The sequence below is a fragment of the Cavia porcellus genome, unplaced genomic scaffold (genome assembly GCF_034190915.1).
Source record: "Cavia porcellus strain 051 isolate PalLab524CR breed Dunkin Hartley unplaced genomic scaffold, mCavPor4.1 scaffold_20, whole genome shotgun sequence".
Lineage (NCBI taxonomy): Eukaryota > Metazoa > Chordata > Mammalia > Rodentia > Caviidae > Cavia > Cavia porcellus.
In genome coordinates this window covers 23,609,535-23,753,713 of record NW_026947503.1, presented here as the reverse complement: position 1 = coordinate 23,753,713, position 144,179 = coordinate 23,609,535, and positions in this window count along the sequence as shown.

The window sequence follows — 144,179 nt, the reverse complement described above, 5'->3', positions numbered from 1 at the left end:
TAATAAATGGTGTTGGAAAAACTGGCTCTCCATATGCTGAAAACTAAAACTAGACCCATGCCTATCACCAAGTACTAAATTAAAATCTAAATGGATCAAAGATCTCAATATTAAAACAGAAACGCTAAATTTATTAGAAGACCAATTGGGTAAAAATCTTGAAGACATAGGGGTAGCTAGAGAATTCATGAACAGGAATCAAACCGCACAGGAAATACTTCCCAAAATCAATAATTGGGATCACCTCTTATTAAAAAGTTTCTGCACATCTAAAGAAATCTCCAGCATAGTGAAAAGAAAACCCACAAACTGGCAAAAAATCTTAATGAACTGTCCCTCAGACAAAGGACTTCTGTTTACACCATATAAAGAATTTTAAAAAATCAGACCCCCAACATTCAAAGATCCAATCCAAAAATGGGCATCCGAAACTTCCGGGAGAACATGGCGGACAGATAACAGCAACTACCGGAGGCTCTCTGAAAGACTCGGCTCAGAAGCCAGGAATGGTGCGGACTAAGGAGACATAAGCAGGTGGAGATATGCTCTGCTGACTCAGAAATGAACTGGGCTGAGAGAAACCAACTTGGAATGCATTCCTGGTGCTAAAACAGGAACAGAAAAGCCTCGGTGTGGAGGCTGGAACCACGCCATTGTAAGCCGGGATTTGAGTTTCCCGCCGCGCGGCGGCTGGCTGCCTCTACAGCGGCTCGGCAGGGAGAGAGACACGCAGAAGCTCTGAGAACGGCAATCTGCGAACGGCAGGGAGGCGTGCACTGACTTGTGGTGAGGTGAGTGAGAGAAGCTGACACTCTACCACAGTTTGACTCCAGCGGAGGACTTTCTGGGCTCGGGCAGTCCTGCGGGAGCAGGGCGCGGTGGCGACTCCAGCCACACATCCCCCTCTCGGGCGGGATTGGTGAAAAGTGCCTGGCCTGCATGACGCTGCCGGCGGACCTGGTAGACTGTCCCAACCCAGATCCCAGAGCCTGACGGTGGCCGGGAGGGGAGACGCGTAGGCTGCCTGGTCCGTAACTCCCTGGTGCGCAGCGGTGAGCGGGAACACCTAACTGGCGCAATTCGATCAGGCTGTAGCTGACTGGGAGAGAAGCTGGGCCTCTTATATAAGCTTGCATATATAAGGAACAGAGAAGAAGAGGCAGCATGGGAAGAGGCAGCAACAAGAAAGGCTCCTCGGCCCCCAATTCTGAGAAACAGGCAATAGCAGACACCGCACCAATATACATAAGGCACCATATAGAGAGCCTCATAGACCAATTCAGGAATGAAGTTATCAACGACCTGAAGCTAGAAGTATGCAGAATAGTTAGAGAAATGCTAAGTACCACCCAAGAAAAAACAGGCGGTGGAATGGAAGAACAGAAAAAAAGGGGAGAATTGTTTGATGGAGAAAACAGAGAAAGCATAGAATACGTGAAGCATGTTCAAAGGGATTACCAAGATACTAAGAAGTCTATAGAAGACTGGCATAACAGCTTGAAAGAAACTAAGGACAGACTATCTGAACTGGAGGGCAGACTTGTAATATGGGAGAATGAAATGAAAAACTTCTTAAAAATAACAAAGAAACAAACAGCAATAATACAAAGACAAGAAGATGATAAGAGGAGCCATAACTTAAGGATTAAGAACATAAAAGAAGAAGTAGGGACACAAACAAGTGAACTACAAAAGCTACTCACAGAAATAATCCAGGAGAATTTTCCTAATTTAGCAAAAGGTAAAGATACTCAGATGTATGAGGCATACAGGACCCCAGCTACCTACAACCCAAACAGAGCAACACCCAGGCATATAATAATCAAAATTCCAGAAATTCAATACAAGAACAGAATATTAAAAGCTGTAAGAGACAAGAAACAGACCACTTACAAGGGAACACCCATCAGAATTACAGCAGATTTCTCGGCACAAACCATCAAATCACGAAGAGCGTGGGGGGAAATAATTCAAGCATTGAAAGATAATAATCTCCAGCCAAGATTGAGATATCCTGCACAACTGTCCCTGGAAATTGATGGAAAAACAAGGTGCTTCCAGGATAAAGAGGAACTGGGGGAATTTGCAACCACCAATTCAACTCTACAGAAAGTATTGCAGGATATTCTAAAAAAAGAAAAATACAAAGAACCCAGAAATAGTGGCGGGGAGGCCACAACAAATGGAGCAGAGAACAAAATGAAGAAGACAAACTGACAGCTACTGACAGAAAAAGAGCTTAACAGAAATGAGGCAGAGAAGATTGGATGATAGGAACAGCTATTTTGGAGAAAATGACATCTTAATAGGTAATACTGATTTCGTATCATCTTGTTTTGAAGTCTCATCTAGCTTTTGTCCTTCTGTCTCCAATGGTCTAAATAGGTTGTATCTTACTGGATTTTATTATGTATGATAGTATAAGCAAAAACCTTGTAAAGACAAGGAGATTATACAGAAACCATTATTCATTTTCTGTTAGTCGATTCTAAATACTCTGTAATGCTGTCATTCTCTTGAATGGTTTTACATTGTTTTGATATACTTAATGCTACAGTATACGAAGTTGTACTCAAGGATTTCAAAGAAAGAGACAATATGGTAACTACTTTTAGGTTAGGATTATCTGGTGGTGAAACACTATTCTGCTTAAATGGTTATGTTTTGATCTGCGCTGTTTCGTTGTTATGCCCTCTTTTATCTCAATCTCCACTCCATTATTTACTTTTTTATCTTTATCCTTTTAATTAAAGGGAAAAAATAGCAGGATATATTATAGTAACCCACTTTGACTTTTCATTACCTTGATTTAAAGCCCTGTATTACTCTCACCATCTGGTTTTTAACTGATGTTCCCCTATTCTGTTTTGCTGGATAGTATCAGGTTCGAAAGTTTAGGCATCAGCTGTGAAGATAATGAGATTCATTATGACGCCCATTCTTGTTGACTTTTATCTACTTTTGAAGACCTACAATGTCTCCAATGTTTTGGTTTTGTCGGTTTTATTCTTTACTGTTTTGTTCAATTGTATTATAACTAACGATATAGGCAATTCTATTAGAGATAGCGGGAGGCATTATGGTAACCATTGTTGATCACCTTGTATTATGTTTTTATATTATCTATTATGTCCACCCTTTTGACTTGACCGATTCTGTTCTGTTATGTCACATTTGGTTTTACTCTCTTCCAAAAAAGTAATAAGAACCGTGGGAGCAATGAAACCCAAAATGTGTAATAGTCATTGTACAAAAGAGAGGAAAAGAAAGTGCTCCAAACTATATAACTGCATGTATATTTAAGTGTATAAGATAGAAAATGATATCACAGAGTTTTATTGGATCAATGAACAGAACTGTTTGCAGTATCATTGATGGAATGTCCACTTTACAAGCTTTAATTTTGTGACTTGAACAATTATTTCTAAGATGACAATATGTAATCCATTAACTAGTGATTTCCTACTGTTCATTTTTTTTTCTGTAAATCTGTATAACTTGTACCCTTTCCCTGCTTTTTTTTTTCTTTTCTCCTTAAATAAAATTAAAAAAAAAAAAAAAAAAAAAAAAAAACAAAAATGGGCATCCGAGATGAATACACAATTCTCAGATGAAGAAATACAAATGACAAATAAATATATGAAAAAGTGTTCATTATCATTGGTTATTAGAGAAATGCAAATTAAAACCACACTGAGATTCCATCTCACTCCTGAAAGAATGGCCAGGATCAAGAAAACCAACAACAAATGCTGGAGAGGCTGTGGGGAAAAAGGAGCTCTCTTGCACTGTTGGTGGGAGTGTAGACTGGTGTAACGATTGTGGAGATCAGTCTGGAGATTTCTCAAAAATTGAGATTGGAAGTCCCATTTGTTCCAGCTATCTCACTTCTAGGCATATTCCCAGAAGAACTGAAAACATCATACCACAGGGGTAAATGTGCACCCATGTTTATAGCACCACAATTTGTTATAGCCAGATCTTGGAAACAACCTAAGTGTCCATCAACTGAGGAATGGATTAAAAAAGTTGTGGTATTTTTATACAATGTATAAAAGTCAGCTATAAAGAAGGGTCACATTGAGCTATTTATAAATAAATGGGTACAGCTTGACACCATACTCATAAGACAAATAAATCAAACTCACATGTATAAATACCGAATAGTTTCCCTAGTGTAAGAAATGATAACAATACATGTGTTAATCATTATTCCCCATTATATTGCTTTGAAGTCTTATAATGTTTTCATTCATTAATTGGAATGTTTTTATTCTGGGTTGTTCTGTTTTACTGTCTGTGATGGTATGAACAGTTATTTTGAAGAAAACAAGACAATATAATAGCTAGTGCTGATTTAATATCATCTTGTTTTGAAGTTCAATCAAGCTTTTGTTCTTCTGTCTCTATCGATTTATCATGTTGTATTTTACTGTATTTTATTATACGTGATAGTATAAACAAAAGTTTTTATAGACAAGGAGATAGTACAGTAACCGTTGTTCATTTTCTGTTAGTTGGTTCTAAATACTCTGTAATACTTTCATTCTCTTGAATGGTTTTACACTGTCATGTCGTGTTTGATGCCATAATATATGAAGTTATACTCAAATATTTCAAGGAAAGAGATACTATGGTAGCTACTGTTATGTCGGTTATCTTGTGGTGAACACTGTGTTGCTTAAATTGTTCTGTTCTGACCTGTGTTATTATGTTGTTATGTCCTCTTTTATCTTAATCTACTTTTTAAATTTTTTTAATAAAAAAGAAAAAATGAGGGAGTGTAGACTGGTGCAACCACTATGGAAAAACATGGTGTTGGAAAAATTGGCTCTCCACTGCTGAAGACTGATAGATCATGCCTATCACCATGCACAAAACTAAAGTCTAAATGGATCAAAGACCTAAATATTAAAACAGAAACACCAAATCTACTGGAATACAAGGTAGGTAGAAGTCGTGGAGACATAGGGTTAGGCAGAGAATTCATGAACAAAATGCAAACTGCACAGGAAACACTTCAAAGAATCAACAACTGTGTGTGTATGACTTTGCTTGGTAACTCTGAGGCACTGTCTTGCTCATCTTCTGGAGTGCTTGGCTCCTTGTCAGAATTTATTGGATCACAAGCTAGCAGAGCCATTTCTGTGGCAGAGCTGCTAGTTCTAGCCTGTCTGCTGTCCTGAGGGTGTTTAAAGAGGAAGGCAGTTTTGGCTACATCCTATAAATCATGTAGACCTTGGAGGATAATCCATAGTTTTTGGAGCAATCCAAAATCTTAACCTGCTTAGTCCCCACCGCATCTCATTGTTCTGGTGTCATGTAGACTCAGACTTAGAATGTGGTATTACCTACTTAGGCCTGAGATAGATCTCTTAACATCTCAGCTTTATTTTTTCTCCACTATAACAATAGAGAGGAAATGGACTAAATCAGTATTTTTAACAGTATTTAGTTTCTTACTATTGAACACTTTCTTTCAGAAAACATTTTTCCAGTGGAAGATCAAGATTTAACACAGAACTAGCTTCTCTAATTTAAACATACGTGGGTGTTCAAATCCTGGTCTACCCTGGTCCTTCTTCCCGTCCTTCTTTTACCCTGTGCCTTCGCATGAAACAGTCCCCTAATACGCATTAAAAAAAAAAAATCCCTCTGCATGCCAAGTCCTCTTTCAGTCTGCAGATATGAGGTAGCTCTCTGAAGCCCAGAATGTGAATATTTTATAGCATCTGATGTAAGATACAGCGTCACAAGAAAAACAACAAATTCTAGGTTCTCTAGGAGCATTTAACTAGAGACTTGGAACAGATCTTTGCTTCTACCTTTAAACCAGTCTTAGGATGGAGTGAGAGCCCATCTCTATCTTGGCTCCTCTGTGATGTGAAGAAGTTAATTTACTTTGCATCATTTAACAGGAATCATGTTACTTAGGCTTTGTTACTGGCTGGGTTACTTTTATTAGTGGATGCAGATGTCTAAAAAATCCCCCATATTTCTTTCTAGAGATCATTAGTTCAGCTATTGGAACACAGCAAAACCAATTCCTACAGCTGGTCTCAGCCCTGACTGTGAGTAGAATCACAACAGACTACTTTCAGGATGGCCACTGCCTGAGCCTTAGTCCAATTAAATCAGAACTCTACCCACAACGCCCAGAGAACCACTGTTTTTAGAAGTTTCCACTGTCAATCTAAAGAGCTGCCAAGAAGGAAAATCATTCTTAGCAGGACTGCAAAATATGTTTTCAGTGATTTCACTTATAACCAGATGATCTGCAAGACTGTGTGCTGATTTCATTGTCTTAGAAGCTGGTTGTTAACATCTACTGTTAATCTTTTCAGATTAATTTTGTCTCTGTCTTTTTCATAAGCCTGAACCTAGATCTTACAACTGACTACCTGCCCACATACCTAGACTTAAAGCTCTTTCTTGAGATAACTGTAGACCTCAAAGAAGCTCTTACTGAGAGTTGAGAGTTGCCTTAATTCCTTTTATGGAGGCCATGCTATGGGCAAGGATTTCTGTTCTGGCAGTCAGAGGTGAGCGAAGCCTCCCATTGAAAATGATTAACTTATTATTCTTTCAAAGGATGTTGTTATGCTCTATTTGAATGTAAAAGTGTGTGTGTGACTTTGCTTGGTAACTCTGAGGCACTGTCTTGCTCATCTTCTGGAGTGCTTGGCTCCTTGTCAGAATTTATTGGATCACAAGCTAGCAGAGCCATTTCTGTGGCAGGGCTGCTAGTTCTAGCCTGTCTGCTGTCTGAGGGTGTTTAAAGAGGAAAGCAGTTTTGGCCACATCTTATAAATCATGTAGACCTTGGAGGACAATCCATAGTTTTTGGAGCAATCCAAAATCTTAACCTGCTTAGTCCCCACCGCATCTCATTGTTCTGGTGTCATGTAGACTCAGACTTAGAATGTGGTATTAGAGACTGGAGTAAGTTACATAACTCCTTAAAAAGACAAAGGTTGAACATAGAGAATTTTAGGACTGTATTTGGCAGATACTCTAATGGTGGACCCGCATCACTATGCATTTGGCATAATCCGTAGAATGAACTATGCCAAGAGTGAACACCAATGTAAATTTTGGGCTTCAAGGATGAGTTGTCAGTGTAGGTTCACGGATTGTAACAAATGTGGCACTGGTAGAGGACGTGAGGAGAGGCTGTAAGGGGGTCAGGGGAATAGAGGATTCTCTGGATGGACTTCTATCCAATTTTACTGAGAACCTATAACTGCTCCTAAATAATCTCTTTCTAAAAAATGAAATGAAAGAAAGATTGAAACTTTGTTTCCAAAAAGGTTTAGGTGATTCCTAGTTATGCCTTGTCCGCCACACTTTTGTCTCTTACACATTCTCCTTAGATTTTGTCCCAAAATGATGGCTTGTATATACCTTCATCTAACCTAGAAGTTCGTAAGTTCCTGAGTTCTTCCATCCAAAGAGTCAAAGGAGTCTCTCTTTGAATGTCCTTTAGGAATTTAACATCAGCTTGCCCAAACGGACATCATTACCTCCTCACCAACCGTTTCCAGATTCCAACTTCTAAGGTAAAGAGGCATGGTTTCTAAGTGGATGAGAACTCTAGTTATTCTTCTAAATCTTACTACTAAAATAACAACACTCCTTATTCTCATAAACCATAGCAGGTTAAATAATTTGGGCTATCTGTGTATCTTCTAACAGCCTAACAAAATTACACTGTAATAAAATTATCTTTTTAAAAAGCGTAAATCTGCAAGAACCAAAAAAAAAAAAAAAAAAAAAAACATGGAGAAAGGACAGCTACTTAATTTCAGAAGGTCGAAAGCAAAGGCACCAATGGGTGAAAAACCAGTTATGTGTTAACAATGATGAACACCAGAAGGATTTAAGAAGGAGGCACCAGGTACCTCTTAAGGAAATAGTCAAATAAATAACATTTTAGACATGTGAGGTCTCATAAACACAGACTCTTGGCTCATGTTTACTTTGTTGGGAATCACACGGAAGATGTGCTCCACCAAAGGCAAAGAAAAAGCTAGAAACTAAGCTGATATGGGATTAAGCACAGGAGGGAGGAAGAGCACATCCTGAGTTGTTAGTGAAAGAATATCCACAGATTTGTAGGGTTAGAAAAGTTAAATCATGTGCTCTACATTACACAGATAGTCTAGTGAGTTTTAGAGCTAAGAACACAAGTATGTCTTAAGTAAAGGACATTATAGAGCATTTTTGTAATCATAGAATTCTGGGCCAAAGAATCCCTAATGCAGGTAATAGTTCCAAGTTATAAGTTTACAACGAAAATTAAATATCACCCAATGCAACCCGATAAATGAAATATGGGAACTTAAATATTGCTGCATTTCTTTTAGTTAAAAATATAAGCTATAAGCATCATCATCTCTATCAAATTTTCCATGAAGGGTTAGTATTTTAGCCAGCCCTAGAATGATAAAAAGGGTTTTGACTGTTTTCTTCTAGCCAGTTTGAGCAAATTACAATAGACTTGGGCAAATTGCAATAGACTTAGTGTTATAAACAACTGACATTTACTTCTTGCAGTTCTGAAGGCTGAGAAATGCAGGGTCAAGGTGAGGTACCATTACACTGGGAATTAAAGCTTCAACGTGAGAACTGGGGACAGGGCAATATTAGCAAAAGAAGAGAAGACAACAAAGATGTACAATTCAAGCATTTATCAAAAAGTCAGCGAAAGATAACTGTGGCTTAGCTACTTGCCAAGAGTTTACTTAAAACCATTGGGGATCTGGATGAAATATATTGTCTTTCCATTTATCTACAATCTGTAAGCCCTATCCCTGAAGTAAATTAGATCATCAGAAACGAACAAACCTGTACCTAATTATCTTAACTCTCCATGGATTAGCTTTCATAGAATTAAGATTCATGTTATGTCCTTAAATCTTGGAGGAGAGGAATAAAGCATAAATTTCAAGAATATTTTCATATCTTTTGAAAACAAATCATAGTTGTAGGCACAACGTACCATGCTACCCATCCTTAAAGGTTCTAAAAAAATTGTCCTTTGACAAATTTGTATATTTGTTTTTATCATGCAGTGACAACTTTAAAACCTGATTCCAAGAGTTAATTTAGTGCTCAACAGCAGTGATTTAATCTGTAACAAATACATAAAAACAACTCTCTAATAAGTAGATTGATAGATGGATGGACAGATAGCTAGAAGATTATTAAACAGATCAACAGATAGGTAGAAATACAGATAGTATAGATATAGACTAGAGATTGAACCCAGGGCCTTTGCACTACATCCCCAGTCCTTTGTGTGTCACTGTGTGTATGTGTGTGTCTGTGTGTGTGTGTGTCTGTGTGTGTGTATGTGTCTGTGTGTTGTGTGTGTAGTATCTCACTAAGTTGCTAAATTGCCCAACCTGGGGCCAAGCATGCAGTCCTCCTGCCTCAGCCTCCCAGAGTCCTACAGACATGTAAATATAGTGCTTATCTTATTTTGTGTGCTTAAAAATATAACACTGTATTTCAGAAAAGATGAGTTTTTTCAAATTTTTATTAGTACAAGGTCATAATAAATATTTCTGTTCATTGTAGGAAGTAAGTACATGTATTCAACACATCATAATTCTTCTCATCCCCCCTTTCTCTCTTCCTCTTCTCCATTCTTTCCATCTCTAGAGTCACTTCCCATTTGCACAAGATTGCTTTTCTCATTTCATATTGTCTATCTTACTTACTAACTAGGTTTTTCATGTGAGAAGCAATGCAATATTTAAGTTTGTGTGTCTGATTTCACTTAATATTGTGGTCTCAATGTACATGCATTTTCCTAAAAATGTCTCAGATTTATATTTCTTTATGGCAGAGTAATACCCCATTATATATAAACAACACATTTTCTTCTTTTCATTTTTCTGCTGCTGGATGCACAGGCTGATTCCAAGATTGAACTATTACGAGTTACTCTGAGGTAAACATAGGTAAGCATGTTTCACTGTGGCACAATGTTGTTGACACTTTGAGGAAGATACCAAGAAGGGGAATTGCTGAGTTGAATGGAATTTTTAGTTTTTGTGTTGTGAGGAATCTCCATACTGATTTTTTAGTAGTTGAACTAGTTTGTAGGCCCACCAGCAATGTAGAAGTGTTCCCCACTTCCTGCAGCCATCAGCATTTGTTATTGTTTTCTTTCCTTTTCTTCTTTATTTTTTCTTGATGATAACCACTTTTTCTAGAGTAAGATGGAATCTCAGTGTTGTTTTAATTTTCATTTATCAGCAGGGCATGGTGGCATAGACCTGTAACCCCAGCATTTGGGAGACCGAGGCAGAAGAATCATTGCATGTTTAAGACCAGTCTGGGCTACAAAGTGAGCTCAAAGCCAGCCTAAATGACATACCAAGACCCTGTGTCATAAAAGACAAAATAATAATAATAATAGTAGTAATAATAATAGTCATTTGCATTTCTCTCACCCCCAGTGACGTTGAACATTTTTTATGTGATTATTGGCTATGTGCATTTCTTCTGAGAAGTGTCTCTATGTTTCTGTTGCACAGCTTTTGATTTGCCCCATTCATTTTGGTGTCTAACTTTTTAGAGTTCTCTGTAAAATTTAGATACTAGATCTCTGTTGGAGGAGTAGCTGGAAAACATTTTTTTCCCATTTTGTAGACTGTCTCTTCACTGTATTGATTGTTTCCTTGCTGTGCAGAAGCTTTTTAGTTTGATATAATGCTATCTGATGATTCATAGTGTTATTTCTTACATAACTGTTTAGAAAGTCATTGCCTGTACCTATATTTCCAAGAGTTTTACTGTTTTATGCTCCAGCTGATTAAGTGTTTCTAGTCTAATGTTCATTCTTTAATCCATTTTTACTTTAGTTTGGTGCATAGTGATAGACATTATGGTCTACATCTAGATGTCGCTCACAGTATCCTGCACTCAAAGGCCAGGTTTTGGATGACGGTAGGATTACGGGGCTTGTAGCCGACTTGCTGTTAGGAAGTGGGGCCTGGTCAGAAAAGGTGAGTCATTGGGGATGTAACCCACACGGTCTATCTCCTTCCTCAGTTCCTTCTTTCACTTCTCTGCTTCCTGTCTTCCATTCCATCAGCAGCTATTATTCCATGAGCCATGGTTATTCCTCCACCAGATCCCTATGTCATGCCATCCTACTTTGGGTCAGCAGACTGTGGACTGAAGGATAAGCCAAAATAAACCTCTCCTCCTTTAATTTGTGAGTGATGAGTATTATGTATCAGTGACAAAGAAAATAACTAAGAAAGACATGGATATGGATTCAGTCTTTTACATTAGTGTAATCAGTTTCCCCAGGAGCATTTGTTAAATTGACTCTCTTTCCTGTCGTATATGTTTTTGGCCCATTTGTGAGACTTAGTGTGCCTGAGGGTGTTTCTTCATCTGTTCAGTTCCACAGATACACATGTCTGTTTGGGGGCCCATACCATGCTGTTTAGTCACCACAGCTCTTTATAGAACTTGAAATCTGGGATTATTATGCCTCCTGCTTTGTTTTCATTGTCCAGGATTGCTTTTGCTACTCTTGAAATTTCATATAAATCTTAGGATAAATTTTCTAGTTTTGTGAGGAATAGTGTTGTATTTTGATTGGGATTGCATTAAATTAAATCTGTATTTCTGTTTTGGTAATAAGACCATTTTGACAATATTGCTCCTCCTTATCCAGGAATGGGGGCTAAATTTCCATTTTTTAATGTCCTTTTTGATCTATTTTTAAAATAATTTTTATTGTAGAAGTATTTCATTTCCTTGGTAGAGTTAATTCCTAAGTATTTAATTTTTCTTGAGGCTACTGGGAATGGTGCTATTTTCCTAATTTCTTTTTTGACAGGAATAGTATTGGTATATAAGAATGCTAGTGATTTTTGTGTGTTGATTTTGTATCCTGCTACATTAATGAATTTGATTATAAGTTTTAGTAGCCTTTTGGTAAAATTTTTTGAGTCCTCTATGATAACAATTCTTGTATCTATGTTCATTAAAAATATTGGCCTATTGTTTTCTTTTTTAGTTAGGTTTTTGGTTGTAGAATCAGGATAGTGCTAACTTCTAGGAATGAATTTAAAGTGTTACTTTCCTTTCTATCTCATTAAAGAGTTTAAGGAATATTGATATTATATCCACCTTGAAGGACCCATGGAATTCAGCAGATTCCATCATGTCCTGGAGTTTTCTTAGTTAGTAGGTTTTATTAATGCCTCAGTTTCATTGCCTGTTACTCAATTAGTCTGAGCTTTTTGTGTCTTCTTGGTTCAATTTTAGTAATATGTGTCTAAGAATTTATTTATTCAGTATTAATTTATTGGAGTACAAGTTTTTATAATGGTTACTAAAAATGTTTTGGATTTGGGCAATATGTGCTATGATTTCATCTTTTTAATTTCCAATTGCACCAATGTGAGTTTTTTCTCTCTTTAATTTTGTAAATTTGGCTAAGAGTTTGCATATTTTTATTCTGTTCTTGCAAAGAAGCAATTCTTCTATTCATTAATTGTTAGGAGGTCACAAATTTTCCTTTTTTAAGAGTTGGAAGAATTTATTGAGGGAAAGAAAGCTTCTGTCTAAAAGGGACAGAAGGTGGCCCAGAAAGTGGGTTGCCTGCCGACTCCACTTCTCAAGAATGTGTTATTGAGCAAAGATACAAGGTGAGGTAGGTTCAAGGTGGGACAGAACTATAATCAGTCAATAAGATTACAAGTATACTGGCTTAGGTAATAGATCCAGTGGGAAATCACAAGGTGGGTATGAAATGGGACAAGACTACAATGAACCAATAAGATTACAAGTATAATCACTTAAGTAATATTAATTAAATGGAGGTCAGATTGGGAACAAGTCACATAGCAAACACACATGGAATAAACAAGAACTTTCCTGCATGTGATGAGTTAAGGAGGTTTGGTTCTCCACCTCAAGGTGATCAGTGTCTATTTAGAATACCATTCACTGCTGTTCATCTCTAAGGGAAGTATAGGACTGGGCAGTTCCTTTTTTTTTCTCAAGTCTGGTCTTTGACAGATATGCCTCCAGCTGTAGTTATCTTCTGTGTTGATCTCTGTAGGACCCAGCCCAGTTTGACTGCCTATAATATTTCTACCTAACATAGCTGCCTATAACATTCACCTCTCTGAAGAAGTACCTCTAATTGCCAAGAGGGAGCAAGGGAAAAGACCAATTTGTCTACTGCAAGCTGAAGAGGATCATAGTTGTGATCAGTAGTCAGAGACATTGCACAGAGGGTGTAGCTAAAGACCCCTGATAGGCTCCAGACATTTTTGTCTTTGGTAGACACATAACTTTAAGTCCGGAAGGGACAAAGTCAAAGAAATAATTAAGTATGCAAAGGCCAAATAATAAATCAAGGGGATAATTATGAATATAGCCAACAAAGGTTTCTACCAGAGGGTGCCAGTAATAGCTTTCCATAAAAAGGATAAGGAGAAGGTCCAGGAAATTTGAGAGTCTGACAAGGCATTAATTTGTCATCTAATATCTTGAACAGCTATTGAGATATTAGCAGAAGGATCAGAAACACATTTAGTTTTTACAATTGTACAAGTACACCCTGTGCTGCTGCTAGAATGTCTACTGTCATCCAATTTTTGAGGGCAGTTTGTCCATTAATTTTACTTCTTTATTTAAGAGAGAGCCTGGCTGTGGTGTGGTTTAAGATCCACTGAGTATAGTTAAGGCCTTGATATGTGTCACATAACCCTCTCTCTAACATGGTCTATCCAGTGTGTTCCAGTAAAATAGTCTAATATATTTGTTGTTGGTTTTATCTGAATGATCACTTGGGGTTTGGCAGCTTATAGGCAAGAATAAAACATTTTCAGACATTAGAGCACATATAGTCAAAGCATGACCATTAGAGCTGACAGATAAATCTAGAAACTGTTCTGAAGGGACTGGACTATCAACTGTAACCCATTGACTCTTAGACTTCTTTACTGATGGAACCTAACATTTTGACGTGTCTCTCTAGTTTTCGTTGTAATTACCTACAAATTTTTGATGATTTATGAAAATGAGATTAAAATAAACATATTATTTTGACCAATGAGAAACTCTCAAATTATTGTACATAAACAATGTGTGTTATGTTTTTAAAATCATTCTAAACATTGTTTTGATTAGTTGGCAACCTGATATATATATTAATATATTACAGTGCTTAGACAGGATAAAATCTCTACCCAGGATTGGAGCTAGGCTTTTAGGTATAACTAAAGGGAATGGGTTATCAGGGACCTGGCCAAGATCCTCAACTGCCTATATGAGGGATACTAAAAAAGGATGAAATAAACAAATTTAGTAATGCATGAAGACGGACTAGGAGGTCAGTGCCTCAAGGTGGGCAGAGGCAAAAACCTCCAGGCTAACCACTATTAAATACCCAGTGTAGGGAAGGGCGCAGGTTGTTTTTCTTGGAACAGCATAGGGGAAGTGGTAGAATGGGCAAAGTTAATCTCATAATGGAAACAAGTCAAGATCCATACCCACACAAGGGCAATCTCTTTTTTTTTTTTAAATTTTATTTAAGGAGAAAAAGAAAAAAAAAAAACAGAGAAAGGGTACAAGTTATACAGATTTACAGAAAAAAATAAACAGTAGGAAATCACTAGTTAATGGATTACATATTGTCATCTTAGAAATAATTGTTCAAGTTACAAAATTAAGCTTATAAAGTGGACATTCCAACAGTGAGACTGCAAACAGTTCTGTTCAATGATCCAACAAAACTCAGTAATATCATTATCTATCTTAATATCATTATCTATACACTTAAATAGTACACATAGTAATATCATTATCTATACACTTAAATATACATGCAGTTATATAGTTTAGAGCACTTTCTTTTCCTCTCTTTTGTACAATGACTGTTGGGAGCCACCACATTGCCGAGCCGCCGCATATAGCGATCATGCGGCCTGTGGTAAAGAGTAAAGCCTGAGTTAGATTACCCCTCCCATCGAGCACGTTAGTTTCCTGCTTACCGCGTAAACAACCCGCTCAATAATATGTTAGCCAATCAGCTTGCCTTGCTTACTTTAATATGATTGGACACTGTATCCGTATATATATACTGGTGCCACCCCTGGGGGGAAGAAGAAGCCCGGAAGGAGCCGCGGAGAGCGGACCGGTAGAGGCTTCGGAGCGAAGCCCGAAAGGAGCCGCGGAGAGCGGACCGGTAGAGGCTTCGGAGCGAAGCCCGGAAGGAGCCGCGGAGAGCGGACCGGTAGAGGCTTCGGAGCGAAGCCCGGAAGGAGCCGCGGGGAGCGGACCAGAGGAGGCTTCGGCTGGGAGCGATCCCAGGGCAGGCTGCACGGAGAGAAAATAAAAGAAAAGGTTGTCCACTGCCAGACTTTGTCGTGTGTCCTTCCTGCCGGCCGGGAGCGACATTGACAAATGACAATTACACATTTTGGGTTTTGTTGCTCTCACAGTTCTTATTACTTTTTTGGAAGAGAGTAGAACCAAATGTGACATAACAGAACAGAGTCAGTCAAATCAAAAGGGTGGACATAATAGATAATGTAAAAACATAATACAAGGTGATCAACAATGGTTACCATAATGCCTCCCACTATCTCTAAAGGAATTGCCTATATCATCAGTTATAATAAAATTGAACAAACCAGTAAAGAACAAAACCAACAAAACCAAAACATTGGAGACATTATAGGTCTTCAAAAGTAGATAATAGTCAACCAGAATGGGCGTCATAATGAATCCCACTATCTTCACAGCTGTTGTCTAAACTTTCGAACCTGGTACTATCAAGCAAAACAGAATAGAGGGACATCAGTCAAAAAAAGATGGTGAGAGCAATACAGGGCTTTAAATCAAGATAATGGAAAGTCAAAGTGGGTTACTATAACATATCCTGCTATTTTTTTTTATTTATTTTTCCCTTAACTAAAAGGATAAAAATAAAAATAAATAATAAAATGGAGATTGAGATAAAAGAGGGCATAACAGCAAAACAGCGCAGATCAAAACATAACCATTTAAGCAAAATAGTGTTTCACCACAAGATAATCCCGACATAAAAGTAGTTACCATATTGTCTGTTTCCTTGAAATCTTTGAGTATAACTTCATATACTGTAGCATCAAATATATCAAAACAATGTAAAACCAGTTAAGAGAATGACAGTATTACAGAGTATTTAGAATCAACTAACAGAAAATGAACAATGGTTTCTGTATAATCTCCTTGTCTATAAAAGTTTTTGCTTACCCTATCATACATAATAAAATCCAATAAGATACAACCTGTTTAGACCAATGGAGACAGACGAACAAAAGCTTGATGAGACTTAAAAACAAGATGATACTAAATCAGTATTGCCTATTAAGACGTCATTTTCTCCAAAATAGCTGTTCCTATCACCCAATCTTCTCTGCCTCATTTCTGTTGAGCCCTTTTTTGTCATTAGTTGTCAGTTTGTCTTCTTCATTTTGTTTTCTGTTCCATTCATTGTGGCCTCTCTGCCACTATTTCTGGATTCTTCGTATTTTTCTTTTTTAGAATATCCTGCAGTATTCTCTGTAGAGTTGAATTGGTGGTTGCATATTCCCCTAGTTCCTCTTTATCCTGGAAGCACCTTGTTTTTCCATCAATTTCCAGGGATAGTTGTGCAGGATATATCCATCTTGGCTGGAGATTATTATCTTTCAAAGCTTGAATTATTTCCCCCCACGCTCTTCGTGATTTGATGGTTTGTGCAGAGAAATCTGCTGTAATTCTGATGGGTGTTCCCTTGTAAGTGACCTGTTTCTTGTCTCTGACGGCTTTTAATATTCTGTTCTTGTATTGAATTTCTGGAATTTTAATTATTATATGCCTGGGTGTTGCTCTGTTTGGGTTGTAGGTGGCTGGGGTCCTGTATGCTTCATACAACTGAGTATCTTTACCTTTTGCTAAATTAGGAAAATTCTCCTGGATTATTTCTGTGAGTAGCTTTTGTAGTTCACTTGTTTGTGTCCCTACTTCTTCTTTTGTGTTCTTAATTCTTAAGTTACAGATCCTCTTATCATCTTCTAGTCTTTGTATTATTGCTGTTTGTTTCTTTGTTATTTTTAAGAAGTTTTTCATTTCATTCTCCCATATTACAAATCTGCCCTCCAGTTCAGATAATCTGTCCTTAGTTTCTTTTGAGCTGTTATGCGTTTTCGATAGAGTTTTTAGTTTCCTGGTAATCTCTTTGAACCTGCTTCACATATTCTATGCTTTCTCTATTTTCTCCATCAAACAATTCTCCCCTCTTTTTCTGTTCTTCCATTCCACCATCTGTTTTTTCTTGGGTGGTGCTTAGCATTTCTCTAACTATTCTGCTTATGTCTAGCTTCAGGTCATTAATAACTTCATTCCTGAACTTGTCTATGAGGCTCTGGAGATAGCACTTTATATCTATTGGTGCTGTGTCTGCTATTGCCTCTTTCTCAGGATTAGGGCCAAGGACCCTTTCTTGTTGCTGCCTTTTCCCATATTCTTTGTTCCTTATATATGCAAGCGTATATAGGAGGCCCAGTTTCCTTCCCTGTCGGCCACAGTATGATTGAATTGTGCCAGCTAGGTGTTCCCACCCACCGCAGTGCACCAGGAAGTTGCAGACCAGGCAGCCTATGCGTGGCCCGCTCCTCCAGGTCAATCTACCTTCAGGGGCTGGGACCTGGGTTGTGCTAGCCTACTGGGTCTCAGCCAGCAGCGTCACGCAGGCTAGGCACTGCTCATCAATCCCGCTTGAGAGGGGGATACGTGACTGAAGTCATTACAGCGCCCTGTTCCCACAAGTCTGCCCGGTCCCAGAATGTCCTCTGTTGGAGTCTCCTAGACTGTGGAAGAGTCCCAGTTTCTCTCACTCACCGAAGGTCGATGCGCAGCTCTCCGCCCATCCTGCTTTCAACTCCGTTCACCGATTCCCGTTCTCAGAGCTTTCGCTCGTCTCTCTCCCTGCCGAGTGGATGTACATGCAGCAGCAGCGGCGGGAAACCCAAATCGCAGCTTCCAATGGTGCGGGCTCCAGCTTCCACATTGAGGCTTTTCTGTTCCTGTTATAGCACAAGATTGCATTCCCAGTTGGTTTTTCTCAGCCCAGTTCGTTCTTGGGTCAGCAGGGCATATCTCCACTTGCTTATGATTCTTTACTCCGCACCATTCCTCAATTCTAAGCTGGGTCTTTCAGAAAGCCTTTGTAGCTGCTGCTATCTGTCCGCCATGTTCTCCCGGAAGTGACAAGGGTAATCTCACTGACCTGAGAGAGGAAGGTAATTTCCACATTCCAAAGCTGGCTCACAAGGCAGGCAGAGTAAGGAAAGCCTAGGACACACTGTGTCAATTTATAATTCATGGTCCCCAACAATGGGTGAAGAGAATGTCATCTTAGTTATAGTAAATGTATTACCTTTTATGTAGTGATTCCTTTTTATTGAGGTATGATGGCTGGAAGTGATATAGGAAAGTGAAACTCCCAACCTACTAGATGTCTGGTAAGAGTTCATGTTCTCTAAAATCAAAGAATGAATTTTAGGAACAATGAAAGTTAAGAGCAGGATGTATTTATTGAGAGAAATAAAGCTTCTGACAGAGAGACAGAAGGAGTCCCAAATGGTTGGCAAAGATTCTGTCTTTTCTAAGAACTTTTATAGAGCAAAACCACGAGGTGAGATGGGTCCAAGATGGGAAAACATGAGAACTGTCAAGGCAGGCAGGCATCAAGTGGGACAGAGCTATGGTCAACCAGTGAGATTAGTCCTTTAGGTAAAACTGACCAAATCAGAGCCAAATGCGGAAGTGAATCACATAGTATGTGGGCATGCTGAAGGAGCAGTGACTCTTTCTGTAGAGGGTTGGGATGATGACTCCTGGCTTCCTCAGGTGATCTATACCTATTTAGAATACAATCCCTGATATTTATACCTGGGTATGGTTGCACTTGTTTTGTCCTTTGTTTTGAGATCTGGCCCACAGCAGAGGTGTCTGTATCCTCCAATGCAGCAAGGTATTTGGTCTTCTGTACTGGCTCCCTTGAGGGCCCAGCCCTGTCTGACTGCCTATAATGTTTCTAACTAACTGAGCTGCTTGTGACAGAAGGCAGGCCAGGATTGAAAAGAAAGACAGGGGCTGGGGATTTAGCTCAGCGGCATAAGCGCCTGCCTTGCAAGCAGGCAGTTGTGAGTTCGATCCCCGGTACCGATAAAAAACGAAAAAGACAAAAAAAAAAAAAAAAAAGAAAAGAAAAGAAAAGAAAGACAAAGAGACATGTGCCATTATCCAGAAATAGGCTGGGGTCCCCCCCCCCCACAGTCATGATTACTCGGAGCACCTTTATGGAGATGTCAGGTAGTGATGGCAATATAGCCAGAGAGAGAAAGCAGAGTGCCCCTGGATCCTTTAGTCTGGCTAGACCACTTGGGAAGAGGGATCTGAGCTCTGGGGCCTTCACTTGAGAGTGCAGTCTCATTTTCAGAAGGCATGGCATGGGGGACACAAAATATAAATTGAATCTAGAAGATGACTGAGGTTGTCCTTGTCCTGCCTGTAAGTTGGACTGGAACATGAAAATTCTTTCCTTTCCTCCAGCCATGACTGAAGCTCTGTGGCTCATGTTATGGTGCTCACAGGGAAAGATAAGACCTGCTGAGGAAGACAATGATTTTTAAAGCAATACAGTAGCAGTAGTAAAATGTTCACCTGGGGAAACTACTGTTTCCTTATTGGCTCTTGTCTCATCCTTGCAAGAATGCTTTGTTCTTTTTAGTAGCCCACAGCAATAACCATGCTGTTACAGGAAAAATACAAAAAGCATACTCTGAAAATGGGTGAAAATGCTCAATATAAAATGGGCCAGCCAAAAAGGACTTTGCCTATCCTGAGGCATTGACCTCCCAGCCCCCTTCTCTCTCTCTCTCTCTCTCTCTCTCTCTCTCTCTCTCTCTCTCTCTCATTTAATCCTTCACTCTAGCCACCATATAGGCAGTTGTGGAACTTGGCCACATTCCCAGAAATTAATTATTTGTATTAATTTTTTGTGTCAATTTTGTAAATTTCTTCTGTGATCTTCATGATTCCCTTGTATTGAGTTTGGACTCTACCTGTTCTAGGATCTTGAGATGCATCGTGAAGTTTGTTTATTTATGGGCTTTTTTGTTGTTGTTGCTTGTTTTGTTTTTTTACTCAATCTGTTTTTCTAATGTGAATATTCACAGCAATCACCTTTCCTCTTAGGACTGATTTCGGTATGTCCCATAGGTTCTCATATGCTTTACTGGCATTATCATTTGATTCCAGGAATTGTTAAATTCTTTATCAATTTTTCTGTGATGCCCTGAATGTTGAGTTGTATGTTATTTAATGTCAAAGTGTTTGTAGAATTTCTCAGCTTATTTTATGATTGATTTTTAGTTTTAATGCACTATGATGTGATAGTATGAATGGCATTATTTTTATTCTTTTGTATTTATTTAAGCAGGTTTTATGGATGACTATATGGTATATTTTGGAGAAAGCTCAATGAACTACTGAGAAGAATGTGTATTCTGTTATAGGATACAACATTCTTTTTTTTGTACTGGGGAGTGAATAACTTTTTATAGATAGATATTACATTTATTTACTCAAAGGTATGGGTTCAGTTCTGATATTTTTGGCTCATTTATAGTTTAGATGACCTATTTGTGAAAATGTGGTATTAGGATCTCCTGCTCTGATTGTGTTGGTGTTTATTTGATATTTTATGAACAGTAGTATTTGTTTTATGCAGTTGAGTAGGTCTATATTTGGCATGTATATATTTATACTTGTTATTGCTTCATAATTGATTGTGCCCTTAACTAACAGGTAGTGACATTCTTGCTTCCTTCATCATCTTCAGCTTGAAGTCCACTTTGCGAATAACACTGCTACCCCTGCTGACTTATAGAGTCTTATTGCATGGGATATTGTTTTCCTTGCTTTGATTTTTAGTCTATGAATTTTTTTGATTAGATGAGTCTTTTATCTTCAGCAAACCATTAGTTTCTTTTTCTGATCCAGTCTGCCAAAATAGGTGTTTTTGTTGAAGATTTGAGTCCATTTACATTGAGAGTTATTGCTGAGATCTATTGATTTATTCCTGTCATTGTTTTGCTTTTTTTTAAAATTGTTGTTAATGCCTTTATTTTTCCTTTCTTTTTTAACTACTCACCCTGTGTGTATTAATTATTCTATCAGGCTTTTCACCTTTTTTGGCTTTGCTGTCTCTCTGGGATATCCGTGAGTATCTTTCAGAGTGCTAACTTGGTGTTTATGAATTTCTTAAGATGTTCTTAATGTCCTTATTTCTCAATTGATTTTGAAGTATAATTCTGCTCCATATATTAGTCTGTGTTTTAAGTTGTTGTCTTTTAAGATGTGAATCATGGTAGACTAGGAAGAACCAGGAAGAAAGGTAAGGCCCTAGCTGTGAGCCAGCCAGAAGAAGGAACGGGGAAAACCAGAAAGGAAACAAAGCCCCTGTTTGTAAACCAGCTGGAGCATGGACCAGGAATAACTAGGAAAATAGCTAAGCCCCTAACTATGAGCCAGCCAAGGCATAGGTGAGGGAGAAATAGGAAGCAAGCTAATCTCCAACCTATAAGCCAACCAGAGCATGGACTGGGGAGAACCAGGAAGTCAGCTAAGCCCCTGACTGTGAGCCAGCCAGAGTGCAGACCAGGGAGAATCAGAAAGGATGCTAAACCTTCACCTGTGAACCTGCTGGTACATGGGCAGGGGAGGGAATAACAACCCCCATGAGCCCACTTCCCAATGAGCATCCAGATGATTCGGAAGACCTATATTGTTTAATCACAGGCCTAAAGCAGGTAGTCTGAGCAACTATTTAGAGGACAACAATGTGCAATATAGTAACTATTGTAGATTTCCTACTGTCTTATCAGTGTTTCAGTTTCTTTTATTGTTTTGCTTTATTCCCTTTAAATTAAAAAAAAAGAGTTCAATTCCAAGCTTTCCTGACTTTTAAAGTTTGTGTTGACTTTACATTATAGTCTGTGATGCTATAATCCTAATGGGTTTACCTTTATAAGTGTTTTTTTTTTTTTGCATTTGTCTAAGAGATTTTTAAGATTCCATCCTTGTATTAGACTTCTTTTTGACTTCTTTTAGACTTGATTTTGACTGTGTGTCATGGAGACACCCATTTTTCATTGTAATTACTTGCATTCTGTAAACCTTGCTCACCTGTATCTTGAGTTCTTTCCCCATACTTAGAAATTTTTCTGCTATAATTTCTATAAACAAATTTTTGTTCTTCATGTGCTGAGTTATAATTTCTTTCTAACTCTAATTAGCCTTAAATTAGTATACTTGAAATTATCTGTAGCTGTAAAATAAATTTTTATAGCTCTCTTGTTTTAGGTGTTTCCCTGCATTTATCATTTTATGCTTCTATTCTTTCTGTTCTTGAAATCTGAGACTCTCTGCCCATGTTGAACACTTTCATGAAAGGTGAAGTGAGGAATGACAAAGGGATAGGTAAAATGTGGATGAGTGAAGAGAATAGATTAGGAAGGAAAGAAGGTTAAAAAGAGAAAAAAGAAGTAACTCATGTAGAGTGGGGGAAGAAAGCAAGAAGTAACCAAGAAGCAAGGCCTCCCTGCAGACCAGCACCATGCACAGGCTACTGGTGGGGACAGCCAGACCCCAGCCCTTCCTGTGTGCGAATTGGGAAACCAGAGGATCCAACCTCCCCCAGTAGCTATTGAGGTGAAATGCAATTTGAAGCTTGTGGTGTTTGGTGTTTCACTGACTTTGAAGGGCTAGGGCCAGTGGTCTGATCATCTATTCAAAGGATAACAGTATGAATTGTGGCATCTAGGGGTAAATCTCCTTCGGAGGATTGTGGCCATTGTTAATTCCCTGTCATCTTGTTTTGAAGTCCTGTGTCATTTTCATTGTTTTGTTGGTTGAGTTTTATTCCATTTTGTTTTGTTTGATTTTATTATATCTGACGGTATGGGCATTGGACATAATAAAATTTATTTCAAAGATATAAATAAAACATATTTATATATTTCAAAGATAACAAGTTATATTATGGTAACCATTTTCGATCTGCTGTTATCTTGTTTTGAAATCCTTTATTATATTCATTGTTGTCTTTTAATTGGTTCTGTTCTGTTCTATTTGATTTTTACTATGTCTGAAGGTATCTACAGCTATTTTGAAGACAACAAGAAGCATTATAATAACCATTGTTGATTTCCTATTGTTTTGAAATCCTGTGTCACTTACAGTGGTTTGTTTTGATTGACTTTATCCTGTTTTATTTTGCTTGGTTTTCTTCTCTTTAAAATAAATTTAAAAAAAATAAACTCAAAAAGAGAATGCAGAAAGACCAAAACAGAGCAGAAGGGGAAAAAAACCTTGAAAAATTAAAAATTAAAAAGCAAGTAATAATATAGAAGAGATGAGAGAGAGAAAGAGAGAGAGAGAGAGAGAGAGAGAGAGACCTCAGAACAGACATATAAGCAAGAAAATACACATATGCAGGCATCAAGGCTAGTTTCCTTCATGCTTCCTGGGAGCAGTGAGGACTGTCAGTCTCTCTGGGCCCATCTCTTGGCTGCAAGCTATGCTTTGGGTGTGGTTAACTAGATCTTTATCACTGTCCCAAGATTCAACCACCTCAGTTACTTTAAGAAGAGAATGTGAAACGCTTAGTTTGCCAAACATGCGGTTCTCTGTTGACCTCCACCAATGACCTCCCAATTGTGTTTTTCTTGCTGCCAGACAAATCTCAAGTTTATTCCTATGTTCTTCCTTCTGAGCTTTCTGACAATATATACCAATGGCTGTCCACCTTAGCCAACCTCCTCTATTCCTTTGTGCTCAAATCCCCAATAGTCCCTGACTCAAGAGCTTCACTTTCCAACCTATGAAACGCAGCACAGTCCCTGTGCTCAGCAGAGTGTCTTTTGCTTATGTGGGACAGTGTGAAATGAGTAGGATTTCCTGCTATCTCTGATCTTTTCACTGTTTGGAAACAATAGGAAAGCACCCACTTTGGACCAATACTATTCAGTCTCTCTCCTTCCCCCATGTGATCCATGGAACCCTTGAAGTGTGATCCATGGGTCCCTGACAACAGGCTCCACACTCTCTACCATTTATGTTGTCCAGCCTTTCACTGCCTGGGAGGTAGGAAGGCTTCCTTTGTTGACACTGTGTGGTGGGTGGTGGATAGAATGCTAGCAGAACACAGTGTTCTAGCATATTTGGGAGGCTGATGGAGGTGAGAGATACCTGCTTCCACGTTGCTAACTCTCCTTTTCTCAGTAGTTTACTCCCATGCTGGCTTTCCTCTTCTATGGAGGACCATCATGGTGGCTCTCCTTAAAAGAAGACCATTTATCTCCTTTTTGGCTAAACCTCACCCTAATTTTGTGTATTGATATGTACAGAACTGGCTCAGATAATGCTGTACCACCTCAATTGGCTTTAAGCAAAGCAAATGGATCTAGGAGGGTCTTATGTGTAGCCTTTAAAGCAATGGGGCAGTTCAATGATGCCCCACCTATGGCTCCCTATTATTAAGCATGGTTGGTCTGAGAGACTGAGCCTCAAGAAAGAATATATAACATCCCAGGGCAGGAAGAGCAGATATCAAAGCTGAGATGAATGACCCAAAACACAAGATATTTCCTCAAACTATTATGCAGTTTTCTTTAAACTTAGATGCTACCTGTTGTTACCATACTTTTTCTGTATACCTCTCTGCATACTGCAGAGGTGCTATAGTGTCTTCTACTTAGCCAAGCTCACAGGACTCACATATTTTATACCATTCTCATGTTCACTCAATCCCAAATTGCTCCCTTTTCACAAATTAATAAATCCTAGGTTTGCTCCTGGGTTGTGACCTTTGTTCCAGTTAGCCATTGCTCCAACTGGATGTAGAATCCCCTTGGCTCCCCACAACTGCAGATATGTGTTTGACCCTTTATTCTCACTGTGGGATGCACTGGAAGTGATAGACTGGAATTTACTTATTAGAATTCTAGTACCCTGGGATTATAAATATAAACTTCTCCAAACCACTAGAATGCTGGAGCAGGCCCTCTATACTCTTCTAGGTGAAAAGGCCAGTATAAGGAAGCCTGTTCCAGGAGTTTGGCCTCTGCCTCATTGTCTCCTTCCCCCAAGGTACGAGTGCCACTCCTAAGATGACCAGCTCTTCAAGTAAAGGGCAAACAGGACGTGCAAAACAATAGCTGTGCCACTTCATTTTTTTAAAAACCCACATATTTGTTTTGATTTAGAGAAGTCATCTTTCAGGTCAATTTTCTGTTTCTGTGTATGATTACCTCAGGATACCAGTATGTTTTAGTGATTCTCTCCTCCTCTGAGTTAGCTCCAGTGTCTCTCCTTCTCTAATTAGACATATTGGAATTAGAACAGATGAGTTTAAAACAAATAAAATTAAACATATTGTCAAATCTTGTCAAATACAATGAAGAAAAAATAGGGAGAATGGGATCTGGGATATCTATGGCATTCCTGTGATGAAGACATTTAAAACATTCAATCATTTGTTTACTAAATCTTCACTGAAAATTTTCACACCAATTCAAAAATGTGTAGGAAACTGCTAGTGGGGGAGGGGGTTAAATACAAAGGAGAAAGATGGTGGATAGGTAACAACTGGCTACAGAGGCTCACTGAGATAGTCAACTTAGAATTCAACATAATACAGAGTGGGGAGCCCCAAACAGAGGGAGATGAATTCTCTCATCCCAAGAAGAAATTAAACAGGTGACTTGCTGACCATCTGAGGTCCCACTGCAACTTGCCGAGATTCTGCCACTTCAATTCACTGGAGACGCAGTTACATTGAGTTTGAGGGTCGGCTAGCTGAATGGAGAGCTGAGTTGGCAGGGTGTCTGCATCGATCTGTGGTGAGTGACGGGAGTGGAGCAATTCCATAAATAGGCAGGCTCTGGCAGACAGCATTCTGGGACCAGGCAGGACTGGTAAGTACAAGGGGCAGCAGTGACTTCAGTCAGTTGTTCCCTTCCCAAACGGGATTGGTGGAGTGAGGTAGGCCTGGGTCACATGACCTGGCTGAGATCTAATAGGTTATCCAAAATCAAGTCCGTACAGCAGTGGCACACACTAACCACACTAACCCAGTGAAGCCTCAAAAGTTTGACTGACCTGGAGGGGAGACCACACAAAATAATATAGTGCAGGCCACAGCAGCTTGACTGACTTGGAGGGGAGGCGACACAAAGTAATACAGTGCAAGCCACAGCAGCTTGACTGATCTGGAGGGGAAGGGCCAGTATACCCTGTCCCTGTCTGCAACTCACTAGCACACAGCAGTGGGAAGGGTCATCTAGCCAGTGCGCTTCAGAAGAATTGCAACCAACAAAGAAAGAAACTGGGGCCTCCTGGAAAAAGCAAAAAAGATGGGAAGAGGAAGCAACAACAAAAAGTCCCCATGTCCCAACCCTGAGAATACTGACCCAGGACAGGTAAACACAAAGGAGAATGAGAACAGCAAACATGTAATATCAGACACGGTACCAGTGGACATAAAGAGATATATTCAGGATCTCACAGATGAGTTCAAAAGTGAAATATTTAGTCAAGTATGGCAAGATATAAGAAGATTAATAAAAAGAGATACTAAGCACCCCTCAAGCAGACATAAATGGAAGAAGAGAGGAACTCAAATAAAAGAGAGAACCATTTCATGAAGAATATAAAAAAATATAGAATACATGAAGCAGATTCAAAGAGATTACCAGGAAATTGGAAACTCTATGGAAAGATGGCAAATCAGCTTGAAGGAAACTAAGGATAGATTACACAAACTGGAAGACAGTTTGGGAAAACTTTAAAAATAACAAGGAAATAAGCAGTAAAAATACAAAGGCTAGAATATGACAAGAGGATCTATAAATTAAGAATAAAGAATGTGACTTCCGGGAGAACATGGCGGACAGATAACAGCAACTACTGGAGGCTCTCTGAAAAACTAGGCTCAGAAGCCAGGTATGGTGCGGACTAAAGAGACATAAGCAGGTTTAGTTATGCTCTGCTGACTCAGGAACGAACTCGGCTGAGAGAAACCAACTTGGAATGCAGTCCTGGTGCTAAAACAGGAACAGAAAAATCTCGCTGCTGAGGCTGGACTCTGCGCCATTGGAAGCCGCGATTTGGGTTTCCCGCCACGCGGTGGCTGGCTGCCTCTACATCAGCTCTCGGCAAGGAGAGAGACGCGCGGAAACTCTGAGAACGGGAGTCTGCGAACGGAGTCGAAAACAGGACGGGCAGGGAGGCATGTTCTGACTTGTGGCGAGGTGAGTGAGAGAAACTGACACTCCACCACAGTTTGACTCCAGCGGACTTTCTGGGCCCGAGCAGTCCTGCGGGAGCAGGGCACGGTGGCGACTCCAGCCACACATTCCCCTCTCGGGCAGGATTGGTGAAAAGTGCCTGGCCTGCGTGACGCTGCTGGCGGACCCCGTAGGCTGGCCCAACCCAGATCCCAGAGCCTGACGGAGGCCGGGAGGGGCGGGCCCCTGCGTAGGCTGCCTGGTGCGCAGCGGTGAGTGGGAACACCTAACCGGCGCAATTCGATCAGGCTGTGGCTGACAGGGAGAGAAGCTGGGCCTCTCATATAAGCTTGCATATATAAGGAACAGAGAATATGGGAAGAGGCAGCAACAAGAAAGGCTCCTCGGCCCCCAATTCTGAGAAACAGGCAATAGCGGACACTGCACCAATACACATAAAGCACCGTATAGAGAGCCTCATAGACCAATTCAGGAATGAAGTTATCAACGACCTGAAGCTAGAAGTATGCAAAATAGTTAGAGAAATGCTAAGCCCCACCCAAGAAAAAACAGATGGTGGAATGGAAGAACAGAAAAAGAGGGGAGAATTGTTTGATGGAGAAAACAGGGAAAGCATAGAATACGTGAAGCAGGTTCAAAGGGACTACCAAGAAACTAAGAAGTCTATCGAAGACTGGCATAACAGCTTGAAAGAAACTAAGGACAGACTATCTGAACTGGAGGGCAGATTTGTAATATGGGAGAATGAAATGAAAAACTTCTTAAAAATAACAAACAAACAGCAATAATACAAAGACAAGATGATAAGAGGATCCATAACTTAAGGATTAAGAACATAAAAGAAGAAGTAGGGACACAAACAAATGAACTACAAAAGCTACTCACAGAAATAATCCAGGAGAATTTTCCTAATTTAGCAAAAGGTAAAGATACTCAGATGTATGAGGCATACAGGACCCCAGCCACCTACAACCCAAACAGAGCAACACCCAGGCATATAATAATAAAAATTCCAGAAATTCAATACAAGAACAGAATATTAAAAGCTGTCAGAGACAAGAAACAGACCACTTACAAGGGAGCACCCATCAGAATTACAGCAGATTTCTCTGCACAAACCATCAAATCACGAAGAGCGTGGGGGGAAATAATTCAAGCTTTGAAAGATAATAATCTCCAGCCAAGATTGAGATATCCTGCACAACTGTCCCTGGAAATTGATGGGAAAACAAGGTGCTTCCAGGATAAAGAGGAACTGGGGGAATTTGCAACCACCAATTCAACTCTACAGAGAGTATTGCAGGATATTCTAAAAAAAGAAAAATACAAAGAATCCAGAAATAGTGGAGGCCACGACTAATGGAGCAGAGAACAAAGTGAAGAAGACAAACTGACAGCTACTGACAGAATAAGAGCTCAACAGAAATGAGGCAGAGAAGATTGGATGATAGGAACAGCTATTTTGGAGAAAATGACATCTTAATAGGTAATACTGATTTAGTATCATCTTGTTTTGAAGTCTCATCTAGCTTTTGTCCTTCTGTCTCCAATGGTCTAAATAGGTTGTATCTTACTGGATTTTATTATGTACGATAGTATAAGCAAAAACCTTTTAAAGACAAGGAGATTATACAGAAACCATTATTCATTTTCTGTTAGTCGATTCTAAATACTATGTAATGCTGTCATTCTCTTAAATGGCTTTACATTGTTTTGATATACTTAATGCTACAGTATACGAAGTTGTACTCAAGGATTTCAAGGAAAGAGACAATATGGTAACTACTTTTAGGTCAGGATTATCTGGTGGTGAAACACTATTCTGCTTAAATGGTTATGTTTTGATCTGTGCTGTTTCGTTGTTATGCCCTCTTTTATCTCAATCTCCACTCCATTATTTACTTTTTTAATACTTTTAAAAAAATTTTTATCCTTTTAATTAAAGGGAAAAAAAATAGCAGGATATATTATAGTAACCCACTTTGACTTTCCATTACCTCGATTTAAAGCCCTGTATTACTCTCACCATCTGGTTTTTAACTGATGTTCCCCTATTCTGTTTTGCTGGATAGTATCAGGTTCGAAAATTTAGGCATCAGCTGTGAAGATAATGAGATTCATTATAATGCCCATTCTCGTTGACTTTTATCTACTTTTGAAGACCTACAATGTCTCCAATGGTTTGGCTTTGTCGGTTTTGTTCTTTACTGTTTTGTTCAATTGTATTATAACTAATGGTATAGGCAATTCTATTAGAGATAGCGGGAGGCATTATGGTAACCATTGTTGATCACCTTGTATTATGTTTTCACATTATCTATTATGTCCACCCTTTTGACTTGACCGATTCTGTTCTGTTATGTCACATTTGGTTTTACTCTCTTCCAAAAAAGTAATAAGAACCGTGAGAGCAATGAAACCCAAAATGTGTAATAGTCATTGTACAAAAGAGAGGAAAAGAAAGTGCTCTAAACTATATAACTGCATGTATATTTAAGTGTATAAGATAGAATATGATATCACAGAATTTTATTGGATCATTGAATAGAACTGTTTGCAGTATCATTGATGGAATGTCCACTTTACAAGCTTTAATTTTGTGACTTGAACAATTATTTCTAAGATGACAGTATGTAATCCATTAACTAGTGATTTCTTACTGTTCATTTTTTTTCTGCAAATCTGTATAACTTGTACCCTTTCTCTGCTTTTTTTTTCTTTTCTCCTTAAATAAAATTAAAAAAAAACAAAAAAAAAAAAAAAAAAAAAAAAAAGAATGTGAATGAAGAAGCAGGAGTACAAACAAAGGAACTACAAAAGTTATTCACTGAAATAATTAAGGAAAACTTCCCAAACATAGGAAAAGGAAATAACATTCAGATCTTTGAGGCGTACAGAACTCCAGCCACCTACAATCAAAACAGAGGCATACCCAGGCATATAATAATCAAGATCCCAGAAATTAAATATAAGAAGAGAATATTAAAAGCAGTCAGAGACAAGAAACAGATCACCTATAAAGGAAGGCCCATCAGAATAACGACAGACTTCTTGACACAAACCATCAAGTCAAGAAGAACATGGAGCAAAGTATTCCAAGCCCTGAAAGAAAATAACCTCCAGCCCAGATTGATGTACCCTGAAAAATTGTCCCTAGAAATTAATGGAGAAACAAGATGCTTCCAAGACAAAGAGGAACTGGGGGAATTCGCAGCCACCAATCCAACTCTACAGAGAACACTGCAGAACATTCTAAAGATGGAGAAAAGCACCAGGATTCCAGGAACTGTGGCTGAGAGGCCACAGTGAATGGTGCAAAAAGTGAAATGAAGAAGACAAACAGACAACTAATGATGGAAAGAGAGCACAACAGAAATGAGGCAGAGAAGGTTGGAAATAATTTCTCATATAGATGGCCTAGATACACTAACTTAAGGGAAAAAAGAGACTCACAGGCAGAATGGATCAAGACGTATGGTCCACCAAGATGCTCTTAATAGGAAATATAATTAACCTAAAGAAGGGTATATGGACCAAAAATCAAATATGAGAAAACAGAACTCTATGTGATAGGGAACCAGAGAGTAATAGGGGCAACTGGACTGGCAACTGGACCAGTATTTATGGATAGGTTGGAAAGACAGGCTTTAATAGGTAAAGAAATACAACTAGAGATCAAGTCCAGGAGTGAGAAAGTTCAGACACACTTAGGTAAATAGGTTGCCCTCCCAATATAAAGCTGAGGGTGTTAGGGAGACCCAAAAATGCAAAGTACAACCTGGGGGAGTGAAAGGGGAAGAATAATCTTAAAAAAAGACAGCAGATGATATTGCTAATAGTGTATCAGGAATTAAAACCCATATTACTCGCACCACTCTGCTTTAGATAGAACTTATTCCATCCCAGTTTGTGTACAAGCACTAGGTCTGAGGACACAGACAGCTATCCCAAAAATTATCAGGATATAGCACAGCAATCATCTTTCATTTCCTATTAACTTAATCTGGATCCCTGTATAACTTATATACTGTTATATCATGAATGATCTTAGTTAAATCTGATTTGCTTGATTGCTCTTTGTTATTGACAAATTTTATTCAAAATTGTTAAGGTTGATACTATCAAGTCAGAAAGTACAGACAACTATACTGAAAATGACAGTGATTCACTATGATACCCATTCTGGTTACTACCTGTTTTTGTAGTTCTATATTTCCTACAAAGTTGTGTTTCTGTTAATACTGTTATGTACTGATATACGCAATTATGTTTTATCTGATGATATAGTCAATTCTATTGATGAAAACAAGAGACAACTCAGTAACCATTGTAGAACTCAGCAGTCACTGTAGTACAGCAGTCTTTATATGTCTTTTTAGTTTTATGTGTCTTTAGGAATATGTTTTTTTCTGTCCTGCTTCGTTATAACTCCCTGAACTCTGCTGTCGTACATTCCTGCTTGAAAATGAACAGAGTCCTTTTCAAGCTTACGTCTTTCTTATACAGTCACCAATGAACCACATGCTACTAATGATAACCTGGTTCCTCAGTGTTTCCCCCAACAGGAAAAGCTCATCAGCTACATAATCTACATCCTAAATTCCTGCAGGCACAATTTCTTGCCACCCCTTATCTCGCTGCCTCCTTGGCACTTATGCCACCGTAGCAGCCCACTTCTATACACTACTTCTGTTATTCAGCCCATGCAAGGTTTTGTGCAGGAACATACTATCCCAATATCTTGAGAACCTAGAAGAAATTATTATTATTTTCCTTTTTTTTTTTTTTCCTTATGCCACATTTGGGTCAGGGGAGGACATTTCTCTGCATTAACTTCATGCAAAGACCCAAGATGAGGTCTCAACCAACTGGAACATCACCAGTTGCCATGAAAGACAAAAGAGAACACGAAACATCATTCATCTATACACATTATTTCTGTTCACATTTCATTGGCTGAAACAAGTTCCAAAACCAACCCTAATTTCAAGTGAGGTGGGTAGAAAAAGAAAACCTTCCTATGTCCCCCGAAGAAGGAGAAGCAAAAACATAGTTAAACGGACGAATGACTCCTACAACAGTCATTTAATAAAATTAAAAGTGAGTGTATAGGGCCAGGGGTTTGGTTCTGCAGTGTAAGTCCCTGCCTGACAAGCCCAAGGTTGTGAGTTTGATCCCAGTACCAAAAAACAAAAACAAAGACAAAAACAAACAAATAAAGTGAGTGTATGTACCCTCTGGGAACACACACTTTGTACAGTCTCTGGTGCTTACAGGTTTTAGTTTCTTAGTCTTCTTATTGCTACAAAAAAGTTAAAGATACTGAAATTTAATTCCTAGGGTGCCAATTTCAAGTGGGTATTGTTAACATATTAAGGAGAAAACATAAAATGGAAAGAAATATCCATGAACAGATACCAGGATGGGGCAACCATTTGGTAAACATTTGACTTGCCTTCTGTCATGAGCATGCATTTGCTTGAACATATATGTGCTCGTACTTTTCAAACCAAGTGGATTCTTTAAGCAAAAAGATGCGTGATTGCAATTGCTGAAGACTTTAAGCCAGATCTACCCAGCCCAAGAGTACAGAATACAATATGATCCAAGTCTAATTTTCCATTGGTTGTCTGGTTACTCAATAAATATTTGATTGATTGAGTAATCCCATGGCCCAGACAAATATTGTGGCCACAGAAGAGAATGACAATATGCCAGATGAAAACAGTTTCCATTCCAAATCCTTTGGCCACAATCACAGAAGGTCAGTCATCAAGCTGCAAGTGCTTGTCCAAGGTCGATACTGGAACAGAGTTGAATACTGTTTATAAACCTTGGGAAGATTTTCTAGATAAAGTGTTTGAATACACATTTGAAAACTGAGGGGGTTTGTTCATTTTATGACAAGCATTCTTTGAACCATTCATTTCACATTTCCTTTAATTTTTCCAAATACTCAAGGAAATTATTTTATTTTTCTTAATATGCTTAGTTGCAAATAGTTTGTTCCTAACTGAGACCTTGTGAACACATAATTGTGGTATTTTCCTTCCTAAGCTTAGTTCTGTGGGGGAAAATGTGCGCCCCAAAATATCTCTTTCATGTAGGTAAATAGGAGAAATTTTTTCCAATTGTAGTAGAGCTGGCCCAAGAGGATTATGAGTAAAAGATGCTCCTGGGAGTCATGGAATCTTCTGTCAGAGTCTTTCCTGCACCCCTATAGTGAGACTGTTATTAATGTAACCTCCCATGGGCAAGTAGGGATGTACCAGGGCAGGACAGGGACCCTCTCATGAGTATGAAGGGATTTTATTCATAGCTGTCAGGTCACACTCACAGGTTCAGAAGATTGGGATTTTTGACATTTTAAATATTATATAAAGTGTACAAATTAGTGGGATTCCTTGTGTTATTTCCTACATGTATATAGTGAGCACTGATCCTGCCCACTCACTCGTCTGTGCTCACCCTGTCTTGACATTTCTTTTTCTGTTTTTCCTTTTTTTTTAAGTGCTGGGGATTGCACTTGAGTTCTCAGGCATGCTAGGTAAGAACTCTACTACTAAAGCACATCCCAACCCTTTTCTTTCTTTATTTTGAGACAAGGTCTTGCTAAGTTGCAAGCAGCACAGGGCTGCTGCTTAAATTTAGATATTCCTGCCTCAACCTCCCAAGTAACTGAGATTATAGGTATACACCACTATGTCTGGCTTTCAATATACCTTTTTGAGAGGTATGGTTTTCTAGAACAGCTAGGCCTAGAGGGTAAATATATGTATTTAGGCAAAATGAAACATCTACACAAATTCTGATCTCTTTCTTGGGAACACCCAAATGCTAAGATTTATGAACATATGGGCAAAAAAATAGCAGCTCACAATGTAGTCAATCTAGACTGTCCTTCCATTTCAAAGACATGAACTGTGCAGATTCTGGTCATTAGGAGTAGCCCCAGTGATCCTTCTGGTGGCCAGAGGAGATGATTATCTCGGCCCCAGTGTGAGAGGTGGAAGGAAAGTAGGGGTCATCTGGTCTATCCTCTTGCCTGTGGAGAGAGTCACACCAGCCACCTCCTGGAGAGATGAGACAGAACATCATTTAAAGATCTTCCCATCTCTCTACAGTATGTGAATGGATAACCAACTGCCACAAGCCAAAGGGAATTTAGTGTGTGTACTGTGTGTAGTACAAGTAGCCTTTGTAATCACTGGGGGAAAGATACATTATGGAATAAATGATGTGGGGACAATCCAGCAAACAACACCACAAATGAAATGACAGCATTACAAATTCTAGATTGAACAAGTGTTTAAATCTAGAAGTCTAAACATAAGAGTATTGTTTTAAAAAGTGCTAGCTTTTAAAAATATTTTTCTATGAATAACATAAAGGTCAAACAATAAGGAAATTTTGCCTGGCAAAACCATCACAAGGAAAGTCAAAAGACAAATGACACACTGGGGAAAAAAAGCCCTGCCATTTACACCTTGGACAATTGCCTAAGTAACCCAATAAATAAAAAGCTCCTACAAATCCATCTTTAAAAGAACAATAATTCCCATAGAAAAATGGATTAGGTAAAATCACATGAGAGATTATTAACTCAAGTATAATAAGAGATTAGGGCTCTGATTAATGGCTTTTCAAACAATGTTTCAATATTCAAAGTGTATGATTGGTGGGAAAATATATTAACTTCTTCCTCAGCTGAGCACACTTAATAAATCATTAATTTTGCGTTACCACCACTGCTTGGTGATAACATGTTAATTTCATGCTTACACTTGTTGCTGATGTCAACTTCCTGAGCGAAAAATACATATACTAGCTTCAGCTGTGTCACACACCAACGTGCATTTTATTTTTCTTGGATTAGACCTGCCCTCTGTTCTTTCCACCCAGAAGCCTAAATCTTCAGATGTTCTCATACTCTTGAAGACTGTGCAAAATGTCAGTAGGCGTCTCCCCAGATTGCTCTTTGGAATCTACCCAGAACCAGGATGGTCTTTCTCCTTTGCTCCTAGGGTATCAAGGCCTTTAACTTGAAGGCTGTTCTCACTGCCACTAGAGGTCTCTCTCATCTAAATCAATAATCAGCTTTTCAACACAAATTGATTATCACAGCAGGCACTAAAGCAAGAGCAAACTAGTTCCACAGAACAAAATATTAATCAGTGTTACACACACATGCATACTTTACGGTTAACAGACAGGGAGAGGCAGACTTTCAGAAGTCTCACAAGGAGGGAGAACTCCAAACAGTGAAAGAGTGCTATGGATTGGAACCTGAGATTGCCATGCAGTCCGTAATGAACTGTGTATCTGGATAAAATGTGGAAGCAAAACACTGTGTTCATCCCAGAAGAACAGCATACAAGGAAGCGGAGACAGCAGGTGCAAAGGGCCTGAGATAGAGTGCATCAATAGTGATGAGGCTGTAAAGACAAATTTTGTAGGCCTCAGAGGGCTTGATAAAGTATGTAAATGTCATTCTGAGTGAATTGGTAAACATATAAAGAGTCCATGGTTTCTGGCTTTTTATGGAAAAGCCCTCCAAATCTACTCAGTTGTAATCATAAGGAAAAACAACCTATAAAATACTGCACTGTGTTCTTCCAAATGTCAGTATCATGAAAGAGAGCAAGAGAGAAAGCAAGCACGAGCACTGGGGAAACCTTTCCAGAGAAAAGGAAATTAAGTGACAAATAAGTAGACTCATGATTCTGGGCTCACAAGGAAAAACGATGCTCTACAAGGCCTTAGGGGACAATGGACAATATTGGAATACGGCTTGTGGCTCAGATAAAATTATGGTGTTAATATTGAATTTCCTGAATTTGTAGTTGTGCTGGGGTTATGTAAGATAATATATTTTAGAGCACTTAAAGAGAAAGGGGGAACAAGTTTCTAAATAGTGTGAGGCAGGAGAACTTGCAAAATGCAGAATATGTGTGTGGCACATTGGACCATTCACTCCCCCAAAGGATAAAGTCCTCAGCGAGGAGGCTAGAAATCTAACCCCTGCTCTGCCCATCTCTTACTTCCCACACCCTTCTTATATTTCTGTTCACTTTTTCACATCATCCCCAAATAGTTTCCATGCTTCCTGCACCTCTGGAAAACATCTCCAAGAGTATGCAGCTGTCTGCTCTTTGATGGCACTTTCAACTGAGAGGATGACAGTCACCCTTGGATGAGGGAATAACAGTTGTGCTCAAATATGGCTACAGTCTCAGATCTCTCCAGAATTAACATCCTTACGAGCACTGGCCTTTCTGTGAGAAAGCTATTCCCAACATGTAATCCATGTGCTTATGAAGCTAACTAAAAATGTGACAGGAGATTACACTTAGCATAAGCATTGGAAACAAATCACCATTACTTAGAGTGCATGCTTGCCTTTTTGCTAAACACGAGTGCTGGAAAGCATGAGAAACACAAGTGAGAAAGACGGGCTGGGCTGAAATGGTCGTTCTTCAGCATCCAGAGCTAACAAGCGCTTCAAGGCACCTACGGAAGGCAGGCAGCAAGTTAAGAGCTGCGAACAACAGGATGGTAGCTTGAGCAAATTGTACCCCACACTGTGAACTTCACACCTGTGACTTTGCTGAGGTTCAGGAAAGCTCAAGAAACTGAGATTCCATTTTTTATTTTCATTTTAAAATTTCAGCATTTTGGGAGCCATGACTACCGTGTCCCTAAGGAAACAAAAGCTCTGTTGACCACAGAGCGAGCTGCACAGGCTGCAAACTTTCCAAAAGACCACAGTGGCAACAACTAGGCACGACACTTGCGTTTTAAAAATTATGTGAAACATTCAAGCAAATCCAGGAAAACCTTATAATGCCATAAAAGCAGTGCAGAGGGGGCTCTTAGGAAGAAAAGTTGGAGAAGTTGAGATTTCACTGCCAGAACAAATTAGTTCTTGTTACTGTCTCCCCTGGTACAGAAGAATGTTTGCTGAGTAGTTATTGCCTGGTTATTCTCCAGCTTCACAGAGATATAAACACCGGATACTGAGTTAAACTTTTAAAAGAAATTTTAATTAAACATTTGAATCTATTGATCTTATGAAATGAAACTTGGAAATGAGCTACCAGGTTTTTGTGCTCCAAGGAAACTCCCACATGAAAACACAACTTTCTGCTCTGGACCATTTAGCTGGCACAGCTTCTGACCTGAGCAGAGGTCAGCTACACAATGGTGACACGTCTTGCAAGCCCAGTGTCCAGTCCTTGGTACCAGGAAGTCTCATCTTAGTCTTCCTTCCATTTTAATTGAGGCACTCAAAGCGTCAATTAGAATGTAAATAGTAGTGCATCCCCATAATCCCAGCACTCTGAGTCATGAAGATTGTAAACTCAAATCTGAGAACTGTGTAAATTAGCAAGATCCTACTTCAAAAATGAAGAAAAGAATGGGGATTATAGCTCAGTGGAAAGGACCTGGGTTCTAAACACCAGAACTACTAAAAATAAATGAAAGAAGGAAAGAAAGAAAGAAAGAAAGAAAGAAAGAAAGAAAGAAAGAAAGAAAGAAAGAAAGAAAGAGAGACAAAGAAAGAGAGAAAGAAAGAAAGCCAGCTCAAATTAGTAAGTCATTTATGAGGACCCTTAGTAACCAAAGAACAAAACAAGTAAGTTTTGGTGATAGAGGAGTTGAGTGAACTCTCGAATTTACGAACATCCAGAGCAAATCAATTTTGTGTGCAGAAGGAAATGGGGAAGCAATGTCCACATGAATACCTGTGCTTGGCTTCTCCTCTCATCTTTACGCAGCCCCTTCCTTCCCGCTGCAGCTCTCTACAGTGATTGGCAGGAAATACACCAGTGCTCCGGGTGCTGTCCTAGGTTCAGAACATGCCTTTAATACATATTCCATTTACTTTTCATAGGGGAGCACTGTCATGGGCTGCACAGAATTAATGCGTTATTTCACCTCTTTTAGTACATCAGGACTCAAAAGGATACTGCAAGAAAAGCCCTCAGCCCTGAGACCTCCAGTGGTTGTGACAGTGCCATCAACAGGCAGGAGCCTTAGCCCCTGTGCTGCAGAAACAGGACCCAGATGCATCCTGCAGGCAGGCCCTCACTTCTGTCAGAACAATGTGAGGCTGACATGCATCCCACCACCACACGACTGTTTTTAATGGTCTTGGGGATTGAAACCAGAGCCTTCACACCGAGCGGGGAAGGCAATACATCCCTAGCTTTTTTTTTTGTTTTGTTTTAAAGAAGTCTCACTAAATCACCTAGGCTGGGCTTATCTTCTGATTCTCTTGCCTCAGTCTCCCAAGTACTAGGGCTATAGGCAAGTGCCACCATGCCCAGCAAAATCCACTTAGTTTGATTCAGTCTGTCATTGTTTATTAACTTTTCTTACATCCAGAGAGTCTATTATTTGTCTTTCCAGTTGGAGGATGGAATTCAAGAATCTTTCTATCATTTCCTACATACTTGATGTGTAATTACAGTAATTTGTGAGGCCATATATTGACTGTTGGTGCCTCCTCTGTGGCTTTCTCATTAAAACAACAGCAGCAATAGTTCCCTGTAGGTACTTGTAACTCAAAAAGCTCAAACCCTTTAAGCATTTAATTAAGCAGATTTTTTTTTGCAAAAGAAAGTTTAATGTAGTAACATTGTTCTTTACACATTAAAATCAAGCTGGTCATGGTGGCACATGCTTGTAGTCCTAGCTACTCAGAAGGCTGAGGCAAGAGGATCATTTGAGCTAAAGCCAGCCTAGGCAACGTAGTAAGGACATGTCTCAGAAAAAAATAAAATAAAATCACTTTAGGAAGGATAAGAAATAATAGTTTGGAGAGAAAAGTCAGCACCCCCTGAGAATTAGCCATGCTAGGACTGGGAGGATCCAACAAGAAACCAACTAGGCAGCCTTCCTGGTAAGCCAGGCAAGCCATGCTGCTTCCAGGAAGAGAAAAAGTGAGACAGCATCTCCTGTGAGCTCCTCAGCACAGGAGCTGAAAATCAACCCTGCCCCTCAGTGGCTGGTGCTGGTTTGGACAGACTGAGTTGATAGCAATTAGGCAATATAAAGCAACTAAATGCTTGTATTGTTTGGTTGATTATCCAAGTCTGGGGCCAGTGGTCCTCGCAGCTCTTGGGAGGAGGCAGTATACCATACTGCAAATGGGGGCATTTCCTTCTGTCTTGTCTTTGAAGGCCAATATTGTCCTCAATGTTAGAAAAAAAATTATAGTTTGAATGTTATATAGCAGAATAGAAAGAATGAGACACAGTATTTATAATTTGACATTTTCCAATCCCTATTTCATTTATTCATTTATTTTTTTACTGTGGTACTAGAAACTGAACCCAAGATTTTTCACATAGTAGGCAAGCATTCACCACTAAACTATATCACCAGTTCCTCTAATCTCTGATTACTACGATGTGCTCTCTCCAGAAATTTTACCAAGTGCCTACGTTTTACAGGATGTGCACAGTATAAACAAATCCCTCACATGTCTCACCTAGGCATGATGAAAACCAGATTCTGGGAAAAAAAAAAAAAACCCAGCTATATCCTAGAGATTCAGCTGGAAACACAATCTAATTTCCCCTAGGAGGGGTGATACTAGGGACAGTTACATTCCAATGCTGCCTGTAAACTTGCTGTATAAATCTGCCTACACATGCTGGAATCACGATCAAAACAATTTTAGGAACACTATGCAATTCAAGGCAAGAAGGATACAAATGCCTCAGGACCGTCCAGGCCAGGGGGAATGTCAAGGCTGAATGTCAGAGTACAGAACAGAGCAGATACTGCAGAACACAAGTCCTTCTGCTACCTCTGCTGGCCCAGGCAAAAGCTTCTCTAAAAGCAAACAGTGCTCAGATGTTTCCAGTTGTGGATCAAAAGGCCTCTGAGCACATGGGAAGAAAGAAGTGTGAGATCATTCATAAATCTATGTTTATTGCTCTCAGACTGGAAGTCAACAAGTTTCTCATGCAAGGACATGGCACTCGGCTAGAGGCAACACCAGCAACCACAAGCTTTGAGGTTCTTTCTGGGCCATGCAGACTGTGTTTGTACTTAGTGACTCATTCCCCAGTGACTGTCATCCCACACCCTTGGAGGCCTGTATCATTCTCCACTGAATTTTTAAAATGTTGCTTTAAATTGACAAATAATAATTATATGTATTTGTATGGTACCTGATGATGTTTAGTTCTATGCATACATGATAGAATGATTCAAGACAGAACAAATCAAGTTAAAAATTAACCTGTCCTGTAACCCATTTATCATTTTTCGCCACTGTTTTGTTTTCTTTTCTCTGTTGCACATGATCTTCTCTGCATTGACTGGAAGACTAAGAAACCACGTCATCGAGTCTCCACTGGCATTTGCTAGGTGCTCCAGGTGCTTCAGCATAATTACACCAGCCACCATGCCCTGCTCCTCACTGATCCAGATGGGCACAGGGACTCCCTGGGACATTTTCACTCCCTATTTTCCTGATTCCTCCTCTCCATTTTCTTTCCTACCTACCCATTCATTCACCTTTGGGCTAGAATTGGCCTTTCCCGACCACCCTTGTGCCCACCATGATCTGACTTTTCCATACCTCTGCCATTCCCTGACTTGTTTAAATCTTTAATTCTCCTATGAGCTACACAGTCATCCCATGAGACTACACATTCATTGAGGGCTGGGAGCTTGTCTTACTCAGTTTTGATGCCCCAAGACAATAAAGTAGCAAGCACTTGAAAAATGTTTGATAAAGGGCCAGGGATTTGGCTCAGTGGTGTAAGTGCCTGCCTGGCAAGCACGAGGTCATAGGTTCAATCCCAGTACAAAAAAAAAAAAAGTTTGATAAGTAAGTGAAATACATCCATTAGTATGGTTGACTTTGCAAAATGGAGAATCAAATCACAGAATCAGCTACAACTCCAAACTGCTCCCCCTCTCTGCCATGTTGGAAAGATGCACACTTTCACATAGATTTTGTTTCAGTTCTTTGCCTCCAAAAATGTGGAGACTTATATAATGCAATTTTTTAAAGATAGTACAATACAACAAAACAAGCAGAGCAAAGTGAATCAAGACAATGCAGCAAAATTGGTACAGAGCTTCAGAGAGGACACTGAGAAAACAATAGTAATCACTATAGTATATCTTGTTATTTTCACAACAGTTGTCCATTCCATCGGTATAGCAAAAACAAACCAAAAACAAAACATTATAAAATCAATCAAAATAGAATATTGAATACAGCAAAATAGCTAATCAGAACAAAGTGAAACAGTGAAAGCAATACTGGCCTTCAAAGACAAGATAGAAGGAAATCCCCATATTTGCTATATTGCATACTGCCATTCTCCCTAGAAATGCTCAGACCTCTGGCCCCAGGACAGCACTTTAGTTGCTATCAACTCAGGCTGCCCCTCAGAAGCGTCTGGTTGCTAGTAGGGGTGTGGAGGGGAGGGCCGTAGGCTCATGGGAGATGCTGACTTTTCTCTCCCTGGTGTGTGGAGCTCACACTGCTTACCAGGAAGGCTGGCTGGCTTTCTTGGTTGCTACCCCAAGACCCGGCATGGTGGATTCTCAGGAGACGCTTATAATACAATTCTTGGATATGGATTTTCTAAAAATTTTAGCATTATTGCACTAGATTTATAATATGATTTAAACATAGATTTAAAGGCATTTTGGAAGGGCCATAAAGGAGATATAAATTAATTTCTCCATTAATTAGAGCAACACTAAATAGATAAGTAACATCTCTCATCAAATTCAAATTCCAAAGTTAATGTCAATACGTGTTCTAGTCTTCATTTCCCTTGTCTCTCTAGCTAAAGAGATTGTTATCCATACTGAATTTGCATATTACTTGTTGAATCGCTTCAATACAGAAGTATGATTCAGTGTCAATTATATTACTATGAAACACATAACATTTCATACTATTTTGTTGCTCTTTATTAAACTGCTTTATTAAATAAATAATCTTAAAGAAATAATCTTGCTGCTCTTTATTAAACTGCTTTATTAAAGAAATAATCTTAGATATAGAAATCCCAAATAAATAATAGATATGACTACACCATTTCTCAAGACCAGGCTAAATTTTATGGTAAAACTTATTAATGCAATAGCTTATAACTATTATTTCATAAAGCTTTCTAAGCTTTTAGCTCTTTTTCAATTTTGTAGTATTGAATTCAGATAAAGATTCCTGCATACCTTAGTAATCATCAGTTCATGTTGTGCACTCTTAAAGGTCAGAAAAAAATTTATGGTTTAGAAAACTAATCTTTGCTGCAGTACCTGCATGTGAATGGGTACTGTAGACAGATCCCACAGGTGCAAATGATTATAGGGAATGAGCAATGTAATATTTTCTCTGGTGTCCTGATATCATCTTAAAAATAAATTAGAAAGCAGTTGATATAGTGACAATGAGAAAATCAGACATCTTTCATCTCAAAACACATGTTGGTTCTGGTTTATGCTGAATTAAAGGCTAGATCATATATCTATGTTTCCTGCGTTTGCAGAATAAATGTCAGAAAAGTATTTTCTGGATGGATGTGTAGTCAATTGGTTGGTGCAGGATGAATACTTCCCTGGTCACCTTCATTCCTTAATTTCTCTGGCCAACAGCTGGCATGTTTAGGAGCCCAATATTTACTGGTTAAAATAATGAGCAAACAAATGGAAACACAATCATCTTTGTTTGCATTCTTACTTTTGTTTTCTACTTTAATATTTGCCTTTTTAGATACTTAGGTAATATGCAATGGAGACATTGAACTAAATGAAACTCTATCAAATTACAGTTAATATTTGGCAACTCAACCAGTTGTAGTGGTACAAGCCTATAATCTGAACTGCTTGGAAAGCTGAGGAAGGAGGACCCCAAGTTCAAGGCTAGCCTGGGCAACTTAGTGAGACCCTGTGTCAAAACAAAATAATAAAAAGGTTGACAGTGTAGCAAGTGTAAGGCCCTGGATTCAATTCCCAGCACTGAAAATAAAAAGTTTGACAATCCACAACTATTTATTGTAATGTCTGTTATATGCTCTGTACAAATTCAATGGATATTTAGAAAATTTCAGATTAGTTGTCCTGCCTATATTTTGGTGGCTATTAAGGGATACAAAAATAGAAAATAAAATCTATATCCTTTAGAAATATATAATCAGAGTATTTACTGGTATGGGCTAGTACAGGTTTTTTTTTTATTTATACACATACATATGTACCTTTACACACATACATATGTACCTTTACACATGTATATAGTAACTTCTATTTCTATGTCTTCTTCCTTTATAAAGTGTAGATAATAATGGTACTCTGCTGTAAAATACTCAAGAAATGCTCCTTATCATGACTGTTGTTTCTATTGCTTTTGTTCCAAAGCCCTGGGGAAGAGAGTGCTGTAAAATCTGTGTGCCACTTTCACAGCTGCAGTTTCAAAGATCCACCGTTTCCACAGTCCGGTTTGGATCCTTCCTTCTGTGTCTCTGCTGAATTCATCTGGCATTTGCTGTTTCCCACTCACTATCACCAGTTATCATTTCATCCTCCTCGTCTGAATCTCTGTCCTGATTCTGTGTTCTTCGAGGCAGGAAAACCATCTGGTGGGTGTTTACCTCCCCTGTACTTTGTCTTATATATTTTTCTTACTATGAGATTAGTCCATAATTATGAGAAACCATGATGTAAAAAAAACATGTTCTTTCTTTTCAATTACATTACTTCCTGTCATTTCAGTGAATGAAACTACCTTACTTTCGTGCTCAGCTTCAAATCCATTCTCAGAATACAGTCAGACATAGCTCAATAAGTGATATTTAAGATATTCTTCTATGTGTATAGACTGATGTGTTAGTTAATCTTCCATTGCTGTGATAAAATACCTAAAAATAACACAGAAGAGGAAGAGTTTATTTTGGATCACAGTTTCAAAGATTCCAGTGCCTGGTAAGTTGGCTCCAAGGTAGAAACATGGTAAAGGGTATGGCAGAGGAAGGCTGCTCACCTCATAGCAGGCAGGAAACAGAAAGAGGGGGGACAGAATGAGGAAGGGACTGGGGATAAGATGTAGTCCCCAAGGTCCTGTCTTTAAGAAACACTCCCTCCAGCTAAGCCCCACCTCCTGACAGCCCATTCAGCTATGAACTCATCAATGGACCAATGCACCAATGAAATCAGTGCCCTCATGATCTGATCACTTCCCAGAACCCCATCAGATGGTCTTTGGGGGAACATTTTAGATCCAAACCATAACAACTAGACTTACATAAACTCAGAGCAAAATAAGATTAAAATTCCTTTCTCTCTTCAAACACTAAACTGATTTCATTTTCAGCAATCTTTCTCTAGAACCCTTGCCAATTTAATTTATTTAGTACTGGATGCTCACTGAGTATGTTAGTATTTACAAGAACATGAAAGCCCTTCTGACTTGGATTTTGAGGTCTCTCCCTTCACAGAGGTCCTCATCTTTGTGAGAGCTTCATATGGCATAGCAAATAGTTCTTGGGAAATTCTGAAGCACTTCATCAAAGAAAATTCTTTGTTTGTTCCAGGCTGATTGATGTTTCCTGGAAGTCCTTTCTTTTTTTCCTCATAAAATCTGCATGTGTGTTTCTTTGCCATTCTTTTTATTATTCATCTTAATGCAAATAATCTCACATTTTAAAGGGAAGCACTGGCTATTTAAAAGTAGAGTTCATATGAGATACTAAATCAAACTCATTTACCAATGATATAAATATTTTAGAGAAGTTTTAGTTTTTAAAGATGCATTTAATTATGTCAGTTTCCATTAGAAAGGCCTTACTTAACACAAGTTCAATGAGTGATGTAAAATTAGTGCATGTTATAAAAACTTAAAATATATTCATGAAAATATGTTCCTATTAGCTTCTTGATTTGTTTCAAACTTTTAGGAAACTAACAATAAGTCTAGATGCTTTTCTTTTTCTTTTTTTAACATAAAAATTTTATGGACCTTAGAGATCATTTAGCTGTATAATTGAAATGGCCTTTGATTATAATTATGCAGTTCAAGATTAAACATACATCTGGAACACAAAAAAATAAAATGAAATGGTGCAGTAAAATAAGTCCATATCCTTTGGCTGACACATTTCAGACAAAGACCAAAAACAATGTCCAGGACCTAGAATTAAAGGTCCCACTTGACCCAGCTATTCCCCTTCTGGGTATCTTCATGAAAGAATTAAAATTATCATACCACAGTGATACATGTGCACACGTTTCAGCAGCATAATTTGTAATAGCTAAATCTTGGAAACAACCCAAATGCCCATTAACTAAGGAATAAATAAAAAAAATGTGGGTTTTTTTCATGTAATGGAGTACTTCTCTGCCATAAAGAAGGATGAACTTGAGCCACCTTAGGTAAATGGATGCAGCCTGAGAACATACTCTTAAGTGAAATAAATTGGTCACACATGTAGATATCACATTGGGTCCCTGGTGTGAGAAACTGAGAGTCAATAAGGATCAAAATTTACAATAAATATTGGCAAATAGGAAAAAAATTGTCCAAATAGAAAGAGGAACTAGGAAGTAGAAAAGAAAAAAGGGCAAAGGAAAAACAATAAAAGAGAGATAAAATAGAAAAAAGATTCTCTTTCCCTCTCTCTCTCTCTCTCTCTCTCTCTATATATATATATATATATATATATAATTTTATTTTATTTTAAAGAGAATAAAAACAACCAAAACAAAGCAGAATAAAGCAAATCAGAACAGAACATGGCAAGTGATATAGGACTTTAAAACAAGACAACAGGAAATCAATAATAGCTACCACAATGTTTCTCATTTTCATCAAAATAGCTGTCCATATTATCACACATAATAAAATCAAACAAAACAAAACAGAATAAAACCAATCAAAACAAAATAATGAAACCATTATAGGACTCCAAAATAAGATAATAGGAAATTAACAGTGGTTACCACAATACGTCACATTATCTTCAAAATAGCTGCCCATAACATTAGACATAGCAAAATCTAACAAAAAAAGGCAGAATAGGGCTGGGGTTTAGCTCAGTAGCACATGTGCCTGTCTGACAAGTGTGAGGTCATGAGTGCGATCCCCAGTACCAAAAAACAGTGAAAAACTGGCTTTATTTTGCCAGGTGTGGTGGCGCACACTTGTAATCTCAGCATTTGGGAGGCTGAAGTAAGGGAATTGTTGCAAGTTTGAGATCAGCTTGACTACAAAGTGAGCTCAAGGCCAGCTTGAACTGTATAGCACGACCCTGCCTGAAAAAGCACCCCTGCCAAAAGAGACAGAATAAAACCAAAACAAACAAACAAACAAAACCTAACAAAATCACGAAAATGATACAAGAATTCAAAATAAGGTAATAGGAAATTAACAGTGGTTCCACTTTCCCTTTTTAGGTGTTTCCTCCCTTATCACTTTCATAATATGTATTGTGCCTTTTGAATCCCACTAACTCCTTCACTTTTTTATACTAGGGAGATAACTCAGTGTTCACCCATACGAGTCCAAACCATTTCACCTTTATCATGATCTCCAGATGCATCCATTAACCTACAAGAGCCCAGAGATTATCCTACTTTACAGCTGAGTTTCTTTCCATTGTATGAAAATACCATAACTTTCTTGTCCATTCTGTGGTTAATGGGCAAGTTACCTTTGCTTTTTTCTGGTCTCCTGTCATGTGGAACAATTGTTTTCTCTCCTTTGATTTTTAGTCTATGAATTTCCTTTCCAGTTAAATGTGTGTCTTGAATACAGTACATTGATGGGTCTTACTTCTTGATCCACTCCCCCTGTGTTTCTTTTTATTGCTGACCTGAGACCATCCACCTTAATGGTTACAACCAGTATACACTGGTTCATCTCTGCCGTGCTGTTTTCCTGCTGTTGGCCCTCCACTTTTCCCCTTCATTCAATTACCTGTCCTGTTTGGTGATCCGTCTCTGCCGCTCTTCCTGGAGCCATGGCCATCTTTATCTCTCTCTAGAATATTGTTTAGCGCTCTCTGTAAGGTTGATTTTGGTTTTGGTTTTGGTTTGGGAGGAGTTGTTTTGTTTTCTTGGTACCAGGTTATCAAGCTCACAACCTAGCACTTGCCAGGCAGGCACTTGTGCCACTGAGTTAACCCCTGGCCCCTAGGGTTGATTTTTGTGGCCATGAATTCCTTTAGCTGTTCTTTATCATTGAAATATTTTTCCATTAATTTTGAAAGATAGCTTTGCAGGGTAGATCAACCTGGATAAGAAGTTGTTTTCTTTTAGGGTTTGAAACACTTCACTCCAGACTCATCTTGACTTGATGATTTGTGTTAAGAAGTCTGTTGTGATTCTGATAGGTTTTCCTTTATAGGTGATGTTTCTTTTCTCTAATAGCTTTTAATATTCTGTTCTTGTATTGAATTTCTGGGATCTTGATTATTATATGTCTGGGCATAAATTTATTTTGGATATGGCTAATTGGAGTTCTGTATGTCTCACTTATCTGCATGCCAAATCCTTCTTCCATGTTTGGGAAGTTTTCTGCTGTTACTTATGTAAATAGCCTTTTTTTGTTTGTTTGTTTTGCTTTGTTTTCTGTGCTGGGGAGTGAACTCACAACCTCACACTTACCAGGCAGGTGCTTACACCACTGAGCAGATCCCCAGCCCTTAAACAGCCTTTTTATTTCATTTGTGTTTTTATTTTTTCCTGATACCTATCACTCTTAAATTATTTTTCTTTGCATCATCTTATAGCCATTGAATTATTATTTTCTTGTTCCTTGTTATTTCTAAGAGATCTTCCCTTTCACAATCACTAGCTATGAACCTGTCTTCAAAGTCTGAAAGTCTACCCTCAGTCTCTTTCAAGTAGTTTTTCCAGCTTCTGATTGACTTTTTCATTTCCTGGATATCTCTCCAAATTTGTTTCATGCACTGTAATTCCTTCCCATATTGTTCATTCATTTCCATCGTTTTCCTGTGCTCCTCTTTTTTATCCGTATCTTCTTTAGATATGCTCAGCAATTCTTTTATTATGTTTGTGATTTCTTTTTTTACCTGACATATTATTTTTGATCCAATAATTTTAACAGTCTCATGAAGCTGTCTCTTTACTTCAGTTGCTATCTTCTCCGAGATTTCAGGTATGTATTTCCATTTTCCTCCATGTCTATATCTCCAAGATTTGCACTGTGTGACCTGGAAGTCTGAGACTGCCTTTCACTCCTTTGTCTTGACATTCTCCTGGGTTCCTCCCACCAAGCCTATTGTGGGGTTGCAGGTACTTCCCATGTTGGCTGCCCCTCTGTGGTGTAGGGAAATGGGCCAGGCACTTGGGTTTCTCTGAACCCAGATTCCGAGGGAGGTAACAGGATGTGGGACAGGATTTTCCAGACCTATGTAGCTTCACTGAGGCTTCCCCAGTGTCCAGGGGTGCATGGTGGCAGGACTGTTGCTTCTGTCAGCCTGCATGTCTACACTGGGATTCCCTGATGGTGGCAGGCACACAATGGTGTGTTTGTCTGATTCTTCTGGTGGGTGATGGATGCCCAAAGGAAGCAGTGATCTCCAGTGGTGGCCTGTGGGTGCATGGGGCATATCTGGCTGTTTCTCCCTGCCCCTCTCTGTGTCCAGCAGCAGCACAGACATGCAGGGCCAGGTCTGCTTAATGTCCCTCCCATGCTGGCTGCTCACAGAAAGCAAGCTTTCTGATCAAAACAAACTTTGTCAGTAAGGAGGGGAAGACAGATAGAAGGGAAAAAAGGAATTGGGGAATCAAGATGCATCATGTACAGGCACAAACTCCCTGTAATACATATATAGTCATTTTATACTTCTAAATTGCACCAATAAACAATTTTTTAAAATGCCAAAAATGTTTTTTGGTGTATGTACAAACTAGTGGATTTCATTTTAACATATTTGTACATGCATATAACATGTTTTGATCATTCCCTTGTTACAATTACTCCCTCTTTCTTTCCCCTTCACCTCTCCTTCCTCTTGCTTAATAATGTCCCTTCTTTCATGTCTCACTCTGTCTCTCTCTATCTGTCTGTCTGTCTGTCTGTCTGTCTCTCTCTCTCTCTCTCTGTGTGTGTGTGTGTGTGTGTGTGTGTGTGTGTGTGTGTGTGTGTGTTCTAGACACCTCATATGAGAGGAAACATGCAATATTTCACTTAATGAATCTGGCTTATTTCACTTAAAACAATGGTCTTCAGTTCCAACCATTTTCTTCCAAATGACATGATTTCATCTCTCTGAATAATATTCCATTTCTGCATTTATGCCACATTTATTTATCTATTCGTGTTGACAGGCACCTAGCTCTTTCCATAACATAGCTATTGCCAATTGTACCACAATAAACATAGTTATAAAGGTATCTCTGCAATGTGCTCACTTTAATCTTTTGACAAGTGGTATAGATGAATCTAATGGTAGTTTTTGAATGGTAGCTCTAATTTTAGGTTTTGCATTTTTTCTTTCTGAAAGTGGATCTCACTATGTACCCCAGACTGGCCTCAAACTTGTCCTGATTCTTCTGATTTAACCTCCCGAGTGCTGGGATTATGGATATGTGTCACCACACTCAGTTAATTTGAGTCTTTGAAGGCACCTCCATACTGATTCTAGATAGTTATAGCTATTTATATCCCCACCATCAGTTACTTTTTTCTACATCCTCACCAACATTCCCAGAAGTTCTTACAGTGTGAATTATAACAAGAAAGTCAAATTACATAATATGATGAAATCAGGGACCTGTGTTCTTACCAGGAGAGTGCTGGCAGTCCACCCATAACCTTGCCTTCTGTCTCTCACTAAGTCCCCATCTCTGTGGAGCACTTCATTGCACTCTGCAAAATGGCCAACTCCGTTACAGTTTTTTGGCACTATCGTGAGAGCCCATTTTATCGTTCAGTCAACTAGAAATGTGTTGGCAGGACCTACAGAACACTACATGGTTTTTATTTTTCAGTTTTTTTCCCTTATACATACTTAATTCTATGCCTTCATGTGAGGGCTTCAACTTTTTGTGAATCAGCAGAACCAGGAAAAGGAGGTACCACAACTATAACCATTAATATTGATATGTCAATTTGATTGGGTTAAGAAATGCCTAGTAGAGTGATAAGCACACTTTTAGGTATGTCTGAATAAGTCATGGAGATTTGACCCTGGAGTCTGCTTATATATCTGGTCCCTGAACCCATTCTCTCAAATATCGATCCCTGTTCTGTTCACATGAATTAGCAGATTTTCTTGCTACTCCCTTGTGCTGTGATGTTTCTGTCCTGGAGATAGCTGACCATAAACTAAATCCACTGAATCCATAAGCCAAGTTAAACTTTTCCACCTTTAAGTTGTGAGTGTATAGAATTGTGTTCCAATGACAGGAAAGCTGACTAATACAGAAAATCGGTACCAAGATTAGTGTAGTCATTGCTGTGACTGTACCTGAATATGTTGTGTTGAAGCCTTTGGAACTTCCTTGCAGGAGATATTTGAGAAAGTTTGCAGAGGTAGGATGTAGAAACCATAGAATGTTTTTTTTAAATTTTATTTAAGGAGAAAAAAGAAAAAAAAACATAAAAAGGGTACAAGTTATACAGAATTTCAGAAAAAAATAAACAGTAGGAAATCACTAGTTAATTACATATTGTCATCTTAGAAATAGTTGTTAAAGTTACAAAATTAAAGCATATACAGGGGACTTTCAAACAGTTTTGTTCAATGATCCAACAAAACTCAGTAATATGAAGCCATAGAATGTTATAAAAAATAAAAAGCTTGGGGCTAGGGATTTAGCTCAGCGGCATAAGCGCCTGCTTTGAAAGCAGGCAGTCGTGAGTTCGATCCCTGGTACCGATAAAAACGAACAAAAGAAAAGAAAAAAATAATAATAAATAAATAAAAAGCTTGGCAGGTGACTGTTGAGAGTTCAAAAGACTAGAATGCTGATAGGAATGCAAAGAGCAGAAACCTCAGGAAATTTCGTATAGGAATAAGGACTCCATCAGAAATGAATCAGAGGCCTTATGTATTTCATTCTGACAAAGAATTGTCTTTATTTTGCCCATGTCCTAAGCTTTTTTTTTTTTTTTTTTTTTTTTTTTTTTTTTATCGGTACCAGGGATTGAACTCACGACCACATGCTTGCATACAGGCACTTATGCCGCTGAGCTAAATCCCCAGCCCCATGTCCTAAGCTTTTGTAGAGGCAAAATTTAAAGTGACATACTAATTCATTTAGCAAGGTAGGAAATTTCAAGGCAAATCAACATTTAAACTGTAGCATGGGTACTTGTGGCTGTTTTTAGGTAGATTTATAGTGGAAATAGGAAACAGAAGTAGAGCAGAACAATATGAAAAACTGAAACTATGGTAAAAAAAAAAGGTGTGAATGCTGAAAAGATTATGGTTAAGAAGTAACCAAGTACTTTATATAGAGATAAGAAGAAAGATGCCTAGAGGCATTTTAGAAATCAGGAAGACCCAATAAATCACAGGCTCAGCTATCTAAAGCTATCTTAGCTGGGCTCAGTGGTGCATACATGTAATTGTAGTCCTCTGGGAACCTCAGGCAAAAAAACCTGCAAGTTTAAGATCACACTGTGTAACTTAGCAACTTAGTAAGACCATGTTGAAAATGTTTTTAAATAAATTTTTTAAAAGACTGAGAATGTAGCCAAGTGTGAAGGCCCTGGGTTCAATTCTTAGTACAAAAAAAATAAGTGTAAACTTTTCATTTGAAGAGACTGTCCACGGGAAGTGTCTCCCATGGATTTGGTTCTCCAAGATTCATTTCACTGTGCTCAATCATTCAGGCATGGAAAGGCCACTGTAGCTATGGCTCAATGGAGATAGATGCTCAAGGTGCAGCAAACTTTGGTGTCTTCAACCTGATAGTAGTTTTAACAACATGCATAATGTGAGAGCTATAGGGTCAGGAGACATCCACCCAGATTTCAGAGGAAGGGATGGAAGGCCAGTCAATGAGCCTGTGACCTGGCAGCATATGAAGTGTGAGAGTGAAGTCAAAGGTGCAATGCAGACCAGTCGGAAGTGCTAAGAAAATGAAATGTCTACCAAGGAAGACTGTAGGCTGCTGTGTATGAAATCAGCTCTAAAGAGAGGCCATCGGAATACAAACAGCAAGACCATGGGGATAGCACCAATTGAGGCCTCTGGAACACACATGTTGTAGTCAGGGAGTTTATAATATTGTTTTATGATGCTCACCCAGAGTTAACATAAGAAAATGCAGGAAATCTATCCACAACACCAAAGACATAGAATATTTAGTCAAGGGCTTAAATCCCACAGCTATGTCCCACATGAGTCCAGATGAAAATACAGAGCTCATGACAATGGCTTCCATGAGTCCAACTGAAGGTCTAGAGCCCACAACAAGGAGTCACACCAGTCTCTTTTATGGATCTGTACTGGGAAGGCCCAAAGGTCAGCGGTGGAAGCCAGAAAGTCCATGCCAGCAGGGTGAAGGAGCTGTGCTGGTGGGATGAGGGTTCTATGCTGGAGCTAAGAAGTCATACTTACATAAAGACCAGGGCTGTCCTGAAAAGTACCACAGTGACACGGAGGCCCCAAGCTCCTCCGATGATAAGCATAGTCAAGTACATGCCAGGAAGCCAGCGTGACGAGTTCACCCTGGAGAGCAAGCAGCACACGTTTTCCTCTCCAGAGCCAGGAAGTAATGCTCAATGTAAGGACCAGAGGTTCTCTAGGAGAACCAATGACTCAAACAGCAACTTGTTGGAGAACCCACAATGCCTCAATGCAATAATGTATTAATGCCCTAATGCCTCCTTCTCCTTCTCCACCTATTTATGCTGGCAACTTTCCTCAGATGGAGCATCTACGCTCAGTGCCATGTTGATATAATCCAGCTAACGTTAAGTTGACCACCAGTTCTTAATTCATGACACATGTCAACCTGTGTATAAGACCTGGAACTACAGGACTTAAATTGTTCCCTGTTAGGTTTCAGTATTTCTTTGGTTTTATTCTTTTCCACTCCTTTTGTAATGGAAATGTTTACCCTGTGCCATTGTACCTGGAGGTTATATAACTTGCTTTTTATTTTTACTGTTTCACAGGTTAGAGTTTGTCTTGAGTCTCAGAAGAGACAATGACTTGGATATTCTAGCAATGATGGGACTGTGGGGACCTTGGAGAAGGGACTGGTGTTTCAGTTGCATATGGAATAGTTGTATCATGTTAGAATTAACTTCTTATGTTTATTTAGAGATTAATATGGTTTATGGAGATTGAGTGTCAAGTTGGCAAGGAACAGTTGTAACTCTTAATAGTAGATTAGCAAGCACACTTTTAAGGGTACCTGGGTAGGTCATGGAGGTGTGACCTTGGTCTCTTGCCCCTTCCTTTCTGATGTTTTGTTTTTTTGTTGTTGTTTTTGTTGTTGTTGTGTGTTCCAGCCACTGTGAAATAGGTAGCTTTACTCTGCCATGTTCTACCATCATGATGTTCTTGCCTTAGGGCCAGCCAACCATGGACTACATTCCCTAACCTATGAATCAAATAAAACTCTCCTCCTTTAAATTGTGGGTGCAAGGTGCTTTGTCCCAGAGATGGGAAAGTGTATTAATACACCACCTGAGAAACTCTGAGAGTCAATTCAATTGACTTTCACTAATTTTTAAGCACTCAAATTAGTACAGTATCCTACCACATCTGCTTTCAAATTCTGAACAATTAGTTTTGTTTTCAATGATTTTTCTCTAGCATCACTGCCAATTTAATTATTTTAGCTAGTCTCTACATTGGGCACTTTCTGAGTATGTTAGTATTTACAAGGGTCTTCTAAATGGAATATTGAAATCTCTATCTTTACAGAGATCCTTTATACAAAGAAGCAATTGCTTTTATTTCATAAACCTACTCATTCAGCCAGGTGTGGTGGCAATGCCTGTAATCCTAGCACTCCGGAGGCTGAGGCTGGAGGATTGCTGCAAATTTGAGACCAGCCTGCACTACAAAGTGAGCTCAAGGCCAGCCTGAACTGCATAACAAGACCCTGTCTCAAAAAGACAAAAAACAACAACAACAAAAAACTAGTCATTCAATATTTGATGATTTTGATAGTAATGTTAGGGAACTATTCCAACTTTTCTTTTCACAGCCTCATATTTATAATTTTACCTAACAAACCCACTATTAGTCTTTTCTCTGAACTTTCCTCCTCTGATTCTTAAAAATGTCTTTCTCATCTACTTCTGTGGAGTGTTTTCAGGTCATAACTACAGGTACTTCACTGGACAGCGTGGTGTCACTACTTGAAACACCCCATTTAAATTATTTCAAAGGAAAAAATATATATCTCCCCTAAAAGTTTTTGTTGTTAGCATCTTAGAGATCAAACAAACGTGGGGCCTGCTGAGAAATATCTGCTGCTCCCTGTAATTCAACCCTCAAAGAAAGGTTTGTCCTTCTTGAAAAGTCAACTTACATTTGGAATGCCATGGAGTGACTCATTTATATCTAATACAGACGTGGTAGGGAAGTCATATGGAATCTAGTTTCCATCTCTGGAAGGACCACAACCAATCCATGATGCCCCCATTGGAAAGTCTTGTTTGTTGTGTCTATGTGTTGACTCATATTCCTTTTAAGACTTCCAAAAGATTTGAAAAAGTACAAAGCATAGCATGGTGCCTTTTGTGTGTGTGAAAGAACAAATCTGTTCTAGGGGTTAGTGTTTGTGACTGAAGTTAACAATGCTGATGTTTTTTTTTTGTTTTGTTTTGTTTTTTGTGTGTGTGTGTCTTTTTCGTTTTTATCAGTACCAGGGATCAAACTCACGACTGCCTGCTTGTAAGGCAGGCACTTATGCCGCTGAGCTAAATCCCCAGCCCCACAATAGGTGATCTTGCCTTGGGCTATCTCAGTAACTACAGGAGACCAAGTTCAGTCTCCAGAGTTAGTCCTTGCTGGCATTTGTTCCTATGAGAGAGACAAGTTGAGTGGAAGTGGACAGCAAGATTCCCACAAATCCTAAAGAGAAACAGCTGTGGCGGTTTGTGTGCTGAGATCAGCAGAAGAGAAGCCATCTCCTAACCAGGTCAGGTCACAGTATAGTGTCTTTATGTTACATTGAAATTTAATAAGAAGCCACCAAGGGACACGTAAAGACCATTTTGGTCAAAGTTATCTTAACAATTTATTTTCTTCTGGATTTAACAAGAAATGATTTGCTAACCCAGATTGAGTCCAAATGGCTTTTGTGAATTCCATAAAAAAATGTTTGAGGGACTAAAGGACACTATGACTTTTGATTTTACATGTTGAATGGCAACTGACAGGACCAAAGAATCACCAGGGTAAACTGCACTGGAGGAAGGCAAATAGTGGTTTTTTTCTCCTAGCCATAAAAATACTGCACTTATATAGACATAGCACTAATAGAGACATGGCTCATCAATTTCAGGTTTCATTTTTATGGAAGTTTCCAGTTAGTGAGTAGGAAAATATCAAACTAAAGGTCATAGCTTCTCTGTTCCTGTGATCTGGAATAATCCCAACATGATTTGACCTTCTTTCTCTCTCCATAAAACGAAGATAACAGTGTGGTCTCCATTTGCTTATCTGGCTGTATATTGCATATGATTGACACTTTAACCTATTATTTTATTTGATAAACAGCTAAATAGTATTTATATTCCAATGAAAATCAATCCAATGAAAGTAGGCTGATTATTGACACATGTGAAGTATTATTGTTAGCAAACAAAAGTCATAGAACCCACTGCTATGAGGTTGTTAAAGTTCCTGTTCCGATCCTTCATCATGACAGAAAATTCACTTTGATAATTCAGACAGTGGGACCGCCCTACCTTCTAGATGTGTTAGTGAACAGTCCCTGCACAGCCTGGGTGGACAATAGGATTCAGAAGTTTCAAGACTCTACTCACTGCTGGGCTTAACTTAGTTCTTAGATCTCCTTCCTGCAGAAATAGTGTTGCACACAAAAGCTTCTGGGCTAAGACTTATCTTGAGTTCCCATTTCAGAAAATGAAGAAATATGTGTAATATTTATTCACTATTTTCTGTTTTGGAAGTTTGGAGATTGAACCCAGGGCCTCACATGTGCTCGACAAGCACTCTACCACTGAATTATACCTTGAACCCTTTTAATTTTGAAGCATGGTCTCATTAAATTGCCCAGGCTAGTCTGGAACTTGTGATCCATCCACCTCAGCCTCCCAATTAACTGGAATTACAAGCATGCACCACCATTCTCAGCTCTAATATCCACAATAACTATTGTTCCATGAAGATTAGGTAACTGTATTTTAGAATTTATCACCTCCCACCTGTGGCTTCCTCATAAAATTCTTTAATATGCCCTAGTTTTCCTAGGATGCGAATGAAGTTTATTGTACAAACACACCTCTCATTGCCAATTCTGAATGACTTTTAAATGCATTACCATAGGATAAAAGAAGGCTTTTCTTGTCATATTTTGGGTTAATTAATCTGTGATAGGAATTAATCGTTGTACTGTTATATAGACATATATCAAATTAGTATGATGATTAGTTATAATTATTTTATTACAATTTATCATATATTAAATATATCACTAATCTAAAATGAAAAATTCTATAAAAAAGCAAATTTTCACCATTGTTTTGTTTGCGACTAAGCCCTACTGTTTCTATAAGATTATGGATGTTTGCATTATTCTTCTGCTTATTTCTTTATAGTTTTTTAACTTGGTTTACTTGTGTGATTGCAATAGTGTCCTCTCTGGTTTCTCCTTAGCTGGCAGTGAGTCTTTTTCTCTGGTAACAGCCCACAGGAGTCCTCAGCTGTGTGCATACTGATGCAGAGCTGACATCTGGAAAGATAGAGCCACCTGGAGAGGAATGAGGGGCAGCTTCTTCTGCATGTGGCTGGAACCTAGGACCATGAGGTCAGAAGCAGTTAGGCCTGTGAAGAAGGTGAAAGACAGCCTGAAAAAAGAAGGGAGTAACCATGTGGACCAAGAAATCAGTGACAGGAGACCGTGCGGTCCCAGGACAGCTCTGAGAGTGGCCTGTTAGTCCTTTCATTATCAGCCCTGGCTTCCCCTTACCTCTCTGGCGCCTCAGCAGAGCTTCCATCCTGAAACCTGAGCAGCTCTGATTTCTCAAATCTTCTGCTCTTTTACTTTGTCACACACCAGCTTCAGTGTGTTACATGCAACTAAAAAGAAATTTGAATAGGTTTTTCTACATGCTCTTTTCAATTTGGTTTGCCTTGTTTTGGCACTTCAATTCTGAATTTAAAAATTGCTGCCTGGCAGCATAGCATAAAGTCATAGGTTCCACATCCAGCACTGAAAAATACAATAATAATGTCCAATTTAACTTTCGATTTCTGGCTGGGGGTTTAGCTCAGTGGCATAAGCACCTGCCTTACAAGCAGGCGGTCGTGAGTTTGATCCCCAGTACCGATAAAAATGAAAAAGACAAAAAAAATCTCATAACTTTCGATTTCTTTATGAATAAAACCAATTTGGGGCATTGGTTTTTACTCTTTAAATAGCATTTTGTACTTCAAGATCTGGTGAGTGATAGGTGTTGGTGAAGAAGCAGGGGTCAACACAAATGAAACTAAAAGGCTATTTACAAAAGTAATAAAAGAAAATTTTCTAAACATGGGAAAAGGATCTGGCATGCAGCTAAGTGATGCATACAGGACTCCAACTAGCCATAACCAAATTAAATCTACATTCAGACATATAATAATCAAGATCCCAGAAATTTAGCACAAGAATAGAATATTAAAAGCTGTTAGAGAAAAGACACATCACCTATAAAGGAAAACCAGTCAGAATCACAGCAGACTTATAAATACAAACCATCAAGTCAAAAGAGTTTGTAGTGAAGTGTTTCAAACCCTGAAAGAAAACAACTTCCAACCCAGATTGATCTGCCCTGCAAAACTGTCTTTCAGAATTGATGGAAAAATAAGATACTTCCATGATAAAAAAAAACAATGAAGCAACTTATGACTACAAAACCAACCCTACAGAGAGTGCTAAAGGATATTCTAGAGAGAGACAAAGATGACCATGGTTCCAGCAACAGTGGCAGAGGAAGATCGCCAAACAAGACAGACAATTGAATGAAGGGGAAAAGTGGCGGGCCAACAACAGCAGAAATGCATGGCAGAGACAAACCAATGTATGTTGGCTATAACCATTAATGTAGATGGCCTCACGTCAGCAATAAAAAGAAACACAGGGAGAGTGGATCAAGAACAAGATCCATCAATATACTGTATACAAGAAACATTTAACTGGAAAAGAAATTCATAGACTGAAAATCAAAAAAAAGAAAGCAATTGTTCCAAGTGACAGGAGACCAGAAAAAAAGCAAGAGTAACTTGCCCATTAACCACAGAATGGTTAAGAAAGATATGATATTTTCATGCAGTGGAAAGCTGCCCAGCTATAAAGTACAATAATCTCAAGGCTCCTGTAGGTAAATAGACCCAAATGGAGATCATGTTCATGGGTGAAACAGTTCGAATTCATATGCATGAACTCTAGCATAAGAAAAAGAAGGAGTTGATGGGATCCAAAAGCAAAGTAGTTATTGTAAGAGTGATGGGGAGGAAACACCTGGGAGGGAAAGGTGGTAACTACTGCTAATTTCTTACTGTCTTGTCTTGAACTCTTGTATTGTTTTCACAATTTTTTTAGGTTTGACTTTGTTCTGTCTTGTTTTGTTAGATTTTACTCTGATGATAGGAGCAGCTATTTTGAATATAATGTGATATATTAGTGTAATCTTGGTTTCCTATTATACTGCTTTAAAGTCTTATAATGCTTTCATTTGTTTAATTGGTTTTATTGTTTTGATCTTATTATGTGTGATGGTATGGACAGCTATTTTGAAGAAAATGAGACATTATAGTAGCCATTGCTGATTTCCTATCATCTTGCTTTGAAGTCCTATCATGCTTTTGTTCTTCTGTTTTGATTGGTTCTATCCTGTTGTGTTTTACTTGATTTTATTATGTGTGATGGTATGAACAACTTTTTTGAGGAAAATGGGATATTATAGTATCGTTCATTTCCTGTTATGTGGCTTTGAAGTCCTGTAATGATTTCATTCTTTTGAATGGCTTTATACTATTTTGTTACGTTTGCTATTATTGTGTGTGAAGGTATGCTCAACTATTTTGAAGAAACAAGAAACATTATGGTAGCCACTGTCGATGTCCTGTTGTCTTCTTGTGAAATGCTGTGTTGCTTGCATTATTCTGTTCTGATTTGCTTTGTTCTGTTTTGTTCCTTTTGTTTTATTCTCTTTAAATAAAAAAATAATAATAAATGAAAATTTAAAAATCTCAAATCAGTCTGAAGTGTACTTTAGAATAAATGTATGGTATCTCAGACTGATAAAACTTTACTTATTTGCAATGGTTAAATAAAAGAAGTGTAAGTTAGAGAAAAAGTGGCAGAAATACTGTTGTATACCCACACTAGTTTTATAACTGAGTTTTGACTCCTAGAAACCTTGACTCAATCCTATTTCTAAAGACAGTTCTTTGCTTTTGTCTGGTTTTGTTTTTATGGATTACTGGGAATGAGAAAAAGAAACAGTGTGTGATTTCTTTCTCAGAGTAAGTTCTATGAATATTGATACCCTGGGAGGGGAGCCTGCAGCATTTATATTCCTAACCGAGCTATCTATATAAACGTCTTCCAGTCTCTCATTCCTGAAATAAATTTACTGTAATCAAGCCCCCCTTTTCTATATTTCTGGCAGATAATGCAATAAACCCTGCTTCTCTAGAGAACAGCTAAACTGAGGACATTATGTTCCATTTGTATGACGAGATGCATATTTCCTAAACAAGAAGACAAATCTTTTGCTTCAGAAGATTGAAGGGATGGTACTTCTAAAACATTCCCAGCTGGTTACATGAAGGGCACAGACAAAAGTCAGCTGAAATTATTAGTTGGCTCTAAATCCACAGCATGCTCATTTGATTGCAAACTGGATAAACTTTTGCTCATGTGAAACTTCTGCCTCTCGCTTTGTCCTGAAAGAGGAAAACATATCCACAATTATGTTGGCCCAGAAGGTCAGTCCATCAAACTGAAGGTGCAAGGTTAAGGAAGCCAGGGACTTCTGCACCCAAAACCAATGCTGTACCACTGAGCTACACCCACAGTCCTAAGGGGAAGGGAAAGGAGGTGCAGGAAAGAATGAAGATGTGTTATGTACTAACTCCACACAAACAATGTAAGCACTGTGCAATACACACATGTATTAATAAACTAAAATAGCAAAAAAAAAAAAAACCACACACAAAAAGCAGCACTATTCTCACCAATATGTTTTCAACAATTAGATGTACAGAATCTTGAGTAGAGTCCATATCCCTCTGTCTTTTACCCACCATCTGTCCTTCTGTCTTTCTGTGGGGCTTTGCTATGGTTAGAATCTCACTGAGTACTTGTTTTAGCTATTTGTATATACTTCCCTTTTGTCTTCCTCTGGCTCCACCAACTGACCTCAGTATAGAATGAACATGCAATTTGTGTTTTTCTATTGCACATTTTACTAAATAGTACTCATGACAGTTGAAATACAGGTACTCATAACATTTCAGATTTCTAGACAGAAAAGACAAATGAGGTTGTTTAAAATGATAATGACCCAACATTAATAGTGGACATGCTTCGTTGTTTTGTTTTTATTAGTTCTAGTGAAACTTTTTTTTTTTATACCAGGGATTGAACTCACAATCTTGCACTTGCCAGACAGGTACTTGTGCCACTGAGCTAAATCCCTGGCCCAAATCATGAGTTTATACTGATTTTTTTTTTTTTTTTTTTTTTTTTTTTTTTTTGTACTGGGATCAAACTCATGACTTCATACTTAGCAGGCAAGGGCTTGAGCCACTGAGTTAAATTCCCGGCCTTTTGTTAGTTCTAAAAGTATGGATCATGAATGGATTCTAAACAAAGAAAACAGTGGTTCTTATCCTATTCCTTCTGCTTCCCATTACAGACTGGCACAATCCTCCTCTCTGTTCTCCCTCCCAAGTCACAGTTCCTTGATAACTGATCTCCCCCTCCCTCTCTCCCTTCCTCTTCCCTCCCTCCCTCTCTCCCTCCTCCTGTTCCTCCCCTCCTCTCTGTCCCTCTCTCTTCCCTTCTCTGTCTCTTGCCAGTACTTGGGATTGAACCCAGGCCCAAGTCGCAGTTCCTTTATAATTGATCTCCACCCTTTCCCTCCCTCGCTCTCTCTCTCTCTCTCTCTCTCTCTCTCTCTCTCTCCTTCTCTCCCTCTCTCCCTCTCTGTCTCTCTGTAGTACTTGGGACTGAACCCAGGGCCTCCTGTGTTCTAGGTAAGCACTCTACCACTAACCTAATTCCCTAACCGTTAAAAAAAATTTTTTTTGAAACAGACCCTTGCTGTGTTGCCCAGGCTGGCTTCAAGTTTCAGGTCCTCTTGCCTCAGGCCCCTGAAAAACTAGGATTCTAGGAGCACAGCAGGCTGAAAGTATCCTGCTTGCTTCTGAGGTCTCACAATGCCCATTACACTGTCCACCCCTACGCTGTCCATCTCCATAGCCTACTTCCACTACAAAGTGCTCTAATCTCCCCGCTTATGCATATCACTCATTCAAACTGGACTCAGCCTTCAGAATCACCCAGTTAAAGCAGGGAACTGCTGGCTGATTGTGGAACTAGATAGGTGCTGTGATCACCCTGGCATCTTCCACAGCAAAAGCTCAAGTATTCACAGCTATTATTATGGGGGCAGATGTATTAATACTTTCACATGTCCATTGACTTTTTGCTTTGCTGACTACAGGAGCAGTTACGCTCCTGTGCTAAAGAAAAAATGTATATAATTTTCTCCTATTGAAAAGATTTGTAAAAAAAAAAAAGGCATATTAAAGTATTTGAACAATACAAAAATGTCTGGAACTCTGTGATGAAAGAAAATGCAAAAGAATAGGAAATGTTACTATTTGCCAAAGAAGCTGAAGGGAAAGAAAGGCAGTAAGCAGAGGATGGGCTGATTCAAACCCTCAACAGTTATATGACCCTGATTTTATATCTGTGGGTTTTTCTTTTTAATTATCTGTAAAACATTTGGGAAAAAAATGTCTGTTATTTGTACAGGCTGAAAGTATCCTCCATTACCAATAAAGTTTCACGGTACAAAGGAATCAGGGAAGAAAGAGGAGAGATGAACAGTTGAAAACTTAGACATACTTGCAACCACAGGAGGCAGGAAGACATCAAAGAAATCTAAAGACAAAACTTAAAGCAGAGACAATGACCATGACTTAATCTTATGTAATTCCCCATTGACTCATAAAATTTTGTAAAGCACTAGGATCATATAGTACCTAGAAATAAAGTTAGAAACACAAGTATTAATGAACAAATAAAAAAAAAACCTGTACTTTCCATAACTGTTAATGTCTGCCAGGATACACCTGTGTTACACCTCACAGATTTATCCTACCTGGGAGGTTAGCTGGACTGGAGCTGTATGGGAAACAAAGGCTGATGGGTGAGCAGGGCTGCATCATGGGCGGCTGTGAAGTCCCAGGAGCTCTATGGTTATGCGAGTGCATAGTGCTGGCCTCATGTACTTGACTATGTGTCCCTTAAGGATGGGTCTCTATAGAACCATGTTAAGTAACAAATGGATGCCTAAACTATACAAAGGAATGGAAGTGAAACACCACACCACGATTGAGGAAGGTTGGTCTGTCTGTGATGTGTGAGACCTATTGCAAGGGGTGTTGTAAAGGCAGACCATGTAGGAATGTGGTACAGTGATCCCACTGTGACATGGGCAATAGGAGTGGACAGGCAGCTCCACAATAGATTTCAGCTGGTAGGATTCAGTCCTACCTGGGCCCAGAGAAAAAAATGACACATAGATGGCAATTCCTAGGTATAAATTAAGCGGCATAATGGGGCTGGGGATTTAGCTCAGTGGCACAAGTGCCTGCCTTGCAAGCCTGTGGTCGTGAGTTTGATCCCTGGTACCAGTAAAAATACAAAAAAAAAATTAAGTGGCATAAGATATGAACAATAACTAATAATAAAATATAACATTTATAACAATATAATGTAATAAAATTATATGAATTTTTCTCTTGCTCCACCCCCCAAAATTCCTCACCATAGTATAATACTATAATAATATTTTTGGGACCACAGTTGACCACAGGAAACTAAAACCCCAGACAGGGAAACTGTGGATAAGAGGGGGACTATTGTAGTTTGTCCAAAAGAATATAACCATGTCTTTCAATGGTTACTGTGGTCACAGCCGCTGAATGTGAAATCTCTCAAGCAGATCAACCCAGCTGACCTTGCTGACATATTATAATCACTAATGACAAGAACCAAATATAGGATCTTGTCATAGCACAGTTTATTTGTGCCTAGTAGAAAACTGTCACTGCCAAATTGCTTGCCTTTTGAAAACCACAAATGAAAACTTAAATTTACTCCTCATATTGAGTGAAAAACAAAACAAGCTCAATAGTAAAACAATTGTTTGGGTTTGATGTTAATCGACTTTGTTATTGTCATCAAGAATCCTGGCATTTGCAAACTGTGTCCCATTGCCAGGGCTGGCAAAGGGTGACTGGTTTCTTAAGAGTGTGAGTTGAAATTCACTTTGGCATTTCCTTAAACATCTTTCAGAATGCAGGCTAGTGGAGCAAACCTGTAATCCCAGCACTCTGAGAGTCCAGGGAAGGAGGATCACAAGTTCAAGCCAAGCCTAGATCACATAATGAGACTCTGAAAAAATAGAAAAAGAACTACAGATAGAGCTCACTGTGAATGCCTTGTGTTCAGTCCCTGGAGCCACATACACAAAAAGATCTTTCAGCACTCGCATGTGACCAATGTACCTGATTTTCTTTGTATTAACACCAGCCCCACCTCCAATCATACACAAACACACACACACACACATTCTTATGCACACGCACATGCATGTATATACACACACATACACAGCGACTGATTAAAAAAAAAAAAAACAGTTCAGTCCTGTGAAATTTTCCCTCCTGGTTTTGATTAACTGAAAAGGGTCAAGACCAAGTTTTGATAAATGGCAGAAGGCAGAGTGTGCAGAAACATGCTCTTCTGGCCAAGGAATGGCCTCAGTTTGAGAAGTAAGATAAGAAACAGGAAATTGAAAAAGAAAATAAGAGTCTCTCCCAATTGTAAAATGTATTAATAGCCAATAACCTTCTGGAAATTGTTTTTTTTAAGCATCCAGAAACAGGCTCTTGGTGACTTTATTGCAAGTTGAATATTGCTTTTTATGTGATACACGACCAAGATCCACACAAATTCAGAACGGAATTTAACGAACTAAATTTTCCCAATAACTACCAATCAGACTCTTCCTTTCTTCCTTCCTTCTTTTCTTTATTCCTTCATTTCTTCATTCCCTCCCTCTCCCTCTTTCTTCTTTTTTCTCCTTTCTTCCTCCCTCCCTCCTTTCTTCCCACTAAATTAATAGATGTAACACCTAAATCTTCATAGAATACATTTTGCCAATTACCTTATTTCATTTATGTTTTCATGCACTCAACAAATACGTATTTTAAAATGCCTATCACATTTAAGTGGAAGCACCCTTTTGTGTGTTTTTCTTTCTGCATGCCTTATGAGATGCTTACGGACTAGATGGGAAAAGGGCCACAGGAGAGTAACTATCTCACAATGATTACTCGAGAAATTAGAAGATGTCATAATCCAGGTAGCAAATTCCACTGGGAATCTCCACAGCTGCTTTGTCCTGGTCACCCTGGATGGTTCTGGTATGATTATCCTTCTGTGATAAATTATTAATAGTGTTCCTGTTTACTCTCCACAATGACCTCTGCTTGAACAATAAATTATATAGTTTTATTGTATGATATCTTAGGAAAACTCTAAGACTATGTTTAGGGAAAGGACGTATTCCTGCCCTTCATTTCCCCACAGGTAAGAGCATTTCCATACCACCCCCGATGGGAAAGTATGGGAGAAATTCTTACAGCTTCCCTCTGCCAGAAGAGAGTGACCGATGTGCTTGCTGAAGGTGAGAGAGGGAACTGAGCACGCTCATCTCTGTTTTTTATTTGTGAGCGGGGAAGGGGTTCTCGTCTAGAGGTGGCTGCTAACACACAGGGTGCTTGCCACTACCTCCAGCCTGTGCTTGCCCTTCTCTTTCAATGCCTGATTAGGTAAATCTTTCTTTCTTTCTTTTTTTTTTTTTTTTTTTTTTCCTTTTTACACTGGTGTTGAAACCCAGGGTCTTGTCTACACTAAGTAAGTGCTCTATGATTGAGCTAAACCCCTAGTTTGAGATGGGGTATTGCTAAATTACCCAGCTGGCCTCAAGCTTCCCATTTTCTTGCTTCAGCCTCCCAAGTAGCTGTGATTACACGCATGTGCCACAGTGCTCACTTGGGACAAAATCTTAACTCTTTTCTCTAGGGCAAATATCAATATGCCCATTAAGCTTCAGGGTTGACATTACATTTTCCAAGCAGTTCAGTCAGTGCTATATTAACATTTTGGTCTGCATTTGTTTGTCTACTATGTCTTATTTCTCATTCGGTTCCAAATTTAAATGAAAATACTCATTGAGCTCCCAAACCCCAACGTCTCAGTGTTTTGGATAAGGAACTAGGATTAACCATAAGTATCAAAATAAAATATGAAGATTAATGTTATTGGTCCTTGAAGCTAGAAGAATTAGTTAATTCTTTTGGGAATGAAGTTTGTCTTAAATTACAGAGTCACCTTTAAGCTAGCATTCCGATTAGGTAAAGGCAAGGATTAGTTAATCAAAAAGTAAGTGAATAAGGCTCTGAATAAAATAATGGCCCACTGGAAAACAAGCAGGGTATCAGTATACAAGTATTTTAGCAGTTATCTTAATTTACTTGGTGCCTCTGCAACCGGACACTGTGAAACTTTCCCTCCTGGATTTGATTACTTCTCATGCTTCTGAAAGCTGGAAGCCTACGATTGAAAGTCTGATATCTGGCAGAAGCCTTCTTGCTATATCATCTCATCACAGAGGGAAAAAGGACAAAGAAAGGGCAAAAGATGGACAAAAGGAAACCAACATCATTTTTGAAAAATAAAAGAACCCAAGGACCAGGGTTATAGCTCAGCAGAACAGTGCCTGCCTGGCAAGTTCAAGATTCTGAGTTCAATTCCCAGCACCAATCCGAGAAAGAGAGACAGACAGAGAGAGAGAGAGAGAGAGAGACAGAGAGACAGAGAGACAGAGAGACAGAGAGACAGAGACAGAGAGACAGAGAGACAGAGAGACAGAGAGAGACAGAGAGAGGGACAGAGAGGGAGAGAGAGGAAGGAAAAGAAAATTATTCAGAAACACAAGAAAAGGTGCTCCATTCATGAGCAAGAAAATTATAGGAAAAAACTTCTCTAATAACACCAAAGAAAATGTTCTTAGAGATTAAAATATTATATAAAACTGAAAAATTCAATAAAAGGGTTGGAAAAGAGAGCAAAGAAATCTGCCCTCCCCCCGAAAACCAAAAGGCAATGTAAAGTTGGAGAAAATAGAAAAAAGATGAAAAATTATGTTTTTAAAGAGAAAAAAACAGGAAATCAAAAAGCAAACAATTAGAAAACAACAAAAAAACCCAAAATGACAACAACAACAACAAAACAATGGTGATAAAGGATTTCAAAACAAGATGACGGAAGTTTAACAATGGTTGTTATATTGCATATGGCTACCTTCAAAATAGTTGCTTAAATTACCAGATACAGGCATGCAAGATTAATCAAACAATGTAATTTCCCTTTGAGCATTTTCTTTCTCTTTTACTATATCTGGTGTAACTTTTGATTCTTATTTACTCTATCAGTTTTCTTACTCCAGTGAGACAATATTGGGTTTTCACATGCAAATCTGATTTACTTCACTGATGAGTATGCTTTCTACTTGCATCTGTTTACCTGTAAAAGCCTTGAGTTTCTTGTTCTTTATGGCTGAGTAGTAGTCCATCATACAAAAATACCATGTCTTTTTTATCCATTCCTCAGTTCACTGGCATCTGGGTTATTTCCAAAATTTAACTATTAAAAATTGCACTGCTAGAAGCATGGGCGCACAAATATTGCTGTGTTATGATGTTTTTAATTCTTTTGGAAGATACCCAGAAGGGAAACAGCTTGGTTGAATGGGATCACTAGTGCTAGTTTTTTGAGGAATCTCCATACTGAAAAGCCAGTTTTTCCAAAACTAATTATTAAAGAGGCTGTGTTTTTTCCAGTGAACATGTTTGGCCCCTTTGTCCAAGAGAAGGTGGCGGAATGTGTTTGTATTTGTGTCTGTATCTTCCGTTCTGTTTCACTGATCGTCAGGTCTGTGTTTTTTTACTAGTACCATGCTGATTTTATTATAGCAGCTTTGTAGTATACTTTCAAGACTGGGATTGTGATGCCTCCTGCCTTGCCTTTGTTGCTCAGGATTGCCTTTGCTATTCTAGGTCTCTTATTGTGTGATAAGGAATGTTTTTCTAGATTTGTGAAGTATGCTAATGGTATTTTGCTTGAGATTGCTTTAAATTTGTATAACAGTTTTAGGAGTATGGTCATTTTCACAGTGTTGATTCTTCCGATCCATGAGCAAGGGATATCTTTCCATTTTCTGAATTCCTCATCAGTTTCTTTTTTCAGAGTACTGTAATTTTCAATGTATAAGTCTTTTACTTCCTTCATTAGATTGATTCCTAAGAATTTCATTTTTCTCATGTTATTGTGAAGGGTGTGGTTTCCCTAATTTCTCTTTCAGTGAGTTTGTTGCTTGTGTACAAGAATACTATTGACAAAAGAGTATTGATTTTGTACCCAGGCATGCTGCTCAATTTGCTTATTAAGTCTAGGAGTTTGTTAGTGGATATTTTAGGGTCTTACATGTACAGTATCATGTCATCAGCAAATAATGATATTTTAACTTCTCCCTTTCTTATCTTTATTTTTTTTAATTTCTCTCTCCTGCCTAATTGCTCTGGCTCCTGCTTCCAGAACCATATTGAGTAAGAGTGGTGACAGTACACAATCTTGTCTTGCTCCTGATTTTACAATGAAATTGCTTCCTTTTCAGTTTCATTGAAGAGTTTGAAGAGTAGTGATATTAAATCATCTCTAAATTTCTTGTATAATTCATGTATGAATCCATCAGGACCTGGGCTTTGTTTTTGGTTGGTAAGTTTTTAATTAAGTTTTCAGTTTCACTAACTGATATTGGGTCATTCAGAAGTTTGATATCTTCTTGATCTACCTTTGATAATTCATGTTTCTAGAAATCTGTCCATTTCTTCTGTGTTTTCAATCCTATGAAAGTAAAGGTTTTCAAAGCAGGTATTGATGACCTTCTGTATTTCCACAGGATCTGTAGTGATTTCACCCTTTTTATTTTTTACTGCATGAGTTTCAGTTTTTTCTTTCTTTTTTGGATAAGGTTGGCTAGGGGTTTGTCAATTTTATTTATTCTGTGAAAGAAACAACTTTTCAATTCAATTGTATTGTTTACTTAGTCTCAATTGTGTTAATTTCCACTCTGATCTTTATAATTTCCTCTTTCCTTTGGGTTTGGGGTCTGATTTGTTCTTCTTTTTCTAGAAGTTTGAGGTGCAGCATTAAATTATTTATTTGTGTTCATTCTATTTTCTTGATGTGAGATTTCACCGCTATAAATTTTTCTAAAGACTATTTCATTGCATCTCACAGGGCATGGTAAATCATATTTGCATTTTCATTTGATTATATATTTTAATTTCTTCTTTAATTTCCTCTGTGACCCACTGGTGGTTCAGTATGGTGTTATTTACTTAGCATGTGTTTATGAAGCTTTTGAGGTTTCTTTTGTCATTAATTTACAATCTCAGTGCACTATGGTCAGATAATATACATGAGATATTTTGAATTCCTTTGCATTTACTTAAGCATATTCTATAGGTTAGCATATGTTCTATTTTAGAGAACACCCCATGTGCAGCTGAGAAGAATCTATAAACTGATATTGTTAGGTAGAACACTTGATACACATCTACTAAGTCCATTTGTTCACAAGTTTGATTCAGTTATGTTATTTCTTTGCTGATTTTTGGTCTAGTTGATCTGTCCCTTTCTGACAATGGGGTGTCGAAGTCTGTTGGAGACCACTACCCAGTGGCTCTGAGCAGGATTTAAAATTAATTAATTGGCTTTCTATGTTTACCTATGAGTCTGTCCTAGGCCTAGGCCCCTTGCCTGGGCAATGGGAGCTGATTCATAGTAAGAGAACCTTTATGAGTCACTGGTCCTGGCTGAGGCCTGCAGTGGCCTGTGAGGCCAGAGATACCTCAAAGGGAACGATAAGACCACAGCTGTGGACACTTGGCTCAAACATCAATTAAGTAGATAGATTGCAGCTGCAGGAATTACTCCTACAGTCTCACTTGTACCATGTCTTCACGATAAGACAGTTCTACTAAATTGACATGATTCGGGGCTGGGGATTTAGCTCAGCGGCATAAGCACCTGCCTTGCAAGCAGGCGGTCGTGAGTTTGATCCCTGGTACCAATAAAAAATGAAAAAGACAAAAAAAAAAATTGACATGATTCATTACTTGGAAACGTTCTTGAATTCCCAAGGTCCCGCTCATTGCTTCTGCTTTCCTCAGTTTCCCCACACCTTGTTGTTGGACCTAATAAAGTGGGTGGTTCAGAGAAGTTTTTGTCTTAGCCCTTGGAGTCACGAGATTGGCTAAAGGGTTTTGACTCTCTTGGAGGCCTAAAATCATACCACTTGTCTCATTTTATTTAAATCTCTGCCATATACTCATTTGGGAGATTGGGGATCTAGGTCAGGACTCAATAGAGGTCCTCTGTTATGACTGTATTATTGCTTATTTGATTTCTCGTGTCTATTAATATTCATCTTACATAGTTGGGTACTCCCATATTTGGTACACATATCTCTATGTGTACCATAACTTTTCCTCTTGAAGTTTTCCTCTCACGAATATGTAGTGACCTTCTTTATCTCTCTTGATCATTCTTGGTTTGAAGTTCACAGTGTCTGAAAACAGAATAGCCACCCCTGCTTTTTTCTAGGTTCCTGTCACATGGAGTATAGTTTTCCATGTTTTGACTTTCAATCTAATTTTCTTTTGAGTTAAATGTATTTCTAGTATACTGCATATTGTTGGATTTTGTTTCTTGAACCACTCTGCCAGTCCATTTCTTTTGATTGGTGAATTGAGTCCATTTACATAATGGTTAGCGTGTATTGGTTTATCTTTGTCATGTTATCTTTCTGCTGTTGGCTCCCTACTTTCCCCCCTCTATTTAACTGCCTGTGCTTCTTGTAGGTTTCTTTCTACTGTTGTTCTTGGAATCATGATCATTTTTATCTCTTTCTAGATTGTCTTTCAGTATTCTTTGTAGGGTTGGTTGGATGGTCATGAATCTCTTCCATTATACTTTGTTGTGGAAGTATCTTATTTCTCCAGTGATTTTTTTGAAAGACAGTTTTGCAGGATATATCAATCTGGGTTGGAAGATGTTTCCTTTCAGTACTTGAAATACTTTACTCCATGCTCTGCTTGACTTGATGATTTGTGTTGAGAAGTCTTCCATAATTCTGTTAGGCTTTCCTTTATAGATGATTTGTTTCTTTTATCTAGCAGCTTTTAATATTGTTTTTTTGCTGAATTTCAAGGATCTTGACTATTATATATCTGACTGTAGATTTATTTTGGTTACGGCTAATTGGAGTTCTACGTGCTTCACTTACCTGTACGTCAGTTTCTTTTTCCATGCCTGGGGAGTTTTCTGCTATTACTTTATTTTTTATTTTAAAGAGGATAAGACCAAAGAAAGTAAAACAGACTAAAACCAATCAAAATAAACTAGTATGAGAGATACAGAACTTCAAAACCTTACAAAATCAGCAATAGTTACCATACTGCCTTCTGTTATCTTCAAAATGGCTGCAGATACCTTCAGACAGTACAAATCAAACAGAACAGAATAGAGTAGAAATAATGAAAACAAAACAATGAATGCAATAAAGGACATCAAAACAAGCCAATAGTAAATCCAAAATGGCTACCATAATATGTCTTGCTATCTTTTAAATAGCTGCTCATGCCATCAGATTTGTAATCAAACAAAACAAAACAAAACCTAACCCAAGAAAACAAGGAAAACAATATGGTTTCCAGGCATGGACCAGCTCCTTGTGAGGCTTTGTGAGGTCAGTCTGCGAATGGCACTGACTCATGAAGAGACGCTTAGGTCTGGCTGTCCCCACTCCAGCAGCAGCCTGCACATGGTGCTGGTTTCCAGACAGGGACCACCACCTTGTGAGGCCTGGTTCTCTCCCTCCACTGTCCATGAATGGCTCTGCTATTACTTCTGTAAATAGTCTTTATATATCATCTGTGTTGTCACCTTTTTCATTTACACCTATCAATCTTACATTGATTTCATTTGCATCATCTTGCAAATATTGAACTGTTATTTCCTGGTTCCTTGTTACTTTTAAGAGATCTTTCCTTTCCTAGTCACTAGCTCCAATCTTGTCTTTGAGGTCTGAAAATCTACCTTCATATTCATTCAAGCAGTTTTGCCAGCTTTTGATGAGATTTTTGATTTCTTGGATGTCTGTTTGAATCTGTTACATACATTCTAATTCTTTCTTGTATTATTCATTTAAGGTTTCCATCATTTTCCAATATTCTTCTATTTTTTAACTATGTCTTCTTTAGATGTGTTCAGCATTTCTTTCGGTCTTTATCATTTCTTGTTTTATCTCAGACATGATTTCTGATCTGACTTCCTTTACAACTTCATGGAATTGTTTCTTTATTTCAGTTGATGTGATTTCAGAAATTTCAGGTGTGTAACTTACACTTTCTTCTATATACATGTCTCGTGGGCTTGTTTGGAATGGTCTGGAGGTTTGAGACCACATTTTGCTCTTTCATTTAGTCATTTTCCTGTATTCCACCGGGACCACCAAATGCAAAGTTCCAGTTGCTTCCTGAGTTGATGGTGGCCATCTATGCTGGAGTAGATCTCCCCAGCTGAGTGCAGGTCATTAGGCAGGCTTTACCAGCCAGAGTGGCACACTGAGGCTCGCCAGCTGGGTGGAGCATGCTGGGCAAACCTTCAGCTGGCTACATGTGGTGCACTGAGGCTCCCCAGCCGCTTGCAGTCACTGGGCAGGGCCTTACTACATCCTGAGCAGCACACTGAGGTTCCCCAGCTGGGTGGAGTATGCTGGGAACACCTTCAACCCTGATAGATTATTTTTATCTGATTTCCTTAATAGCTTCATGGAGTTATTTCTTCACTTCTGTTGCTAGCATTTCAGAAATTTCAGGTGTTTGATTTCCAATGTAATCCATGTCTATGTCTCCTATATTTGATCTGGATGGGATGAAAGTTTGAGGTTGCATTTTGTTCTTTCATTTTGGCATTTTCTTGTGTTCCTTCAAATCAGCCGGATGTCAAGTCCTAATTGCTTCCTGTGCTGACAGCCTATCTGGCAGTGGCCCTCACTGAGGGCTACTGATAGCTGCAGGTCTCTGGCCCCAGATTCCCAACTCCTGTGAGCTTCAGGGATGGTTCCTGGATGTGGGCAGGTCACTGGGTGCAGCTTCCCAGGCCTTGCATGCCTTATTCTGGGTTCCTGGTGACTGTGCATTGCTAGGTGCAGACTCCCAATCCCCATGGGCCTCAGAGTTGGTTCTCAGGTGTGGGCAATTCATGGAGGTGGGGCAGACACCCATCCTGTGGGCCTCCCTAAGGGTTTCCAGATGACTGCGGGTCACTGAGTGTACTTCTGGTCCCTATGAGTCTCAGAGATAATTCCTGGCCCAGTCACTTAGAACAGACTTCCAATCTCTGTGGGCCTCACTAAGATGTGTGGGACTCACCAAGATGAATGGGCCTCCATATGACTGCCAGTTATTGAGGGCAGACCAGAAGGTGAAAATTTAGACTTCTCTGGATATCTAATATCTCCACAACTAGGAGATCCACAAAGAGAATAGGGAAACAAAGCATTAAGAAAGAAATTATGGGGGAAAAAAATCAGCATAGTTGTGCACATCTGCAATTTGAGCACTCTTCTAGGTCAGATACCAGAATCACAAGTTCAATCCCAGCCTTATCAACTTAACAACTTAACAAGACCATGTCTCCAAATTAAAAAACAAAAAAAAGAAGTAGAAAGGGACTGGGGTTATAACTCGGTGCAAAGGCTCTCAGTTCAATTCTCAGTACAAGTAAAAGAAAAGACGGAAAAAAATCTCAGAACTGAAGGATGTAAATCTACAGGTTTAGAGTAGGCCCAAAATTTATTTTAAATCATACCAAGGAAAAGCACTGTAGAACTTTAGCACAGTGATACAAAAAACATGATCCTAACAATGTTCAGAGAGAAGAAAACATACATACATTTTTTTATGTAAAAGAGAGATTCAAACTTATATAGGTTTCACCCTGGAAACTAGCAGAAAAATGCAGCAATTCCTTCAAAATTTCATACCCTGTCAAGCCAATTTAGAATTTTATACTCTCTCAAAATGTGTTATGTTTGCATATCAGATAAAGACAATTCATACATGAAAGAGCTCAAACTATTTTTCCTCTCACTATCATTCATCAGGAATCCACTGGAATATGAGCTCCATCAAAATGAGAAGATTAACCAGCAAATGTTAAATAGGTCCAGGAAATGGGACAAACTAGAAGAGAAGCAAAGGAAAGTCTAGAATGGTGGTAAAGGGAAACCCCAGACAAAAATTGTATGGAAGGCCTTGAGAGCAACCAACCCTTATTGTAGCATCAGGATACAGGGCTCTAGACTGAATGTCTCTTTTGAAAGAGAGAGAGGAAAGTTTTGATAAATGTGTTGGCAATTCCTAAAAGATTTATTTTGCTGGCAGAGATTGAGGATAGATTAATGATACAAAGAACACCAAGCAAATGAAAAAAATGAGGCATTTATTATCTCCAAGAAAACTAAAAGGCTGCATATGGATCATCTGTGTGTATGACTATTGAATGAAGCAAACCTATGACATATTTACAGCAGTAAGAAGCAGGGTGGAGTAGGAGAAGAAATATCAAAGACAGAAAAGAGTTTAAGAGCAATAAATCCTCATCCTCTGAATAAAGAAGTCACAAAATATAGTTTTAAAATGTTAAAATTATTTTATTCAGTAATATAAGAATATATTTATATATAAAAAGTGAAAATAGGGGCTGGGGATTTAGCTCAGCGGCATAAGCGCCTGCCTTGCAAGCAGGCAGTCACGAGTTCGATCCCTGGTACTGATAAAAAGGAAAAAAAATTTTTTTAAAAAAATGTGGAAATAAAGACCAGGAAAATAGCTAAAATATTTAGGCAAAAATACCTTTATCTGAAAATAGAAAATCAAGTTTGGAAAGGAGTGAGGCAAGATAATGCTGATTTTCATTTTAAGCAAAGTAGAAACATTTAAATTTTAAAAGTTTTCACATGCATACATTCAATAGGATGTAAATTAAATTTTAAAAACATTTTCTGGAAAAAAGAGAAAATATGACTTGCCATCCAAGAGACTGGTTTTCATCCAATTTATCAAGTATTTTCTAAGTCTCTTCCCCTCTAAAATGGATTGAAATTGCTTGATTAGGAATGAACAAAAAGGCTAATTTAATTCATTCATTTATGCAATATGTAAGTGATATTTCAGTTCACAAATTTCTTTCCATAATTCTGATCACACTTAGAATTGGATGAGAACTGAGTCAAATTTTCCCATAAGCTAATGAGTAAACTTAAGCATTAATTTGATTCAGTTTTCATCTGATTCAGTTTGCAACCAGAATGATGGAGATAATTAATCCATCAACCAAGGTAGCAGTGTCGTTAATAAAGAGTTTATTGGGGCTGGGGATTTAGCTCAGCAGCATAAGCACCTGCCTTGCAAGCAGGCGGTCATGAGTTTGATCCCTGGTACTGATAAAAATGAAAAAGACAAAAAAAAAAAAAAAAGAGTTTATTGGGTCTGGGCATTTAGCTCAGCAGCTCAAATGCTTGCCTGGTAAGTATGTGGTTGTGACTTCAATCCCCAGTACCAAAACAAAAAGTTTATTATTCTAGCCAATTTGGATGTATAGATGAACAAAACTTAAAAGAGCCCTATTCATGCAAATATATATTCTTATGCAGGGAAACAGATTATAAACTATTGGTGTAAGATAGCTACATTAGATAGAATTTTATAAAATTAAGCTGAGTAAAGGTGACGAGGAATGTAAGATGAAGTATGACAATTCGTAACAAAACGGTCATAACATACCTCACTGAAAAGGTGAAAACTAAGCAAGGAAAGTGAGAAAGTTAATATAAGGGAGTCTGTTCTGGAACAAAGGAAAGAAAGTACAAAGGAAAGAGACGGGAGCATACCAGATACACAGGAAACATCAGAAGGTCACACACAGAATAAGTGTTTATGCCAGTAAGGACAAAGCAGTGCTCTTTCCATGATGGAAATGTTTTGATATAATCAATTTGATATGAGGTTGCAGCCTGATCACCCTGGTGAATGGTGCCACAAAAGAGATTCAGTGTTGAGCTCTGCTACTAGGATATTGTGCTTTCTGTGTATGGATTTGGCTTCCGGGCACACAATGCTATTGCCAAAATTACCATCTGTGGACACACAGAACGGCTTATCCACCATCACAGTATTCCATGCAGCCTTGCCTGTGACCAAGGAAAACATTTTACACCAAAGAAGTGAGGCAATGTGTTCATCTTCATGAATTGGTCTTTCCAACTGGTCTTACCATGTTTTTCACTATCCAGAAGCTTGCTGGATTGATAAGTGAATGGCCTTTTCAAAGATGCAGTTACAGTGCCACCTACATGGCATTTGCTTGTATGGCTGGGGCAAGATTCTTCAGAGGCTGTGCATGCTTAGAATCAGTGTCCACTATATGGCATTGTTTCTCCCATAGCTAGGATTCATGGGTCTAGGCCTCAAGGGGTGAAGCAGGAATAGTACCATTCACCATTACCTGCAGTGACCCACTAGGGAAATTTTTGGATGCAGTTATGTTCTGCTGGCCTGCAAGTCTTAATTCCAGAGGAGGGGAAAGCTCATACCAGGAAGCACAATGATAATTTTATGAACTAGAAGCCAAGATTTCCACAAGTCATTTGGGCTCCTCATGCTTCTGAGTAAACAAGCTAAAAAGACAGCTACAGTGCTGGCAGGGGTGAATGATCCAGACTATCAAGGGGAAGCTGGACAATTACACCACAATGGAGAAAAGGAAGAATATATTAGAGTGCAAGAGATCCCTTAGGGTGCTTCCTAGTATTGTCATGCTCTGTTATTAAGGCTAATGGGAAACTACAACTCCATCCACACAGGATAACAAAGTGGTCCAGACCATGCAGAAATGAAACTATGGGTCACCACACCAGGAAAAGAACCAAGACCTGCTGAGGTGCTTGCTAGAGGCCAAGGGTGAAGAGAATGAGCAATAGATGAAGATAGTTCTAAACACCAGCTACAGCCATGTGATCCTTTATATAAATGAGGGTTGTAATTGTTTTCTCCTAGTTTGTTAATATTCTTCCTTTGGAACATAATATTGATACACTTAATATTATTTATTAAATACTGTTAAGCCTGTATTATAATGTTTAAATTTAAAAAGGTCAGGAATAAGCATCACCCAAAGAAAAATTTTGCCTTCTATACCTGGAGACCAGTATGGTTTAAGGAAATGTCTCTGGTTGTCAAATTGAAAAAGAGTGGATTGTGATAGATGTAGTGTCAACTTTAAGCAAGAAATGTCCAACTGATTGTTTTAGTAGGAGGTGTGAATAATGACTTAATGAACAGGGAAGCCCCACCGTGACTGTGGGTGGCACCAACCAGGCTTGAGCCTGGATGGAATAAAAAGTGAAAACAGAAGAAAGCCACACTTCACTTCTTTGGAGGAGATCCAGTCTCCACCACTGCCTGTGACATATATCCCCAGGGTTCCATCAGCGACTTCAGCCTTCCAGCTCAGATCCTTCAGCTTTCCAATGCAGACTCTTGACTTCCTGATACAGACTCCAATGGGACTCTGAAGTGAGCTCCAGGTATTTCACGTTTTTCTTAACTTTATTTTTTATTAGTATGTATTTGTCATACATATTGATCCCATTCATCATAGATAAGTTGTACCTGTGTATAATGTATCTTAATTCTTTTTCCCCATTCTCCTTTTCTCTTCAACCCTTCTTCCTCTCATTTACAAAAGCTTTGTTTCCATTTTTCTTTTCATTCTTGCATTCTTGCTTTTCTCCTTTTTCTTTCCCTCCCTTCACCATCACCCTCCATGCTCCCATTCCCACTTGAATATGTTCTTCTGGGGCTGGGGATTTAGCTCAGCGGCATAAGTGCCTGCCTTGCAAGCAGGCAGTCGTGAGTTCAATCCCTGGTACCGATAAAAAGGTAAAAGACAAAAAAAAAAAAAAAAAAAAAGAATATGTTCTTCCTACTACCCAATACCTCTGATCCATTATGCTACTTATTTACTACAGATTCCTCACATGGGAGAAACAATGTGATCTTTAAACTTGTATGCTTGATTCATTTCACTTAAGATCATGGTCTTTCCATTTTCCTAAAATGACTCAAGTTTATCCTTTATGGTGGAGTAATAATCTATTGTATATAAATACAATCTCTTATCCATTCGTCTTTTGATAGGCATATGGGCTGTTTCCAAGACTCTAAGTTGTGCTGATGAGCACGCATGCATCACTGTGATACGATGCTTTTATCTCAGGAAGATACCTGGAAGGGGAGCAGTTGGGCCAAATGGAGCCTCCGATTTCTCTCTTGAAGAATCTCCACACTGATTTTCATAGTGCTTTACACTCCCAGAAGCAATGGAAAAGTGTTCCATTTCCCCCACAGCCTCACCAGCATTTGTTATTGGTTGATTTCTTGATGATAGTCATTTATTTTCTGGAGTGAGATGGAATCTCATTGTTTTAATTTGCATTTCTCAAGAAATCAGTGATGTTGAGCATTTTAAAATATATTTATTTGCTGTTTATACTTACTGACCTGAGAAATGTTTGTGCATTTCAGATGCCAATTTTTGGACTGGAACTTTAAATTGGGGGGAAGGGCATGATTTTTTTGAGTTCTTTATATATTCTGTATGTTAGTCCTTTGTCTAAAGAGTAGCTGATAAAAAAAATTTCCCCATTCTGCAAGCTGTCTCTACTGTGTTGGTGGTTTCTCTTGCTGTGCAGCAGTTTTTTAATTTAGTGTGTTCCTAATTGTTGATTCTTTGACATATGTCCTATGCAATTGGAGTTTTGTTCATAAACTTTTTCACTATGCCTACATCTTCTAGAGTTTTACCTATTCTATCTTCCCACAGGTTAAATGTTTGTTTTTATGTTTAGATCTTTGATCCATTTTGAATTTAGTTTAATGCATGGTGAAGGATACGGATCCAGGCTCAATTTTTGGTATGTGAAAAACCAGTTTTTCACAGCATCATTTAGTAAAGAGTCTACCTTTCTTCCAGTGAAGGTGTTTGGCTTCTTTGTCAAAGATAAGAGTCAGGTATGCTTAGAGTTGTTTCTACATCTTCTAGTCTGTTCCATTGATCTTTGGGCCTGTATTTTGCCCGCACCATGCTGTTCTTATCATAATAGTTTTGTAGTATAACTTCAGGTGGGGGATTTTGATGCCCCTACCTTGTTCTCGCTGTCTAGAATTGCTTTTGCTATTCTAGGTCTCTTCGGTTTCATATGAATTTTAAGATTGTTTTCTCTAGCTTTAAGTGGTATACTATTGGTATTTTGTTTGGGATTGCATTAAATCTGTATAACAGTTTTGGAATTATGGCCATTTTCACTGTATTGGTACTACCTATCCAAGAACAGAGATTCTTCCATTTTTTGATATCTCTTTTAATCTCCCTTTCCACAGTACTGTAGTTTTCAACATATAGATCTTTACTTTGTTAGATTGATTTGTTTCTTTCGTTTTCTTTGTTAGATTTAACTTTCCTTGATGCTACCATGAAAGATGTGATTTCCAAAATTTCTCTCGCAATGGGTTTGCTATTTGTGTTCAGGAATGCTATTGATTTTTTAATGTCGACCTTTTATTCTGCTACTAATTTTAGTCTTTTGTTGTTTTAGAGGCCTTCTCTGTAGAATATCATGTCATCAGCAAATAATGATAATTTATCTTCTTCCATTCCAATCCATATTCCTTTTATTTCTTTCTCTTGTCTAATTGCTCTGGCTAATATTTCCAGAACTATATTGAACATGAGTGGTGATAGTGGCTGTCCTTGTCTTGTTCCTGACTTTAGAGGGAAATTTTTCAGTTTTTGATAATTTAGTATGATGTTAGGTGTTGGATGGTATAGATGGATTTTTACCAGATTGCAATAAAGACCTTCTATTTGAATTTTCAGTGGACTTTATTTTTATCACAAATGGGTGTTGGACTTCATCAAATGTTTTCTGCATCTATTGAGATGATCATATGGGTTTTTGTCTTTGGTTCTGTTAATATGTTGTATTAATTTATTTTATTTATTTATTTATTTTCACTTGTTGAACCATCCCTGCAACCCTGGAATGAATCCTACCTGGTAATAGTGTATAACCTTCTTGATGACTTGATGCATTATGTTTTCCAGTATCTTATTGAAGATTTTGCACCTATATGCATTAAGAAGATTGGCCAATAGTTCTATTTTTTGGTGGGCTCTTTCTTTGGTTTCGGTATCAGGGTAATGCTAGCTTCCAGGAATGAGTTTGGGAGTACTGCTTCACTTTCAGCTCCTTTAAAGAAATTGAGAAATAGTGGCATTACATCTTCTTTAAAGATCTTGTAGAATTCAGCAGTGAACCTATCAGAATCAGGGCTTTCCTTTGTTGGTATTTTTTTTTGTAGTTTTTTACTTCTTCAATTTCATTAACTGCTATTTAGAATTTTAAATGATATTTTGACTTTTCATGTCTTCTTGATTCAGCTTTGTTAATTCATATTTATCCAGGACTCTGTCCATTTCTTCTATTTTCCATCTTATTTAAATAAAGGTTTTCAAAGTAGTTACTAGTGATTTTCTGGATTTCTGAAGGATCTATTGTGAATTTACCATTTTTATTTCTAATTGCATAAATTTGCATTTATTTTTTCCTTTTCTGACAAGGTTGGCTACAGATTTGTCCATTTTATTTAATTTTTCAAAGAACCAATTCTTCAATTTATTGATTTTTTGGTTTTGTTTTCTTAGTCTCAATTGCATTAATTTCTGTTCTGAATCTTTATAATTTACTTTCTATACATGTTTGGATTTAACTTGCTCTTGTTTTTCTAGAAGCTTGAAGTTCAACATTAAGTTATTTGTTTCAGCTTGCTATTTTTTTTTAATGTGAGAATCCACGACTAGAAACTTCCCTCATAGAACTGTTTTCATTGCATCCCATAAATTCCGATATCTCATATTGGTATTGTCTTTCAATAGTCTAATGTCAAGGTGGGGAGTACTGGGGATCAAACTCATGACCTCGTGCTTGCCAGGCAAGTGCTTGTGCTGCTGAGCTAAATCCTTGGCCCAATTTCTTCTTTAGTTTCAACTGTGACCCATTGGTTCCTCAGGAGGGTGTTGTTTTTGTTTTTGTTTTTGTTTTTGTTTTTTGTCTTTTTCATTTTTATCAGTACCAGGGATTGAACTCACGACTGCCTGCTTGCAAGGCAGGCGCTTATGCCGCTAAGCTAAATCCCCAGCCCCTGGAGGAGGGTGTTATTTAATTCCATGTGTTTATGTAGTTTTTGTGGTTTCTTTTGCCATTGATTTCCAATTTCATTCCACTATGATTTGATAATATGCACAGGATAATTTGAATTCCTCTGCATTTAACTACGCATGTTCTATGTGCTAGTATATAGTGCATTTTGGATAGAGTCCCCTGTGCGATGAGAAGAATGTGTACTCTGATGTGGAGTGGAACACTCTGTAGATATCTACTAAATTTATTTGTTCAAAGGTTTGGTTCATCTCTGATAAACAGTATAAAAGTAACCTCCTAGAGCTTGGGCTCAGAGTTTAGAGTACGCAGCTCCTCTGAGCTGCCAGTATAATAAAGTTGTTTCCCTCTAATTCCCCAAATGCCATTCAGTTTCTTCTGCTGTGGTAAACCTAAAATCGCTGTGACATTTGGTTCCCTGGCCAGGAACCTGACTCTGTTGATTGCTTGAGCCACCAGTTTGCAGTCAGCAGAGTACTGGGCACTGTCCTTAGAGAAGGGGGCAGCACATCACTTGCACAACTGATAAGACCTCCTTCCCTGGGAAGACAGTACTGGGGAGTGCTCCAACATTCTCCTGACCAAACTTGATGGAGAAGTAGACTGGCTCCCCATCAGGACTTCTATAGAAGGCCCCTGACCTAAGTTAGGCCCATCCCCATGGATGGAAAGGAAGACTGAATACCTCTCAGAGTCTCATACTAGAAACCCCAGTCAGGGCTTTCCATAGTGAGGAAGGGAAAGTATGACTTTTGAGTGATTGTGTGACTGAATGTGAGTGATGATTGTTTGAGTCCATGGTGCATGTCATGGAGTCCAAGTGGGCCCTATTCCTCTGTTTCTGTGGTGACTTCACACAGCATAACAATGACTCACCTCCTGTCATAGGAGGTTGACCAGGTCTGAGATTATCAGTTCACCTAGCCAAGATGCACCTATGTTTCCATGAATGGACATGTAAGTGGCCACTTTAGGGGAACTCCCACCTTTGTCTTTTGCAATCCCATACATGGGGTGGGAAGCTGAGAATACGGGAGCCACAAAGAGTAAACTGACTGTCTTAGACTGTATGATCGAGAATTTCAAAGGAGTTTTAATGGTGATTATGGCATAAAAATGAAACTGTCAAAACTCTGGGCCCTCTGTAAGGTAGAAATTCCTACCTTGCTGCTTTGCGAGCAGGCAGTCATGAGTTCAATCCCTGAGTTCGATAAAAAAAAAAAATCCTACCTTGATGTTGAGTGGCCAGCAAGAGGAAATCTAGACTCTTCCCTGACTTGACCAACTTGATGAATGGTAACCGTGTGCCCAACCATCCTGATCAATTCTAATATAGACTCTAGGCTGGAGATGGCTCAGATTTTCCCACCATGGGTGCAATTCTGCAAAGGAAGGAAGGGACAGAGTCAGGGCTTCACTGTATGAAGTCCTAGGAGTCTGACAAAGACTCCAAAAATACCAATATATCAGGGAACTCTCAGTGAAGAGGTCCTCCCCCCACCCTACTTCTCCTCACTGCCAACTGTACCACCATGAACAACTCTTTTATTTTTTTATTTTTATTTTTTTTATTTAAGAGGAAAAAGAGAAAAACACAAAACAAACCAAAGCGGCGTAAGGGTACACGCAATACAGAACTACAAAACAAAACAAAACAAACAAAACAAAAAACCATAACAGTAAGAAATTACCTGCTAGTAGATTACACACTATTTTCTTGAAAATAGTTCCTCAAATCACAGTATCAAAGAACACAAGGTGGACATTCAAACAGGGAGACTGCAAACAGCTGTGTTCAATGTTCCAAAAACATTGATAAAGTCAGCTATTTAACACCCCCAAACACACTTGCTGTTATATCCGTTAGAGCTCTTTTTCTTTTTTTTTTTTTCCCTCTCTTTTTTACAACAAAATTTACACATCTTGGATTTTATTACTCCTTAGTGCTTATTACTTTCTTTGGGGGGGGGGGAAGAATACAGTCAAATATGGCAAAACAAAGCTGTCAGTCAATACCAAGGATAGACATAGCACATGGTGTAGAACAGAGTACAAGTTTATCAACAATGGTTATCAACGTTGTCCCTTGTTTCCTTAAAAAGAATTGTCTATCTTATTAGATATTATAAAGTTGGACAAAACAGTAGAGAACAAGACCAATAAAACTTAGGCATTGTAAACATTACAGGACTTCCAAAGAAGACAATAGTCAAACCAGAATGGGTATCTTAGTGAATCTTATTGTCTTCAAAGTAGTTGCCTATGTCTTCAAACTTGATACTATCATATAGAATGGAACAGAGTCTAATCAGTCAAAACAAGATCGTGGGAGTACTACAGGACTTCAAAACAAGTTAATAGGAAATCGAAAAGAGTTACTATTTATATATCCTAATTTTTTTTGAATTTTTTCTTTAATTAAGACAAACATAAGAAATGACTAAATAATTTTTTTTGAAACAATAAGGGGGAGATTGAGATAAAACAGGACATAACAATATAACAATAGAGGTCACAGCATGACTGTTTCAATAACCTAGTACTTCACCACCTTATAACCTGACTTAATAGTAGTTACCATAGTGTCTTTTTCCTTGAAATATTTGGGTAAAACTTCATATACTCTAGCTTCAAATATTTTCATATCAAGAAGCCCAGAATAAAGCCTTTCTAATTAATGAGTGAAAACTTTATAAGGCTTCAAGGCCACCTGATGGGGAATCATGATTACCACATATTTTTATATATTTGAATCATTACTTACATTAGGGAAACTATTCGGTATTCACACATGTGAGATTGATTTATTTCACTTATGAGTATGGTCTCAAGCTGTGCCCATTTATTGATAAATATCTCAATGTGATCCTTCTTTATAGCTGAATAATACTCCATTGTATAGAAATACCACAACTTTTTTATCCATTCCTCAGTTGATGGGCACTTGGGTTGTTTCCAAGATCTGGCGATTACAAATTGTGCTGCTCTAAACATAGGTGCACATATATCACTGTGGTATGATGCTTTCAGTTCTTCTGGGAATATGCCTAGAAGTGGAATAGCTGGAATAAATGGGATTTCCAGTCCCAACTTTTTGAGAAATCTCCAGACAGATCTCCACAAAGGCTGTACCAGTCTACACTCCCACCAGCAGTGCAGGAGAGTTCCTTTTTCCCCACAGCCTCTCCAGCATTTGTTGTCGGTTTTCTTGATCCTGGCCATTCTTTCAGGAGTGAGATGGTATCTCAGTGTGGTTTTAATTTGCATTTCTCTAATGACCAATGATGATGAGCATTTTTTCATGTATTTATTTGCCATTTGCATTTCTTCATCTGAGAATTGCACATTCATCTCAGATGCCCATTTTTGGATTGGATCTTTGAATTTCGGAGGTCTGAGTTTCTTTAATTCTTTGTATGTTTTAGACAAGAGGCCCTTGTCTGAGAGAGAGTTCACTAAAATCTTTTCCCAGTTTGTGGGTTTTCTTTTCACTATGCTGGAGATTTCTTTTGACATGCAGAAACTTTTTAATAAGAAGTGGTCCCAGTTATTGATTCTGGGAAGTATTTCCCGTGCGGTTTGAGTCCTGTTCATGAATTCTTTACCTACTCCTATGTCTCCAAGGTTTCTACCTATTTTGTCTTCCAATAGATTTAGTGTTTCTGTTTTAATATTCAGATCTTTGACCCATTTAGATTTTAATTTAGTACGTGGTGATAGACATGGGTCTAGCTTTAGTTTTCGGCAAATGGAGAGCCAGTTTTTCCAGCACCATTTATTAAAGAGACTGTCATTCTTCCAGTGAACCTGCTTGGCTCTTTTATCAAAAATAAGGTGGTTGAGTGTGTTCGTAGTTGTGGTTGTATCTTCTAATCTATTCCACTGATCTTCAGCTCTGTTTTGATTCCAATACCATGTTGATTTTACTACTGTCGCTTTATAGTATAACTTCAAGTCAGGGATTGTGATGCCTCCTGCTTTGTCTTTGCTGCTTAGAATTGCCTTTGCGATTCTAGGTCTCTTCTGGTTCCAGATGAAATTTAGGAGTGATTTCTCTAGATCTATAAGGTATGTTGATGGTATTTCTATTGGGATTGCATTGAATCTGTATAACAGTTTTGGGAGAATGGCCATTTTCACAATGTTTGTTCTTCCTATCCATGAGCAAGGGATGTCTTTCCATTTTCTGAGATCATCTTCAATTTCCTTTTTCAGTGTATTATAATTTTCACTGTATAAGTCTTTCACTTTTTTCGTAAGAGTAATTCCTAAATATTTCATTTTTTTGCTTGCTAATGTGAATAGTCCAGTTTCTCTTATTTCCCTCTCTGTAATTTTGTTGTTCGTGTATAGGAATGCTATTGATTTCTGAGTATTGATTTTGTATCCAGCCACATTACTGAATTTATTTATTGTATCTAAGAGTATTTCAATGGAGTTTAGGGGGTCTTCTATGTAGAGTATCATGTCATCTGCAAACAATGATAATTTAACTTCTTCTTTTCCTATCTTTACCCCTTTTATTTCTCTTTCTTGCCTAATTGCTCTGGCTAGTACTTCCAGTACTATATTAAATAGGAGTGGTGATAAAGGACATCCTTGTCTTGTGCCCGATTTTAAAGTAAAGGCTTTCAATTTTTGGCCATTTAGTATGATGCTGGCTGTTGGTTTGTCATAAATGGCCTTTATTATATTGAGGTAAAGACCATTTATTACAATTTTCTGTAAAGTTCTTATCATGAATAAGTGTTGGACCTTATCGAAGGCTTTTTCTGCATCTATAGAGATGATCATGTGATTCTTATTTTTGGCTTTATTGATATGGTGGATTACATTTATTGATTTGCGTATGTTGAACCATCCTTGCATTCCTGGGATGAATCCCACCTGGTCATGGTGTATAATCTTCTTGATGATTTGCTGGATCCTATTTGCCAATATTTTATTGAGGATTTTTGCATCTGTGTTCATTAGGGAGATCGGTCTATAGTTCTCTTTTATAGTTGGGTCTTTCTCAGGTTTTGGTACTAGAGTAATATTTGCTTCCAGGAATGACTTAGGAAGGATTGCTTCCCTTTCAATTTCATTGAATAGTTTGAGGAGTGTCGGCATTAGGTCTTCTTTATATTTCTTGTAGAATTCTGCAGTGAATCCATCTGGGCCTGGGCTCTTCTTGGTGGGCAAGGACCCAATTACATTCTCAATTTCATTAGCAGAGATTGGGTTATTCAACAGTTTTATATCCTCTTGATCTAGCTTTGGTACTTCATATGCTTCTAAGAATCTGTCTATTTCTTCTGTGTTATCAAACTTTTGAGAGTAGAGGTTTTCGAAATAGGTGTTGATGATCCTCTGTATTTCTATTGGGTCTGTAGTGATTTCTCCTTTTTCATTTCTTATTGCATGAATTTGAGCTTTTTCTTTCCTTTTTTAAATAAGGTTGGCTAGGGGCTTATCGATTTTATTTATTCTTTCAAAGAACCAACTCTTTGATTCGTTGATTCTTTGGATTGTTTTCTTAGTCTCTATTGCATTGATTTCTGCTCTGATTTTTATAATTTCCTCTCTTCTTTTGGCTTTGGGCTTGACTTGCTCTTCTTTTTCTAGCTGTTTGAGGTGTAGCATCAAGTTATTTATTTGTATTCATTCTGTTTTCCTGATGTGGGAACTCAGTGCAATAAATTTTCCTCTTAGAACGGCTTTCATTGCATCCCACAGATTCCGGTAAGTTGTATCTGCATTTTCATTTTCTTTTAGGTATTGTTTAATTTCTTCTTTAATTTCTTCTGTGACCCACTGATTACTCAAGAGTGTGTTATTTAGTTTCCATGTGTTTGCGGAATTTTTGCAGTATCCTTTGTCATTAATTTCTAATTTCAGAGCGCTATGATCCGATAATATGCAAGGGATGATTTCAACTCTTTTGCATTTGCTTAAATATGTTCTGTGAGCTAATATATGGTCTATTTTAGAAAATGATCCATGTGCTGCTGAGAAGAATGTGTATTCTGATGTTGTTGGGTGGAACATTCTGTATATGTCTATCAAACCCATTTGTTCACAGGTGTGATTCAGTTCTGTTATTTCTTTGCTCATTTTCTGTCTGGTTGATCTGTCCCTTGGTGTCAGTGGTGTATTAAGGTCTCCTGTTACAATTGTGTTACTGATAATTTGAGTTTTCATTTCTGTTAATAATTGTTTTATATAACTGGGTGCTCTGGAGTTTGGTGCGTATATATTTAAGATAGTTATCTCTTCCTCTTGGAGTTTTCCCCTTACGAGTATGTAGTGACCTTCTTTGTCCTTTATGGTCATTGTTGGTTTAAAGTTCACATTGTCTGCATACAGAATGGCTACTCCTGCCTTTTTTTGGATTCCTGCTGCATGAAGAATTGTTTTCCATCCTTTGACTTTCAGTCTGTGAGTATCTTTCTGGGTTAGATGGGTTTCCTGTAAACAGCATATGGTTGGATTTTGTTTCTTGATCCATTCTGCTAGTCTGTTTCTTTTGATTGGTGCATTGAGACCATTTACATTAATGGTTATTACTGTTAAATGCTGGTTAATTGTAGGAATGTTATCTCTCTGCTGTTGCATCTTTATCTTTCGGTTCTGTTTAATTATTTGCTTTGCTTAGTGGTTTTTTCCTTTGTGTATCTAAACTGTTTTTCAATATTTTTTGCAGGGTTGGTTTGGTGTTCATGAAGTTCTTCAGCTGTTCTTTGTCATGGAAGTATCATATTGCACCATCTATTTTGAATGATAGTTTTGCAGGATATATCAGTCTTGGTTGGAAATCATTTTGCTTTAGGATCTGGAATACTTCACTCCATGCTCTTCTTGACTTTATCGTTTGTGCTGAGAAGTCTGCTGTGATTCTGATAGGTTTTCCTTTATAATTGATTTGTCTTTTCTCTCTGACAGCTTTTAATAATCTATTCTTGTGTTGGATTTCTGGGATGGTGACTATTATATGTCTGGGTGTAGTTTTATTTTGGTTATGACTGTTTGGAGTTCTATATGCTTCACTGATCCTGATGTCAGTTTCTGATCTCATGCTTGGGAAATTTTCAGCTATTACTTCTCTAAATATCCTCCTGACATCCTTCATGTTGTCTCCCTCTCTTTCATTAATCCCTATCATTCTTATGTTATTCTTCTTTGCATCGTCTTGCAGTTGTTGAATTGTTGTTTCCTGGTTCCTTGTTATTTTCAAAAGATCTTTCCTTTCCTGTTCACTAGCTGCAATCCTGTCTTCAAGGTCTGAAATTCTATCTTCACTTTCATTAAGGCGGTTTTTACAACTTTCAGTGGAGTTTTTTATTTCCTGTATATCTCTGTGCATCTGCATTATGTATTCTGTTTGTTTCTTATATTGCTCGTCTAGGGATTCTATCTTTTTGTTTAGTTCTTCCTCCAATTTTTTATCTGTGTTTTCTTTAGATATATTTAGAATCTCTTTCATTTCTTTTATCATTTCTTCTTTTATCTGGGAGATTATTTCGAGTTTGAATTTCTTTAAAGCTTCCTGGAGTTGCTTGTCAATTTCAGTGGCTATTGTGTCCGATATATGAGGTGGATGGGATATATTTTCTTCTATATACATCGCTCCTAGGGTTTCTTGAGATGGGCTGGAGGTTTGAGGTTGTAATTTGGTCTTTCGTTTTGTCATTTTCCTATATTTCTGTGTTTCAAGTGTTATTTGAAAGCTTCCTCAGGATCTGTTGAAAATCCCCTTCTATGGTTGGAGCTACTGGGACTCTGGCGCCGCGCTACTCCAAGCCATTAGGCCTACAGAACCAGTGGCCCTCCTCTGCCTGCTCAGAACTCCGCAGTTCCAGACAAGCTGGGCCTCAGGGACACTGTGCGCCCACCTGCCCCTTGGAAGCTCCACAGTTCTTCAATCGCAGCCGGGTTAGGGTACTCACCACAGGCCGCAGTGCTTCAGGAACCTGTGGACCCTCCCTGGTTGCAGAGATATCCACAGTCCTCCAGACACGCAGAGAGGCCAGTGAGGGCACCCCAGATCTGCCCAGCTCCTCCTCTGCAGACCTATGGCCAGGCGCGGCAGCTAAACAGGCTGGGCTAGGCTGGTAGTGTGGGCCAGCCCACCTATCGGGAGCTCAGCAGGTCTCCAAATGAAGCCGGGAATGGGGAGGCTGATGTGGAAGCCTCAAACCCACCTCTCTCCTTCACTGCACCTAGAAGCCTGAGGGAACTCCAGCAGTCTGGGCGCAGAAATCCAGAGTCCTCCAGACACGCAGAGAGGCCAGTGAGGGCACCCCAGATCTGCCCAGCTCCTCCTCTGCAGACCTGTGGCCAGGCGCGGCAGCTAAACAGGCTGGGCTAGGCTGGTAGTGTGGGCCAGCCCATCTATTGGGAGCTCAGCAGGTCTCCAAATGAAGCCGGGAATGGGGAGGCTGATGTGGAAGCCTCAAACCCACCTCTCTCCTTCACTGCACCTGGAAGCCTGAGGGAACTCCAGCAGTCTGGGCGCAGAAATCCAGTGTCCTCCAGACACGCAGAGAGGCCAGTCTGAACAACTCTTTTAGATAACCCCTTGCTGACTCCCCACCTCAAGTGATTTCTCCAGATTCAGTGGCAAGTGAAGCTGAACCTCGCAGCCCCTCAAATGAGCTCCTTGCCCACTGGCAGTGCTCCCTGCACAATCACCACCTCTCCTAGGAAAGGACTTGCTGACTAAATTGAAAATCTAGATAACCTTGACACCTAAGGGACCTAACTGCCTGATGCTTGGTATCCAGGAAAACCTAATCTTGGTCACAGTCCCCTGAGAAGAATCAAAATTACATAGAGTGAATAGATAAGAACTGAATGTTTTACTGCTGTTATAGGCATAACCAGACGTTTGGGCAAAAAAATCCTTGCCTGAACTGGCTAAAAACTGGGGTCCAATACTGGTGAAGCTCAAATCAGGAATTTCTACCAGGCAGAGACAATATGGTATACCTAGAGAACACAGATTGAAATCCCAAAACACAACTGACTGACTGAAGGAGGCAAGGATCCTGATGCAATGTCAAGCCCCTTGGAATATCCTTCTGCTGCTGGTTAAGAAGCCTGATAGAAATGTTTACTGGCCAGTAAAGGACCTCTGAGCATCAATAATGTCATCCTCCACCCCACTGCCCCAAACCCCTCCACAGCCCTGCATACCTCCACCTGGGACAGCCTGGTTCACCTTCTTGGATCTCAAAGATACCTTCTTCTGCTCACACCTGGTCCCTTCAAGTCAACTCCTATTCACTTTTAAGTGGGAAGACCCTAATATGGGACAAAAAAGTCAGCTGACTTGGACCAGGCTTCCCTGGAGCTTTAAGAATTCTGCCACCCAGTTCAGGGAAACTTTAGCTGCTGACCTGGCCACCTTCCCAGGAGACCAGCTGAACTGTTTTGCTCCATTATGTTGATGGCCTTTGGCAGGCAAGTGAGAGTTAACAGTACTGTTGGGAGGAGACACAGAGTCTTCTTGGACTACTCAGAACAAAGTGTCTTGGAAAAAGGCACAAATATGCCACCCTTCTGTCTATTATCTGGAATTCATCATAACAAATGGGTCTCTCATCACAGTTCCTGGGGATAGAAAGAAAACAGGTTATTTGCTCTATCCCAAGATCAGTCAACAAGAAAAAGCTCCATCCCAAGACCAGTCAACATGAAAAAGAAAAGTGTTCCTGGGAACAGCTGGATTCTTTGCATTTTCTGGAAAAGTCAAGCCACTTTACAGAGCCTTAACAGGCCAGATCAAAAGCCCCTTGAGGGAAAGCCCCTAAGGAGCAACAAGAAGAGGCCTTCAAAGAAGTCAAAAGGTTACTTGCTTATGCTTCCACAACAGGACTGCCAGATGTGAGCCAAAAGTCCAATCTCTTTGTCTGCAAGAAAGACCAGGTGGATACAATCACAACTACAAACACAATCAACCACCTTATCTTTGATAAAGGGCCCAAACATGTTCACTAGAAGAACAACAGTCTCTTTAATAAATGGTGTTGGAAAAACTGGCTCTCCATATGCCGAAAACTAAAACTAGACCCATGCCTATCACCATGTACTAAACTAAAATCTAAACAGATCAAAGATCTGAATATTAAAACAGAAACACTAAATCTATTGAAAGACAAATTGGGTAAAAATCTTGAAGACATAGGGGTAGATAGAAAATTCATGAACAGGACTCAAACCACATGGGAAATACTTCCCAGAATCAGTAACTGAGATTACCTCTTATTAAAAAGTTTCTGCATGTCAAAAGAAATCTCTAGCATAGTGAAAAAAAATCCACAAACTGGGAAAAAATCTTAGTGAACTGTCTCTCAGACAAAGGACTTCTGTCTAAAACACATAAAGAATTTTAAAAAATCAGACCCCTGAAATTCAAAGACCCAATCCAAAAATGGGCATCTGAGATGAATACACAATTCTCAGATGAAGAAATACAAATGGCAAATAAATACATGAAAAAATGTTCATCATCTTTGGTCATTAGAGAAATGCAAATTAAAACCGCACTGAGATTCCATCTCACTCCTGAAAGAATGGCCAGGATCAAGAAAAAAAGCAACAACAAATGCTGGAAAGGCTGTGAGGAAAAAAGGAACTCTCCTACACTGTTGGAAGGAGTGAAGACTGATACAACCATTGTGGAGGTCAGTCTGGAGATTTCTCAAAAAGCTGGGATTGGAAGTCCCATTTGTTCCAGCTATTCCACTTCTAGGCATATTCCCAGAAGAACTGAAAGCATCATACCACAGTGATATATGTGCACCCATGTTTATGATATTTTTATACAATGGAGTACTACTCAGCTATAAAGAAGGATCATATTGAGCTACTGATAAATAAATGGGTGTAGCTTGAGACCATACTCATAAATGAAATAAATCAAACTCACATGTATAAATACCAGTTTCCCTATTTTAAGAAATGATAAGAATACATAAACATATGTGGTAATCATGATTCCCTATTATATTGCTTTGAAGGCTTATAATGCTGTCATTCATTAATTGGAATGGTTTTATTCTGGGTTGTTTTATTTTATTGTCTGTGATGATATGAACAGCTATTTTGAAGAAAACAAAACATCATAATAGCTAGTGCTGATTTAATATCATCTTGTTTTGACATCCCATCAAGCTTTTGTTCTTCTGTCTCCAGTGGTCATGTTGTATCTTATTGGATTTTATTATATGTGATAGTACAAACAAAAATTTTTATAGACAAGGAGATAATATAGAAAGCATTGTTCATTTTCTGTTAGTTAGCTCTAAATACCCTGTAATACTTTCATTCTCTTGAATGGTTTTACACTGTCTTGATATGCTTGATACTACAGTATATGAAGTTATATGAAAATATTTCAAGGAAAGAGACTGGCAACTACTGTTATAGAGGGTTATCTTGTGGTGAAATACTATGTTGCTTAAATTGTTCTGTTCTGACCTGTGCTATTGTGTTGTTATGTCCTCTTTTATCTCAATCTCCTTTTTATTTTTTTTATTTATTTATTTTTAATTAAGGGAAAAAATTTAAAAATAGCAGTATATATTATAGTAACCCACTGTGATTTCCTATTAACTTGATTTGAAGCCTTGTATTGCTCTCACCATCTTGTTTTGACTGATTTTACTCTATTCTGTTTTGCTTGATAGTATCGTTCGAGGGTATAGGCAACTACTTTGAAGACAATAAGATTCACTATGATGCCCATTCTAGTTTGACTATTATCTTCTTTTAAGTTCTAGGTTTTTTTTTTAATTTAAGGAGAAACAGAAAAAGGGCACAAGTAATACAAAATTTAAAAAATAAAGAGTAAGAAATCATTAGTTAATAGATTACATGTTCTCATCTTAGAAATAGTTGTTCAAGTTACAAAATTAAAGCATATAAAGTGGACTTTCAAAGAATGAGAGTGCAAACAGTTTTGTTCAATGATCCAAAAAATACTCAGTAATATGGTTATCTATCTTACACACTTAAATATATATGTGGTTATATTCTTTAGATAACTTACTTTTCTTTTCTTTTGTACAATGAAAATTACACATTTTGGGTTTTATTACTCCCACAGTTCTTATTACTTTTTTTTGAAGAGAATAAAACCAAATGTGACATATCAGAACAGAGTCAGTCAAATCAAAAGGATGGACATACTAGATAATGTAAAAACAAAATACAAGGTGATCAACAATGGTTACCATACTGCCTCTTGCTATTTTAAGAAGAATTGCCAGTTATAATAAAATTGAACAAAACAGTAAAGAATAAAACCAAAGCATTGGAGACACTACAGGACTTTAAAAGAAGATAATAGTCAACCAGAATGGGTGTCATAATGAATCTTATTGTCTTCATGGTTTTTGCCTATACTTTCGAAATTGGTACTATCAAGCAAAGCAAAATAAGAGAAAATCAGTCAAAACAAGATGGTGAGGGCAATACAGGATTTCAAATCAAGTTAATAGGAAATCAAAGTAGGTTACTATAATGTATCCTGCTATTTTTATTTATTTTTCCCTTAATTAAAAATATAAAAATAAAAAAGCAAATAATTTTTTTAAAAAGGGGGGATTGAGATAAGAGAGGGCATAACAACAGAACAGCACAGGTCAAATCATAACCATTTAAGCAAAATAGTGTTTCACAACAAGATATCCTGACATAAAAATAGTTACCATAGTGTCTCTTTCCTTGAAATCTTTGAGTATAACTTTGTATACTGTAGCACCAAACATATCAAGACACTATAAAACCATTCAAGAGAATGACATTATTTCAGGGTATTTAGAACCAATTAACAGAAAATGAATAATGGTTTCTGTATAATCTCCTTGTCTATAAAAGTTTTTACTTATATTATCATATATAATAAAATCCAGTAAGATACAACCTTTTAAGACTGATGGAGGCAGAAGAATACAAGTTTGATGGGACTTCAAACCAAGATGATACTAAATCAGCACTAGCTATTATGATGTCTTGTTTTCTCCAAAATAGCTGTTCCTACCATCCGATCTTCTCTGCCTCATTTCTGTTGAACTCTTTTTCTGTCGTTTGTTGTCAGTTTGTCTTCTTCATTTTGCTTTCTGCTCCATTCATTGTAGCCTCTCTGCCACTATTTCTGGAATCTTGGTATTTTTCTTTTTTAGAATATCCTGCAGTATTCTCTGTAAAACTGAATTGGTGTTTGCAAATTCCCCTAGTTCCTCTTTATCCTGGAAGCACCTTGTTTTTCCATCAATTTCTAGGGACAGTTGTGCAGGATTACCAATCTTAGCTGGAGGTTATTATCTTTCAAAGCTTGAATTATTCCCTCCCCCTCCCCGTCTTCGTGATTTGATGGTTTGTGCTGAGAAGTCTGATGTAATTCTGATGGATGTTCCCTTGTAAGTGATCTGTTTCTTGTCTTTTAATATTCTGTTCTTATATTGGATTTCTGGAATTTTGATTATTATATGCCTGGGTGTAGCTCTGTTTGGGTTGTAGGTGTCTGGGGTCCTGTATGCCTCATATATCTGAGTATCTTTACCATTTGCTAAATTAGGGAAATTCTCTTGGATTATTTCTGTGAATAGCTTTTGTAGTCCATTTGTTTGTGTCCCTACTTCTTCTTTTATGTTCTTAATTCTTAAGTTATAGATCCTCTTATCATCTTCTAGCCTTTGTATTGTCGCTCTTTGTTTTTTTGTTATTTTTAAGAAGTTTTTCATTTCATGCTCCCATATTACAAATCTGCCCTCCAGTTCAGATATTCTGTCCTTAGTTTCTTTCAAGCTATTATGCCAGTTTTCGATAGAGTTTTTAGTTTCTTGGTAATCTCTTTGAACCTGCTTCACATATTCTGTTTTCTCTATTTTCTCCATCAAACAATTCTCTCCTTTTTTTCTGTTCTTCCATTCACCATCTGTTTTTTCTTGGGCGGTGTTTAGCATTTCTCTAACTCTTCTACTTATATCTTGCTTCAGGTAGTTAATAACTTCATTCCTGAACTTGTCTATGAGGCTCTGGAGATAGTGCTTTATGTCTATTGGTGCCGTGTCTGATATTGCATGTTTCTCAGGATTGGGAGCCGAGGACCCTTTTTGTTGCTCCCTCTTCCCATATTTTTGTTCCTTTTATACAAGCATATATAAGAGGCCCAGTTTCTTTCTTTGTTGGTTACAGTTTGTTTGAATTGCGCCAGCTAGGTGTCCCCGCCCACTGCAGTGTACCAGAGAGACACAGACCTGGGCAGCCTATGCTGGGCCCACCCCTCCAGGTCAACCTACCAAAGGCTTCACTGCTAGGTTGCACCTCCAGGCGCTGGGACCTGGTTTGGGCTAGCCTACTGGGTCTTAGTCAGTGGCATCACACAGGCCAGGCACTCCCCACCATTCCTGCTTGAGAGGGGAATATGTGACTGAAGTCACTGCAGCATCCTGTTCCAGGTAGTCTGCCCGGTCCCAATATGTCCTTTGCTGAAGCCTCCTACTCTATGGAAGGGTCCCCGATTCACTCACTCACTGCAGGTCGATGCAGGGCTCCCGGCCAGTCCCACTCTCAACTCCATTCACCACTTCCCACTCTCAGAGGTTTTGCACCTCTCTCCTTGCCGCGCTGATTGGAACGCAGCAGCGGCTGCAGGAAATTCAAATCGCAGCTTCCAGTGGTGCAGGCCCCAGCTTCCACGCTGAGACCTTATCTGTTCCTGTTATATCACCGGGATTGCGTTTCCAGTTGGTTTCTCTTAGTTTAGTTCGTTCCTGGGTCAGCAAAGTATATCTCCCCTTGCTTAGGACTTCTCGCCCAGCACCATTCCTGGATTTTAAGTGCGGTTTCTCAGAGAGCCTCCAAAGTTGCTGCCATCTATCCGCCATGTTCTCCCGGAAGTCGAGGTCAGTTCTAGCTTTTATAAATAACTTGCTTAGCTGGACTTAGTGATGCACAGCTGTGATCACAGCACTCTGGGAGGCTGGGGCAAGAGGGTCACAAGTCCAAGTTCAGCCTCAGGCTCTCCGTGTTCCCAGGGCTGACTTTGCTTTACCCCACAGGTATGATCAATCTCCAGCTTCAGCCACTCCACAAGAAGTTCTAGAATTGAGAATTTCCTAGGATTCTCCCCCCTGCAGATGCTGTCAGTAGAATGTACAGAGCAAGTCAGGGTGATCCAGGTGACAGCACTCTCAGCAATGCACTAGGGTACCTGACAGAGGCGGATCTCCTACTCTGGCCAGCATGATGGACTGGATCATTCATGCAGCTCAAGCTCTTCTTCACTGATGCCAGGCTGCTCTGATTCCTGTTCATACACTCTTAGGTCCATAGGCTTAGGTTTCTCTGCTTGAGGTTGATGAAATTAGAGGAGGCCATGAGTTTGGAGAAAAAGGGAAAGATTTGCCCAAAGCTGCCTCTGTGGCATCATCTTCTCAGCGTGGAGCTGGCCAGGCCTCGACTATTATCTTCTTTTGAAGCCCTGTAATGTCTCCAATGTTTTGGTTTTATTGGTTGTATTCTGTACTGTTTTGTTCGATTTTATTATAACTGATGATTAGGCAATTCTTTTTAAGATAGCAAGAGGCATTAGGCATTATGATAACCATTGTTGATTACCTTGTATTCTGTTTTTACATCATGTACTGTGTCCATCCTTTTGATTTGACTGATTCTGTTTTGTTTTGTCACATTTAGTTTTATTCTCTTCAAAAAAAAGTAATATGAACTGTGGGAGTAATAAAACCCAAAATGTGCAATTGTTATTGTAAAAAAGAGAGGAAAAGAAAGTGCTCTAAAGGATATAACTGCATGTATATTTAAATATGTACAATAGATAACCATATTACTAAGTTTTTTTGGATCATTGAACAGAACTGTTTGCAGTCTCACTGTTTGAATGTCCACTTTGTATGCTTTAATTTTGCAATTTAAAAACTATTTCTAAGATGACCATATCTAATCTATTAACTAGTGATTTCTTACTGTTTATCTTTTTGAAATTCTGCATTACTTGTACCCTTTTTCTGTTTTTTTTTCTCTTTAATTAAAAAAAAAAAAAGAAAGACCATATGGCATTTGGAGTCCTAACCCAAACGATCAGACCCTCGCAAAGGGTAACAGCATACCTATCCAAACAAATAGACACCGTGAGAGCAGAATGGCCCTATGCCTCCATGCATTGGTGGCCATAGTGGTCCTTATCAAAGAGACTGACAAACTGACACTGGGATAAGCTGTACAAGTGAAGGTCCCACACTTGGTCATAACCTTGATGAACAAGCAGGGACACAAATGGCTCTCAAATGCCAGGATGACCCAGCACAAGGGCCCGCTCTGTGAAAATCCTTGAGTCATCCTGGAGATTATTCTGGGTACCTGGGCACCTTTCTGCCAATCAAACAGCTATCTCCAGATCATGACTGTGAAGTCATAGATGAGCTATTCTCAAGTTGACTATATCTCAGAGATACTATAAAAACTAAGCCAGAGGGCTGGGGATTTAGCTCAGCAGCATAAGCATTTGCCTGAGAAGTACAAGGTTAAGAATTCAATCCCCAGTCCAAAAGAAAAAAAAAAACTAAGCCAATATTACTTTATTCACAGATGGCAGGAGCTCTGTCAAGAATGGGGAACGCATGGTTAGCTATGCCATCACCACAACAGACCAAATCACAGAGGCTAGTTCACTCCCAAAGGGATGGTCAACACAGAGGACAGAATTATAGTCCCTCACTCAAGTTCTCCAATGGGCCCATGGAAGAATATAAACATCAATACTGACGCCAGGCACATCTCTGCAACTGTCCATGTACATGGAACCATATACAGAGAGGATTATTGACATTGAGGGGAAGAGATACAAAAAAACAAGGCAGAAATACTCCAACTGCTGGAAGCCCTTTGGGAACCAAAGAGAGTGGCCATCATATACTGTCAGGGACTCCAAAAAGACAAGATGACATAATATGGGAAAGTCCATTAGAAGATCAAGTGGCTAAAGAGGCTACACACTAGAATGGGTTGCTTCATCTGTTAGGAGATTCCCAAATTGCTGTTGACATGTAACTGGCCTGAGTCACTATCACAATATACCCCAGAAGAAAACTGATGGGCTCAAAACAAAGGAGCTCACAAAGATCCAGGAATGTTATGATGCCTACCAGACCAGAGGACTTTCATTCCTCAAGGAATGGCCTACTCTTTCATTCAACACCATGATGGCCTCACCCACTTGGAAAAAACCGAACTAGGGATGCTCTCAGGTCAATATTACTATGTGCCTTGGTAGTTATCTCTCTGCATCACAGTGTCTAATTGATGTCCCAAAACAATCCCTTCCAACACCCTCAGCCCACTCTAAGAGCACAGCACATTGGAACCTTGCCCTCTGATGAATTAGTGGTAGATTTCACAGAAATCAGATGGTGCTGCAGATAAAGTACCTGCTAGTCCTTGTCTGTACCTACTTGGGCTGGGTAGAAGCCATACCATATGTGAACAGAAAAAGCTTGCAAAGTGGCTATAAGCTTCTGCTGTAGGAGATCATCACTCAATACGGACTGCCCCTCAGCATTGGAAGTGACAGTGAACCAGCCTTTGTGGCAGAGGTTACCCATATCCTCACAGATCCTCTCAAGATTAAATAGAAACTTCATACAGCTTACAGACCACAAAGTTCAGGTGAAGTGGAGCACATGAATTGCACCCTATATACCACTTTATCTATGCTTTGTCAGGAGATTCACCTGTCCTGCATTGCTATGCTGTCCCTAGCCCTGTAGTTTGTCCATGCACACTAGAACCCTCAGGCTACTTCTCCCACACAAAGGCCCTCTGCCATGACCACAGCCTTCAGAGGAGATATCAGACAGATAAAGGACACCAGCCAGGCTGCTGAGTGACAGGCACTAGGAAAGTTATTCTCTCACATTCACAAGACTGTCCTAAAGAGAACTGCAATCTCAATAGCCCAGCACACCCATTCCTACCAGGAGATTCAGTCTGGCTCAAAGAGAAAAAAAGAACCCCTTCAGTTTAGGTGGACATAGCCTCCTACTGTTGTACTTCCCACCCCAACTACTGCTAAAATTGCAGGTCCTGCTCCTGGGATATACCATGTGAGGCTGAAAAAGGCTCTCTTCAGCCACCTGGATTGCTCATACTGACCCTCAGACTCCTCTAAAGACCCGACCACAGCAGGAACTACCAGGATACAGCACAAACTTAAAGACAACACTGAGAAACAACAACCCTGTTCTAGTCACACCAGAGGCTCTAGTCTACATACAGCAGAAGCCTGAGGACACCATTCACAAAAGAAAGTACTCCCATTTATAAGAGACTAATTGTAATGCATCATTGCCCTTAGTATCTCTCTGTCCTTGAACTGGTGACTCTTCTCTCTGCCATAGGCCTTGCAGAGGTAGTCATGAAGGACTGGTTTCTAAATGAAAGGTACATCATAGCCTTGACATTAATTTTATGTAGAGGATGTTTCATTGGTATCATCTGCCTTACACCTTGACAAAAATGCTTAACTTAGTTTTCCTTGTCTGTTTATGTCAGACAGCTGGCCCTGGGTATCTTCTCTTATTCCTTGAATACATACATAAGACCATAACCCTCACCCATTCCTTGCTCAACTGTACCAATCCTGAACTGGCAGGAACTGTTGGTTTGGCATATCTGCCTTTCCTGCCTCCAGTGGAGCCCCTCTGGTCCCCCTTAGGGTTTGGTCACTAGCCAATTCCTCATACCATCCCCAAGTCAGCATCCACCATGCCCCACTAAAACCCTTTGCTTTCAAAACTTTGAAAAACTCTTTCTTTAAATCCAGAAAACCAAAAACACCTAACATATCCCTGGAATGTGCAAGGACTTGTCACAAAGGTATCATTCTAGACTCCCAAGCCACATTTTGCATTTGGCAGATCTCTACCCTGGGAATCTCTCTGAGATACTTAAAGTCCCCAAAACTGTAATTTCACACTGTCTCTTCAACCTCTCTGAAATCATTTTTCTATTTTGTCCCCACAGGGCACCATCTACTATTACATAAACTACCCAACAATAGACACCTAACCCCTCTCCTATGGACAACAGAACCCTACATCACCATTGACCAATGATCACCTTCTGTGACTGGGACCCTGTTTTCCCAAGAATATCTCATGCTACCCAGTCTTAATCAATCTCAGGGCCCAGAGGCTGGGCAGTGGGGAGTACAGTACCAAGCAATCATGAAAGATTCTTCTAATTGATCTTTCTCATTCAAGAAGTAGGGGCCAATGTCATTAGATAAGAAAAAGAAAAAAAGAGTAAAGATACCAGAGGTGATGTTGAAAGTTTGAGAGGATAGTAGGTATGAAAGAAACACACTGCACTGGAAAACAAGTTGAAAATATCACAACTTTCTGTCAGCCTACAAACCCAATTAAAACTTATAGTCACTACTTGTGTTAGTCTATTTGGGATGCTATAGCAAAATACCATAAACCGGCTAGTTTATAAATAAAAACTAGCTGTAATGATTGATTCATTTTGTCAACTTGAGAAGTTTAGAAGTTTAACTAAATGACTCAGCAATTCTACATCTTAGGGTGTAGAGGACCTGCCCTAGGGTGGCTGTATAAACCCTAGGATATAAAGGACGTAACCTAGAGCAGGAAGTCTGCTCGTAATGTAAGGGAGGAAAAAAAGGCTTGCTTTGTTCTTTTTTGTTTGTTTTTGCTCTGTTTTGGTTTTTTTGTACTGGAAACTGAACTCAGGACCTTGTGCTTGCCAAGCAGGCACATTGCCCACTAAGCTATAACCATGGCCAGCCCCCCCAACACACACACACACATTTTTTTTCTCTTGATTTTGTTGACTTCTGTTGCCACGAAGGATTGCTCCTCAGCCATGCCATCTGCCTTGGAGCAAACTGATTATGAACTGATACCTCCACAAACTGTAAGCTAAATAAACTTTTCTCTCTTTTATCTCTCTCAAGTATTTTGTTTCAGCAATGAGAGAAAAGTAAGACATAACGTACGTTTCTCACAGTTTTAGAGGCTAAGGTATACAAGATCAAAGTGCCAGTAAATTTGATGCCTGGTTAGGGCCCACTCTCTCACAGAAGGCACTTCTGTATCCTCTAGGAAGTGAAAGACTCTAGCTAGCTCTCTGGGGTCACTTTAATGAGGGAAGATCCCACAGGAATTAATCACATTGCAAAGGGTCCATCTCCTTGCTTTAAAGGTTAAGATTTCAACACATGAAAGGGAGGCATGTGAACCATTGCATGACCTTCCCACCCCCCAAATACCACTTTGTACATTTTGTGACCTGTTTTAAATGTTAACAAGCAAACAACAGGAGAAAAAAGCTGAGTTGTTTGAAATGGTATCCAAATCCCCACAATTTTATTACAAGAAATACAATAAAATGGAGACAACTTCATTCTACCCAATTACGTCATTTTATATCCTCAGTTAAAGAGGAACCAGGGGCCTCCCATTAGGAGTCCAGGAAGCAATCCAGTAATAATTCAGCAAAGTGAGAGTTTTTAGTATAGAGTACTAATGAGGAAAGGAGAAGATATTCTACAGTCTCAGCTAGTTGGAAGGAATGACAAAATTAGAAGATTGCCATTTTAAACTATTGTATTGAGCAAGCAAAAGTCAAAGAACAGAAGTTGGACACAGTGGTACACTGTGCACAGTAGTACACTGTAACCCTGCAGTCTGGGAAACTGAGACAGAGGAATCTCAAGTTTGAGTCCAACTGGGCAACTCAGCAACTTAACCAGCCTATGCCTCAAAATTTAAAAAAATAAAAATAAACAGGGGGCTGAGTGTGTAGCTCAGTAAGAAGGTCTTGAGTTGAATCCCCAGTACTACCAACCCCCTACCCAAAAAAGACAAGAAAACCTTCAGAGGAAATGCTACACAGATTTCTCTTTCCTTACCAAGGGAAATCATGTCTTTATCTTGTAAAGATTTGGTGAACATCATCTTAGGAAAGTTATCAAATTTAGCTTTCACTTTATGGACCTCCTGATGTGTCACAGTAAGAAGTGTGTAAGAATACCAATGCTTTGTTCTTGGCAAAACTGTGTCACTTGAACCTAATCATAAGGAAACAACCAGACCATTTTGGAACATGGTCCGTTGGATAAGACTAACTTGTCTGGATCCTTCCAAAAAGTCAATGTCTTAAAAAAAAAAATACAAAGTGGGAGGAAGGATGATTCTTGATTGGAAGAGACTTAAGAGACTGAAAATACTGATACAAAGACCTAGACTGGAACTTAGACCAGAAAGCAGAATGGCTACCGAGAGGTATTTTGGGGGCATCTGGGGAAATGTGAATATGGCTTGTACATTAGATGACATTACAGAAAGAATTCATTTTCTCAGGAGTAATGCATATAATGCTTCTTTAGGAACTGGTCCTATTCCCAGAAGTTGTAGACTAATATACCTATAGGTGAAATATTATGATGACAGCAATTTATTTTCAACTATTTTCACTCCAAACACAAGAGTGGTGTGCGAAGAAAGCTATAAAGCAAATGTAACAAAGTCATAACTGTGGAATAAGTGAGGATATACATGTGCTTAATTTTTCTGTTTATTTCAAATTTTTCCAAATTACAGTTGGATGAAAAAAAAAAAAGAATGCTGATGGTGGTGAGCTCAGAAGTACCCCAAATGTGTGAATCTAAACTAGGGACAGGCAAGCAGGGTCATCTGAGTCCCAAATTTTCTCTTTTGGGAAACAGTGATTGCTACATTGTTTCCATTCCTAAAATGTTCCTAAATTCTAACACAACAAATAGTTCTGCAGGATTTTTATAAACGTCTTGACTGTTTCCATGTTCTGGGAGAATTTTTTTTCATGAGTACCAAGGCAAAAACCAAATATCCCTCCTGTCCCTCAGAGGAAAGAGGACATGAGGTTTGATGGCTGAGGGAGGATTCTAGTCCAAGAAGCAAGCGGGAACTGGTGTTCCGGTTTCCCACAATACAAGCTCTGACCCTGCCTCACCCCAGAAATGATCACCCCATTGTGTAACTGGATGCCCTGGCAGTCAACAGAGAGAAAAACACTCCCCCTCGTAATGGTTAGTTCATCCCTTAGAACTCAGAGCTGGACACTCACAGCCCCCGAAGTTTAAGAGGATGAAAAACTTAAAGAGAAGGCTCCAAACCCATAAAAACAACCTCAGAATTAGAGACCTGATGGACACGTTTTCTGAGGAAGATCAAAAACAGTAGGTTGTTTTGGCAGAAGTGCAACTATGTGGCAATTTAACAACAGTTCTTGTGATATACCAAGACTGGCATCTACATGCTCCCTGCCTTACAGGCTAGGGAAGAAGAAACTGGTTTGCCACCCTGAAAGAACTGGTGTGTATGAAGGTACTGGGAAGGGGCCGGGCATTGCTAAGATATGTCTATACAACTAGACTTCTTCTCAAGGTGCTTCAAAACTTGACCACAAATAAGGTTAAAAGACTACTGAAACTAGGCTTGAGGCACATGCCTGTCATCCCAGCATTCTAGGTGGCCTGGGCAGGGCTGCAATGCAAGCCCAGCCGATCAATTTAGAAGACTCTGTCGAATGAGAAAGAAAGAGAGAGAGAGAGAGAGAGAGAGAGAGAGAGAGAGAGAGAGAGAGAGAGGCAGAGAGAGAGGCTGAGACGCAGTTCAGTGTGAAGACCCTGGGTTCGATCCCCAGTACCACACACAGACAACAGAACATTTTAGGGCAGATTGAATTCAGCACACCCTCAAGCACTGAAGTTACATCTTAAAAGTGATTTGAGCTATGAGAATTTTAGTTGACCCAGAAAATTCTTAGGTTTCTTTCAAGTTAATCAATGAGATGTTTCCGTCTCTTTCCTCTCTTCCTCCCAACTACCTGCCTGTCTGCCTCCATTCCTTCCTTCCTTCCTTCCCTTCTTTTTCCTCCTTTCTCCTTTTAACCCACCTACCAGAGAAATGAGGTACCAAGTCCTCTGAGTCTCTTGATCACTGTGCATGATAGAAACTGTGTGCTGAATCTGTGTAAAAGCCCTTCAAACTCTAAATTCCAGGAATGCAACATTTGGTATGTTTCCACCTATGGCTTTACCTACGGAAGGCACTGATTGGTCTGAGTGAGAGGATAAAAGTTACGATAGTAGTTAACATGTGCTTGGGGAAGAAGGAAAGTCACATCTTCCACCTAATTTATGAAGAATGAGTTGCCCACGGAGTTCATGGAGAAATTTAACCACCTCAGCTTTTAAATTAGCTCTCCTCCTTTTTAAATTTTTTAACATCTCAAAAGTGACCAGTTCGCTGGAAGCTTTGGTGTACACATGTAATCCCAGCTACTTGAAGATTACAAATTTTGAGGCCAATTTAGGCAATTCAGAAAGACTCAATAAAAAAAAAACTACCACTGTGGGGGAAGGGCACACCAGCACCTTACGAGGATTGAACTCATGGCCCTTAACACTGACTTTTTAAAATTTTTATTTTGATATCGGGCCTAAGTCATTAAGCTGTTCAAACCTGTGATTTTTTTCTCGCCTTAGCTTCCTAGAGGGCTAAAATTACAAAGCTGTGCCACCAACATGGTAAACTGTTTGCTTTTGTTAGTTTTTGCAGTGGTAGGGATGGAACCTAGGGCTTTGTGCATACAAAGCTCCACTTCAGCCCTCGCTTGCTTTTTCTTTTTGTAGAAGAACATTTCTTGTCTTGGTAAGTGATGTGTGAGAATGAAAGAATCAGTAACCACGAAGAGCTTTTAAAAAGAATGAGGCTAAACAAGGCTTTGTTCCTAGAGGAATTTCCTTCCTATCAGCAGCTGGAAAAAGGTAGACAGAAGTGTGCTCTTTGCATGAAAGCACATTCATATCATCCCGAAAGCTCAAAATTGATTTATAACAAATATTTTGTTTGCTTTTTTTTCTTTGGTCCATCTGTTTTCTTCTTGGTCAACCAAACACAGCTTTGTCATTTATGCCGGGCTATTGCTTATGACAGTTCCAGCTCTCCAAGGAAGATTTGTAAATCACTGCCTTTCTACTCTCTGCCAGGTTCTGCTTTCAACAAAACTAAAACTCACAAGGTGGGCTCAGCCCCCTCTTGGAACTGGGAATTGAACCCAAGGCCTTTGCACTGTGCTACGTCCCCAGCCCTTTTTATTTTGACCACATTGCTGGGGTGGGCCCGAACTCTCAACCCTCCCGCCTCAGCCTCCTAGAGTGCTGGGATTACAAGTATGCACTTCCTTGGGGTTTTATAGCAAAAATATCCAGGATCTCCAGTCTTCCTGGGAACAAAGTAAAATGATTGTTCAGTGCACAGATGGACTCTGGCACTCATTCTGAGGTGGAAGAACCCACTAAAACACGGAGAAGCAAATCAGAAAAAAACACAGGCCGGCACCGTGGCTTCTCCTGGTCAGCGTGGAGAAGGCGCAAACCGTGCTGCCTCCTCTTTCTCCTGGACTCACAGCGCCATCTCTTGGCTTCCCAGTTAATAACTCTCTCGATGCGGGAAGGTTTTTCCCCATTTCCCTCCCCTCCCTTCAATCCTTCTTCCCCTGCCTATCTACATAAGCTTTGTTTCTGTTTTTTTCTTCCATTCTCTTTTTTTGTCCTTAACCCTTCTTTCCTCTCTCTCTCTCCCCCTCCATGTTCCCTTCTCATTTGAATTTTTTCTTTCCACTTCCCAATGTCTATTACACGTTTTGTTCCTTATTTATACTTTTGGTTTCTCACGTCAGAGGAGCAATGTGGCATTTATGAACTGTGCTGCCAAAGTGAGCACACAGTACAGTATTTAAATATGTGTGTCCGGTTTACTTCACTTAAATGTACAGATCCAAGGCGTTGATGCAGAAGTGTGAAGAGATTCTGGGCTGCCAAGCAATTATCTCGCACTGCTGTAACCAGCACTGTGAAAGTGAGTCTTCAACTCAGGAAGTCTCCTTAATTCAGATTGGCTTTGAACCCTGACACCAGCTGGACCCGGCTAAGCCACTGAATTTAGCTTCTTAATCTTAGACCATGAGCATCAAGTTTCTTCCACCAAAGGTTTGCTTTCCACACATTCCGAATAAGACGTTCCAAAATACTATTCAGATATAGTCCCTTTAATCCTACACACACCTAATTTTAAGACCTTCTGGGTTTTTGTTGTTCTTTTGGTTTGGTTTGGTTTGGTTTGGTTTGGTTGATGTGTTACAAATAGCAACAGATCAGGGCTGGGGGTTTAGCTCAGCGGCATAAGTACCTGCCTTGCTAGCAGGCGGTCGTGAGTTCGATCCCCGGTACCGATAAAAATGAAAAAAAGACAAAAAAAAAAAAAAAAAAACAAATAGCAACAGATCAAACATCTAAAGCTTGATTCCTAGCAAGAACTGATAGTCGAACAATTCTGTTGAAGATACACATTTTGAAACTTTTCAGAGAGCAAAGGAGCAGGATGTCTGGGGAAGACAAGGTGAGAAGCAGGTAAAAAAGAAGCAAGTAGAAAAATATAGGCAACTTAGGTAAGAAAAGCAATTTCACTTTCCTAAAGCATATATTTACGTTTTTGTTTTGTTTGTTTTTGGGTGTGTGTGTGTGTGTGTGTGTGTGTGTGTGTGTGTGTGTTGTTTTGTTTTGTTTTTGTGGTACAGGGGATCAAACTCAGAACCTGGCACATATTTGGAAAATGCTCTCCCACTTAATTAAATCTCCAGACCAATACATCTGTTGATTATTCCTTTTGACTGGTACTTATCAGTGGGGAGAAATTATGCTCTGAAGAGAAAATAAAAAGAATGATAAGGGATACCAGGCCTTAATGCAATTTAACTTCATAAATAGCAATAAACACATAGTAGTTTGAGTACCTCAGTACTCTAGTGTCTTAACTTTTCTAGTCAATTAAAAGTGTTTATTTTTTTAAATTTTATTTAAAAGGAAAAAGAGAAAAAAACAGAACAAAACAAAACAGTGTAAGGGTACAAGTAATACAGAACTACAAAAAAAAAATAGTAAGATATCACCAGTTAATAGATGACACACTATCGTCTTAGAGAGAGACAGTGGTTCAGGTCACAGGATCAAAGCATACAAAGTGAACATTCAAACACTGAGACTGCAAACAGTTGTGTTCAATGATCCATCCAAAAACATTAATATGGTCATCTATTTAATACACCTAAACGCCCTTGCTGTTGTATCCTTTAGGGCACTTTTTTTTCCCTCTCTTTATTACAACAAAATTTACACATTTTAGGTTTTATTGCTCCCACAGATTTTATTACATTTTTTTGGAAGAGAATAAAATCAAACATGATAAAACAAAGCTGTCAAGTCAAAACCAAGGACAGACATAGTGCATGATGTAAAAACAGAGTACAAGGTTATCAACAATGGTTACCGTAATGCCTCTTGCTTCCTTAAGAAGAACTATCTCATTAGGCATAAAGTTGAACAAAACGGTAGAGAACAAGACCAATAAAACCTAAACATTGTAAACATTACAGAACTTCAAAAGAGGATAATAGACAAACCAGAATGGGCATCATAGTGAATCTTATTGCCTTCAAAGTAATTGCCTATACTGTGATACTTGATACTATCATAAAGAATGGAACAGAGTCTAATCAGTCAAAATAAGATAGTGGGAGCATTACAGGACTTCAAATCAAGTTAATAGGAAATCAAAACAGTTACTATATTATATCCTGCTAGGTTTTTTTTATTCTTTCCCCTTAGTTTAAAAAAGTAATAAAAAATAATTAAATAATTTTTTTAATGAATAAGGGAGAGATTGAGATAAAAGAGGGCATAACAACCTAACAATACAGGTTAAAGCATGACAGTTTCAGTAACCTAGTGCTTCACCACCAAATAACCCGACTTAATAGTAGTTACCATAGTGTCTTTTTCCTTGAAATACTTGAATATAACTTTGTATACTATAGCATCAAACATATCAAGACAGTGTAAAACCATTCAAGTGGATGAAAGCATTGTAGAGTATTTAGAACCAGGTAACAGAAAAATGACCAATGGTTTCTATATTATCTCTGCCTATAACAATATTTGTTTATACGATCACATATAATAAAATCCAGCAAGATACAACATGATAAAACCAATGGAGACAGAAGAGCCATAATTTGGTGGGGCTTTAAAACAAGGTGGTATTAAATCAGCACTAGCTATTATGATGTCTTGTTTTCTTCAAAACAGCTGCTTTTGCATCACAGGCAATAATATCAAACGGCCCAGAATAAAGCCATTCCAATTAATGAGTGAAAACTTTAAGCTTCAAGGCCACATAATGGGGAATCGTGATTACCACATACTTTTATATATTTGAATATTTCCTATACTAGGGAAACTATTTGGTATTCACAGATGCGAGTTTGATTTATTTCACTTATGAGTATGGTTTCAAGCTGTGCCCATTTATTGATAAATATCTCAATTTGATCCTTCTTTATAGCTGAGTACTCCAATGTATAGAAATACCATAACTTTTTTATCCATTCCTCAGTTGATGGACACTTGGGTTGTTTCCAAGATCTGGCGATTACAAATTGTGCTGCTATAAACATAGGTGCACATGTATCACTGTGGTATGATGCTTTCAGTTCTTCTGGGAATATGCCTAGAAGTGGAATAGCTGGAACAAATGGGACTTCCAATCCCAGTTTTTTGAGAAATCTCCAGACTAACCTCCACGAAGTTTGTACCAGTCTGCACTCCCACCAACAGTGTAGGAAAGTTCCTTTTAAAAGTGTTTATTGACATAAATGAGCATAATTCTACTAAAAATAGGGAATCCTCCCTAGTCTATCTCTACTACTAATACACACATTGTAAATCGGGTTCCCCTCACTATGACAAAAATACCTGAGATAATCAATTTAAATGGAAAAAAATGGGCCAGGGATTTAGCTCAGTGGCATAAGCACCTGCCTGGCAAGCATTAGGCTATGAGTTCAATCCCCAGGACCAAAAAAAAAAAAAAAAAGTAAAAAGGGCTTATTTTGGCTCCAGTCCCTGGTCACCTCCCCAGGCTCTCTCTGAGCCTGTAGCAGCACAGTACATAACAGAGACGGCTACATACTCCAAGGAGGCTGGGGGAAATGGCTAGAGGAAAGGAGGAGAGGCCAGGAGCCCAACATCCCCTTTGAGAGCATTCCTCAATTTCCAAAGCTTCTTTCTACCTACTAAAAGGTCCACCATCCCAATATTGCTATGGTCTGAGGTTTCAGTGGGCTCCTTTAAATCCCAAATGATGATCACAAGAAGGGTAAAAATACAGGAAACTGTTAATATTTATTATAAGTAGTTTACTGTTTCAGTGAAAGCCATGTTTTACTGACTACAAAAAAAAAAAAAAAACTCAGTCTTTACTGGTTGTTACTGTTGGGAGTTTAGCTCAAAACAAATTCATATCAGAAATCAAATACAATCCTTCACAATTTAAAAGTCGAATTTACTTTATATTATTATCATTCATTACTACTCATTTATCTATTTTTAGGTAGAGGCCCACACATCCATTCATCCACTGAATTATTTCTTTGAAAATTCTAACACTTTCTGTGAGCACTTACTATAACATAGAAAGATTAAAAAGATGTAGCTTACCAACATTCATCCCCAGGGGTGATTCAATGAAGAAATATAGGACAACTTTTGAAACAACTTTATTCATTAATATATAATTTAAAATTTACCTTTCACAGTAATAAGGTGTCCTGACTAGGTCAAAGCTGGAATTCACCTGTCATTTTCCATATCCACCCCCAAAGAACTATCTGTGTCTTTAGGTTTTGATGACACTTTCTGAAAAACAATGGTGTACTGAGATGATGTCAACAGGGGCGTGGATTTGAAAGGGACCAGGAACCCCTGGGAAAGGATTTGAGCCCTGTTCCCAATCAGAGTTCACGATTAATGTATGTGAATGGCTGGACCCTTCATGACTGTGAAGCTGGGCAGAAGGAAAGTGGAAAGTAAAGTCCCAAAATCACTGAGCAAGGCGATCTAGTAGGGCTCAACGGGCACAGCCGGATGGCAGCTGATATACCAGTGACTCCAGACCTGTGAGGCCTGCCCCTCCCTCCAAGGCTCTCCCTCCATCCTACCTGAGCCCAACAGAGCCTGCTGCCTCTAGCAGGTGAGAGCTGGACCTTCAGAGAGAGGGGGAGACGGCCCCTCTACTGAAGTTAGACTCCATACAGAAAATACCATTCCCTTTCTCCAAGATTCAGAAGTGCACACAAGGCCTCAAGGCCAACAGAGTGACCCAGGGTGGGGCAAAACCTGAGGCTAACTGAGCTGCCAGAAACTGATATAATTTAGGGACAGATTCCTCTCTGGCTTCTGAAGAAAAAGAGAAAAACATGCTATCTAAATACTCCTCCAGCAGGGCATGGTATGCATGCTTGTAATCCCAGCACCAGGGAAGCTGAGGCAGGAGGACTGCTGTGAGTTCAAGGTCAGCATGAACTGCATAGCAAGACTCTGTCTTAAAAAAAAAAAAGTACTCCTTCATGAGACATAGGGCCAGGCAGACCCAAGCTCAAGTCCTGACTTCAGGCTTGTTTCCACATCTGCAGAGGACCACAGTGTCTCACTGGGCTCTGGTGGAAGCTTCAGTGAGGTCAGGGCTGCAAATTGTGGAGGCCCTCCTGCACCTCTCCCTGCAGCTTTTCCCTTCCGTTTTGCTGAAACTGGTAAAGTTTCTTTCATGTGACTGGAAAGAACAACTGGGGTGGGGGTGGGGATATCATTTTTCTGTCCCTACCTTCCTGCATGTGTGGAACTGGTCCCACCTTGAAATTAGGATCAGCGGGGATTTTTTCGAACATGGCGGACAGACAACAGCAGCTACTGAAGGCTCTCTAAAGGCTCGGCTCAGAGGCCAGGAATGATGCGGACTAAGGAGATACGAACCAGTAGAGATATGCTCTGCTGACTCAGGAACGAACTGGGCTGAGAGAATCCAACTTAGAATACAGTCCTGGCGCTAAAATAGGAACAGAAAAATCTCGGTGTGGAGGCTCGACCCCGCGCCATTGGAAACCGCGGTTTGGATTTCCCGCCGCCCGGCGGCTGGCTGCCTCCACAGCGGCTCGGCAAGGAGAGACGCGCAGAAGCTCGGGAACGGGAGTCTGCGAACGGAGTCGGAAACAGGACGGACAAGGAGGAAAACTGACTGGTGGCGAGGTGAGCGAGAAACTGACTCCCTACCACAGTTTGACTCCAGCGGAGGTTTTTCTGGGCTCGGGCAGTCCTGTAAGAGCAGGGCGCAGTGGCAAATGCAGCCGCACATTCCCCTCTCAGACGGGATTGGTGAAAGGTGCCTGGCCTGAGTGACGCTGCTGGCGGACTCCCTAGGCTGGCCTAACCCAGATCCCAGAGCCTGACGGTGGCCCGGAGGAGCGACCGACTCCCGCGTAGGCTGTCTCCTCTGCAACTCCCTGGGGCGCAGCGGTGGGCGGGAACAACTAGCCAGCGCAATTTGATCAGGCTGTGGCTGACAGGCAGGGAAGCCGGGCCTCCTGTGTAAGATTGCATTTTATAAGGAACAGAAAATATGGGGAAGGGAAGCAACAAAAAAGGCTCCTCAGCCCCCAATCCTGAGAATCAGGCAATAGTGGACACCGCACCAATATACATTAAGCGCCATTTAGAGAGCCTCATAGACCAATTCAGGAATGAAGTTATCAATGACCTGAAGCTAGAAGTATGCAGAATAGTTAGAGAAATGCTAAGCACCACCCAGGAAAAAGCAGATGGTGGAATGGAAGAACAGAAAAAGAGGGGAGAATTGCTTGATGGAGAAAACAGAGAAAGCATTGAGTATGTGAAGCAGGTGCAAAGGGACTATCAAGAAATTAAGAAGTCTACCCAAGACTGGCATAACAGCTTGAAAGAAACTAAGGACAGACTATCTGAATTGGAGGGCAGACTTGTAATATGGGAGAATGAAATGAAAAACTTCTTAAAAATAACAAAGAAACACACAGCAATAATACAAAGACAAGAAGATGATAAGAGGAGCCATAACTTAAGGATTAAGAACATAAAAGAAGAAGTAGGGACACAAACAAGTGAACTACAAAAGCTACTCACAGAAATAATCCAGGAGAATTTTCCTAATTTAGCAAAAGGTAAAGATACTCAAATGTATGAGGCATACAGGACCCCAGCTACCTACAACCCTAACAGAGAAACACCCAGGCATATAATAATAAAAATTCCAGAAATTCAATACAAGAACAGAATATTAAAAGCTGTAAGAGACAAGAAACAGATCACTTACAAGGGAATACCCATCAGAATTACAGCAGATTTCTCTTCACAAACCATCAAATCACAAAGAGCATGGGGAGAAATAATTCAAGCTTTGAAAGATAATAATCTCCAGCCAAGATTGAGATATCCTGCACAACTGTCCCTGGAAATTGATGGAAAAATGAGGTGCTTCCAGGATAAAGAGGAACTGGGGGAATTTGCAACCACCAATTCAACCCTACAGAAAGTATTGCAGGATATTCTAAAAAAAGAAAAATACAAAGAACCCAGAAATAGTGGCGGAGAGGCCACAACGAATGGAGCAGAGAACAAAATGAAGAAGACAAACTGACAGCTACTGACAGAAAAAGAGCTCAACAGAAATGAGACAGAGAAGATTGGATGATAGGAACAGCTTTTTTTGGAGAAAATGACATCTTAATAGGTAATGCTGATTTAGTACCATCTTGTTTTGAAGTCTCATCTAGCTTTTGTTCTTCTGTCTCCAATGGTCTAAACAGGTTGTATCTTATTGGATTTTGTTATGTACGATAGTATAAGTAAAAACCTTTTAAAGACAAGGAGATTATACAGAGACCATTGTTCATTTTCTGTTAGTCGATTCTAAATACTCTATAATGCTGTCATTCTCTTAAATGGTTTTACATTGTTTTGATATACTTAATGCTACAGTATATGAAGTTGTACTCAAGGACTTCAGGGAGGGAGTCAATATGGTAACTATTTTTGGGTCAGGATTATCTGGTGGTGAAACACTATTCTGCTTAAATGGTTATGTTTTGATCTGCCCTGTTTCGCTGTTATGCCCTCTTTTTTCTCAATCTCCACTCTATTATTTACTTTTTTATTTTTATCCACTTAATTAAAGGGAAAAATATAGCAGGATATAATATAGTAACCCACTTTGACTTTCTATTATCTCGATTTGAAGCCCTGTATTACTCTCACCATCTTGTTTTTGACTGAGGTTCCTCTATTCTGTTTTGCTGGATAGTATCAGGTTCGAAAGTTTAGGCATCAGCTGAGAAGATAATGAGATTCATTATAACGCCCATTCTCGTTGACTTTTATCTACTTTTGAAGACCTACAATATCTCCAATGTTTTGGTTTTGTCGGTTTTATTCTTTACGGTTTTGTTCAATTGTATTACAACTAATGATATAGGCAATTCTATTAGAAATAGCGGGAGGCATTATGGTAACCATTGTTGATCACCTTGTATTATGTTTTTATATTATCTATTATGTCCACCCTTTTGACTTGACCGATTCTGTTTTGTTATGTCACATTTGGTTTTACTCTCTTCCAAAAAAAGCAATAAGAACCGTGGGAGCAATGAAACCCAAAATGTGTAATAGTCAATGTACAAAAGAGAGGAAAAGAAAGTGCTCTAAACTATATAACTGCATGTATATTTAAATGTATAAGATAGAAAATGATATCACTGAGTTTTATTGGATCATTGAACAGAACTGTTTGCAGTATCATTGTTGGAATGTCCACTCTACAAGCTTTAATTTTGTGACTTGAACAATTATTTCTAAGATGGCAATATGTAATCCATTAACTAGTGATTTCCTACTGCGCATTTTTTTATTCTGTAAATCTGTATAACTAGTACCCCTTCACTGTTTTTTTTTTCTTTCTTTTCTTTTCTCCTTAAATAAAAATTAAAAAAAAAAAAAAAAAGAAATTAGGATCGGCTCCCTGCTGTTGCTGCGAGCAGAGTAAAAACAAGGCAGCGGGGCTGGGGATTTAGCTCAGAGGCATAAGCACCTGCCTTGCAAGTGTGTGGTCGTGAGTTTGATCCCCGGTACCGATAAAAAAGAAAAAGACCAAAAAAAAAAAAAAAGCTTAGAACAAGGCAGAGCCTGTCTCCTGAAAGACATCCCTGAACAGCTGAGTTAACGAGGCCTGGGCTGAGGCTGAGTTCTTATTATATGAGAGGACAACCTCCGTAGTTTCAACAGTTTTCAGTTGGATGCTCTGATACTTACTACCAAATCACTCTAGTACAAAAGTATGTGCAGGAGACAAGAAGATGGCAGCTTGATAGGTAGCTAGGTAGAGAGCCTCTCTGGGAAAAACAGCTCAGATGCTGGAATTTGACAACATGGAGAGGGCCAGATGAGGGGATTTTTGCAACCCAGGAGGAAACTGAAGGAAAAAGCAAAATTGGAAGAGGGAGGGTGGAGGGGTGGAGCCAGATGCACTGACTGGGACCTGTCCCATGCTGTGCTGGACATGCCATGGATTCACACAATTCAAGGTCACACTGAAGCTGCAGCCACCAATAACGGGAGTTGATGAGTCCCAGGCCTTGGGAGGGAGGATTCGGTGCAGGGTGGATTAGAGTCATGGTGGAGAGTTGCATTATTTCTCGGTGAGTGCTGGAAATTGGGTCCTGTGGTGGGTGTGGCCGGCTGGAAGACATACTGGAGTTGGACAGAATAGGCCTGAGACCAGCGCCATGGTGGGACCTGCTTGGGCTGAGTCACCCCCTTGGTCAGGACTGGCTATTGCCAGGGACAAAGCTCTCCCGATCCTGTGACATCCACCATAGTACAGCCTAAGTTGCTGAAGGTACTTGCAGGTTCACTGGCTCAGAGGACAGTGGTCGGCCCACAGTCCCTGTGTGCACCTCAGAGAGCAGCAAACGGGAGAGGATAGCAAAACCCCAGACAGCATGCTTCAGAAAAACCATAAGCAATATGGAGAGGGCCTGAGACCTCCACCACACACCTGTCTGAAAGAAACCAGAAAGATGACAAGAGAAAGAAATAAGAAAAAACCTCCAGCCACTGACACTGGGAAAATAAGCCCAGGAGAGGTAAATACAGAAGAGAACCAGTGCAGCAATCATGCAATATTGGCCACAACATCAGCGGACATAAAGAAATACCTTCATGATCTCATATATGAACTTAAAACTGAAATTCTAATCCAAGTGAGGCAAGATATAAAAAGATTAATAAAAGAAATGCTAAGCCCCTCTCAAGAAGACACAGATGGAAGAATGGAGGAACCCAGAAAAGGAAGAGAAACCTTTGATGACAAAATCTAGAATATATGAAACAGATTCAAAGAGATTACCAGGAAATTAAAAACTCCATTGAAAGCTGGCAAAATGCCTTGACAGAAACTAGAGTTAACCTTTCAAAACTTGAAGATAGACTTGCAATGTGTGATCACGAAAGAAAAGACCTCTTGAAAATAACAAGGAACCGGGAAGTAACAATTCAAAGGCTAGAAGATGACAAGAGGATCTATAACTTAAGAATACAAAATGTGAGCAAAGAAGCAGGAGTAACCACAAATTAATTACAAAGGCTATTCACAGAAATAATTAAGGAAAACTTCCCAACCATAGAAAAAAGAAATGATATCCAATTAAATGAGGCATGCAGAACCCCAACCAACTACAACCAAAACAGATACACACCCAGACATATAATAATCAAGATCCTAGAAATCCACCACAAGAACAGAATATTAAAAGCAGACAAAGAAAAGAAGCAGATCACCTATAGAGGAAAATTCATCAAAATAGTGACAGACTTCTCAACACAATCAAATCATGAAGAGCCTGGGGGGAAGTAGTCCAAGCCCCGAAAGAAAACAACCTCCAACCCAGATTGATGTACCCTGAAAAACTCTCTCTCAAAATTAATGGAGAAACAAGTTGTTTCCAAGACAAGAAGGAACTGTGGGAGTTCATGGCCACCAATCCAATCCTACAAAAAGTACTGAAGGACATTCTAGAGAGAGAAAAAAAAAATATCAGGATTCCAACACAGTTGCAGAGAGGCCTCAATGAATGGGGCAGACAGTGTAATGAAGGAGAAAAGTGGACAAATAATAACAGAAAAAATAGAATAGCAGAGATGAGGCAGAGAAGGTGGGCTATAATCTGTAATATAGGTAGCCTTGATACACTAACCAAAAGAAAAACCGGCAGAGTAGATTAGGAGGCAGGATCCATTGAGATGCTCTGAATAGGAAATACACTCAACCTGAAAGAGGGTTAATAAACTGAGAAAAGATGAGAAAACGATGCTCTATGTGACAGGAAACCAGAAAGAAATAGGGACAGCTCATCCAGCAGCTGCAGATAGGTTGCAAAGTTATGACACTTTGGTGAGTGAAGAACTACTCAGCTAGAAGGAAGGAAAACCTTGTGGCTTTAGTAAGTAAAGCAATACAGCTCAAGATCAAGCTCAGGGGTAAAAAGGCTCAGCACCACTCAGATAGATAATGAGTTGGCCCCCAAATCTAAAAACTAAAGGAGCTAGAGGGACCCAAAATATACAAAGCACCCTGAGAAAGGCTAAAGGTGAGGAATTGCCTAAAAAAGGAAGGCAAAGGTCATTGTTAATAGTGTATCAGGATAATTTAAACTGAAGCCCTGTATTACTTCATTGTCTTACTAGGACTGATCTTATTTGAAGCTGGTTTGTTAGACTGCTGTTTTGTCTTGACTGATTTTATTCAAATTTGGTATGTTTGATAGTATCAAGTGTAAGAGTAGAGGCAACTACTCTGAACATGACAAGATGTAATAAGATACCCATTCCGTTTTGATTACTAACTGCTTTGAAGTCCTACAATGTCTTCAATGTTTTTTTTTATTAAAATTGCTATATAATGCTATGGTCAATTATATTATGTCTGATGATGTAGACAATTCTATTGAAAATAACAGAGAAAGCATAGTAACTACTGTAGATCACCTAATATTGTGGTTTTATAGGTCTTTTTCATTTCATGTTTTTCTAGGAATATGTTTTGTTGTCTTGTTTTGATCTGTTTTTCCCTATAATACAGAAAGGATAGATATACATGTACAGATTCACACATGGGGAGAATTTCTAAACAGTCGGTAGGGGAACAGATTATATAATGCACGATGTAATGAACAGATACTCTGAAAAAGAGACACTAAGATACCCAGTGCTAATTCTGCAGCATTATGATATAAAAATCTAGCAAAACTATTATTCACTGTTCAGAGTGATATTAGTCTAGCCTCTTATGTTTAATTTCAGCATACATAAAGATAAGGACAGCTACTTCAAAGAGAATGAGAAACATTATGGCAGTCGTCGTTGACTTCACCAATGTCAGATCTTGAAGATCTAAATAGCCTTCATCATCCTGTTATGATTAGACTAGTTCTATAATGTTCAGTATATATTCAATGTGTGTGAAGATGGGGACAACTACTTGGAAGAAAACTAGAGACAATAAGATAGACAGTGAAGATCTCCAGTGGACTTGCTTTGAAATCTGTGTTTCTTAAAATTGTTTCCTTATGATCTGTTTTGTTCTGTTTAATCTTATTCTCTTTAAAATTAAAAAAAAAGTATGGGCAGATGGGTGTGGTATCACATTCAGGAGGCTGAGCCAGGAGAATGCTGCAAGTTTGAGAACAGCCGGGGCTGTATAGTGAGTGAGTTCAGGTCCAGCTGGACTATACAGTAAGATTCTGTCAAAAATAATGAGAGAGAGAGAGAGAGAGAGAGAGAGAGAGAAAGAAACAAAGAAAGAATTTGCGAAGTCACTATAAAGACTTGGGAATAACTGTCTAAAAAATCACTGCTTGCTCAGGATGAACCACTCTAAGTGACCTGCTAAATTTAATAAGAGATCTGAGTGGCACCCTCTCCCCAGTCTGTACTCCTTAGTCACCAGGGATAACAGAATATAAAGAAAGCAGTCATAAAATTTTAAGAGTGACTATATCTACCTAACTTAAATCTCCACACATCCCCAAATGAAAGATCAAATCAGGCTTCTCAGGAAAGTAAAAAACAATTGTATTCCGCATTACAACTAATGACCACAAGCTAAAATGAACTCTTTAAAAATAAAAAAAGAACTCCTAGAAAATGTGTATCCTTGCTCACAGAACTGTAATACAACCTTACAAATCAGATCACAGTATTTGTAAAAATATGTTTGATTTTGGTCAAAATGATATTGCTCTTGGAATTTGTGGGGAGAGGTAGCTAGTGGTACCAAGTTTGGAAAAGCACAGATATTGGTGCTTCCCATTACCACCTGGTAACTTCTACTAGGAATTAAGCAAATTGTAGCACCTTGATACAGTTTAGGTTCCCCTAGCACACTGTAGGCTGAGGCAGAAGGATTCCTGGGCAACTTAGTGACATCACTGACTCTGCCTCAAAACAAAAAATAAAAAGGGGCAGAGTATATAGCTTAGTATGAAGTCCCTGGGCCCAATTCCCAAAACAAAAAAAAAAAAAAGATAGCCATAGACTTCCCCTGCCTTTATCAATAATGCTTTGTTGTTTTTAAAATTAGTCTCTTAGTTATGTTTAATCTTATTGCAGTGCTGGAGATGTAGCTCAGTGGTAGAGTGCTTGTCTGGCATATGTGAGGCCCTGGGTTCTTTGCCTATACTGAAAATCAATCAATTAATCTAATTTTCATTTAGAGCAAAGTAAATTTGTAACTGGAAATGGTGGTACAAATTTTGTAGTCCTGCCATGCTGAGAACAGAGGCAGGAGAATCAGGAATTCAAGGCCAACCTGAGATATAAAACCAGTCCTTGTCTCCAAATAAATAAGTCAATCTTTGGTCCAAAACCAGGGGTAATTGGGGTTTTACAAATAATACACAGTTGTAAAAAAAATAAAGAAATGAAATCTGAAAGTACAGTCTTCAACAAGAATAGTTTAGCTTATCTTGCTCTCTTAACAAATTCCTTAGAATGGTCTTGCTTTTAAAACAGTGAGAAAATCACTCATTTTGGTTTTCAGTTTCTTCAGTGGTCAGATGGTAAGGCACAGTGTGTCAGGCTTACTTGTATCATCCTGTTGGCCACACTGTGGCCTTGCAGCAGGGATCTGCAATCCAGCCTTCCGTGGGAGTTGGCTTCAGGCCACACATCCAGGTGCTGAACCTGACACATATTTGCTGCCTCGGAACCACCTACAAAATACATGCCTCTATAGGGTTGGGATGTTTGTTTTGTTTTCCTCTGTATCCTCAGGGAATTTTAGAATTCACTCAATGATTAGGGCCACAAAAAAATATATCAATGATATATAAGGACCATTGGGGCCTTAAAGATCTAACTATTAAAACCATGACAGTGAGCCTCAGTCAGGGCTCATCTTAAGCTGAACAGAGTGAGTTATCTCTGGACAACACACAGGTCCTCTGCTTCATTGTGCTCCCTTTTGCTGGGCTTGGATTTGCATTCAAATTAGAATTTAAACACCTCTAGGTGATAGAAAATATTGTGTTGACAACAGTAGCCTTCAAATTTGGGGCTGGGGGTGTGGATCAATGGTAGACCACTCAGCTAGTGTTCAGAAGACCTCAGGTTTGATCTCTACCTCTGACCCAGAAAAAAAATTAAAATTTTTTTAAATGGGAGATGTTTTATTAGAGAGGGTAGCAAAAAGTGTTGTCTAAGGTTATAGATTGAAAGAGAATGGCTGGGTCAAGCTCTAGGTAGAGGAAACTGCAGATCCTGCTGATTTCACAAGTTTATCCCAGGCCTGCTTTTGCCTGAAATGCCCACCTTGATCAAGTTCATGGATTCCAAGTGAGTTGCACAATCTCCATGTGACACACAGGATCCAACATGTAGGTGAACAGCTTTGCTTTAGTGGGTCATCAAATGACCCACTAAAGCACAGAGTTTGATAACGTCTTAAAATATATATCCCTGGGAAGAGGCTCTGACTCAGTTGATAACATCTTAAAATATATATCCCTGGGAAGAGGCTCTGACTCGGTGGTAGAGCATTTGCCCAGTATGTGTCAAGCCCAACGTTTGTTCCCCAGCACTGTAGTATACTGATTAACTGAAACACAGACCCCTGAATAGCCACCTTCCAATCAAAACACAGACTGTTTCCATAACTCCCCACATTTCCACATGCCCCTTAGAAGTCTGCCCCTCATAGTGGGTGGGTCCCAGCTAGCACTCATCTGCTCACTGTTGATACAGATTCCTGCTACTTGTTCTATATGCCATATAAATGGAAATGCACCATGTATGCTTGTGCACCTGCCTTATTTCATACAGGTGTATTTTTGAGACTCAAGATGTTGTGCCATGAATCAGCAATTGATTCCTTTATATTTATTTTGTCATGGTTTTTGTTATGAAAAAAACTGAAGCTCGAGGGCTGGGGATTTAGCTCAGCGGCATAAGCACCTGCCTTGCAAGCAGGCATTCATGAGTTTGATCCCTGGTACCGATAAAAAGGAAAAAGACAAAACAAAACAAAACTGAAGCTCGACATAGTGCCTTTGCTTATTTTAAGATAAACAACCAATTATATTTATTTTGTTTGACTTTATAGATATTTTGTATAATAAGAATGTATTTATGTATTAATTCAAAACAGAAAATGTAAACTATCTAGAGATAGACACTGTGAACATTCTAAGATTCATTCTTCTAGACATCTTTTTCTGTGTGTATGAATATATAAGCACATGGAGATATACAATTTTATAAATAGAATTGTAATATTTGGTATGTGCAAATTCTATCTTCACCCTAAAATTTATTGTTTGCCAATAAGCATAGATTCATAATACACTATTGTATATGTCAGCCATACTTAATCATTTCTTTATTTGGGAATACAGTTCTCAAGTTTCTGCCCTTAAAACTATTAACCTACTCATATATCTTTGTGTAAATATATCTTCAGTATAAATTCCCAGTAGCAGCATTCCCTACTGAAAGTATTATATACAAACACATCGCATTCTGAAACCTATTTCCAAAGTGTCTTTTTGAATGGTTGGACATATTTATACTCCCAGACATCATGATTGCATGCTCATTTTTCATATGCTTTTCTCAGATTTTGCCAATATTTTTAACTTGACAATAGGTAAAAAACAAAACAAAACAAAACAAAAAACTCATCGTTTGTGAGATATCTGTTTTGTTTCGTACTTTTGAACTGAATTATCTTCTAATTATGTCTAGAAGGTAACTAGAAACTAGGAATCTTTTCTGCAGCTCTAGTTTTGTATCCTAACTTTGTATACACTGATTCCCAAGTTCATTTCACAAAAAAATTTACTTTATTTCACATTTCCCATAACCAACATTTTGCCACCAGAGGGCAGAGATACTACAGAAATATACCCCTGGATGTCACCACTTCAACAGGAAATACTGTTAATAAGTAGGTTGGGGCAACAGGACTAATCCAGGTAGTACTGGCCCCACACCCCCGGCCTCTCCAAGAATTCAAGGCACCATTATCATGCTGTTAGCACCTCCAGATAACAGCTAACACATTAGCAGAGTTGCCTTGCTTTGAGATATCATTTAGGATGATAACCAAGAATATCTCCATCCAATTTGTGATATCTAGATTTTATCTATTTATGGTCCCATAACCTCAGAAATGTCTCAAAACTCTACTTCAAATTTCCTTTTGAGTCCAAAATTTCTCAAAACAGCATTCAAAATTTTTATTTCAGGTCAAAATATTTTCAAATTTCATTTCAGGTTGGGAATATATTGCTAAGTGGTAAAGTGTTTGCCTGGTATGCTCAAGATCTTAGGTTTGATCCCAGCACTGCGAAAGTAAGTAATCACATAAATAAATGTGATAATATATACAAAAACTTTTTTTTTTTTTTTTTTTTTTTTTTTGTCTTTTTCATTTTTGTCAGTACTGGGGATCGAACTCACGACCGCCTGCTTGCAAGGCAGGTGCTTGTGCCGCTGAGCTAAACCCCCAGCCCCAAAACTTTTATAGACAAGGAGATTATACAGAAGCCATTGTTCATTTTCTGTTACTTGATTCTAAATACCCTGTAATACTGTCATTCTCTTGAACAGTTTTACATTGTCTTGATATGTTTGATGCTACAGTATACGAAGTTATACCCAAAGATTTTAAGGGAAGAGACACTATATAGTAACTACCATTATGTCGAGATTATCTTGTGGTGAAACACTGTTTTGCTTAAATGGCTATGTTTGACCTGCGCTGTTTTGTTGTTATGCCCTCTTCTTTATCTCAATCTCCTTTTTATTGTCTACTTTTTCATTTTTATCCTCTTTCATTTTTATCCTTTTAAGGGAAAAATATATAAAAAATAGCAGGATATATTATAGTAACACACTTTGATTTCCTATTAACTTGATTTGAAACTCTGTATTGCTCTCACCATCTTGTTCTGACTGATTTTCCTCTATTCTGTTATGCTTGATAGTATCAAGTTTGAAAGTATAGGCAACAACTATGAAGACAATAAGATTCATTGTGACGCCCATTCTGGTTGACTATTATCTTCTTTTGAAGCCCTCTAATGTCTCCAATGTTTTGGTTTTATTGGTCTTATTCTTCACTGTTTTGTACAATTTTATTATAACTGATGATATAGGCAATTCTTTTTAAGATAACAAGAGGCATTATGGTAACCATTGTTGATCACCTTGTATTTTGTTTTTACATTATGTATTATGTCCATCCTTTTGATTTGACTGACTCTGTCCTGGTATGTCACATTTGATTTTACTTTCTTAAAAAAAAAAAAAAAAAAAGTAGTAAGAACTGTGGGAGTAATAAAACCCAAAATGTGTAATTGTCATTGTGCAAAAGAAAGTTCTCTAAAAGATATAACTGCATATATATTTAAGTGTATAAGATAGATAACATATTACTGAGTTTTGTTGGATCATTGAACAAAACTGTTTGCAGTCTCACTGTTTGAAAGTCCCCTCTATATGCTTTAATTTTGTAACTTCAACAACTATTTCTAAGATGACAATATGAAATTAACTAGTGATTTTCTACTGTTTACTTTTTCTGAAATTCTGTATAACTTGTTCCCTTTTTCTGTTTTTTTTTTCTTTTTTCTCCTTAAATAAATTTTTTTTTAAAAAAAAGTACAAATTAACATGTTATTTGCCTCTGGTTTATAACCGGAGAGAAACCCAGTATGAAAGAAAATCCAATATGGTTTTTAAAAATGTATATTTGTGGCTTTTAACCAACATCTAGGGCTTAATTCCTGTATTAGTGAGGCAATCTGCTGATTTTCCCCATTACCATGTCTTCGCTGCTCTGGCCACCTTCAGTCCCCTTCCCAATATGCTCTTTCAAGCTCTTTCAAGCTGTCCCCCAGAATTTTGAATTGTTCATGAAGTCAGTCATTATAAAAAGAACTCTCAGGCTGAGGATATAGCTCAGTAGCATAGTGCTTGCCTAGCAGGGGCAAGGCCCAATCCCAGTACTGCAACAAACTAACAAATACCCTCTGACATTAAATCCTCTAGCACTCCTAGTCACTGTCCCTCACTCCCTTTCCCTCTTTCCCTCAAAACAAAATGACTGTTGATTGGCCAAGAGTGATGCATCCTTTGCTTCCTAGGGAGTGGTACTTTTTCTCTTAACACAATCAGTAAGAGATGGTTTCTCTCACTCACTAGTATTCTCCTAAACAACTCTACATAGACATGGTAAATACAGTACTAACCATCAGATAGGCTTCTTATAAAAACTGACTGCAACTTTATTAGAATGGGTACAAAACTAGGGAGAAGAGAATGTAGATGGCGTTCACCCTATAAGCAGTGATGGAACCAATTCTGTTCTAGCACTTAGGAAAAGAGAGGTGATTAGATGCTGGTTTTACCCTCACCTTATTTGCACAGTAGTAACATGAAATACAGACAAGAAATAGTTGATCACCACAATGTTAGGGAGTGATTGGTGAAGGAAGAATTAAACATGGAGACACAGACTGAGCATTGGGGCAGACATAAGCAGCAGTCTGGATGAAGAGAAGCAGTGAAGATGTTACAAAACTTATTCTATGCAGAAGACTTGCATTGGAACATCGGTAGCAAGCTAAAGAACAGCAAGTCCAGAGTAGCTGGAGAAGAAATGATTATGAAAGAACAGATCATGATGGACAAGTAATGGGCTCTCTGGACTGGATATAAAATTAGTGTCTGCTTCCCATAGGATGTTGAATGTTCAAAAACTGATGGAGATGTACACAAGGATACAATCAAAAGAGGACCTATTGGCCAAATTTGGAGGTGATTAGAACTTTAAAAACAGTAAATAGTGGTTCTGGGGCTGTATGAGATGAGTTCTAGCACACCAGCACTGGCCTGGGGAGAGTTTAATATCATCACTCCCAGTGGTTAAGTGCCCATCCAGCTTCCAGACACACTGGACTAGGCTCTGCAGGTTTCCTGGGCCTAGCTGACCATGCTCAGCAACCTTATTTCAACCCAGGAGCTGAGGCCATGTGAGGTGAGTTCAAACACACTGGCGGAGGCCCAGAGAGAGTCTAAGATCATCACTCATAGTGGTTAAGAGCTTGCCCATTTCCAGACACATTGGACTAGGCTTGGTAGGTTTGGCAGGCTCTACTAGACCACACCCAACGACCTTTTTCAATCAGGGGGGCTGAGGGCACGTGAGGTGAGTTCTAGCACATTGGTGCTAGCCCAGGGAGAGCTTTGGACCATCACCCACAGTGCTTAGGAGCCTGCCCAGTTCCTGAAACACCGCAGGTGGCACGGGAGGTACTGCAGGCCTGACTGGACCACACTTAGCAATCTCCTTTGAGTCCCAGGAGCAAAAGGCGTAAGAGGTGATTTCCAACACGCCAGGGAAACATGGAAATATAGGAAAATGACAAGATGAAAGACCAAAATGCAATCTCAAACCTCCAGCCCATCCCAAGAAAGCCTAGCAGACATAAATATAGAAGAAAATATACACCATACAACTGAAATAACTGAAATAATAGCAACTGGAATAAAAAAGAAACCAGAAAGTTTTAAAGGAATGCAAATTAGAAATAATCTCCTAGGTAAAAGGAGAAATGATAAAAGTAATAAAAGAAATGCTGAACACATCTAAAGAAGACATAGTTTAAAAATTAGAGGAACAAAACAGAAACATAGAATCCTTGATGAACAATTTAAGAAACAAACAGAATACATGAAGCACATTCAGAGAAATGTGCCAAGAAATCAAAAAGTCCACTGAAAGTTGTCAAAACTGCCTCAACGAAAATGAAGATACAATTTCAGACCTTGAGGACAAGATTGCAGCAGGGAACAGGAAAGCAAAGACCTTTTAAAGATAACAAGGAACCAGAAAATAACAACTCAACAGCTGCAAGATAATGCAAAGAGAAACAACATAAGATTGACAGGGATAAATGAAAAAGACACGGACGACACAAATGATATCAAGAGGCTATTTACAGAAGTAATAGCTGAAAATTTCCCAAACACGAGAATGGAAACTGACATATGGATTAGTGAAGCATAGAGGACTCCAAATAGCCATAACCAAAATAAAACTACACCCAGACATATAATAATCACCATCCCAGAAATCCAACATAAGAACAGAATATTAAAAGCTGCTAGAGAGAAAAGACAGATCACCTATAAAGGAAAACCTATCAGAATCACAGCAGATTTCTCAACACAAACAATGAAGTCAAGAAGAGCATGGAATGAAGTATTTCAGATCCTAAAGGAAAACAACTTTCAACCTAGACTGATGTACCCTGTAAAAGTGTCCTTCAAAATGGATGGAGAAATAAGATACTTCCATGACAAAGAACACCTGAAGAACTTGTGGTATTTTTTTTCTTATGTGTATTCTAGATACACATAAGAAAAAAGCCACTAAGCAAGGTAGAAAATTAAACAGAATGGAAAGGTAAAAATGCAACAGTAGAAAGACAGCATGTCAAAAATAAACCAGTATATAACAGTTATAATCATTAATGAAAATGGTCTCAATTCAACAATTAAAAGAAACAGCCTGGCAGAATGGATCAAGAAACAACATACAACCATATGCTGTCTACAAGAAACCCATCTAACCAAAAAGGAAATGCATACACTGAAAGTCAAAGGATGGAAAACAATACTTCATGCAACAGGAACCCAAAAAAGAAAGCAGGATAGCTATTCTGTTTGCAGACAATGTGAACTTCAAACCAAAAATGATCCTAATGTATAAAGAAGGTCACTACACACTAGTCAGGGGAAAACTTCAAGAGGAAGAGATAAATATATATGCACCAAATTCCAGAGCATCCAGCTATACAAAGCAAGTATTAACAGAAATGAAAAAATCAAATAAGCAATAACACAATTATTACAGGAGACCTTAACACACCATTGATACAAAGGGACAGACCAACCAGACAGAAAATCAGCAAAGAAATAACAGAACTAAACCACACCAGTGAACAAGAGACTTGATAGACATATACAGAGTGTTTCATCCACATCAAAATATACATTTTTTTCAGCAGTACATAGGACATTTTCTAAAACAGACCATATACTAGTCCTTAGAACATATTTAAGTAAATGCAAAAGAGTTGAAATTATCCCATGCATGTTATCAGATCATACATAATGCCAAGAAATTAGAAATTAATGATAAAAGAAACTGCAAAAACCCCACAAACAGATGGAAATGGAATAAAATACTCCTGAGTTATCAGTGGGCCACTGAGGAAATTAAAGAAGAAGTTAAACAATAAAGAAAATGAAAATACAAATACCACATACTGGAATCTTTGGGAGGCAATAAAAGGAAAATTTATTGCACGGAGTTCCCACATCAGGAAAATAAATAAACAATCTGATGCTACACCTCAAACATCTAAAAAAGAGGAGCAAGTCAAACTCAAAGCCAAAAGAAGGGAGAAAATTATAAAAATCAGAGCAGAAATTAACACAATAGAGATTAAGAAAGCAATCCAAAGAATCAATGAATGAAAGAGTTGAGTCTTTGAAAGAATACATAAAACTGATAAGCCCATAGCCAGCTTTATTTTAAAAAGGAAAGAAAAAGCTCAAATTCTTGCAATAAAGAATGAAAAAGGTGAAACCACTACAGACTCTGTGGAAATACAGAAGATCATCAACACCTATTTCAAAAACCTCTACTCTCATAGGTTTGATAACACAGAAGAAATGGACAGATTCCTAGAAACATATGAAGTACCAAAGCTGGATCAAGAAGATGTAAAACTGCTGAATAACCAAGTTTCTATTAATGAAACTGAAAATGTAATTAAGTTCTTACCAAAAAAAAAGAAGAGTCCAGGTCCAGACGGATCCACTGAGAAATTCTAACAAATACAAAGAAGATTTAATCCTGACACTCCTCAAACTCTTCAACGAAATAACAAAGGAAGCAATTCTTCCTCATTCATTCCTGGAAGCAAATATTACTCTAGTACCAAAACTGGAGAAAGACCCAACTAAAAAAGAGAACTACAGGCCAATCTCCCTAATGAACACTGATGCAAAAATTCTCAATAAAATATTGGCAAACAGGATGCAGCAAATAACCAAGAAGATTATACACCACAACCAAGTGGGATTCATCCCAGGCATGTAGGGATGGCTCAACATATGTAAATCAATAAATGTAATCCACTGTATAAATAGAGCCAAAAGTAAGAATCATATGATCATTTCAATAGATGCATAAAAAGCTTTTGATAAGGTCCAACATTCATTCATGGTAAGAACCTTACAAAACATTGGAATAGATGGTCTTTACCTCAATATGATAAAGGCCATCTATGACAAACCAGCAGCCAGCATCATATTAAATGGCCAAAAACTGAAAGCCTTTACCTTAAAATCAGGCACAAGACAAGGATGTCCCTTATCAGTGTTCCTATTCAACACAATACTTGCAAATACTAGCCAGAGCAATTAGACAAGAGAGAGAAATACAAGGGGTAAAGATAGGAAAAGAGGAAGTTAAATTATCACTATTTGCATACGACATGATACTCTACATAGAAGACTCCCAAAACTCTACTGAAAGACTCCTAGATATAATAAATTAAAAATGAAGTACTTAAGAATTAATCTCACGAGAGAAGTAAAAGATCTCTACAGGGAAAATTATAATGCCCTGAAAAAAGAATTCAAAGAGGATCTCAGAAAACGGAAAGACATCCCTCATTCATGGATAGGAAAAATAAATACTATGAAAATGGCCATTCTCCCATAAGTGTTATACAGATTTAATACAATCCCAAAGAAAATACTATTAACATACCTCATAGATCTAGAGAAATCACTCCTAAAATTCATCTGGAACCAGAAGAGACCTAGAATAGCAAAGGCAATTCTAAGCAGCAAAGGCAAGGCAGGAGGCATCACAATCCCTGACTTGAAGTTATGTTACAAAGCTACTGTAATTAAATCAACACGGTACTGGAATAAAAACAGATCTAAAGATTTCTGGAATGGATTAGAAGATACAACCACAACTACAAACAGACTCACCCACCTTATCTTTTATAAAGGGCCAAACATGTTCACTGGAAGAAAGACAGTCTCTTTAATAAATGGTGCTGGAAAAATTGGCTCTCTATATGCCAAAAACTAAAACTAGACCCATGTCTATCACCATGTACTAAACTAAAATCTAAATGGATCAAAGGTCTGAATATTAAAGCAGAAACACTAAATCCGTGGGAAGACAAATTAGGTAAAAATCTTGAAGACATAGCGGTAGGTAGAGAATTCATGAACAGGACTCAAACCATACGGGAAATAATTTCCAGAATCAATAACTGGGATCATGCCTTATTAAAAAGTTTCTGTGTGGGGGCTGGGGATTTAGCTCAGCGGCATAAGCACCTGCCTTGCAAGCAGGCCGTCGTGAGTTCGATCCCTGGTACCAATAAAAACGAAAAAGACAAAAAAAAAAAAAAGTTTCTGTGTGTCAAAGGAAATCTCTAGCATAGTGAAAAGAAAACCCACAAACTGAGAAAAAAATCTTAGTGAACTATCCCTCAGACAAAGGACCTCTGTCTAAAAAACAAAAAGAATTTTAAAAAATCAGACCCCTGAAATTCAAGGACTCAATCCAAAAAATGGGCGTCTGAGATGAGTATATAGTTCTCAGATGAAGAAATACAAATGGCAAATAAATACATGAAAAAATGTTCATCATCCTTAGTCATTAGAGAAATGCAAATTAAAACACTGAGATTCCATATCACTCCAGAAAGAATGGTCAGGATCAAGAAAACTAACAACAACATATGCTACGAGGCTGTGGGGAAAAAAGGAACTCTCCTGCACTGTTGGTGGGAGTGTAGACTGGTGCAGCCACTGTGGAGGTCAGTCTGGAGATTCCTCAAAAAATCTGAGAATGGAAGTCCCATTTGACCCAGCTATTCCACTTCTAGGCATATTCCCAGAACTGAAAACATCATACCACAGTGATATATGTGCACTCATGTTTATAGCAACACAATTTGTAATAGCCAGATCTTGAAAACAACCTAAGTGTCCATCAACTGAGGAATGGATAAAAAAAAGTTGTGGTATTTTTATACAATGGAGTACTACTCAGCTATAAAGAATAATCACATTGAGATATTTACAAATAAATGTGTGCAAGTTGAGACCATACTCATAAGCGAAATAAATCAAACTCACATGTACAAATACCATATAGTCTCCCTAGTGTAAGAAATGGTAAGATTTTATGGGAATCATGATTCCCCATTACATTGCTTTGAAGCCTTATAATGTTTTCATTCATTGCTTGGAATGGTTTTATTCTGTTTTGTTTGATCTTATTATGTGTGATGGTATGAATGGCTACCTTGAAGAAAAGAAGACATTATGGCAGCCATTGCTGATTTAATATCATCTTGCTTTGAAGTCCTCCCATGCTTTGGTTCTATTTCCATTGGTTCTCTCATGTTGTGTCTTATTGGATTTTAATATGTGTGATAGTATAAACAAATTTTTTACGGAAAATGAGATAATATAGTAGCCATTGTTCATTTTCTGTTATTTGGTTCAGAGTGCCCTATAAAAGTTGCATCCTTTTGAATAGTTTTATACTATTTTGTTACGTTTGATACTATTGTATGTGAAGGTATGCTCAACTAATTCAAAGAAAGAGACATTATGGTAGCTACTGTTAATGTCTAGTTTTCTTGTGGTGAAGTGCTATGTTGCTTGCATTGTTCTGTTCTGATCTGCTTTTTTTGTCCTCTTTTGTCTTAATCTCTTTAAAATAAAATTTTTAAAAATTTTTAAAAACCAGTAATAGTAGGGTGGAATTAGTATTAAAATATTTTTAAAACTCAATCAACCATTTATGGTGGTAAAAGCCTATAATCCCAGCACTCTGGGAGGCTGGGATAGGAAACCTACAAGACCAAGTTCAGCCTGAGCAATTTAGGAGCCTAGTGAAATCTTGTCTAAAAGTAAAAAATAAAAATTTTAAAAAGGGCTGAAAATGAAGCTTACTGTGAAGGCCCTAGCTTCAATTCCCCAATCCCCCCATCAAAAGTATCAACAATTAAGTAAGCAGATGAGGTAGGATGTTACAGATAAACAGGAAGTCCTAGATTAGCTCTTAAATTTGTATTTAGCTTAATACAGAAACAGTGAATACATATAAAAATATTCTTAGGTAGATGCAGACACACAGGTTTGCCTGTACACATGCATTCCCTAGCTCTGTCACTAAGAGCCCAGAAGTAATGATGTTTTAGATACAGGAACACATTTAGCAGGAGACAAACCCATGTCTGGGTTGGTTTCCTTCCTTCCTTTTTTCTCTTTTCTTCTTCTTTTCCCCCAGTCTTTGTATTTGTTTGTTTCTCTTACTTATTTTTTTGTAGTGCCAGAGATAAAAACCCAAAACCTTACACATGTAAGGAAAGTGCCCGGCCACTGAGCCACACCCTCTGCCCCAGGTCCTCATTCTCTATAAAAGGAAATGGCACTCCCAGGAGAAATGACTGAGCCTGGGACTGAGCTAGTATACAAGAGTGGCATCTTGTGCCAAAAAGTAAAGGAATGCAAAACAACAACAAAAAATAACCAAAAATGCTACAATGATGGGAGCATTCCAAAGGGACACAAGAGTACAATTAAAAAAAAAAAAAAAAAAAAAAAAAAAACTTCCAATAGCCAAATTTGAGCAACAAAATAAGTAAAATACTGTGTTATGATCCAAACATAAAATAGATATTCATCAGTCCAAACTAATATAAATAAATTTTAAAATAGGAGAAAAAGGCCAACTCAAGAGGATCAATTCCAGGCGATTTTTATTGCTTCTTTACTCTCAAAGACGGTGGGTGGCACACTCATGCAACCAGCTACTTGGGAGGCTGAGACAGCAAGACTTCAAGGTGAAGGTGATCTAGCCAACTTAGCAAGATCCCCCATCTGTAAAATAAAAAAGCTACGGATGTTGGTCGGAGTGAAAGTTCTGGGTTCAATTACCAGACCATCAAACACAGAAAAAAAGTGGGCCATTAGTGTAAAAATGTGTCATGCTTATCTGTTAATAGTAGGACAAACTATCTGTTAGCTATATGGAAACTATAAGAATAAAGTTCTTTGAAAACTAAATTTGTATTACAAAGTCACAGAGAGCTGATGGTGTAGCTCAGTGATAGAGTACTTTACTTACCTGGCCTGGGCAAAGTCTGGGTTCAATCCTCAGCACTGCAAAAACAAGAACACCCTCAGAGTCCTCCTGACTAATAAGAAGGGAGTGGGGAGAGGGGAGCTAATTAATGCAGAAGAAATGAAATAGAAATCTTATAGGTTATTTTTCAGTCCTAAATGTAGTAGTTGATGCTCCCACAGTCATCATACACATGCTAAAACTACACAGTGAAAAATAGCTATGTAGGAAACAGGGTTTTCACATAACCTCAAGAAAGTACTCTACAGGTCTAGGGATATAGCTCAGCAGCACAGTGCCTGCCTGGCAAACATGAGGTCCTGGGTTCGATTCCTGATTAAAAAAAATAGTACTCTACAGATTATTGATTAATTGCAGGGGGTGAAAATTAACTTTTATGAGGAAAAGTCAAAAGATGCCTGAAGAAATTCCCTTAATCTACTCAGTCTTAGTCTTTGAATATGCTGTAGTAAAAAGGGCATAATATTACCTACTCTTAAAAAGTTTACCGAAAAAAGCTTGATTAAAACACAAAAAGTTATATTACATATTACCAGTGAAGAATGTTTGCTTTAAAAAAAGTTTACTTAAAAAAAAAAGCTCTGTTAGCTGAGGGTTTAGTTCAGTGGCTTAAGCGCCTGCCTGGCAAGCGCAAAGCGGTGAGTTCGATCCCTGGTACCAAAAATAAATAAATAAATAAACGTGGGGTTTTTTTTACTTTTTTTTTTTTTAATCGGTACCAGGGATCGAACTCACAACCGCCTGCTTGCCAGGCAGGTGCTTATGCCGCGGAGCTAAATCCCCAGCCCCCAGTAAATGTTTCTTTTTTGTTTGTTTTTGTTTTTTTGTTTTTTTTTTTAAAGCTCTGTTAATTTAGTCAAGAGACACAAACTCACAACGTGGAACACTCCACAAGAATCTGCCTGAGGAGCAGAAAGAAAGTGGTATATGGAGAGCTATTTTTGGTGAAAGAAACAAACCAAATCTAAAGCATAAATTTCAATTGGAACTTTGATACAAAATAAAATACATATAAAAGCATTTCAGACACACCTAAGGACACTCGGAGTGTATATTAAACAGTAGAGAATTAATCTTGATTTTCTTCAATTGTGATTACAGCGTTACCATTAATAAGAAAACGTGGTTACTCTCAGGAGACCCAGACTGAAGATTTTTTAGTGTCATAATTTCTGAAACTTACTATATGACTTAGCAAGAAACAGCATGTGTGCGTTTCAAGAAACAGAGATAAAGAAAATTCGCAAAATGTTAACAGTTGGTGAATTTGCTAGTGCTACATTGGTTCACTGCGTTCTCTTTCAACTCTTCTGAAGATTCTCAAATTTTCAAAATAAAACGTTGAGAAAAATCAATCCCCTAAACATGATATATTTTACATATTTTCATTTAACAAACGAATTCTTTTAAAAAGAAAATATAACAAATTTGTAACACTAAAGTAGAATTTTACAATTAAAAAAACGCATAAAAACAGTTGGTCCTCCATGCTCCTACATCGCACTGGGTTATTCAAGCAACATTTTAATCTCTTTTACTGGGCCACATCCCCACCCAGTGTAGACTCAAATCCAGAGCCACTATGTACATATAAAAGTCCCCTCCTCTCCCTTCCCACGGGCTATTTCTCCAGTCAAAACACTCCTGCGGGGCAGGGAAGGCAAAAAGCATTAAAATACAGTTCAAGTGCACCGGTAAATCCTTAATCCTTTCCTTCCTCCAGCAGCTTTGTTTACAAAATTATCACAGCGGAAGTCACACTGGTCCCAGCCAGTTGGGAACTGGTATGAACTGGTACCTTCCAGAAGTTGTGTAAAACAAAGCCCAACCTGGCTGGCTCCCTCATCTAGGATAACCAGGATGCTTCACAACCAGAGTCTTGGGATCCTAGGGGAGCTCACGGACCCCTAAGGCGAAAGTTGGGGGTCCCGAAGACTCACACCCGGACAGAAACTGGGAAAGACAGGATCTGCCTGGCCTTATTACCTTACCTGGACAGCTGACCTAGCAGACTGCCCACACTCAGTCTGCACGCTGTGCTTGTGCGAGGACAAAGCCGTCCCCAGGCCGTGCTCTCATCCCACCTTTTCGCACCCCACTCCATGTGCTCATGTACTAGAGTACTTGCTTGCAGGCCAACAACCTTACACCAAGGCCCAAGCGAGCTGTGTTCTTGCATAAAGCTATAATCAATGTTAAGCACATCATCAGGAGACCGCCCGCTCATGGGTAGGCAGAAAGGGAAACATGGAAAACTTTTAAGTAGAATTTAAAGTCGAATTGTTTAAAGGCGGGAATGAGGCTAGTTGGGAGGAGAGAGAATTTCAGCCAGATGGGTCTAGTGACAGACATCCAATGTATTACTATGTTTTTGTTCAAAACATTTCATGATAAATTATATTTCTGTGTCCTGCGAACATTACTTCAGTGCGAACTTTGATGCATGATACTGGCCGGATTTCTAGAAGCACGTTGCCACGAAAGAACTCTAGCCTAAGAGGTAATAAGACTCAACAGTTCTAAATCTGTGACAGTTGTTAAGGAGACTTGCAACTTTGGGCGCAATCTCTCTTGCTCCTGCCTCAATATCCTTCTGTTTTTCCCCTTGTCTGCTACTGGTAGTTGAGTCCGGGAACTCCAGATGTTAAGCAGCCTACCGCTGGGCTAGCTCCCCCAGCTTTTTTAACAGGGAAGCGCCCTACTCCGCCTGCCTCTCGGGAGGATCATGAAATACATAAAGTGACCACAGCCCGTGTAGCACAGGTTTGTAATCTCAGTCACTAGAAAGGTTAAGGCAGGAGTATGCAAGTTCAAGACCAGCCTAGGCAATTTAGTGAGATTCTGCCTCAAAATGTATAGTAATAATGGCCGATAGTGTAACTCAGGGCTACAATATTTGCTTTGCAACGTGAGGGTTCAATTCCCAGGACCACAAATATATGCGTATATAAACATAAGTGTATATCAACACAAAAACGTAATTCATCGTGTATTTTATTTGGAGTCTAAACTGCATGATGTTAAACCCAATTTATTTCTAGATCTATAAGTTATTTAATGAGTGCTTTTTAAGACACCATAGTGATGGAAGAGGAGACCATTGTTAAAGAACTATAACTGATTCAGCAGTCCTGTGCTCACAAATCCTGTTTTATTCTCTTTATTTTTGTTCTCAATTCTCTATAAGTCTCAGTAAAATATCACTTGTGGGGACAGTGAAATTCTCATCTGATTCTTTTATGTTTGATGGGAAATGCAATAAAATTATTTCTCCCTAAGCACATACTTGAAAACTAAAACATTTTAAAGTTCTCTTTATCTTCCCCAAAAGCCTTTTCACCTTCAGGTGCATGAAGTCACAGTTATAAATTTTGTGCACTTATTTAAGGAATGCATTATGATTTCTAGCCAGATTAATGTCATTTTAAAACAGCCACTTTGGGAAGCTGTAGTTCTTGTCTGTGATCTTTATTTTGCTTGAAACTCATGTGAAACTCTTCTGAGATTCCTTTCAAAATGGAGTTAAACTGCACCAAAAAATTCATTTCTTGGTTCCAAAGTAGCTCCAAAGAATGCCCAGATGGACTTCCTGTGTTACTTGAGGAGTAAACTGTAAGTTGTTTCTGGGAAAAAAGATTTAAACAAATGGGAAAGATCTGCCACCCTAGAGAATATTCAAAAGATAAAGTTTAAATCTGGAAAAGTTTCTATAACCTTAGCAACAACACAGTTCCTTGGGAACCGAAGAAACTACGATAGCTCTGAAGACTGCAACCTGTAAGTGAAAGATTTAGATCAGACCACTCCCCACACCAACTTTTATGGTGCTTGGAATTGAGCCTCGGGCCTTTGCTCTAAACTACATCCCGTTTTCAATGCCCCACCCTTTTTTGAGATAGGGCCTTCCTAAGTTTCTAGGTTACCCAGACTGGCTACATCTAAATTGCAGCTGAAATTGCAATCTTCCTGCTTCAGCTGCACAAAGTTCTGAGGTTATTGGCAGGAGCCAGCATGCCCTGTTGAAAAACAAGCTTTTATTTTAGTTTTGGTGCTGGGGATTGAACCCAATTCTTTGGTTATATTAAGCATGTACTGTACCACTAAGCTACATTCCAAGTCTCAAAACCAAAGTTTTGAAATTTACAATTACTAAAATATTTTCTGGAAACACAAATAGTGAGGGAATCTTTTTTTAAAATATCTCATGGGTTGAACTAGTGACAAAATGATTTTACTATTTGCTTTGGTCAAATAAATATTGGGATGGATTATACCAACAGACAACGACAAAGGAAATAATCAATTGTAAGCTGGATGTTCAGGCATTGGCATGATGGTTTGGGCTGGGCTGGGCCGGGGCCGGGGCGGGGGAGGCGGGCCCGGGGCGGGGGAGGTGGGCCCGGGGCGGGGGAGGCGGGCCCGGGGCGGGGGGGGGGGGGCGGGGAGGCGGGCCCGGGGCGGGGGGGCGGGCCCGGGGCGGGGGGGCGGGCCCGGGGCGGGGGGGCGGGCCCGGGGCGGGGGGGCGGGCCGGGGGCGGGCCCGGGGCTCGGCTCAGCCCGGCTGGGCTCTTGGCTGGCTTCAGACTCCTGCCTCCCAAGTGCTGGGATTAGGAAATGTGGTAGCATTTAGGTGTGGTAACACCTAAATTGGCATTACATTTTCAATTCAAGAAACCAATTCTAGTCCAGACTTTTGATCAGATCACTATGATAGTTTTTGAGATCCCAGTCTCATGACTTCCCTCTTCCTCAATGGGTGTTAATTTATTCTCAAAACTGTCTTGTCATTTCTATCAAAAGCTCGAGATTCCTTGACATTATTCTTTGAAACCTGCCACACAAATTTAAGAGCTTTTGTTAACTAAAGTTTAGCTGGAAAAATTATTTTTGCTACATTTGCAGTAATCCTTAACGAGTTTGAGATTATAGCCATTTACCAGCACACCTAGCTTTTTTCAAGTTCTTATTGTAAGCTAATTATTATTTTCTGGCGCTCAGCAGTAGACATTCTAAGCAATTATTTACATTTACTTGGTGTCGGGGTTGCTGGAAATTGAATCCAGGGCCTTAAGCCTGCTAATCTTTTGCTGTGTTCCGTAGTATAACTCCAGCCCCTACACTTGCCTTTTCAAATAATTTGGGGGCATTTAAATAACTCCCAACAAGAAAACAAAGAAATTCCAATAATAGTAACCATTAATCAGAAAAGAAGTATTTTTAAAAACAGAAAATGTTATTTCCATGTGGCAATGAAAGCTGTAATATAAACAGCGACAATGAAAGACCAAGCAACCAGAAATCTGTGGAAGGATATTTGCAAAAATGCACACTGAGACAAGGACATTTCACTGTGTTCACTGAGCAAACTATTCCCATTTGGATGGTCTAACCTTAGTCCACCAGCCAACACATGGAATCAAGACAGGGTTGGGTTATTTAGTTAACCTTGATAGCTGCTAAGAGAAAATTTCATCCAGCACAAAGCCTTACTCCAAGTCAGCTTGTTAAAGAAAACCATAAAACTTTAGGATTCCCTTTGGAGACCTGGCTAAGTTGCTAGATCATAAAAGCCAGATTTATAAGCCAAGTGCCTGTTGGCGCTTCAGTAATTTTGAGTTAAGTAGCTTAGATAAGTTCCTAGATGCATTATTGGTTTGAGTTATCCTTAGTGGGCCAATCAAAAATAATGAAGGGGTAGACAGGCAAGTCTCCATCCTGTGCTCCCAGCCATCTCTTGTCAGCTGCAGCTCTGGTTACAGGCCTCCCACTTCACTGAACTGTTTCACTAAACATTTTTGTTTCTTACCTCCTTCCAAAATTCTCATTACAGCTCCCACAGAGCTTTCTAGACTTAATGAAAACAGTAGTAAATGCAGAAATGAACACTGCTTCCTTTCTAGTTAAACACCAACTGATTACAATCTGGAAGAAATTAAGACAACTACTGAGTCTCAGTGCCTTCATCTATAAAAGAAAGCAGAGTATTTATTCATTCATTGGATGGCAAAATATCCCTCCTTCCCTATCTTTCTGGGATTCTAGGTCTGGCTCTGAAAACGCATCTGGACCCTAGATGCAAAACTGAGTTTCTTTCTTTTTCTCCAAACATGGTCTTTTTTTCCTTTAGTCCACAGCAACGGACTGTCTTTTTCCCTATCTTGACTATCTGATAATTTTTCAACCTCTAAAATTCCCTGTTTCACTTTGTCAGCCTCCATCAATGGATGGAAGTCCAATTGTTGACTTTTGGATGGTGGCCTCACATTCCATGTATCCCATCTGCCGTCTGACCCCTAACAGTTCCACTCCAGCCATCACTGCAGTCATTGAAACCCTTGGGATACCTCTAAGCTAGGTTTTCCCTATGGTGGGGGCTGTATGCCGCCAACTCCAGCCATCTATTGCTCTGACTTTTCATCATTTTGTGTCCAGGGCTGTATGTTCATTTGACATAGGAGTGAGCATTACCTCTTGGTTTAAGGATGGATGGATGCCATAGTTATTGTGTGAAACTTGGAACATCTGCATCTTTTTTTTTTTTTCTTTTGTCTTTTTCCTTTTTATCGGTACCGGGGATCGAACTCACGACTGCCTGCTTGCAAGGCAGGCGCTTATGCCGCTGAGCTAAATCCCCAGCCCTGCATCTGCATCTTTTATGCAAAAGTTCCAACAGCCTGTTGTTCTGCTTAGGTACGCATGTATACAGTCAGACTTCTAGATATCATGGATAGGGATCATGGGTACCAGGAATAATCATCCATGTGTCAATAGGCAATTATTTATTTTATAAGTATTTGCTGTTAACTGTGTGTTGGGTTGAGCTACTTGCAATCTATATAAAATTTCATGGTCCATGGTAGAGTAATTTATTGTCTGGAACAGGGCTTCTCATACCTTGAGCTGCACTCAGTCATCCCTAGGGTTTTCTGAAAATCAGATTATGTTCTGTAGCTCTGGAATAGGAACCATTCTGCATTCCAGACCAAATCCTGAGGATACTGTGGCTAACTATAGTAGAAGAGGTCACCTGTGGTCTTCACAGCACAGTCCCTGGAACTGTAGCTCTCAGGACCACCTGACATGCAAATCAGAAAATCTAGATCTGTAGCCCAGCAAGTTTCTAGTCCAGGAGATTCTGCTGCCTGCTGGGCTGGAACCAGCTACTACACATTAACATTGCCTGGAGGCGCTTTTAAACAATGCTTGTTTTCAACCCAGACAAATTGAATGGAATCTCCATAGGTGGGGTCTGGCATCCGGAATTTTTTTTTTTTAATAAAATCCCAAGGTGATGTTAAAGAACAGCCAAGTTGAAAGTCACTGAGCTACAAGAAAGCTGCTGTGTCAGCACACAAATACAATCCAGATTGTCAGGGCTGCTACTGCCATGTGGAAACACATTTGTGTCCCCTCTTGAAGTTAACCAGAGTGCTTGACTGGTAGACAATTAAGGATAACATATTCTGCAGAGAGCTGTAAAAGCCAAGGGGGAAGGGCAGTCAGTGGAGGGCTGCGGAAGAAGCCTTCTGGGTCTTAGGTGCCGAGACATGGTTAGCCTGATTCGAGAGGAGAGAAGGGAACACTCTCCAGAAATCCAAAACTGTCACGCATTTGTCGTGGCCCAGAGTGACTCACCAGCCCGCCCTCTTCCAGTCCCCACCCCATCTCCATCTCCCACATGGCTACCTCATTCCTCCCAGAGGTAAGCTTGCTTCCCTCTTTCACATTCCTTCTTCACACTAAACCTCACGGGTTTCTCAAATCAGACTGGCAGTTCCCGCTCCTGCACTGACACTCCTTTCCATGAGGGTTGGTGACTCTTCTGACATCTCAGATCAACTCTGTTCCGTCAAGAAGATGTGACAAAGCAACCCTGGGTCATGACCTTATTTAGAAAAAGACTTTGCAGAGGTAATAGAGTTAAAGTGGGGTCTTTAGGATGGCCCCTCATACAATGTGACCATGTCTTTAAAAAAAAAAAAATCGGAATACAAAGAGACAGCGATCAGGGTGACTCAGCAGAAGCCAGAATACACCAAAAATGCCATAAGACAGTTGGCAGGAGGCCTGCTGCCCTCAGAGGGAGCTGGCCTTGCCTTGGTCTTGGACCAAAATAAGGGAAGGTGAATTTCCATTGTTTAATAAAGCCACACTCTGTGGTACTGTACACGGTAGCCCTAGGAAGCTGGCCCTGTTACTACTCTGAGTTAGAACCTCTGCTTTTGTGTTTCTCCTATCCCCCCAGCATCCAGCTTAAGAGGCCAGCACAGAAGCAGCAGCCAAAGGCACCTAAAGGTGAAGCAGGAAACAGGTGCCACTGAGCGAGAGAGAGGATTTTCTGTGCCACTTGAACAAGAAAACCATCAGAACTAGGCTGCAAGATGCAGCCGTGGGGGCAGTGGAGCCTGAGTGGAGTGCAAGACAGTCTCCAGCTGACAGTCCTGACTCTGCTTACTGAGCCTGAGGCTCTAGGCTTCTCCCCAGTTTCCTCGCTGGTAAAAAGAGGTGGAATATTCTTTGCCTGCTCCTCCTAAACTTAGTGCTGAAAGAGTATGAGCAGACAGACATGTCCTGCCAACCTAAATGTGCAGGTCCTTTTTCCATATTTCAGGGGCCCAAATATGGAGATTGGCTAAAAGAAACAAGTAGAGCTCATCAACTGCAGTATGTACATGCATTTGTACTTATTCTTTTTCTTTTTTTGTCAGTTAAGCATTTGTTTGCAGCACCAGCACTGAACCCAGAGTCTCCAGCTGAGCTACATCCCAGACCCTCACCTTCATTTTTTTGTTTTTTAAACACAAATTAAATCAGCAAATTGCTCAGGTTGAGCTTAAATTTGCAATCTTCCTACTTCAGAGTGCTAGGATTACAAATGTGGACCATCTGGCAGGCTTTTGTTGTTGTTGTTGTTGTTTTAAATTGAGATACAATTCACATATCATGAAATTCACTCTTTTCCTCCCACAGGCAGGCAAACCCTCTACCACATTTGCAGCCTGAAACTTACCTTTTTAACCCTATCATTTACTTTGTTGCTTTGCAATTAGTAAACACACAGGAAAAAGTATCCACTAACATTTGCCTTAAGGTATGCTAGTAAGGATCTGAGTGTCTCAGAGGTGGGCATACTAAGTTATTTTTAAATTTATGTCTCTATGTTTTCCAATGTCTGTTGTAAAAAAAAAATTATAAAAAGTAACACATTATGACTTAAAGAAATATTGTTGAATTTTAAGACTTAAAAGCACTACTAAAAATAGTACATTAAAAATGAGAAATTTGAAAAACATAGAAAAAGAAAGAAAATGCAGCATTTGGTAAACCTACCTGAAAAACTGGAGCATGTAATCCTAGAAAGGAAAACATTACATTACTCTTGAACCAAATGCCTGAAGTTTAGCAACAATTTTTTGCCAGGGGTGGTGGGGCATGCCTGTAAACCCAGCACTCAGGAGCCTGAGGCCTGAACTACACAGTGAGACCTTGTATCAAAAAAAAAAAAAAAAAAAAAAAAAATTTTTTTTTATTATAACATGCTTTCTTCACATTAAAAAAAAAAAAAAAGACCAACAAATTTGTTTTGCTTACTAGGGGTGGCAGGGTTAAAAGTGTGACTTACTTTCTTTGGACATCTTTGTGTTTTTGAGTTCCTGAGTGAAGATCTTTACCTTGCTTTACCAAAAGCAAGAGCTGGGACTGGGAGGTGTAGCTCAGTGGTACAGTCTGTGCCTAGCATGTGTGAGGCCTGTGGTTACATCTTCAACAAGACAGGAAAAAAGCACAACAGACTGCCTGGCTGGGGTCTATGTAAATTAGGGCATCTGCCATCCTCCCAACTCGCTAGCAGCTCTCCTGTGTTCACTTGGCTTCCAGGCCCAGCTTCTAGGCCTGGCCTGGGTCAGAAGGAAATCATCTTAAGTACCTGTGCATTTTAGCTCTCAGAAGTTTAGCTCTCACTAGTTTATGTTTTTCTCATCTCATCAGCCTCTTCATCTCTTCAAAGATCCATTTATTTTCTTTCCAATGGGCCACTTTTCTCCAAATGGCCACCAATGAAAATAGATGTAAACCCAAATGCACCCTGATTGCAGCCCTTGAGTCTCATCAAGGTACAGGCTCAAGCTCTTTTCCCTCCCTGAAACAGACCAGGGTATCCTGATGGCACAAACCCGCCTGCCCCCGCAGTCTCCCCATCCCTGTTCCTCCATTACACACACACACACCCCTCCCCCGCGCCCACTTTGGAAAAGTTAGGTAAACCAAATCGGAGCAAAATTTCCCTAACTGGAGACCAGGGAATGTGGGAGGGTAATGAGAGACCAGTTTCCTTTAAAGGCTCTACTTTGGGTGGGGTGAGCCTGCTCAGAACAGTTCTGATACATTGTTGCTGCCCAGCATAACATCTCCAAAACAAGCAATACTTGATAGGTAATATGCAACCATAGGTGGTGGCTGGGTGAAAGGTACAGAGATTCTCTGTGTACTGTCTTTATAACTTCCAGTGGATCTGCAAGTATTCAAAATTAAAAGTTAAAGACAACAAGTACAAAATCAGGTGCCCAGCTGCAGTTTGTAAGGCTTAATGTAGATAGTTATTTTATAGTCTGTCTTCAATGGCTCAAATCTGTAATCTCAGCAATTGGAGGGCTGAGGTGGGAGGATTGCCATAAATTTGAATCGAGGATGACCTACATAATGAGATAAAGGCCAGCCTGAACTACATAGCAAGACCCTGTGAACAAATAAAAACAAAACAGGAGATAGAGACACAAAAATGCCTGACGTGTATTTTGGAAATTGAGTAAATGTGTATTATGTTTGTTTTGGTCGTATTTTTTGTTAACAGATTTTTATTACACCATAAAGGACAATAAATATTCTGCTAAATCCTGAGGTATATAGACTTGCCACAGAAATAAAGAATTCTAAACAGACACGGTGGTACACATCTAATTCCAGCTGCGGCAGGATGATCACAAATCCAAGGCCAGCCTGGACAATTTAGTAAATCTTTGTCTCAGAAAAAATCTGGAGATATAGCTCAGAGGTTGCAGGCCCCTGTGTTCCATCCCCAGTACAAAACAAACTTGTACAGCTGATGTCAACATTTCACCCTGACTGAAATTATGATAGGGAAGGAAACCTTAATGAAACAGAAGGCTGATGGGCCAGGGGTTTAGCTCAGTGGTATAAGTGCCTGCTTGTCAGGTTGTAAATTCAATCCCCAATACAAAAAAACAGAACAAAACAAAACAAAACAGAAGGCTGAGATGGTAACTTTTTTTTTTTAATTTTTTTTTTTTTGTCTTTTTCATTTTTATCGGTACTAGGGATCGAACTCACAACCGCCTGCTAGCAAGGCAAGTGCTTATGCCGCTGAGCTAAATCCCAGCCCCAAGATGGTAACTTTTTACAACAAAACCAAAGGCAGAGTAGATACTGTTAATCAGTTATGCCAGTTCTGCAGCAACTATGATGTCACTTGAAATCAACAAAGTATTGGCCAATAGTTGTACTTTACTCAGTCCTAAACATGTGGCATAAGTAGTTTGATAGTTTACCAAGAAAATAACGAGTGAAAAATTCCACAGAAAAATTTTCTTAGAGGATTGGGTCTGGAACTCATAAGAGATCATTTATAACAAAAGAAAAACAAAATGTTTGCATGCAGGGAAGTACGTAAAAAAATTATGGCGCAGACTGATGAGCTGACAGGGGAATAGGCAGGCACAACATCACAAAGACCTACTATGACAACAGGAAAGCCAAAAAGATGTCATCTGTGCCTTGAAAAAGTACAGAAAAACAAAGCATATGTGCTATCAGTGTAAGCGATACTTGTATGTGGAACATGCAGTTGTCATGTGTGAAGACTGGCTTGGGTGTGACAGTTAAGCAAGATTTTTCTGTGGCAGACTTTTATTTGTGTTTACACCGTAATTCACATAGTTTTTCTTATTTCTGATGTCTCTTAGCTTTTGCAAGCAAATACACAGCTGATGTGAGAATGTTGCTATCTATTCTAAGCACTCATTACATACTTGATATTTCATTTTCC